This window comes from Phragmites australis, chromosome 14 (assembly GCF_958298935.1).
Source record: "Phragmites australis chromosome 14, lpPhrAust1.1, whole genome shotgun sequence".
NCBI classification, from domain to species: Eukaryota; Viridiplantae; Streptophyta; class Magnoliopsida; order Poales; family Poaceae; genus Phragmites; species Phragmites australis.
The window spans coordinates 16,275,894-16,420,072 of NC_084934.1; the positions used below are offsets into that span (position 1 = coordinate 16,275,894).

General features: G+C 42.2%; 5 protein-coding genes and 1 non-coding gene across 9 annotated transcripts; 1 reads left to right on the forward strand and 5 right to left on the reverse strand.

The window, feature by feature from the left end:
- Nucleotides 1–15,071: 15,071 nt before the first annotated feature.
- On the reverse strand, nucleotides 15,072–17,244 carry LOC133891452 (protein CURVATURE THYLAKOID 1B, chloroplastic-like). The gene is made up of 6 exons (XM_062332165.1): nucleotides 16,949–17,244; nucleotides 16,770–16,864; nucleotides 16,567–16,653; nucleotides 16,411–16,473; nucleotides 16,287–16,324; nucleotides 15,072–15,379 (listed from the first exon to the last, which is right to left on the reverse strand). Exons 1-6 carry the CDS (start codon nucleotides 17,034–17,036, stop codon nucleotides 15,319–15,321), a joined length of 432 nt encoding a protein of 143 aa, XP_062188149.1. The 5' UTR covers nucleotides 17,037–17,244; the 3' UTR covers nucleotides 15,072–15,318.
- A 39,509-nt stretch (nucleotides 17,245–56,753) lies between these two features.
- On the reverse strand, nucleotides 56,754–79,642 carry LOC133890073 (uncharacterized). Of its 2 annotated transcripts, none has more exons than XM_062330517.1 (14): nucleotides 79,409–79,642; nucleotides 79,196–79,314; nucleotides 78,940–79,072; nucleotides 78,713–78,859; nucleotides 78,469–78,520; nucleotides 77,493–77,667; nucleotides 76,652–76,734; nucleotides 73,798–74,010; nucleotides 71,230–71,361; nucleotides 59,345–59,480; nucleotides 58,195–58,302; nucleotides 57,496–57,561; nucleotides 57,166–57,416; nucleotides 56,754–57,088 (listed from the first exon to the last, which is right to left on the reverse strand). In XM_062330517.1, the coding sequence occupies exons 1-14, from the start codon at nucleotides 79,426–79,428 to the stop codon at nucleotides 56,966–56,968; spliced, it is 1,758 nt and encodes a 585-aa protein (XP_062186501.1). In that variant the 5' UTR covers nucleotides 79,429–79,642; the 3' UTR covers nucleotides 56,754–56,965. The 2 variants fall into 2 exon arrangements, with proteins under 2 accessions (XP_062186501.1, XP_062186500.1); XM_062330516.1 differs by having other exon boundaries at nucleotides 78,940–79,109; nucleotides 79,409–79,640.
- A 1,414-nt stretch (nucleotides 79,643–81,056) lies between these two features.
- LOC133891116 (probable protein S-acyltransferase 12) lies at nucleotides 81,057–88,429 on the reverse strand. 3 transcript variants are annotated; one of them, XM_062331833.1, is made up of 7 exons: nucleotides 88,023–88,429; nucleotides 84,786–84,978; nucleotides 84,203–84,294; nucleotides 82,800–82,875; nucleotides 82,587–82,672; nucleotides 81,455–81,520; nucleotides 81,057–81,378 (listed from the first exon to the last, which is right to left on the reverse strand). In XM_062331833.1, exons 1-7 carry the CDS (start codon nucleotides 88,221–88,223, stop codon nucleotides 81,262–81,264), a joined length of 831 nt encoding a protein of 276 aa, XP_062187817.1. In that variant the 5' UTR covers nucleotides 88,224–88,429; the 3' UTR covers nucleotides 81,057–81,261. The 3 variants fall into 3 exon arrangements, with proteins under 3 accessions (XP_062187817.1, XP_062187816.1, XP_062187818.1); XM_062331832.1 differs by having other exon boundaries at nucleotides 82,749–82,875; nucleotides 88,023–88,428; XM_062331834.1 differs by lacking the exon at nucleotides 81,057–81,378 and having other exon boundaries at nucleotides 81,465–81,551; nucleotides 82,749–82,875.
- Nucleotides 88,430–94,023: 5,594 nt separating this feature from the next.
- LOC133891824 (small nucleolar RNA Z247) lies at nucleotides 94,024–94,162 on the reverse strand. Its single transcript, XR_009904281.1, has one exon. It is a non-coding gene; the product is annotated as a small nucleolar RNA Z247 (small nucleolar RNA).
- Nucleotides 94,163–105,336: 11,174 nt separating this feature from the next.
- On the forward strand, nucleotides 105,337–109,475 carry LOC133890747 (uncharacterized). Its single transcript, XM_062331269.1, has 4 exons — nucleotides 105,337–105,827; nucleotides 107,637–107,873; nucleotides 107,983–108,200; nucleotides 108,998–109,475. Exons 1-4 carry the CDS (start codon nucleotides 105,594–105,596, stop codon nucleotides 109,170–109,172), a joined length of 864 nt encoding a protein of 287 aa, XP_062187253.1. The 5' UTR covers nucleotides 105,337–105,593; the 3' UTR covers nucleotides 109,173–109,475.
- A 1,014-nt stretch (nucleotides 109,476–110,489) lies between these two features.
- Nucleotides 110,490–113,049, reverse strand: LOC133891095 (GRF-interacting factor 10-like). Its single transcript, XM_062331790.1, has 3 exons — nucleotides 112,626–113,049; nucleotides 111,606–111,830; nucleotides 110,490–111,252 (listed from the first exon to the last, which is right to left on the reverse strand). The coding sequence occupies exons 1-3, from the start codon at nucleotides 112,876–112,878 to the stop codon at nucleotides 110,936–110,938; spliced, it is 795 nt and encodes a 264-aa protein (XP_062187774.1). The 5' UTR covers nucleotides 112,879–113,049; the 3' UTR covers nucleotides 110,490–110,935.
- Nucleotides 113,050–144,179: the final 31,130 nt, after the last annotated feature.

The window sequence follows — 144,179 nt, forward strand, 5'->3', positions numbered from 1 at the left end:
GTACATTTTGCAACCCCTAAGCATGTTACTGCACATTTTGGGATCAATGATGATCTTAAGTCTAAAGATCCTTCAATTACATCATCCGAAACTACAACCAATGGCACATTACATGACAATCCAGTAATGTTTTGAGATAGGTCAATTCAACACCATGTTCCCTAACATATGTTCATATTATTGATCTGATATCTCTGTATCTATGATCCGTCAAATGTGATCATCAATCAATACATATGTTGGTTTATCAATCATCACTATAATATGAGACCATGGATTATTTAGAATAACATTATAGTATAAACAAAGAGCTTCACTAGCAAGCACATACTTGTTTGTCAACATAAATGATAATTATCTATGAAATAAAAATAACATATTCTTCAAAAGTACATAAATATGAATATAACATAATCAAACCTATGATTACCTCTAGGACATATCAACAACAGTTCCTCCTTCTCTCCTATTGTCAAATGAACCATTGCACCTCCCCAAATCATCATGATGATCCCCAAGTTCCTTAGTCTTGTGATATCGCAGTGCTGGTCTACCCGTCTTCCTTAGCCAATTAGGTTTGACGATGGCAGTATGAGGGAGGCAGCCATGGAGGGCTAGCGGACGAGAGGAGGAAATGGGGTGAGGATGGTAACTGAATGGAGAGAAATAATGGTGGGCACGTTGCATGTCGTTCCTGGGGAGAAACGGTTTAGTTCAAGTGTTTTTTTCCCTCGCGATTTTCTTTTTGTTTTTTTCTCTGGTCTTTTATTAGATGAGAGGGGGTGGCAGAGGAGAAAACTCCCTCTTTATATTAGTGGAGATGGAGATTGACATCAGCATAAATATTAGTGCCATTAACATAGTATAAAACATGATTAAAGAATCATGCACTCAAGTTCAAAAATTCAGGCTAGCAGTGCAGGGGAGGTGCAGCTCAGGAATGCTGACATGATCAACATCTCCTTCCTTGTCACTAGACGAGGCCTGTATCTAGGACGGTCGTTGCTAAATTAACAATGGCAGCTTGAATCCCATCAGTAGCGGTGTCTATGGTGTGAATGATGGTGAGGCAGGGCTATGTTGAGGCAAGCAACAAAGGAAGACGATGGACGAGAGTTAGCGCAAGGGAGAGGAAGAGAGGGCGATGACCAAGGTAGAAGTGAGGAGAGGGCAACGTGGAGGAGGGAAGAAGCACGAGGTCATGTCGGGGAGAGAGACTCCAATTTTTTTATGGCACGCGCGCCACTTAGCTCTAGGTTTCATGGCACTAGTACTTCACAAAACTCCGCCCCTAAACAGTTTGCATCAAGTCTGACCGAGTTGGCACTTGTGCTCCTTCCAGGCGGGTACGTTGCTGACGTCGGTGCACTAACACCACACTGGACACTATTCTGTCCACGCGGGCAGTACGATTGTAGGAAGGATGTATTGAGCTGTGGCTGTGTTTCTTTAGGCAGATCATGCGCGCATTTCCGTGGTGAGCGCAATGCTACATTTCAAGGCAAAAGACAAGCAAAACCTCACGGCGCACTCGGTGTGTCATCTGGTCCGTCATTCCTCTAGGGCACACCAAATTCCAATGGCGAGGAGTGCGCGCATAAATCCAGCTTCTGGAGGATATAGGTAGGCAGGCTTGCAAAAGAGCGAAAAAGGACTTTCACGCCTGCACCAGCAGAACAAGTGTCGCCGCCGCCCTGTGAGCTGGCCCCGCGCCGCGCACGCCGTGGCGTGTGGCGACCGGCACCACCGCCCCTCGGTCCTTCTGTCCCCCCCCCCCAGATGCTCAATGCCATCTGTTAACTTAACCAAGAACAAGTACGAAATCAGGAGAAATTTTAGTATTTGTCATCGAACTCGTGTGCTTCTCTAGAATTTCCATCCAATTCGAATATCTTTCAGAATATAACACCGAGCACGTGAATTTCTTCAGAATGCAACATCTGCGCCAACACCTTTGGCGCGGAGGTGCCCATTTCTCAATTTCATTTTTTCTCTCTACCGGACCGGACCATTATGCCTCTGTGTACTGTTCACTACCCGCGCCAAACTGCTTGGCGTGGAACCTCTATGTATTCAGGATAAATCTGTCGATCCCCAACCATCCAACCGCTCGAAATAAAAACCCCCGACCTCTTTCTGTAGTTTGAGCTAGGGTTCTTGAGGGCTGCTCTAAGGGAAGTCTCGGTTGCTTGAGCAAGGGCGGATCTCGGTGGCTTCCATGATTCCTAGCGAGGTTCCTCCCGGGTAAGCCCCAATCTCCATCCTTGTAGCTCGGGTTAGGGAAGAAACGGGTGGGAACACGGATGATTTGGGCAAAAAGGTAAATAATTTTTTGTCTTGTTTTCTTTTTCGTATTTGGTAGGATAGATCCCGATGCCACTTTTAGCCTCTGTGTTTCGTTTGGTGATTATTATGCTAAGGTTGATGATGGAACTTGTGAGCTGGTGTCGCGCAAATATGACGAGTGGGTTGTGGACTATCAATGCTGCTCATTGGAGAGTTTGCAAAAGGATTTTGCATCATGGGTGAAGTGGGGCAGCAGTCAAGAGGCAGTGGCGAGTGGATTTGACAAGAGCACAGGAATGGAAACAAAAATTGAGGACAATATGGCTTTATTGCGCGCATTCTCTGAGAGGTGCGGTGAGAAGAGGTTATTTTTAATTGTCGATGTTGTCGACAAACCTGGTCAGTTGGTTAGTACCTCAACTGTTACAGCGCTAAATAAGGTTGTCATCAGTAATGTTGTGACGGAGAAAGTAATTGCACGAGAAGGGTCAAGCAATGAAGTAGGCAGCCTATCTAATGTGCAAGTTCCGACTGTTGTTGATTGGGATAGTCTGGAGATTGTTCCAATTCCAGAAAAGCAGATAGGGTGTGCATTAGCAGTGATGGGGGAAGATGAAATGTATTCATATCTGGGTTTGAGAGATGAGGATGATAGAGCAGAGCAAGCTAGGCTTGTAGCTGAGAAGGAGAAAGAATCTGTTGTTGAGGATGGGGACTTTGAAGGTGTAGAGCTACCGATGAATGACTTTGTTCCTGGCGAGGGAGCTATTTTTTATGATAGGGAGGACCCCTCAATGACAGTTGGAAGCACATATTCTTCAATGAATGAATTCAGGTCAGCAGTGAGACAGCATGCTATAAAGGGACAATTTGAGTTACGAATAGAGAAATCTGATTCAGATAGGTTCAGGGGTTATTGCACAGTTGAGGGTTGTCCATGGGCTATTGTAGCGTGGCAGCTGTATGGTGTTGGAGAAGGAAAGAGGAGGAAGATAGGTGACAGGCTTTAAGGTACTATGCTCCCTATTGTAGTTTGTCAACTCAATGCAATGACTAGGAGTTGCAACCACCTGAGGGTGACTGAAGGTGGTAGGGATGTAGCAGAGGTGACTGAAATCACTAATGAACATGAGATACTTAGGCATATGGTGAATCTTAGTAACCACACATGCTCTTGCAGGGAGTGGCAGTCAAAACAACAATTAGAAATCACCAGATAGTCGAGTATCTTCATCCTTACTATTTTGTGTACCATTTTAGGCTAGCATATGTAGGTGTAATTCAACCTCTAACAGATAAGTCCCAGTGGCCCAAAGTGGACCTTGGCTTCAAGTTGTTGCCACCTATGGCAAAGAGAGCAGTGGGGAGATAAAGGAAGAATAGGATACTTGGATGCTTAGAGAAAGGCAAGCATAGAACCAAAGGCAAGTGGCAAGTCCTCTGTAAGAGTTGTGGAGGCAAAGGCCATAGGTAGACATCTTCAAAGTGCCCTAACAATGGTAAAAAAAGAAAAGGTAAAATCATATCCTAATATGTTTGCTTTCCATTTGCATTATGCACTACAATTTCTTTTCTTTCCATATACAGGAAGAGTCGTGCCAAGATTGGGAGACCACTAGGAGAAACTAGCACATCCAAAAGGCAGAAGATGACAACAAATGAATTAAGCAATGCTAATCTAGGACCTATCACAAGGCAGTAAGAAAACGATAATTTGTTGTTGCTTTTGTTGACCCTATATGAAAGTTTACATATTCTGAATTTAATCAGGCAGTTGGCATTGAATAAGGATGGTGGAGAAGGGACAAGTCAGGAAATGGCCACACCAAGAAGATCCTCGAGAAAGAAAGCCGCAAAGAAGATCACTCCAAGGATAGGAAATAAGTGAATGATGTGAAAGGCTACTGTAATTCAAATTAGTCAGGCAAAACTATAGACCTGTATGGTATTGTAATCCTAATTACCGAGAAGACTATAAAACTCGATGAATCTGTATGAGCCTGTGAAGTTGCTATGAAAGCAAACTGGCATTGCTAGGAATTCAGGGGGTTTGCGCCAAAGAAATTGGCGCGGAGATGCAGATGTTCAGCGCCAAATACTATGGCGTGGAGAAATGTACTTTACGCGCCAAAGTATTTGGCGCGGAAGTGACGACCAGCCAGCCTCCCCATACTCTCTGCATTGCTGGTGCTGGACTGCTAAACCTCCGTACCAATTTCTTTGGCGCTGACCCACTGCATTCTTGGACGATAAATTCACTAAAATTTCTATATAGCAGGGCAGAACATAGCAGTTTACATTCCTCAATAAGAAGTTGCTTTCAAATTTTTCTAACACATATAGACTCATAAATTCCATAAAACACATAAAGCTCATAAATTCCATAGTTTGAACCTCGCCAGCATTGCTCCTCGCACCAGCATGGCAGGTCCACGCTAACTCCATAGGCGCGGGTAGTGAACAGTACACAGGGGCATAATGGTTCGATTCGGTGGAGAGGAAGAACGAAATTGAGAAATGGATATCTTCGTGTCAAAGGTGTTGACGCGGATGTCGCATTCTAAAGAAATTCGCGTGCTCAGTGTTATATTCTCAAAGGCACGCGAATTGGATGGCAATTTCAGATAGGCAAGCGAATTGTGTGGCAAATACCAAAATTTCTCACGAAATCAGGCTGCTCACGTTGTTTCCACGAAAATACGAAATAGATTTGTACATCTGCAAATACCAAGAGCCAAAATATGCGGTGAAATACGAATTAATTCCAAACCTGCGCTTCGTCTATCTACCCGGTTGGCTCACCGGCCATCAGCTGCCTAGCAAACCATACATCGAATCTATTCAAAGGACAGAGAGAAACAAACCAAGCATAGCAACCTGAACTCGGATCGGTCCTATTGGAACGCGGGGATTTGAATTTACAGGAACTTTGCAGGGACTCCACACGAAACGAACCGGTTAAGTTCTCCCGCGTTCCAAACGGCGGCAGGATCAGCGGGCAGTGAGGACAGGGACGGCGTGGTGCGGCGGCGGCGGCGGGGACGCGAAGGGTAGGCGGCGGAGGACGAGGAACCGGACGCGGCGCGGCAGGATGCGCCTCGGCGCCGCCGCGGACAGCAGGCGCTCCACGGCGCGCGCCACCGCCGCCGTGTACTCCTCCAGCAGCGCCGCCATGACGGCCACCAGTATCATCCTCCCTCCCTCTCTTCTCGCTCGACTCGACCTCTACCGCGGCGGTGATGGACAAAGTGAATCCTGCTCCTTTTCTGTTCGTGAGCCGACTGGGGCGGGGCGCTTTTGCAGGGTTCTCTCTCGCGGGCTCTCGAGTCTGCTGGGGTCTCGTGTCGCCAACTCGCGATACGGATGCTTTGATCCCTTGCTTCTTCGTCACACTAGTAGTGCAGTGATAACGGGGATCTTATCCGGTTCCGTGACGTTAACCGGAACAAGTCCAATTTACGCCCATTAAATATATATGGACTTGGTTTAATTTTTAAAATCAATTTGAACACCATTTGATTTACATCCCTCAATAATCAAAATTTGATGTTTTTCCTATTTTTGCGTTTTGTCATTCATGTGCTCCAAAGAAGACCTCAATGGTAATTTTGCCATGCCGGCCACCACATCAACCAAACATGCTTAATTGGCTATCTAGTCACAAGTACAATTTTTTAATTAACAGATAAAAAAAAGTTATTATGGACCATAAGTCAAATAATACAATCTTTTTTCTCACTCCAGCGTCACTTTCTCTCGCCCTTTGTTCTCTATTTAGATATTTAGATGGTTGCTGATGTGCCCTGTCTAGTGATGGAATATAAGACACTTATAGATTTAATTTAATCTATAAATAATTTATAAGCAGAAACTGATAAACTGATATGATCATATCATCATAGCATAATCTAGATATGTGTACGAAATCACTACATATGACTAGATCTACTATACTCAAAATTAAGAATTGTAGGAAATAAAGTACGAGAAATATGATTTTTATGTACTGGTCCTGCGTGGTGAAGATTGCTGAGGATGCTGGTTGTACCATGTTGATGGCATGATCGATCCTGCTGACGACGTGCCAAAATTATTGATGATGACAGCAGACAGCGCCCAAGCTATCAGGAAGACGAGCCGTGGTGAAGAACTTGAGCAGTCGCGCAGAGTGCTTCCTAAAAACCTTATTCACCCTCTCCCGGTGCAAGATCTTAAGAGCGAGGGTTTCGAAGATCTGCTCTCCCAGTTGCCGGTGCACGCCAACGCCGGGATGAAGTAGACTACAGCAGCAGCACAATAAAAAGAGAAAGAGGCAAAACCCTAACTCTTATATAGACTGACTAAATGAGAATATTCCCAATTTTAAGGCTACTCTCAATTAGCAGTCTATGTTGTATGTGTTCCTAAAGAGGTGGGGTCCTTGCATATATATGAGAGAAAAAACCCCCACCTCCACCTCCATTAGTAGTATAGTACTAATAAAAGGTGGATCTCAATATGGATCACCTCTCTACAATATGGACTTTTAAGATTTATTAGAAATTATTACATAGATCGACCTCAATAATTCTAACACTTAGTGCATGCAGATGCGTTTTTTGTTTTATTAAATGTCTAGTTCCTTAAGTGAGTCACGACCTGGTCTACAATATTCTGAGAGGATATTTACGAGCACTACTACAAAAATTATTTCTAGAGACGGGTGGTAACTCGTTTTCACAGGCTAGGGTTTCATGGAGTGATCCAGTGGAGGTAGCAGCTAGGGATTGGGGTGGGAGCTCACCTATAGCCCAACACCTCCATTTATATAGATTACGCTAATTGGTTTCTATGTTGGACGTCCATTAGTACTCTAAACTCTTACAGATCATTATTCGTGTAGCCTACGTGTGGATCCAATCCGAATTAGTTTTCCATCCTACTAATAACTGTGTGACCTATTAGGCTCATGTGTAATTGGATGCATCTAGGAAACTCTTTTTGAACCACAAGTCATATTAACTCTCGAACACACACAAATATCATATTAGCTAAATCTTGATATAAACATACACTTTGCTCACCCTCAAGGCAGGATGTGTGCTATCCTTATAGTGGATTACTAACTCATGATTAACTCTTTAATCACATTAGCATGCACATGCACTTTCTTATTCTAACCACATTGAGGGGTCTAGAGACACCTCTCCCGTTATCTATGAGGAACAAATTCCATCTTGATCGCTCACACCCCACAATATGTTTCATAGCATATCCAAAAACTACATTTGTAACTCAATTACAGAGTACATTTTGCAACCCCTAAGCATGTTACTGCACATTTTGGGATCAATGATGATCTTAAGTCTAAGGATCCTTCGGTTACATCATCCGAAACTACAACCAATAGCACATTACATGACAATCCAGTAATGTTTTGAGATGGGTCAATTCAACACCATGTTCCCTAACATATGTTCATATTATTGATCTGATATCTCTGTGTTTATGATCCGTGAAATATGATCATCAATCAATACATATGTTGGTTTATCAATCATCACTATAATATGAGACCATGGATTATTTAGAATAACATTATAGTATAAACAAAGAGCTTCACTAGCAAGCACATACTTGTTTGCCAACATAAATGATAATTATCTATGAAATAAAAATAACATATTCTTCAAAAGTACATAAATATAAATATAACATAATCAAACCTATAATTACCTCTAGGACATATCAACAACAGTTCCTCCTTCTCCCCTATTGTCAAATGAACCATTGCACCTCCCCAAATCATCATGATGATCCCCAAGTTCCTCAATCCTGTGATATCGCAGTGCTGGTCTACCCGTCTTTCTTAGTCGATTAGGTTTGACAATGGCAGTACGAGGGAGGCAGTTCGAGGGCAGGTGGACGAGAGGAGGAAATGGGGTGAGGATGGTAACTAAATGGGGAGAAATAATGGTGGGCATGTTGCATGTCGTTCCTGGGGAGAAGCGGTTTCGTTCAAGTGTTTTTTCCCTCGCGATGTTCTTTTTGTTTTTTCTCTGGTCTTTTATTAGAAGGGAGGGTGGCAGAGGAAAAAACTTCCTCTTTATATTAGTGGAGATGAGGATTGACATCAGCATAAATATATAAAACATGATCAACGAATCATGCACTCAAGTTCAAAAATGTAGGCTAGCAGTCAGGCGAGGTGCGGCTCAGGAATGCTGACATGCAACATCTCCTTCCTTTTTACTAGACGAGGCCTGTATCTAGGACGGTCGTTGCTAAATTATCAATGGCAACTTGAATCCCATCAGTAGCGGTGTCTATGGTGTGAATGATGGCGAGGCAGGGTTGTGTTGAGGCAAGCAACAACGAAGGCGATGGACGAGTTAGTGCGAGGGAGAGGAAGAGAGGGCGACGACCAAGATAGAAGTGAGGAGAGGGCAACGTGGAGGAGGGAAGAAGGACGAGGTCATGTCGGGGAGAGAGACTCCAATTTTTTTATGGCACGCGCGCCACTTAGCTCTAGGTTTCATGGCACTAATACTTCACAAAACTCCGCCCCTGTTTACTTCACAAAACTCCGCCCCTAAACAGCTTGCATCAAGTCTGACCGAGTTGGCACTCGCGCTCCTTCCAGGCGGGTACGTTGCTGACGTCGCTGCACTGACACCACGCTGGACACTATTCCGTCCACGCGGGCAGTACGACTGTAGGAAGGATGTATTGAGCTGTGGCCGTGTTTCTTTAGGCAGATCATGCGCGCATTTCCGTGGTGAGCGCAATGCTACATTTCAAGGCAAAAGACAAGCAGAACCTCACGGCGCACTCGGTGTGTCATCTGGTCCGTCATTCCTCTGGGGCGCACCAAATTCCAATGGCGAGGAGGGCGCGCATAAATCCAGCTTCTGGAGGATATAGGCAGGCAGAGGCAGGCAGGCAGGCTTGCACAAGAGCGGAAAAGGACTTTCACGCCGGCACCAGCAGAACAAGTGTCGCCGCCGCCCCTTGAGCTGGCCCCGCGCCGCGCACGCCGTGGCGCGTGGCGACCGGCACCAGCGCCGCTCAGTCCTTTTGCTCCCCCCTTTTGACATGCTCAATGCCATCTGTTAACTTAACCAAGAACAAGTACGAAATCAGGCTGCTCACGTTGTTTCCACGAAAATACGAAAAAGATTTGTACATCTGCAAATACCAAGAGCCAAAATACGCGGTGAAATACGAATTAATTCCAAACGTGCGCTTCGTCTATCTACCCGGTTGGCTCACCGGCCATCAGCTGCGTAGCAAACCATGCATCGAATCTATTCAAAGGATAGAGAGAAACTAAACCAAGCATAGCAACCTGAACTCGGATGGGTCCTATTTGGAACGCGGGGATTTGAATTTACAGGAACTTTGCAGAGACTCCAGACTCCACACGAAACGAACCGGCTAAGTTCTCCCGCGTTCCAAACGGCGGCAGGATCAGCGAGCGGTGAGGACAGGGACGGCGTGGTGCGGCGGCGGCGCGAAGGGTAGGCTGCGGAGGACGAGGAACCGGACGCGGCGCGGCAGGATGCGCCTCGGCGCCGCCGCGGACAGCAGGCGCTCCACGGCGCGCGCCACCGCCGCCGTGTACTCCTCCAGCAGCGCCGCCATGACGGCCACCAGTATCATCCTCCCTCCCTCTCTTCTCGCTCGACTCGACCTCTACCGCGGCGGTGGTGGACAAAGTGAATCCTGTTCCTTTTCTGTCCGTGAGCCGACTGGGGCGGGGCGCTTTGCGGGGTTCTCTCTCGCGGGCTCTCGAGTCTGCTGGGGTCTCGTGTCGCCAACTCGCGATACGGATGCTTTGATCCCTTGCTTCTTCGTCACACTAGTAGTGCAGTGATAACGGGGATCTTATCCGGTTCCGTGACGTTAACCGGAACAAGTCCAATTTACGCCCATTAATTATATATGGACTTGGTTTAATTTTCAAAATCAATTTTAACACCAGTTGATTTACATCCCTCAATAATCAAAATTTGATGTGTTTCCTATTTTTGCGTTTTGTCATTCATGTGCTCCAAAGAAGTCCTCAGTGGTAATTTTGCCATGACGGCCACCACATCAACCAAACATGCTTAATAGGCTATCTAGTCACTAGTACAATTTTTTAATTAACAGATAAAATAAAGTTATTATGGGCACATAAGTTAAATAATACAATTTTTTTCTCACTCCAGTGTCACTTTCTCTCGCCCCTTTGTTCTCTATTTAGATATTTAGATGGTTGCTGACGTGTACTGCCTACTGCATGCAGATGCAGTCATTTTTATACGGCGATTTTTGTTTTATTAAATGTCTAGTTCCTTAAGTGAGTCAGGACTCAGGACCTGCTCTACAACATTATGAGAGGATATTTACAAGGATGAATCGATGATCCATGTGTCGCCGCACGTCGTTTTCTGAGGTTTTTTTTTTTTTTTTTTGAGAGGTCGTTTTTCCTGAGTTCATGAAAAGAGAATGACGGGATCGGGTAAGAAAGAAAAAGCAATAGAGCTCCCAAATATCTGCAGCAGCCGTCATGCCTTTACTCTCGGTCAGCCTAACCCATGGACTGCTCCGTTCTCAAAGCAACAGAGACAGAAAAAAGACAGGGTGAAAAGAGTAGGAGTGGATACTGAAACAAGGAAAACAATCATGTAAGAATGAAATAATTCACTCCTAATCATTCATCTCTTCGAGAGCATACTCATTTGATAGCGGCATGCTTTTTTAGGAAAATACTAGAGGAAGCCTCTAAAGAAAGAATGCAAAAACAAAACGTTGTGTACAAGACCCTAAGAGGGAGAAAAAAAATAAGGGAAAGAAAATCAGGAACAAGAAAGCCTATCACTATATAACTCTGAAATTAAACTAGCAGACTAGAAAACAGGGACAAATATCCTAAAAGAAGTGACCAAACATCTGAATTAACATTTTGACATTTTACAGACAGCCAAAGGGACACTTCCATGAAGAAAGTCTCTGGAGAGGTTACTAAGGCCTATCTAAGCCAGAGATGAAAGCCAAGAAGAGACGAGAAGTCTAAGATCAAAAGTCATCCTGATGGATTGTAATAGTAATTCATGAACCAAGTTGTCCTTCCAACTATTGAGGGAGGTAGGGACTCTTCCAAGATTTGGTCATTTCTTTGTTTCCATATGTTTTAGGTCACAACAATGAAAACTTCTATGAAGAAGGACCATAGGTAATCATGCTTTGCTTGAATGATCATTGGAAAGAAAATAAGGTTCTGATCCCAGGTGATATTGATGATCCTCCAGCATCTAGAGGCAAAGGGGCGATCAAAGAATAAGTGAAAAGCAGTCTCTTCAACGCTATTATTGTAGAGGACACAAGCATAGTTATTGTCTTCAACTTTGAATCTTTTCCTCCGCAAGAGGTTTCTTGTATTAAGCCTGTCCATTATGAGAAGCCAAAAAAAAACTTTCAGCTTGTTGCTGCATTTGGATTTCTAAATCCAGATAAACTTTCGGCTTGATAACGGCATGTTACCCGAGTGTATACATTTCCACCCATATGTTCTTCACACAAGGCAAACTAGGACGCTTTCAAGATTTGTAGTCTGTATATATGTACCACGAGTTAATTAAAGAGTAAGTATAAATATGGAAGAAGACTAGATATTTCACCTTTTGGTTGAAAAATGTGTGCCCTCACCTGATTTTGCTGAATTGGTTGAGGATTGCTTTCAGCAAAGAACCATATCATGTGTTTCGTTCAAAGAAAAAAAAACATTTCCTGACACTTGTCTTCAGCTTAAGTTTATCGTCTTGTCCAGAAAAATTAAAATGAATTTTTATAAAGAATCAACAGGAAAGCTATCTATTATATTAAAAAAGAAGTGGGTTAGGCCTGATGAATTTACCAAAAAGACCCGAGGCCGCACAACAAAGGGCTACTCTCCCTAGATTAAGCGTGCTAAACGCCTCATTCCTGCTATGGTCCAAGTTCTCATTTCTTCCTTGATCTTTGCAAAGAGCATATGCGAAGATTGCTCCATGTGCTAAACAAATTCTTGCATTCCACTCTTTTCATACCTCCTATCATGTAAGGATGATGAGTGACTGTAATCTTCTATTTGAAACGTTTGGCACCAACGCCATATCGGACCACCATTGATGCACTGTGTGTCGGAGACTGAGGTTGTAATTGTAACTTAGGGTGTGAAAGCCACTGTGATAAGCACGTGGCGAGTTGTTTCTAGCAACCTCCTGCTTAATATTGTTGGGCCACCCTCTGACCGCTAGTCTATCGAATGTCCAGAGTCGGTTTTGTATTGCAAGCCAAGCAAAAACATTATATTTCGGTGGCACCCACACCTTCCATACTAATGTGCTGTGGTGTTTGTTGTCCCAAAGAATTGTGCTTTGTAGGCTGATCCAGCTTTGTGCTCTCCGTGATTTGTGAGCTTCCAGGTAATGTCATCTGGAGTGTTTGGTTGTAGGTGCATGTGTTGCAGGGCTGTCTAGAGCTGCACAAACTCTACAGTTGTGTTGCACCGTGATATTGGATTGTAGGTTGAGGTCTCGGATCCAGGAGTCGTTTGTGAAGGCATCCCACACCATTTTATTTTATTTTATTTTTTTCCTAAGAGATATTGAACATGTTTGGGGCTATGTCCTTTGGTCGTTGGTCCTACAACCAAGCCGCATGCCAGAAGGAGGACTTCCTGCCATTGCCAATGGAGTTAGTCGTGGAAGTTGCAAACAACAGCATATATCCATCTTATTACATGGGATTTCCGTACCCAACCATGGTTTATGCTCGTCTTCTACTCTTGCCATACCCAGCGGAGCAAAAGAAATCTCGCAAAGTTACCCATGCATAGGATTCCCAGTCCTCTCTTGCTAGTTGGTCTACACACTCGTTTCCAAATAACTTTGCACTTTCCCACTAGAGAGAGCCTCAATTCCTAACCAGATGAATTGAATTTGCCTGCTATCAATTGCTTTGATGTCTTGTTTGGGCACCTTCAAGGCCGTGAGGAAATAAATTGGCTGGTAGGTGAGAACTAATTTGACAAGGGTCAGCCGGCCAGAAGGCGTAGGTTTCTCCCTCTCCAGCGTACGAAGATGACAGAGGCTTTGTCCACCAAAGGCTGGAAATCAACCTTTTAAGTCTTCTGATAGCTAGCGGGATGGCAAGATTTGGGAATTGCGATCGTGCCGCCGGTAGATCTGTGAGTATGGAGTCAAGGTCCAGTGACACACATCTGATTGGCGCTCAAGAGATTTGTTTTTTTCACAAATACGCAGGAGAGCTGCGTATCTTTATATTAAGTAGGAGAACAAGTATATAGTCTTACACGATGCCCCAAAGGACACCACAACACTTAATAATTAGAAGGGTATTACAAGTCGATGGAACAACTAGGAAGAGCGGTAACTAAACTAGGTAATCGAATCGAAGCTACATAGCCGGTCCATGATGATTGACGTTAGATCATGCGCACGGATAAGGGACATCAGGCTGTTAGTTGAGACCCGATAAGAGACTCGTGGAAGCTCGTCTTGAGGCCAGTGACTTCGCCGAAGAGGTTGAGGATTCCGGCCAAGGCCGTGATGTCCTCCCTCTTTGGATTAATGAAAATCATTGTGTTGTCCACGTACATGGAGATTCTCATGCGTGGGGAGCGCCCTTTGAGTCGACTTATGATTCCGACTTCTATGGCCAGGTCGAGGAGCCATTGAAGTGGATCGATGGCTATGATGAGGAGCAGCAGTGATAAGGGGTCTCGTTACCACAAGCCTCGACCTAGCGCTGCATTAGGGTGAGGAGATATTCCCATGTCACCGAATCTGCATAAGGGGTCTTGGCTTTGGCAATTTCTGACTTCAGGAGCAACATGCGAGTTTTGTTTCAATGGAAATGCCTTATTCCAGACAATGTTAAAGTTAATATAGATGGCTATGAAGAAGACATAGCATTGCTCTTCAGCATCAAACACATACAGACATTTACTGAATCTGTACCTAATTAAGGGCTATACGCATGTTAAATGACCATAAGACTGCGTTTGCTATATATATATATATACATATATATATATACATATATATACATACATATATACATACATACATATACATACATATATACATATATACATACATATACATATATACATATATATATACATATATACATACATATACATACATATATACATATACATACATATATACATATATACATATACATACATACATATACATACATACATATACATACATACATATACATACATATGTATACATATATGTATAGATATATATATGTATAGATATATATATGTATATATATATAGGAAAACTAATATGTACTCCTGGGTGTATGTACTTTCACCTCTCATATACCACTTTTACACGTGTGTTATACTTCTTTATCACTTTAAATATACTTCATTAGTAATTATAAGATACTACAATACAAATCCCACGAAATTTTTTATGAAATTCCATGATTTTTATCATAATTTGCGTATATACTTCTTTTATGTATAAAAAAGAGTATATAGCAAAAATGAAAGGCTAACATTGAATTTTTTTCTTACAACTCATATTGGAGTATCTTAGAATTAGTATTAGAGTATACTAAAAATGATAAAAGAGTATAAAGTGTTTGTTTAGGTGGTATATTGCATGTGGGAGTACATACTCCTAGGAGTATAGAATAGGTGTCCTATATATATAGGAAAACTAGTATGTGTCCTATATATATGTATATATATATACATATATATATATATATATATGAGCTTAACATAACAGTAAACGACCAGCTCAATGTGGTCCCGAAAGAAACTGGAAATATGTGAAAAATATTAGTTTATTACATTACAATAAGTAAACAACCAGCTCATCGGTAGAGTTTTTTCCTCTGACTTAAGAAAAGACAAACAGAAACAGTAAAACCACCTGTCTCACATGTGTTCACTTTCACTTGCCTGGATGCTCAGTGCTCACAGATGCAGTTCTATCGTATGCTTACAGGGCGCATCTTGTGAATGATGCTTGATTAGCTGCTGGTCCCGGTGATTTCGTTGTAGGTGATCTTGATTTTACTAATCAGAGCTTCCCTGCAATGCATCAGCGTACAGAACATGATAAGAATCTGACATGCTACCAACTTAGCTAATTGCTCTTTCATGCAAATATAATAACAATTATATTCTTTTTTCTCTTACATATGTAGGAGAGCTGTGTATCTTCACATTAACAGGATAATAGGTCCAGTTCAAGTCTAAGACAAAGTTACTCGTACATGATGATCATCTCTTCACAATAATATTCTGAAGAGATCTTTTTTGTCGGTTATAGACTAGCATACAAGCTTAAAGCACCTCATTTTTTTCTGTCATGACATAACTAATAGCCATATCCAAACTCTTAGTTAATGGTTTAAAAAGTTTTCTTGTTCTTTTCCATGAATTCTTATGCGTCACAGCAAAGGTGGCACAAACTCCATTCGAAAGAGGTAATTTCAGAAAATAAGCTATTTGATAGGTCACGAAAGAAAAACCCTATCATCCCGAGTCCCGAGGTTTACTTGTGATTCTGTTTAAGTTTGAAAAAAGGTGGAACAGTATCATCGGTCATGGTAGAACTAGTCATAAGGATTATAAAACCAAGTTACTCTCTCCGTTCTTCAATAGATATCGTTTTAGAAACTTGATTTTATTCTTAAATAAATGTCGTTTTAGGTTTTTTAGATGTTGGTTTCCTAAAGAGCTCCTATTAAAAGCTATTGGAAGTTGGAGTAGAATTGAATGAGCATGGTGGATTGGTGGGTGCTATTAATTGGAAATGGGAATAATCAACAAAGATAAACATGTTAAACTTAAGAGTATCATTATCACCTTGGTCCATGTGTTGGAGGCTAAAACAACATTTAATGACCAAGGTGTTGGAGGCTAAAACAACATTTAAAAAAGAACGGAGGTAGTATAACATAAAAAAAGATTACATGAACAGGGTGTGTATTACCTGTCTGGCTGGAAGATGAGGTTACGGTATGTGAACCACTGCATCAACACAAAGTTGCAGTTAAGAGATGTTAATCAGTAACAGGGAATAGCCTCTATACATGTCGAAATGCTTCTAAACTTACCCCTGTGTAGCCAATTCCCACAATCTCAAGGACACTAGGCAAAAGAGGAAGCTTGTCGATGGCCTGAATATATGCACAAAAGAGGATTTTAACAAATCTGAATTTCAGTAAAAACCGAAGAACTAACAAATCAGCTAGCTTGTCGTCCTGTTGTACCTTGATCGCTCCTACCGCCGTCCAGAGCGCGACGATTGCTGCAACTCCGATGGTGGCTACGGCGTACTTGTCGTCAACTTTGTCCCACTGCCTAGAGACAACGCTCACAATAATGCACATTGCGCAGCAAATTGGCAGCAGCAGCTCACAAGGAGACTAAAGATCAGGTAACAGGGAGATGTGGAGAACATAGGGATGCTGACCGCGTCCTGCGCAGCCTTGATGATCTCCGGCGTCTCCGCCGAGCCCTCGCCGCCGGACGTCGCTCTGACGGCGACGCTTCTCGGAATCTTGGAGCCTGAAGCAAGTTCTTGGCTTGTTACACTAGCAGCAGAGAAGAGCGGGATGCAGCGAGCGGAAAGGAAGGTGAAGGTGTTCTCACCGCATTGGGCGACGGCCACGGCGCCGGTGCGGCTGCGGGGCAGCTGGGCGAGGCCGAGCGGCACGGCGAAGCGGCAGGCGGTGGCCATGGGTGCGCGCGCGCTTCACGTTGTGGCTGCTGCTGGGAGGATGTGGGTGCGTGATTCGGTGAGCGTTGTTTGAGTGGGAGGGGGCGCGCCGGCGGAGGGACGGAGGAGAGAGCGCGACGGCGACCAGAGATTCGGGATGTGGTGGGCGACGGGGCCACGGGGTACGGATGGATTTTGGTGGGATTTGGGCGGGGTGCGCACCACACGTTGGAGGGTCGGGAATCGCCCTGCGGATAGTGTCAACAGAGTCTTGCGTGAAAACAGAACCATCACAGTTGGATAACGGCTACATCACTTTGCTATCATACTTTTATCTGCCAACAGAGAAATGAAGACAAACGAACTATGTGGAAATAGAAATATGAACAGTGTGAAATGCAAATAAGAAACGGATAGCAATGCCGTACAATCTAAGGTAGATCATCGAGGTTTATGTTGTTATAGTATAATTTATGCAGAAGAGAACATAGGTGTTATAGAAAGCATGGGGATATGGATTTGTAGGTACAAAGATAGCCTTTTATACTATTGCCATAATAGTTGTTTTGTTAGGATGATTGTCACAACTAGATGATGATGCGCTAGAAGTGCAATGCTTAACTAGCCGAAGAGTTATCACCGTTGCTACCATCACCTTGTTTATCCTTCTTTTTCATCAATTTAGGACACCAGCAGGAGAGCTGGTGATGTAATCAAGTGCAACAGAGGAAAGATAGAGGACTACAGTAGCGGTAGGTGGGAAAGAGGGGAGGCGGATCGAGGGGACGACGCAGAGGTGCCAAACGTGGGGAGGGCAATGGGAAGTATGGGTTGTGATGCCGGAAAGAATGGGGATCGGAAGGCGAGGTGGGTAGCACTGGCAGGGAGCAATCTCTCGCAATCTTGATCTCTCTCATCGTTAGATCATGTGTCACTGTTGTATACTTCACTCCCACGCTCCTCCTCCTTCTCTATCTCCGACACAAGCTCTTATCACTGGATATAGCGCCGGTGCCATCTCTTTCCACATATTCTTCTCATATCTAGCCTGTGTTTTATATTTTATCATAGGAGTGTGGTTGCTATATATATGTGGCTATTAGATTTTTTAAACAAGTGGATGTGGTCGTGGTAATAATATCCTTGCCTACTTACAATTCATTTGATACTTCACACAAAAGGGACATATGATGTTTTTTTTAGTGGACTCATTTGATGTCGCTAGAATCAAAGCAATCAATTATTATTCACAAGTTCAGAGATGAACCGTGAAACCCAATGCTGTATTACTAATTGTATTTATTATTGTGAGATTATTGTTGATAAGTGCTAGTGCATTAATTAGTGTAACAAAAACATGCTAATTATTAGTAATCTCTCCGAAATAGTAGACGTATTTTTTTTAGGCTCGGTCTTCGAAGTTGGATTTTAACTAAAGTTTTCTCACAAAATATATCATTTATAGCTACAAAAACATATATAGTGTAAAATCATTTTAAATTATGAATCTAGTTATATATTTTTATATACTAGATATTCGTATAATTTGATTAAATGTTAATCAAAGTACACAAAGTTTGATTTTTTTTTAAAAAAAACACGTCTACTATTTCTGAACGGATGGAGTAATTGGTAAAATTATTAGTGATAATTAGCATATTTTGTTATTAATTAGTCATTACTATGATAAGGTTATCATTGATAAGTGTTAGTGCATATTGATTACTGTATGATTAACTATTATTATTTGAAATTAATATATACAATTAAGAGAAAAAAAACATTGGTTCATCCCATCCAACATTTACCCTACTAACTAAACAAAAAATTATTTCATCTAGCTCATCCAACCAAACAAGCAGCTTGGATAATCCTATTAAACAAATATAGATGATTATATCCCATCTAATTTTACCTTCTAACTAAATACACTCATAATGAACATAGAATGGGGTAACAACGGCAATAAAAGAATCAGTTGACTTGCCCTTTCTGCACACTCGGACTTTTTGGCAAGCGAGCGTCCCACTGATTTTTCAGAGGCAGATAAATACAAGATAACTGGCTGGCACTTGTTTTGGTGGCATGAGGTGGTACTGTTTTATCGAATCAAACACCTTGCGGTGAGCCAAGGTCCATATGAATTGCTCTTCCTCGTTGATTCTGAGCAATTGCCCCTCTAGCTCCTCAACCTGCCTACTGTGTTGCACGGAGCCAGGCCTTTTATCGGGGTCAGCTGACTCTGACGATTTTTTATAAAATTAGTAAGGAATCACTGTTCATCATTAAGCTTGATCTTGATGTTTAAGGAGCTAACCCAGCCGGCGTTCTTAGTTGGCTTCGCCCCTGCAGTGTTGTGTGTTGGAGATGAACCTTCTTACGAATTCATTTTCCGAATCAGCCATTGCAATTTTTTTCTCAGAGGTGAGGCTTGGATGCATGATTGCTTTCTTTGGTATTATTTTTCATAATCTCAATTCTATTACGATAGAATAAAAATCCGAAAAAAATATCAAACAAGATATTTCTTTCAAATCGCCACTATAAAGTATAGCTAGCCACAATCTCCCTTCCCACCGGCAGACTCCCACCCCACCCCAACCCGTCTTTTGGGGCACCCCCTAACACCAACGGCCCAGCCGTTGCCACCTCATCTGGGTAAGCCAATGCTTGGCTCTCCCTCTCTGTGTTACTGGCAATTCTCGATCAACCTCCCTTCTTACATCAGCTCACAAGCACAAGTACAGCTGTACAGGCTCTCACAGCAAATTCTGTAAAAAATTTTCTCTTACAAGCAATACATATGTATTACAACTGTAGGAACAATTTCAATGCTACGGTTTCTTTTTGTGACGCCTAAAATTTCGTGCAAAAATAAATAAAAAATCTCTCATCTCCCTTCTCTCTTCTTCCCTCTCCCCAACCTGCCTTCATCACCGTTGGGGCTGGCACAATGCACCGCCACCTTTTCCTGCTCCCGCGGCAGTCGAGCCTCTCGCCTCGCGCCGTGCAGTGGTGCCGTTGTCCTTCTCTCCCCCACCAGCTATAAAGCTTGGTCGAGCCTCTCCCTCAACACCACTCACCACCGCCACCACCTCCTCCCCACTTTTCCCTCCGCACCACCATAGGTCACCGCCACCATCACACCACCGAGCCCCTATTCGCTGGTAAGCCCCCTTTCCCCCCTCTCTCACTCTCTAAATTGGGCTGAGACGCCCTAAACCCTAACCCTAGCCCACTTACCTGGCGCCGTTCCAGTCACTGCCCGCCACCGACTGATCCAGAACCACCCCACTGCCCCCATTCCTATAGTCGCCAGCACTTCGCCATCCTATCCACTGCCCACCCTATCCCTCTATCTGTTCTCTGTCTCTCCCAAGCCATGCTGCTAGAATCGAGTCGAGCTGAGCTGAGACACCACTGTTCGGTGTACATAGTCCACCGTGGACCAAGCACAGTAAAACAGTCCATTGTTCCCATAGACTCGGTCCACATCATAGTACATTTTCCAAATTTTCAAAAATAATTATTTAAAATTTCATTTCAGATAATATTCTAAGAATATTCTTCTCTCTTTTTTCCTAGATTTAACCTCCTATTAAATCTTCCAAAGCTCAATCCTCCTCCATCTTAACTACGATTTTGATGATTCTTCAACCGATATTCATCTAAATTCAAAATATGTCTAACCACATTAGTTTCGTAATTTTATAATTTATTTATATTTTAGTATAAATTATTTGCCTTGATTGTTCATTATCAAAACCCTAGGAAATAGTCTTTTTAGCCAAATAAGGAGTAGTTTTAAATGTTGATAAATATAGATAGCCATGTTTTGGGCTATAAGGCAAATCCTAGCATGTAGACTATAATAGCTTAATTTGTGTAAATAATAGATAAAAGCAAATGCAGTAGGATAAATAGTGATGTAATTAGTATAATTAATAAGCTAATGCCGGTTAATTAGATAAAAATGTCAGATAACTATAAATTAGGAAAGATGACACACATGCACCCTTGTACTCATAGAAAACCCTAGTAGCGGGTCACAACTAGTTAATCTATAAAACTTCTTTAAGTTAGTAATAATTTGATCAGGATTTCTCTTCCACACTACTACAAAAACTATTTTTCGGGACACCCAGGGTGTATTTCCCCATGCGGCTCATATGACAAGCCGTCAGAGTAGTCGGCGGGGACCCCTGCGGTTTCGGGTATGTGGAAACACATTTCCACAAGAGGTTACTTACGATAATCACCTCTGTAAATGAGATAATTACTAAAGGAGATTCCTTATATGAACCACATGTGTACAAAGTCATTTCCAGAGGCGGCATCCTTATGTGAACTACCTCTTGAACTGGGATGATTTCCAGAGGCGGGCGACATAAAAAGCCTCCTGTGTAAAAGGTCATTTCCAGAGAAAATTCCTTATGTGAACTACCTCTAGTAATGGGATAATTACTACAGGCGAGCCACATAATTAGCCACCTGTTAAAATGTATTTCCAAAGGTGGCTCCTTATATGACCTGCCTCTGGTAATCTCTCTATAAAATAGTACTTATTCGGGAGCTCCATTCAAACGAGCTTGCTCTGTCCGAACAGAGCATCTCAATGGTGGTCGGGAGATTTTAAAACAAAGGGGGAGGCTTTGTTTTTAAATTTCTTGGAGGAGCAAGCTATCTAAGGTAAGAGTATCACATCCCTAACTAGCATCTTTTTAAAATTTAGATCTAGATTTTTAAGGTTTAATTAGGATTTGAATGTGATCTAGAGATGCATATGGTTCTAGCCATTTAGATCCTTGAATTAGCTAAAATTTATGGCCAATGTTAATTCAATTATGTAGATTCACATGATTCTAGCATTATATTTCAAAAATGTAGCTTTAATTTGTTGTTTTTTAGACTCTATGAGGTTTTATCACGAATGAGGATTTTTTTGGATATATCTAGATATAGATATAGAGGGAGAGAGAGTAATGAATTCATATTGTTTTGAGCCATAAATTTGCGCCAATATAGATTCAATTGCGTAGACATATTATAATCATAACAAGCCTAATTTTTCTTTTTTTAAAAATTATTATGATTTTCTTATTAATTAATTTATGGATCTAATTTTGTGGTTGAAGTTAAAGATGGACAGATCATGGATGTACGATGCGCGAACACATGGAGAAATATAAATCAAAGGAGTCTCTAATTTTATTGAAGCCACCGAGAAGGACGTTTGGACTAAGAAGACAAAGGATATACAATGTCCATGCTCTGACTGCAAGAACCAGAAATTGTGGGAGAAATCAAGCAAAATCAAATCACACTTGATCTTGAGAGGTTTTGTCGAGGATTACACATGTTGGTCCAAACACGGTGAAAACATACATGCGAATCAAACGACGACATCATTGTTGATCAAGTGGATGGTAATGATGAGGTAGTCAAAGGCAACACTGATGTTTTGATGGATGATGATGATGATTTCGATCTGAAGGAAATGTTGCGCCACGTAGAATCGCATGTTTTAAGGGAGAGGAGAGGTCTAGATAACTTCATCGCATTATAAAAGGCATCGAAAGAACTTTTGTATGAGGAATAGAAGGGTTGTGATAAGGAGTTTACGGTGTTGCATTTGGTCCTTAAACATCTAAGGTTGAAGGCTAGCAATGGATAGTCTGACAAGAGCTTCTCGGATATGTTGAGTCTCTTAGAAAACATGCTTCCGAAGCCTAACTCCTTACCCACCGCTACTTATCAAGTGAAGAATCTTAGTTGTTCTTTGTCATTGGATGCGCAAAAAATACACGCATGCCTGAACCATTGTATCCTCTACCATAAAGAGTACAAAACCTTGGATATATGCCTAGTGTGCAATGCGAGTCGGTACAAGAGGAATGATGATTGTGAGGATGAAGATGCTTCTATCAATGCAAAGAAGAAGAAGATTACTGCTAGTCATGACAAAGAAGACACTTCTTCCAACGTAAAGAAGAAGAGAAGCAGTCCTACCATAGTGATGTGATAACTCCTAGTGATCTCCCACTTGCAGCATTTGTACTCGAACCCTAGGGACTTAGAATTGATGCATTGGCATTTCAATAAGTGCAAGAAGGATGAAACTAAGCTTCGACACCCCACTGATGCTAGACAATGGAGAAAGTTTGATGTCATGTATCCAGATTTTGCTAAAGAACATGTAAGGTTCGCGTTGAGTATCGATGGAATGAATCCTTTCAATGACATGAGCACCTCACATAGCACTTGGCCAGTAGTCCTAGCTATCTACAACCTTCCTCCATAGCTATGTATGAAGTGGAAGTACCTTATGTTGTCCAAAATATCCAAGGACTGAAACAATCTGGCAATGATATAGATGTGTTTCTAGAACCATTAATGGAAGATATGGCGAAACTGTGGAACAGTGGGATCCAGGTGTGGGATGAGTTTTGACGACAGTACTTCACACTGAAAGCGAGGATGTGTAGTATGCTTGTATGAAATCATATTTGTGTACCTTCCGTACTCATAAAAGGTAGTGTACACCTGACATCGACGGTTCTTACTCAAAACTTACAAATACCGCAAGATGAAGAAACATTTTGACAATACGATTAAGTAAGGTATTAGTCCAAAACCTCGCAGTAGCGTACTAGTGTTTAAAATGGTCAAGAACATCAAGGTTATTTTTGGGAAGCCAATGAAGGGTAAAAAGAGGAAGAGAAGTGAGACTTCGATCGGCATGCTGTGGAAGAAGATGCCAATTTCTTTTAGTATTTGCTCTACTAGAAGGACTTGAACGTTCACAATAGCATTGATGTCATGCACGTTGAGAAGAATGTGTATGATAACATCATTGGCCTCTTACGGGACATACTAGGTAACACAAAGGATGGAACCAAGTCACGTAATGATTTGGTACATTTTAAAATCAGACCAGAGCTACACCCTGAAGACAAACCAAATGAAAAACATTACATTCCCACGGCTAGCTACTCTCTGACACCTTAGGAGAAAAAGGCACTGTGCAAGTTGTAGCAAACATGGCCCTCTTAGGGAATGTATGTGATTATGGTAGTTAATGACAACATAATCAATGTGACTAACATGTTTGTCAACTATATGTTTTAGTAGGTTTCATGGATGCAACAAAACAGAAGTCACCGAAGCCAAGACAAAGATATGAATGAATTAGACTTGTTCTATGAATTTTGATATTTTGATGTGATAAAATGGGATGAATTTCTATACAATCCTGTAGAGCTCTTCATAAGCTTTTCATAGAGTCCAAATTCATCAAAATCGGAGTTCAAAGCGAAAAGTTATGTCTGAAATACTAATGGCTAGTTAGCTGAAAATATGCACACTGGATATTTCGGCGTTCATAAAGAAAAATGATGGATAGCGAGCAGGCTACACTAGCCTAAAATAAAAAACTTCTACTGCATTCACCCAAAAAATCATGCTAGTAGAAGATCATAAATCATTACCGCTCAATGCGCAGTGCAGCGGAAGAAGAGTTAGAGTAGACCGATCCAGCGCCATGCGCGTCAAACTCCTCGAGCAGCTTCTCGATCAGATTTGCAACCAGCCCCGCGCAGGTGGTCACGCTCCTCGACCAACTTTGAGCAGGTGGTCCTGCTCCTCGACCAATTCCTTGGTCAGCTCTTGGTCAGGTCTGTTGTGTCCTCGACTAGTTTTGAGTGGTCGTGTCGTGCTGTCCAACCAGATCCGAGTGGTCGCTTTGTGCTCCGCGATTAGACGAGCAGGTACGTTGGCCAGTTCGTCACGGCCGGCGACCAGTCCTGAACACGTCGCGATCAACTCACCGATATACGATTATCTCAAGGTGGGTCTATTCAACATCATGTTCTCTAACATAAATATCCATATTATTGACTTGGTATCTCTATACCTATGATCCATGAAACGTGATCATCAATCAATACAAGTGATAGTCTTATGTATTATCACAATGATATGCGATCAGGGATCGACTAAAAATAACATTATGATATAAACCTAGAGTTTCATGAACAAGTCACATAATTACCAATCAATGTAAAAGGTAGTCATTCTTGGAATAACATATTATTCAAAAGTACATTAACATAGACGTGTGATATAATCATCTTTATGATTGCCTCTTTAGCATATCACCTTCAATCTCCCACTTGCACTAGAGTCAATCATGTAAGTATCTAATACCCATAGCTCTCATGTGCGCCTCATGCTTTGGCCGCGGGAGTGGCTTTGTCAACGAATCAAAAATATTCAAATCTATGTGCACCTTGCATATCTTCACGTCACCCCGATCTAAAATCTCTCGAATAAGGTGATAGCGCCGTAGTATGTGCTTAGACTTCTGATACGACCTAGGTTCTTTGGCTTGCGCAATGGCTCCACTATTATCACAATAGAGATCCATTGGACTAGAAGCACTAGATAACACACCTAACTCATAAACAAACTTTCTGATCCAAATAGCCTCCTTTGTAGCTTCATAAGCTACGATATACTTGGCCTCTGTTGTGGAATCGACCACCGTTTCTTGCTTGGAACTCTTTCAACTCACTGCGCCTCCATTGAGGCAAAACATAAAACCAGATTGCGATCTTGAATTGTCCTTGTCGGTTTGGAAGCTAGCATCTGTGTAACTATTTACAACGAGCTCCTCCTCACCTCCATAGACTAGGAACATATCCATAGTTCTTCTCAAGTACATGAGGATATTCTTTACTGTTACCCAGTGAGTTTCACTCGGGTTTGATTGGTATCTACTCGTAACACTTAGAGCATAGAAGATATCTGGGTGTGTACAAAGCATGGCATATATGTTTGATCCGATAGCAGAAGCATACATGATCGCACTCATTTTCTCAAGCTCATCAGTGGTCGAAGGACACTGACTCTTGCTGAGAGTGATGCCATGTGACATCAGCAAGAAACCTTTTTTGGAATCCTTCATATTGAACCTTTTCAATACCTTATCGATGTATGCACTCTTGCTTAATCCAATCAGCCTTCTCGGCCTATCTCTGCAGATCTTTGTGCCCAATATGTATGCTACCTCTCTTAGATCTTTCATTGAAAAACTCTTTTGCAACGAAGATTTGACAGCATCAAGCATCTTAATATCATTCCCGATCAATAATATGTCATCTAAATACAAGACCAAAAACATAAGTGCACTCCCACTAGCCTTTTTTAAACACAAGGATCTTCTTCATTCTTGATGAAACCAAACCCTTTGAGCACCTCATCAAAATGAAGATTCCAACTTCGAGAAGCTTGCTTCAACCCATAGATAGACTTTTGCAGCTTGCATATCTTCCTAGCATTTTTCGGATTGACAAAACTTTCAGGCTGTGTCATGTACACATCCTCACTTAGGTTTCTATTAAGGAAAGTTGTTTTGGCATGCATCTGTCATATCTCATAGTCATAATATGCGGTAATTGCTAGGATGATCCGGATAGACTTTAGCATTGCGACAAGCAAAAATGTTTCATCATAATAAACACCTTGAATCTACCTGAAACTTTTTACCACCAATCATGCCTTATAGATGTGAAAATTTCCATCAACGTCTATCTTTTTCTTAAAAAACCCATTTGCACTCAACTTCTTTGACACCATCAGGTGGATCAACCAAGTTCCAAACTTGATTATCGTGCATGGATTCTATCTCAGATCTCATGGCTCCAAGCGATCTCTTAGAGTCCGGTCCCACCACCACTTATGAGTAGGTCTTAGGTTCATCATTGTCCAACAATAATATATCGTGCTGTTCCGTGGTTAGGAACATAAACCTCTTAGGTGTGCGACTGATCCTTTCCGACCGTCGTGGGGCTGGTGTCTCTATAACATGTTCTGCAACATTCAATTGTGGTTCAGTAGGAGCTGAAACATTTTCTAATGGTTTCCAAATCTCTTTGAGTTGCATCGTGCTCCCACTGATGTTCCTTGAGAGAAACTCTTCTCCAGAAAAGCACTGTTTGGGGCGACAAACACTCGGCCTTCTTCCAGGTTATAAAAGTAATATCCTTTGGTTCCCCTAGAATACCCCACAAAGAAGCATTTATCTGATTTGGGAGTGAGCTTATCTGACGTCAAACGTTTTACATAGGACTCACAACCCCAGATCTTAAGGAAAGATAACCTGGAATGCTTCCCGGTCCATATCTCATATGGTGTCTTCTCTACAGCTTTAGATGGAACCCTATTTAAAGTGAACGCAGCAGTTTCTAGAGCGTATCCCCAGAAGGATAATGAAAGATCAAATTGGCTCATCATGGATTGGACCATATCCAACAAAGTCTGGTTCCTCCGTTCGGACACTCAATTCCATTGAGGCATCCCCGGTGGAGTTAACTGTGGGACAATTCCATATTGTTTTAGATGATCACCAAACTCATGCCTCAAATATTCACCTTCACGATCAGATCGTAGAAATTTAATTATCTTGCCAAGTTGATTTTGTGCTTCATTCTAAAACTCTTTGAACTTTTCAAAGGGCTCAGACTTGTGCCTCATTAGGTAGATGTAACCATATCTACTAAAGTCATCGGTAAAAGTAATGAAGTACTGAAAATCACCTCTAACGATAGAGCTCATTGATCCACATACATCAGTATGTACAAGGGCCGACAACTCACTCGACCTCTCTCCTTGACAGGTGAAAGGCGCCTTAGTCATCTTGCCAAGTAAACAAAAGTTGCATGTATGAAATGATTCAAAATCAAATGAATCAAGAAGACCATCTTTATGGAGCCTCTGCATGCGTTTCTCATTTATATGACCTAAGCGACAATGCCAAATGAAAGTGGGATTCAAATCATTAAGCCAAGGCTTCTTCGTATTAATGTTATAGACAAGGACATCCTCAAGATCTAGAATATATAATCCATTCACCAATGGACAATTACCATGGAGCATACCATTCAAATAAATCGAACAATACTTGTTCTTTATTATGAAATCATATCCATCTTCTTCCAAACATGAAGAAGAGATAATATTTTTTCCCAAGACAAGAATGTAATAACAATTATCTAATTCCAAAACTAATCCTGAGGGTAGCGATAAGGAATAAACACCGACGGTCAACGCAGCAACTTTTGTACCATTGCCGTCACGAGCATCCATCTCACCTCTCGCATACTTCATAGTCCTTTTCAGTCCCTGCAATGATTTGCAAGTATGAATCATTGATCCGGTATCAAATACCCATGAATCATTAGACGCATAGCAAGATTAATTTCAACAATATGTATACCTGAAGTGGAAGTCTTACTTTCCTTCTTCTTCTTGAGTTCTTCCAAGTATAGCTTGCAGTTCCTCTGCCAATAACTAGGCTTATGGCAGTGGTGGCAAGCATCAGAAGCAGCAGGGCCAGCCTTGGACTTTCCAACAGGCTTAGGCTTTGAGCTCGATATTTCATCTGATGCTTTAGCTTTGGCCATGCGCTTTCTCTTCTTGCTATCCTTATGAACCATCATCACATGACTAGAGGTTTTCTTAATGCTTTCCTCAGCAGTCTTAAGCATCCTATGCAATTCGTCCATGCTCTTCTCCACGCTATTCATATGAAAATTCAAAATGAACAGCTTGAAGCTTGCAGGGAGCGACTGGAGAATCACATCCGTAGCCAACTCAAGACTGAGGGGAAACCAAGTTTTTCCAGGCTCTCAATGTAACCAATCATCATGATCACATGAGGACTAACTGGATTGCCTTCTGTCAACCTGCACGCAAACAAGGAGTTGGAGGTGTTGAACCTCTTGGCCCTAGTTTGGTTCTCAAACATGTCTCGGAGTCCCACAATCATATCATGAGCATTCGCGTTCTCATATTGCTTCTGAAGCTCAGAGGACATAGTGGCAAGCATGAGATAGGTAACATTGAGTGAATCATTGGTATGCTTCTCGTAAGCTCTCCGATCAATGGCAGATGCATTATTAACTGGTTTATCAGGATAAAGAACCTCTAAAACATATTCCTTTTTCTCTTGTTTGAGAACAATTCTCATATTTCTATACCAATCAATAAAGTTTGTTCCAGATAGCTTTTGTTTTTCAAGAATTGAACGCAAATTAAAACTGGAATTGGCGTTAACAGTAGGTGTCATAATCTACAACATAAATAAATATACAAAGTTTAAAACTATGTTTATGTAAACCTTTCATTAAACAATTTAATAAAAGATACTCCCACTATATGTTTTGAAACCGTTTCCCTCTAACGACATATAGTGGAACAAGATCCATATTCAACTAGGTTCTAGTGAGCTTTGGCATCACTGCTACAAACTTAGGTGACATAGGTAAGCAACATCTTGCTAATCACATCCCTCTGTGACTCTTATTTGTTAGGTGGCATCGAATGCCCCGGTGCCCAACACTATGCCCCAAAGCCTAAAACCATTTTGATAGCTTTGTTAAGTAAACCAATACTATGCGTGTGGATGTTCGACATCCACCCTAACTGGTTAAGATAAAATATGGCACTCAGCTTTGGCAGACCTACCAAACAATGATCAAAATCTAAGTAGGTGCAGCTATTGGAAGGGCATTAATTATTCTAAATTTTTCTAAGTGTAAACATATCCATCTCAGAAAACATGAATAAAATAACATGACAGGAACATAGATAAATATCACAGGCAATCATATTTAGTGTGACATAGTATGGCCCCTTCACATGGTGATCTCCATTGCCATGATCCCTGTCCTCTTGGTCATTACGCTTCAAGTCTCCATGATCATGTATTTGTCTATTACACCTAATAGCACTAGACAAATTACATGAGAAATAGAAGTATCATAAGTCGGCACGCAGGTCGGTATACAATAACATGGTAGCCTTTGGCTGCAATTAACCATGACATGCATGCCATAAAAATTAAACGCATGCAACATATACTCATAAAGACCATACTATTCACATCATTCCCTGCAAAAACAAGTTAAGTGCAGAATCGAATTCTAACGGGGATGATGAAAACATATTATCCCTAAAAGCCCTAGGCTTGGACAACACGGCGGTTCCGCTAGCCGGTTAGTGGGTGGGGGTCGAGGTGGAAGTCGCTCCCCGTGGGTTTCAGGGCAACGCCCTAAAAACCTCTCAGAAATTCATAGATCGTATCTGTAAAATCGCTATGAAAATCTCATCGGATTGATCATATCAAGCCGATTCCGAGTCATTCACAATACCTCAATTTTCATTGGATCAATCATATTGATCATCGCGTGAGATTTTCTGGAAACGACGACAACACGTACAACCTCGATCTGTTGTTCTCCCAACCACTAAGTGGCGCGCGCTGTTAGCCCCGATGGTGATTCCAGCCGGTAAGGGCAAGTCGCATGCACGGCCAGGTGTGCGATCGATCTAATCTTTTTGGTCGTATGGTTCCATCGACTCGCACTTCATCCGATCCCAATTACACCAAACCGTGCAGTGACCAATCCATCACATGAACCATCACTAAAATAATAGATTCAATCTATTACTACCACATATCACATATATGTGACCGATCCAGATAAAAAACAACGCAAGATGACTCTGATACCACTGTTGGGTAACGGGCAGGCTACGCTAGCCTAAAACAAAAAATTTCTACCACATTCACCCAGGAAACCATGCTAGTACGAGATAATAGATCGTTACCGCTCGACGCGCAGTGCAGCGGAAGAAGAGTTGGAGTAGACCGATCCAATATCGTGTGCATTAAACTCCACGAGCGGCTTCTCACTCAGATCCGCGACCAGCCCTGCGCATTTGGTCATGCTCCTTGGCCAACTCCGAGCGGGTGGTCGTGCTCCTCGACCAGCTCCCGATTAGGTCTTTTCCATCCTCGACCAGTTTTGAGTGATCGTATCATGTTGTCCGACCAAATCTGAGTGGTCGCATTGTGCTTCGCGATCAGACGAGTAGGTACGTTGACCAGTTCGACACGGTCGGTGACCAGTCTTGAACACATCGTGATCAACTCACCGAGAAGATCATCGCTGCAATAGCAATAGCGCCTCTACGGTATCAACACCAACTGGGCAGAAACGTCGAGCGCCGATGTGCTAGCGCCGCACGCGCGGCGAGGGTTTTGGGAATGGCTCAACCTTAGCACGCCCTACCCACACCTCTCCTTATATAGAGCTCGCCAATGGACTCTCACGTTGGAAGCCCTTTAGGACTCTAACTTCTCTTGGATCACAATCCAATCAAAACCCATATACAAACCCAATTCGCATGTTTCGTTTCAACCCATTAAGTGTGTGACCCGTTAGGTTCATGTACAAACGGCTACGACTCGGAAACACTTTCCAAACCAAAATCAATAGCGGTCCCTAGCATGACATGTTGACTCCCGAGTATAAACAAAAGATCATATCGGCTGAACCTTAATATACATATGCACCGATCCCTTCGCCTCACGATACCAGTCAAACTTAAGGCGAGATACGTGCCACACTTGTGATAGCTCAAATATTTACTTGATCAAGTAGTGGATTCATCATGACTAACTATTTAATCATATTGGCATGTCCATGCACTTTCTTGATCCAACTACCTCGAGGGGTCAAAGATATCTCTCTCGTTATTAAGGAGGGGCAAATTCCATCTTGATCGCTCACACCCCACGACATGTTTCATGACAAGCCCGAAAACTACCTTTATGATTACCCAGTTACGGAATAACGTTTGGCAGCCTCAAAGTATGCCACTACACATTCTGGAAATCAATAACGGTCTCAGGTCTAAGGATCTTATAGGTATACCATTTGAGATAACAATTGATGTCACATCATTAATAACTATCCCAGCAGTATCTCAAGGTGGGTCTATCCAACATTGTGTTCTTTAATATAAATGTCCACATTATTGACTTAGCATCTCTATACCTATGATCCATGAAAATGATCATCAATCAGTACATGTGCTGGTCTTATGTATCATCACAATGATATGCGACCAGGGATCGATTAAAAATAACATCATGATATAAACAAAGAGTTTCACGAACAAGTCACATACTTGCCAATCAATGTAAAAGGTAGTCATTTTTAGAATAACATATTATTCAAAAGTACATTAACATAGACGTGTGATATAATCATCTTTATGATTTGCTTCCGGAGCATATCACCTTCAAAAAATACTCCGACGTTCACAAAAAATTGCAGCGAAGTCTAATACATGTCGGATGTTCCAGCACTCACAAAATGAACACGCTGGACCATTTTTTGTAGAGAGGTTGCAAATGACTCGGTTGGTATCGGATGCACGCTGAATTTTCTGGCGTTCATATGTGGACATCACGTCGGATCGTATGGCGTTCACATGAGTCTGAGTGGGTTTCCAATGGCTAGTTGATGGATGATGTACACATCGAATGGTCCGGTGAGTACAACCTTTTACACAGGATCATCCGGCGTTTACAAAAAATTCGAGCTATTGTGGCAATGGCTAGTCCGCAGGGTTGAGCCTATAAATACCCCTCCACTCAGTCATTTGAAGGTGCTGGAGTCCAGAGAAGCCCATATACACTTGAGAAGACATTCAAGCCATCAAAGTGCTAAAAGTGATTATCTAAAGTGATTAAGCATAAGATTAGAGAGTGATTAGTGCTTATAGGCCTAGAGAGTATATCAAAGAGTGATCCAATCTTGGTGACTCACTGGCACCTTGAGCCTTGACCCTCTGACTTGGTGTGGAGCGACGGCAAGAAGCATGTACAGGGATGCGGATGCCCTCACCTTGGTGGCTAAAACTCCAAAGTGAAGACGGTGTACAAGTGACTGGAAGAGAGGTTAATGATGAGACCTCACCTGGGTGGCTTGATTGCTCATTGTGCTTGAGGCCTTGCCTTGATAGCTTGGTAGCACAAGAGTCGTGACTAAAAGAGTCTTGATGACTAGGAGCATATCCTTTGTAGAGCTCCAACATGAACTAGGAGTGGCTTGTGTGCCACCGATACCACGGGATAAAAATCTCTGTGCCAAATTTACTCTCTGTGCCTTATTTACGTTTTCACATTTACATACTTACAATTTACCTTCCTAAAGTAGGTTGTAAACCTTTTTGAACAGTAGAGTAGACACACTAGATAAACCTAGTGCACATTTAGATAGAAATTGATATAAGTTTATCTTGTGAAGTTTTTGGAGTCACTAGTCTTTAAGTGTCCTAATTCACCCCCTTCTTAGGACATCACCGTTCCTCACACAAGTGCTTATGTGGGGTGAGAGTCTCGACTGGTTATTTATCCAACATCAAGAAATTAGTCTCGATGAAAAATTTGATGCTAATCGTCATGAAGTCTCACGATTGTCATGTGATGATGACACAAATGCTTCTTGTTGCAATTAGGGGCATCGAGCCAGGATAGATAAAGGTGGTAATCACACGATTGTGTCACTTCTTCAACGCAATTGCACAGAAGGTGATCGATGCTGAAAAACTGGGTGCTCTACATAGTTACTTGATAGAGACTCTGTGCCAACTTGAGATGTGCTTCCCTCCATCTTTTTTCAATGTCATAGTACACCTCTTGGTTCACATCATGAATGAGATAATTGCATTGGGCCCTGTATTCTTATATCAGATGTATGTGTTTGAGCGGTACATAGGCCTTCTCAAGGGCCATGTACAAAATTGTGCTCACCGAGAGGGTTCCATTATTGAGGGCTATAGTACCGAGGAAGTCATTGAGTGTTTCAATGATTACATAAAAGCTGTGAGACCGATTAGTGTACATGTATCTCAACATGATGGGAGGTTGTCTAGGAGAGGGACCAAAGGAAATAAAAGATTCATCGATGAGGATTATAAAGTAGTGGAAGAAGCACATTTCACCATCTTGCAACAACTCAAGATACTGGAGCCATATGTCGAGCAACACCTGAATGAGCTTCACACAGAAAATCAAGACCGCTCAGATGATTAGATCATGAAAGATCACAAGCACCACTTCACAACATGGTTCAAGAACTAAAACCTACCAGATGGTGAATCCGTAGATAAAAAAAATGCTAAAAATGTTGGCTTGTGGCCCATCAAATTTAGTTATGTCATGGAAAGCGTATGACATTAATGGGTACATGTTTTATACCAAACCAAAGGACAAGAAGAGCACGACCCAAAACAACGGCGTTTGGATAGAAGCCTATGACACAACAGGAGAAAAGGGCACTTACTATGGGTACATAGATGAAATCTGGGAACTCGACTATAGAGTGAATCTGCAGATCCCTATCTTCCGATGTAAATAGGTCAAACACTCAAATAGAGTGGAGGTGGACAACTACGGGTTCACAATTGTCGACCTCAGCATTGTAGGCCACAAAGATGACCCGTGGGTACTCACTGATCATGTCTCACATGTTTTATATATAATCGACCTCACGAATAAAAAGAAGAACATAGTTGTTTCCGAAAATGAAGAATTATCAGAGTTAAGAATGTAGAGAATGAGGAAAAATATAATCAGTTCGATGATGTGCCGCCTTTCAGAGATCCAGAAAAGATCAAACTTGTAGAAGCAACCCCAATAGATCTGTGATGTTGTACATATGCCTTTATGGTGTAGGGAAAACAGTTCAATGGAAATAGTGCCATGTTATATATGTAACTTAGTTTCCAATGTGATTTTCTTGTTATACAACTTATTTTCCAATGTGACATTCATGTTATGTAATTTAATTTCCAATGAGATTATTGATTCCCAAAAGTGATAAAAATGATAATGTTAAATAGACCTGTCAAAAACATATTTAAACAATTTGCACAGGCGAGTGCTACAGTCTACCACCTGTGGAAATGCATTTCCACATGCGGTTCCTTAAGTCCACTACCTATGGAAATGCATTTCTATATATAGCCCAGCGTGAGGCACCGAAACCCTAGCCCGCATTGATGAACATAGACAATGCCGACAGGCTGCCTGCATGCGCTGCCATCATCGACGCCCTCTCTGGTGCCCTCCGGCCTCTGTCCTCCAAGCACTACCAGCCGACGCCCTCTCTGGCCTCCCTCCTTCGTGCGCCGCTGACATATGAGGGGCCTCCTCCAATCCACACCCCTGCTAACACGCCATTCACCTTGCCGCTGACAAACCAGAGTCCCGTTAGCCAACGCCCTCTTCGGCTTCTCTCCTCCACATGTCGCAGCCGTCCTCCCTGATTCACGCGCCACCGACGCACCGTCCACCTCGAACCCTCCACCGTCATCCCCTCCAGGTAAGTGAATATGTTCTCACGGACATATGAACATCTGCCACATGATGGTGGTTGTGGACCTCTTGCTATGTGATGTGAATCATGGTCGTGCACCCAAGGAGCGATTTGCTTGGGAACATCCCATACAGAACGGTACAGGGTGGTCAATACATTGGTAACTATGTATGCGTTATTCGTGTGGTGTAGGATACACAGAGGCCACTCGTGTGTGTTTAATTGACACGAGGGGTTTATTAGTGGTCGATATGTGGGCAACTGTATATAGGTTATCCGTGTGGCGTAGGACACACGAAGACCGCCCGTGTGTGTTTAATTGACACGAGGGGTCCAGAATGTGATATATATGTTGCTCTATATGCAGGTGGTATGTTTGTGATGAATATGGGACCTAGTAAATATTGTTGCCAAAAATTTTAACTTTTGTTAGAAACACTGGATATACTTGCTGCCCATCTAATTGTCAACTTGTGTGTTAATTTTTTGCAAGTTACATCATGAAATTGGGAACAATTTTGCCACTATATGCTTGCATGATGTCCCTTATTGAGTTGTTTTGATCCCGTTTCTATTCACTATATTCATTTTTGTTTCAAATTTCCAAAAGTTTGTGAAAAATACAAATCTGCATATTATATGAGTCAATTCAATCACAAGTTGCAATAACTAGTACTAGTCTACTAGATCCTACATGATACGCTTTCAATAATTATTTTTGCATCTTATTCTGCTGAAAATATCCTGCATGCAAAGAAAGTTTTCAGTAGAAGTGACCCCCACAAAAAATATTCTACTGAAAATATCCTGCATGGTAGTGCTATGTGATAGGTAACTATGTAACATGACATTACAAGCTGTGGTTTTTTCATAGAAGTGACCTGCACAAAAATTTCAGTAGCCATACCACCATGTATTAGAATTTTTTTTATTTTTCCAAGATTTTTGGAAATCATCTCAATGCTCAAATAATTCACCCAAGTTTGAAAAGTGGCCTTCTTTAAATAATTCTGTAGAAAAATCTATCCATCCAAATTGGGTGATTGACGTGACCGACCGTGGTTTGATTCTGTCATTTAATACCGGCATGTTGTTATTTCATGTAATTGACAACTGTAACAGCCCAGATGGCTTAAGCATTTCATTAAGCATCATAAACATCATTGGCATCATGCTTAATTGTTTTGGTGAATTATGAACATGCATTTTCAATTAAACATAAATTGTGAAAATCAATGTTAATTGGTGCATTGTTAAGCAATTCACAATATTGCTATAAAACATAGTGTTGGAAACAATTTTAGAAATTAGTCCATGCAATATGAAGAATATAAATGAAATATTCCAAATTTTTGGAGATGGTTTTGAAGGAATAAAAATTACCACAATTTAGAAAAGGCTGCATGTTTGGAGAATTTTAGTTTACAATTGGCCTAGTTATTATGGGTCAAACTAGTTAAAATGGGTTGCACATAAACTATAGTTTCACACAAATTTTGTCCCATAATTTTTGGTTCATGGGAAGGTATTCTTTTGAATAGAAGTAGTGGAGATGATATTTTCCTTGAGTTGGTCACTGTTCATCGGCCCCACCTGTCATCCCTCTCTTTGCTCTCTCTAGCCGCCGCCTTTGTTGACTTCAGTGGCCGGCAAGCACAGCAAGCCATCGAGTCACGCCTCAGCCTTTGAGAGGAAGCCTTGGCCGCGCCTTATCCCCTCCCCTCATGTCGCTCTCCCTCATTCCTCTCGCGCACGCCCAGAGCAGAGCCGAGGAGTGCAGAGCACGCGCATGCACCCTACCGCTCAAATTCGCCGGAGCTCTGCGGTCTTGAGCCCGCCCAACCATCGAGAAGCTCGAAGGAGCTTCGTTGAGCTCTCCTCGTGTGATTTCCCCAGCCGAATTCGCCCTCTCCTCCACCGGACCGAGCTCCCCACGCTCCTTCCTCTTCTCCGGCGTGTTTCCTCCACCGCTCACCATCGACCCGCCTCACCGCAGCTCCTCCGTCCAATTTAAAATCGCAGTGAGCTTCCCCGAGCTCTCTTCTTCCTTCCGCGCGTGTTATTTTGGGCTTAGCCCGCGGCCGGCGCGCTTCCCGTTATACGACCGTGCGCCGCCGAACCGCCGCACACGTCGCCGGCTTAGCCGCCGCCAGGCCCATCGGCAGCCAGTCGTGCCGTTGTGTTTGCCGTCATGCGTAGAAGCCGTAGGTGCCATTGACCAGGCCGTTTGCACTGTCGTTCGCTGTCGGCGATGCCAGGCAGTGCCGCCTCCACTGTGCCACCCCGCCTCCACTCGGTTTTGACCGGAGTCAAGGTAGCCCGGGCCCACAGTCAATGACTGCAGCTAGTTAGGCGCTGGTGTAAAAAGGATTCGGTCCATTTAACTATTCGGTTTAAATCAGAAAATGGGAAATGGGTTATTCGTTGCATTATTAATTTGGCTGAAACTTGTAAAATACATAGAAAATGGTATACAGCTCCAAAAATCATGAAACCAATTTTGTTAGGTTTATACAATTATTGTCTACATGTTAAAAATACTGGGAGCTATGAAATGTGTATTTAAATTGCATGGGTTAATAAAATAGATTTGAGCTTCATTAATACATAATTAAATATTGGTAACTCCAAAATTGATGAAATCAATTTTGTAAATTTTGTTAATTGATTCCCTGTTCATTAAAAATAATCACCCTCATGTTAGACATGATTAAATTCCTATTTAGGGTTAAGCTTTGTGTTAAGATTAATTAATCTAGGAAAATGAGTAGGGTCTTAACATTAATCCAAATTAAGAAAATTTTGAGGCTTTAAAACTCATGTCATGATGCATTGCATCTCCACCTTGTCATGCACTGTGGAGCATCCGTTATTTCATGTCATTCGTGCTCATCATTGCATGCATTCTTCAGTAGTGAACGAAGAATCTGAGTGTGACGCGAGTGTGATCGAGGGTGACATCGAGGCACACCACTTCTACAAGTTCTGTTCGAGAAGTATCAGGCAAACCTCGGAGCAGCAAGGCAAGCCTCTAAGCATACTACACCCTTTGTTCAAATTAAATGGAGTCTAAAATTGATAAATTATCCTTTATGTATGTTTGCATGTGTTGAGTCCAGTGTCGGGCTAGTATGGGTAGAACCTATGTTGCATTTTCTCTGCCTTGACTTATTGATAAATCCTTATCCTTGTAGTCTTGATGATATAGTTGGTGTCTAGCTTCAAGGTTTATTCGAAATGCTTAGCAACGCTTAGGTCCTCGGTAGAAGTCGAGCGACGGTGTTGCCGTTGTTCGCGAGCTTAAGGCTTAAACACTGTTCATAGATACAAAGATGAGGTTGAGATGGATGGTTGAGGTGTGAGATTGAGGAAAGATGTGGGTGGTGCTAGGGGTATCTTCTGCCTAGGAGGAGTCCTCTGGGTAGTTCGGGAGAGGAGCCCGGATGCCATAAACCATTTGCATCGTTTAAGATCGTCCATCGGTACAGTTGGCTCTAGCACTTACCATACTCACCACATGTTGATCTAATGGTAAGGTAAGCCGATTATCTTATGCCGTACCGACACTTGCCTTGCGGCTCTATGACGCGTAAGAGAAAAAGAAAAGGAGACGCAAGGTGGCAGGGAGCCGGAGGTGTCCGGGACACGCTCGCGGTAACCCCGGTTGCATAGGGACATTGCAAGTGGGTGGTTCCGGGTATGAGAAAGGTTTACTCGAGTACCCCCCCTTGTGTGTACTTTCGTGAGTAGCACAAGCCGAATGGTCCTCAAGTCGTGTGGGTAAAGTTGTACCCCCTGCAGGGTGTAAGAATAATTTGAATTATTGCGCTCTCGGTCATGAGCATGCTATTGTTTCATTTGTATCCGTTGTAGAGTTTGCGAATGTGAGATAAGGTTATGGTATGATGGTTTTGGTTGGTAGTTTGTTGATGAGATACTATGGTTACTGTACATACATGTTCAAGTTGTGGTTTACAGGGTAGAAAGGTAGTTATTTTTTGAGTTAAGTATAGATGCTCACACATATGTTTCTAGGTTGCTTACCGCATATGTTTTACTTAACCTTGTAGCCTACTCTTGCTAACAGCTCAATGCATAATCCTTGGAGTCGAGCTATGTATATGTGCTCTATATGGTTTAAGTCTTACGAGTACCTTCGTACTCATGCCTGCGCTTTCAGGTTCTGTTGGTGAGGGTGATGCGGTGTTTGGCTACTTCGTGCCCGCCGATACTGGTGGTGGGCAAGAGTAGTGGATCCTACTCTGGTGAGGTGTAGCTTTTGGGGTGGAGCCTAAGTGCATATGGTTCCACTCTCCTTTTGTCGTTGTTAAGGTTTTATTTTTTCGCTGCATAGTTTCTCTTTGTGTAAACTGTTGCAAATGGTTGTATACTTAAGAACTTGTAATATAACTTTTATTACTCGCTCTTTCTTAAGCTATGTTGTGATGTACAGGTTGGAAAGGCATGTGTTCCGATCTTGGGCACAAAACACGTGCTGGGACTACCGGGATGGTATTCTTGTTAACATTGAGGTTGTATTTATGAATAATGATTCTCCTTATGATTAATTAGAATACTATTTGGACGGTTCCTCACAACAACTTTCAACTAAATTTGAAATTATTTGCTAATTTAACTGTCATTTTATGCCGGTGTGTTGGCACTTCATGTAATTGACAAATTTCAACAAAATTTAAAATTATTTACCGGTGTGTTGTCATTTCATGTAATTGCCAACTTTCAACAAAATTTAAAATTATTTACTAATTTAACTGTACATTTCAATTGCGTGAGAAAGAAAGCATGTAGTCTCTAAGGCGGTGGGCAGCCTTAACACTTAGGTATATTTGAACATGCACAATATTAATCCTTGTATCATTGATCATCTCAAGATGGTGGTGGAAAGGGACAACATAAATTAGCGAAAGAATGCCAGTTGTGCCAGTCAAAGCTATCAGGGTAAGATGGTTGTCGTCTCCGAGGTGGTGGTTAGAAGTTGTGAGGACGGGTACAAGGAAATCCAACAACATCTTCACGGTCATCACGGTCCTCTGGAGATGGAGGCCTCGGAGGGAGGGCGTGAGGTGGCATGAAATCGTCGTCGTCGTCGTCATCTTGAGCTATCACGGTAGGAGCATGTCCTATTTCGTTATTGGTTGGACACCATATCGATGTGGTGTGTGAACATCCTCTTGTAGTTTTCGTTGAACCTTCTCCTGTATGGTTGGTGGAACGTCGAGGCATTGGTGGCATGAAATCATCGTCCGCATCGGCCTCATCATTTTCAGGTAGAATAGTAGAGGGCGCTCTTGTACCCCTTAGGTTCGTTGATCTTCGTCGTCTTCTACGCAAACCAGGTATCACACCCCCGCCGAAGAGCATATGCATCACTAAGAAGTGTGGGATTTCTTTGTTGATCAACTCTGCGTCTTCTGGGAATGCCTAATGCAGAAGAGAAGCATTCGAATCAATGACAATAAGATAAGTAGGTTGACCAAATAGAAAATGATAAACTTGTATGTGGATGCATACTGGTCGGGCAACATCGCCATCCTTCTTTGCCTCATACAGAAACCAATCACAGAAGGATGGTCGGCTAGTTCCCACACCCTAAGGTATATTTGGCGACGCTCGTGCAAGAGGGCCCTAAGGTCGCATCAACGGTGTGGCTCACATTCCTAACAGCCTCTTCGCTGCATGTATGTGGGGTGTGTCTACTCAGTACAAAATAGTTCTCGTATTTTGGCTTATGTGCTTGTACGAAGTAAGGACAATTCAGGTGCTTAATACACCTGACCTCATACTCCGTAGGGTTAGACTGGGCGCACTTGTGGTCCCTTCTTATGATTACAGCATAGTTGCTGATAAAGTGGATGACCTCCTCCCTGTTCCGAAACTGTTGTCCCACCTAGATGTCACTATTCTAGTATCCCTAGTTAGATAGGGTGTTATACTCAACGATGGTACAATCTAGTAGCCTAGCACCATAAAAGTACTAGATCGCCAGCACCGGATCATCGTTGTCAGCACCTTCTTCATCCCCGCTACCACCGGCTTCATCATCCATGCATCCTGCATCTACCTCAGTAGGGTCCACTTCAGGTGCCTTTGTACCGGAACTGCCCTCCCCAACATACCCTCCCTCCTCATCATGCATCACATAATGGTCTGATCCTTCCACGCTAGTCACCGCTTCACTTTGCACCAGTCATGATACTATGTTTACGTACACCCCCATTTCAAAGTTCTCCTCCAATTCCTTGCGTGAGTACAAAGCCCATACGTTGTTCCTTCTCAAATCGAACAACGTACGAACAATGACCAAGCTGTTTGGCACAAGCCATGGCCTCACACCCTCTAGAACAACATTATAGGACTGCTGGTTCACACGCAAAAGGCTCATAACATGTGATTTTAAGCCATCTAGATCAATAGGTAGCTCAACCGTACTCTCTACGTGCTGGCAGTTCTAAATTGATATGAGCCTCCCATGCAAAACAGTGGAACATTCTCCATAATAATTATGGATAGTCATAGGGTCTTTACTAAATAAACGTAAATGGGTAAATAACTACTTAAATGTATGTACGATAAACAGCTAATTACGCCCCATACATTAACCTAAGCGATAAAGCTAATTAATCAAATTAGTTCTGTTAATTTGCTTCAAAGCTCCATTTTTTGTATCCTCTTTCATGAATTCATGCCTATGGCGGGATCGTAACTTCCATTATCATAACTCCGGTTATCATACCTATCGCGGGATCATAATTGCGGTTACACTATGGTAGATTCTGTTACGAGATCATAATTACTATTACGAGATCATAAATTATGCAAATACTTTACGTACTCTAATTTATCAACTTAATACTATTTAACCAATGTATTCAAATGGAATAAACATTCTACTTACTCTAATTACATTTACTAATCTAAATATTAATTACATACATAATCTACATACTTACTATTACGGAAGGCAGTCCTCTCCTCGTGCTGCTGCTCGGCCTGGCTGCTGCTGCTTCACCTCGCTGCTCCGCTGCTGCTAAACGCCGAACGCTGCTACTCCTCTCCTTGCACTACTACTCCTCGTTGCGCTACTGCTGCACTTCTGCTCGACTGCTGCTACGTAAGTTCAACTGCTGTTGCGCTCCTGCTCGTGCCATTTTATAGGCAGCGGAGCATGCAAACGCTCGGCCGAAAGAATCAAGTGGAAAGCAGGAAAGCACAAACACAAGCCGGCCGGCCGAATAAAGCGTAAAGCGGAAAGGAATAAAGTTTATAGGATAAAGCGCGACGTGACTTGACGTGGCGGCTAACGGTGTACCAAAAAGGGTTTTTCGGCACACCGTGTGCCAAATACGGCACTGTTGCCCGTATTCGACACACGGTGTGCCGAAAATACCTTTTTCGGTACACCGTGTACCAAAAATGAATTTTTGGTACACCATGTGCCGAATACGGATGCTAAATTCATAAATACGACTCCATATTGTTTATTTCAATAAATACACTCACATATGTTGTCTAATTTTAGAATTTTGCCAAAAAAAAGTGAAACTTGAGAACCTGGGTTCTGTTCTGTTTCTGCTCTGCGTGTAGAGCTGTTCTATTTGTTCAATTAGCGATATTTCGATCTGATTTTCATACTCACACGGTCACACATCAGACACCTTTTACTTTTTTCATGCTCACATGGTCACATCAGCTCACATGGTCACGTTGACAATTGTTAGAGAGAGCTCTCCTTTTCTTAGGGCAAAAACAAGTGCTTTAAAAACATGGCCTCTGAATGTGACTAAAGCCTAGGGCATCCAATCGCGTAGCCCTTCCCCGCCAGCTTTTGATGCCCGGTGTGCGGATGCTTTCAAAGTTGTGACCTTTATTTAGTGCGCAATTGGTCTCGCCCCTTTTCCCTGTAATCATATATATCCAGATAATCGAAAGCAGGCTATAGCTAGGTTTCTCTGGACATTCTTGAGGCTCAATAATGATGCTACTTATGTGAGTTTTAGTTGGATCTTAATTTAAAAAACAGTACCGGATGGATGGATTTTAGCTAATTGTACTTGTCAAAATATTATTACAGCAACAATATGTTGGGCTGACTGCATTTAAGCTATTGTTCCGTCCCTTTTCAACAAACTAAAACCCAAAGATGTAAATACAGCATTCGCAGCTAAGACTTGGGTTTTATTTATTTATTTTCCTTTTTTGCATCATCTGCGCCCCTTTTGGGTCCATGCACATTAGAAAAAGTCAGTAAAAACATATGCATATATATATGATGCATGTTAGAATATGTGTTTACAAAAGGAGTAATAAAATATAATCATGTGAATACTTTGGAAGGAAAAGAGAGAAGCAATACAAACTGGTAGTTGAATGGGCACAAACTTGTCAGTTTATTGTACTGTGCATATATGATCATGCCAAAAACAAATTTGTGATACACATATTCTGACATGTCAACATCATGGTTTTCTGAAATATGAAGAAATAACAAACAATACTCCCAGTGCATATGAATGTAACCCCACGTCTACATTTCCCCTATTTATTTAGCATCCTCTTGTGAACAATGTGGACTGTTTTTGCTTTCACAAGATTATGGAGTCCAGTACCCCTCATATTTACTTAGAATACGCATATGTGGTTCATGTAAAATTTTATCTTGAGAACATATATTGTTTACTTACAATGAAAGGAGCCAGTGATAACCATATGTGTCTTACCATCCTACAACAACATCAATAAAAGAACAACGTTAGTTTTCACCTGAATCATAAATCTATTTATCCTAAATAGAATTGATCAACGATGATTATAAATTCTCAGTTTTCTTAGCAAACAATAATCTAGTGGTCGATTAAATACCACGGGGAAGAAGAGGATATGTACCCCTAAGAAAACACAAGCACAGAGGATGCTCATACTAGAGGGCACTCCGGCACAAGATGGGGCGGATGCAAGGAGGAGGTCGGATAGGAGCTCAAGCCTACACCCGTCGTCCTCCTCCAACGGCAGTGAAAGCGAGAGCTCGTGGCACAGCCCGAGCCCTGTTCCGTGCGAGCGGGAGAGCCGACGATGAACAAGTAGCCCCGACTACGATCCAGCCGAAGAGATATTGAGATGAGTCAATACGTTTTGTACTTATTAAATGGAGTAATATTTTTTCTTTATACCATCTCCCTTTGTTTTCTCTCTAGAGGGTGGAAGGATCTTCACGTCGATCATCTGCCCTACAACCTTCTGCTCCCTCTGTGCCCAAAACTTTGGGTCCCTCTGGGAGTATGCTGAAACGGAGGTGGGGTGAGTGAAGCAGAAACAAGTTGTCATCCGACACTTATACAATAACGCAAGTCGATGTTGAAGAGAAGCATGTTGCACCTCGTGAGGCATGTGCCAAATACCACAGCAGTTATGGATTTCTTGTCAAGGAGTGCATCTCAATCACAATAATTGATTGGCGGTTGGTGCCAGATAAGACGAAGGAGTTCCTGTGGGCAGCATTGCAGAGAACCATCTGATTCCCCTCAGGAACAGAGGAAGCCACCAAACAGAATGCGTTGAAAATTATGAAAAGAGCTTTCGATACTGGAAGAGTGAGCTGAATAAGGAGTTCGTGAAAAAGAACATAGTACCCTTCAAGAAATACAAAAAATTTACTCTAGACCAATGGGCGGAGTTTGTTCGGCAGAAGGCCACACCTGAAGCCATCAAATTGAGTGAATCGTTCGAGAACCTTACAAAAAAGAACAAGTACCACCATCACCTGGGCATGACTGGGTACGCCCCCACAATTACTGAATGAGGGAGGCAAAAAGAAGAGGCAACCTGGGCTAGGAAACCTAACTCATTGCAAAATTATGATGAGTGACGCAGGAACTGGGTCTATGCTCGGTCAGAACGAACTGAGAATGGGGGCTTAGCCTTCAGAAGCCCCGAGACCATAGAAGTGACCCAGACCATGCAAGAGATCGTAGCGAAGGGTCTTTAGAGCCCGATAGGGAGAAAGACCTACTTACCAAGGCCCTGGGGAACAAGGAACCCAGGTCGCACTCGAGGTATCGAACCAAAAGTTGGCTGAAAGCATAGGTTCCCAAACGCTGTGGCCTAGTACAAGACCCATAGTAGATACAAGAAGACCCTAGCAGAAGAGGTACAAGAACAAGTTAAGGTCCAGTTCATGAAATATGGAATGAAAAAGGAGAAGAAAAAGGGCGACATTAATGACAACAGAGCAACCAACCAGCCTAGGCTTTCGAAATAGCATCGGGTCCATGCAAGTAGATAACCTGAGATATCATGTGGATGATGTCATAGAGGCTACCCCTTGCATGCTACATGTTCCAGTCGAAAAGGGAGACTTCACTGTTGAGGCTGTCACGGGCCTAGCCATTCCAAGCCGTGTGTTTCACAATCAAGACATTCCAACTGGTTACGCCAAGCTACAAGTGGACTTAGTACAACCACTTTTTATCAAGTACAATCTAGACATCAGCCCACCTAAGGGTGTCAATTTATTCTCGATGAGGCTATTGGCAACTTTATTCTATGGCCCATATGAGATATCATCTTTAGCCATCAATAGTCAAAATCACCAGCGTCACGGCCGCCCCCACCCCCAGAATCCCTACCTCCGCGCCCAACCTCTCCACCTCTGGCACCTTCGCCCTCACGCTAGGCCTCTCCATCTCTGGCGCCTTCGCCTAAGCATCTAGCACCTTTGCCCCTACCCCTACCCTCTCCGCCTCTAGCACCTTCGCCCCCATGCCCAGCATCATCTCCGCATCCAACACATTTGCCTGAGCATCCAACACCTTTGCTTGCTCAAGCATCTTTGCCTCATGCTTCATAGTCTGTGACTCCGGCATCTCCACCTCCAGCGTCTACGGCTCCGGCACCTTCACCTAAGCATCGGAGAGTCCCTATTATGGTTATCCCATACGAAAAGACTCTAACATATCTAGTGAAGAGGTGGTTTTTGTTCTCCAAACCAAAGGCATCATCAGCTCAGAAATCTCTAGCGAAGGGCAATGTCGCAAAAAAAGACCGGCGAAACACTGAATACCCCTTAGTTAGATTTCTTGCCTACACCGAATGTTCCTAAGACATGAGAATGACAAGCTATTTCTACCCTCGGTTCAACTTTAAGATGGTACTGGGAGATGAGGAGATACCATGAATGGTACATGAGGGTATAGTGTGCGGGGTTCTTGATAATCACTGGTCCCCTTTAAAGTTTTTCTAAACGGAGACTCCTATCCCATGGTGGATTTTAAAGACATGCATACTTTGTTCCACCGCAACAAACTCAATGTCAATCTCACAAGCATGTGGTGCTTGTAAGTGCCTACAACCTACCCCTTTGTTCATATATCTACCAATATATACTTTAGTAACTAATCACTAGTAACTTGTTCTGTAGAATGCAATTTAACGATATAGAAAAGATGAATTTGCCGATCAGATTCCTTAATCCGCAACGAATTTCCCAGCCTAACATGATCATGAAGTTGAGGAAGGATGCTGCAGAGATTTAGGGTGTAGCGAACATAGCCCTCTTAGGGCATGTATATGATTTTGGTGATTAATGACAACATAGTCAAGTATATGCATTATTAGGTCTCGTGGATGTAATACATGAAGAAGCCACCGAAGCCGGGACAAAGATTCATTGAATTGGAAAAGTCCTAGGAAAAATGACTACACTGGATGGTCTGGTGTGGAGGAGTTTGCATACGCTGGAATGATTCGGCTCATGGCAACTGTACACACCAAAAGGACTGGCGTATGAAGTTGACAACATCGGAGTGTTCTGATAGAAGAAGGAAATGAAGATAATACACACCGGATGGTCCGGCGTTCTGAGTTGTACTCACCAGATGGTTGCACCGAAGTATCTGTTGCAGAGAAGGTTACATGTGTTGAAGTATGTACACACCGGAATGTCCGGCGCTCTGAAGATCAATATGCCAGAGCATTTCTTGTAGAGAAGGTTTCAACAATGTGGTCTGGCTCAAGAGTACACACCGGAAGGTCCGACGATGGAGTTGAAGAGTACACCAAAATGTCCGGTGTTCACAGAGGATTTGAGTGGGGTTCCAACGGCTAGTTTCAGCTGGTGTACACACTGGATGTTCTGGTGTTTGTACTACTATCAACATCGGAACATCCAGTGTTCATAGATTCTATGAGCCATTTGGACAACGGCCAGTCTGTGGGATTGAGCCTATAAATACCCCTCTACTCGGCCATTTGAGTGTGCTGGAGTTTAGAGAAGCTCACATACACTTGAGAATACATCCAAGCCACCAAAATGCTTAAAGTGATCATCTAAGGTAATTAAGCATATGATTAGAGAGTGATTGGTGCTAATAGGCCTACAGAGAGTTGTATCTAGGTGTTGTTTCCTAGAGAGGGGATCAAGGAGTGATCCTATCTTGTACCAAATGGTACACCAGCACCTTAGAGTCTTGTTGACTCATTGGCACCTTAGGCTTTGGTGGCTCAATCTTGTTGACCCTCTGACTTGGTATGGAGCGGTGGCAAGACTCTTGTACAAGGACGCAGAGATCTTTGTCTTGTTGGCTCAAGCTCCAAAGTGAAGACCGCGGCAAGTGACTAGAAGAGAGGCTTGTAGTGAGGTCTTGCCTTGGTGGCTTGGTGACTCAACCTACTTAAGGTCTAGGTAGCTCAAAGGTCATGATCAGGTGTCGTCCAAGAGCTATAGCCTAAGTGGCTGCTCCAACGTGGACTAGGGGTGGTGTTTATGCCATCGATACTACGGGATAAAAATCTCTTGTGTCGAGTTTGCTCTCTCTACCATCTTTATGTTTCCGTATTTACTTCTTGCAATCTATTCTTGCATGTTTACCTTCATAGATTAGTTTTCTAGTTTGGCTATATGTTGCAAACCTTTGAACGGTATAGTAGACATACTACATGAATCTAGAACACATTTAGATAGAAATTGATATATGTTTATCTAGTTAAGTTTTTGGAGCTGATTAGTTTTTATATTCTAATTCACCCCCCCCCCCACCTCTTAGGACGTCACAGATCCCTTTAAAGGGGAAGAGTAATAGGGAGAAAACAAGAGTCATAAAATAAATGACCAAATCACGCCAAGCTTGATATGTCGAGAAAGGGCTATGCTAGAAATGCAAGATAAGGACTACATCATAGCCCCCTACAATTTTAAGTAAGTTTAATATGTTAATTAGTCCTAAAAGCTGATTTTGCACCTAACTTAATTGGTCGATCAAGAATCTAACATAAGTATTCATGTAGCGACCACTTTATTTGTATAATGCTGATACCGAAGTGGAGCAGACTTGTTGTCGTTAACTTAGCCAATCTCTCCCAATCATTCTAACAAGATCTCATCGACGTTATACAGATGTAAAGAAAGTCCCTATACAAACAATCCTTATAATTCATTTATGAATCGATAACTACTCCTTGGCATTTGAGTAGTGCTTACAAGTGGTACATGCAGCAAGGTAGGAGACATGATACGGCCAAGCCAGATGAGATGATTGTCAGTACATACTTTCCGGTAATAACACACCTCTAATGCTTGTATCTCACTATTTATGACGAAGAGTACTATTGAACTAACGAATATGTTGCATTATTATTTGAAGTGCCACAACCAAGGTTTCGATATTGTTCTTGTGGATACTATGTTTGCCAATTTCTTAGAGTAAACAAGAGGTACAAATGAACCCCGAGAACAGAAGTCATCATTGCGCTTGCACATTCTTATTTGGTTCCGTTTTCATTGTTACTAGTATTTTAATTCTTTTAGTTGTGTTTTCATTGTAGTCACAAAGGATCGAATGTACTAACACAACACTCACCGACAAAGATATTCAAAACATCCAATGTGACATGTGCTGGTTCATCATGCATGAAATCATCCACAAATATTGCAGGTTCTTTGACCATGGAGGTGAACTGGCTAGCCATCCGAGGCTTTGTGAGTGGGAGAGGAAACAATACTTTTAGTAATGTTAGTTGAGTTATTGTTGTACTTATATTGAATATTTGTCTTGTGATGAATATTATCTTGTGATATAAATATGTCCTGATATTGTAAATCTGTGTTGGAATCTATGTTGAATATATTGTCTTGAAAATGTGTTGAAATCTGGAAGGAATAAAATATATACCCATTACAAATTTGGAATGAAATACATACCACAGGCAGATGCTAAAGTGCGCCGCTTATGGAAACCTATTACTAGAAGCAGTCCGCTTAAGGAACCGTCTATAGAAATCTATTACCAGAGACGGTTAGATAAAAAAACCGCATGTAAAAATATATTACCAGAGGCGGTCCACTTAAGAAACTGTCTGTGGAAATCTATTACCAGAGACGGTTCACTTAAGGAACCATATGTGAAAATCTATTATCAGAGGCGGTCCGCATAAGGAATCGTATGTAAAAACCTATTTCTAGAGGTGGTTCCTTAAGAGAATCGCCTCTAGTAATAGGTTTTCACAAGCGGACTTTTTTGTGCCTATGGAAATTTTCTATTTCCACAGGCCTTCGACCAGAGGTGGGTGGCTAAATGACTCTGTAAATGGGTTAGCGCCTGCCTCTATAAATAGTTTTTGTAGTAGTGCCACTTAGATAATAGATTAGAATAAGTTTTCACCATATAATTGCACCTAGTACACTTGATATTGTAGAATAAGCAATTAGACCTCAGACTTTCGGTTCACATAATAGCATAGAATAATTGCTTAGCCTTCATACTTTAGATTCCAGTAGATAGAAGTAGAGTCTATCCCTCTAAAGCAACTAGATCTGCTTCCCTTAGTGTTCATCACTCATTAGAAATTCGTGTAGATTTATCTCGATCAAATGCTTATCAACGTTAATTTGTGTATGTTAGAACAAGTGTTCAAAGAAGACCTTGAGGAGCTGGATTACAAGGAAGGACTGGATGAAGACTGTAACACCCTAATTTTTTCACCTTTAGAAATTCTTAAAATTTGCTAAAATTTAAAATGAGTTTAAATAATTTAAAAAAAGAGAAATCCTATTTTATATGAAACAATATATATTTGACATAGGATATAAATGATTATTTTGCATTCATACTGAACTAGGTAAATAGGATTTTTATTTGGTTTTGATGAAATTTATTTGAAGAGATTTTGCTTTGATTTTGAATTTGAAGTTTGGATTTGAACTTAGAAAGAAAAGAAAAAGAATAAATCCTTCTCGGGCTGCCTTTTCTTTTTCCCGGCCCGGCTTCTCTTCGGCCTCAGCCCAACAGCCACTTCGGCCTTCTCTCCCACCTGGGCCGCGCCCCTGCATCGGCCCATTCGCGCGCGCCAGCCAGCACGCCGAAGACGCCCCCGCCAACACCGCCTTCACCTGTGCCACCACCATGTGGGACCCGCCGATCAGGTCTATCGTCTCCGAGACGAACTCTGTCGCACCGCCAAATCCGAACAAGAAATCGACGCCGCCTTGGAGTCCTGCAGTGCCTCGCGACCCTCCGAGCCGCCTATATATGTGCCCGTCCCCTCCCCGAACTCATCTCATCCGAAAATCACCGAGACCCGAGCCCTAGTCGTCGAGATTGAAGCTCACCGAGCCGCCATTGCCGCCGCTTCAACCGAGATCGCCGCCATGCTGTTCCAGAAAAAATCAGCGCAGCCCAAGCCCACCATCGCACGCGCTTGCCTCTGCTGAAGCTCTCCCCGCCATCGCCTTGGCCCCTGCGCCGCCGGAGAGCCCTTCCCGACGAGATCCCGAGGCCCTCCGCCGCCCCTTCCGTCGCCGCCCGCCTTCCCGTGCCACGCCGCTTTCGGTAAGCCTCAAAACGGATACCCCGCGCTTCCCCGAATCTTTTCCGCCGCTCGTCGTCAAAGATTGAAGCCAATGATGACCTTTTTCCCCCTGCTCCGGCGTGTCGCCGCCGTGCCGAGCTCGGCTCCGCCGAGAACCCCTCCGCCGACCGTCCCCTTTGAGCTCAGCTGTCGGATCCGAAACCCACGGCCCAGATTAGATCCCATCTATACCCCTTCACTAACCAACCCGAGGCTGCCACGTGTCGCTACTTAATCTAGTCAGCCGCCATGCCATGTCATCCAGCCACCTCAACTGCCACCTAGCCCTCTCTGCTGATGTGTCGTCCCTGTCACCATGCCACGTCAGCCAAAGCAGCCCAATCAGTATTTCAAGCCTTTTTTAGTATAAAAATAAATCTGATAATTCCTTTAATTTGTAATTTTGCAATTTAGCACCTAGACTTTTCTGAAATAACAAAAAGAGCCCTGTCTTTTTATAGTTAAGTCCCTATACTTTTTCATAATTACATTTAGGTCCCTCTATTTTTACAAAAAGGTCCCTGAACTTTCTGTTTAATTCAAAATAAGCCCTTTTCTTTTCTAGATTTAACCCTAGACTTGTTTTAGCCCTAACTTTTTCATCGTAGCTCCGATTTAAGCGATTCTTGTGCCAATGGATTCGTTTTTCAGTGCTCTTTCTTTCTAACCAGTTTTTATTTTGTTGTTCTTTTGTTTTGTACTCTTTTCTTAGTGTATCTTATTTGTTTGTTTGCTGATTATTGTGCGATTAGCCGACAACGTCCCGGATCAATTTAAGGAACATCAAGACCAAGAGCAAGAATACACTGAGCAGCAGCAAGGAGAAGGCAAGTGTCCTTGATCATATTGAACCTATATTTTTAAATGCTTTGTTTTACAAAATTGCATGCAATGTCTGTTAACATGATGGGTAGTCACCTATGTTAGGGTTTTCCCTAGAGTTTCCCTTATCATCCCTTGGAACCTAGATGGTTTTGGTTAGGAGTCTTTTATGGGTAGATTGCTTAGCCATGCTTTTGGGATATTGGGAAGTGTCATAATCTTGACTAATGAACATATGCAGTAATGATGGTTAATATGTTAATGGTCTAGCAAAATGAAACATTAGGTCTTGAGCAAAGTAGTTTTGTTGGTTGTCATGGTTATGATGTTGGTTTAGTGTTTGCTCAAGTAACCTAAGTAAGGATCGGTTTGTAGAGCGACAACCCAAGAAGTAACATACCAACCACGAGGCTGATATGGGTAAGGCGTGACATACTGATTAGAGTCTGTCCAGTGTGCGTTGGGTCAGCACAAAAGGGGGCTTCTGGGTAGGAGCTTTGCTTGCGTAAAGCCTGGCGGTGAAACCTAGTGGGCAGACACATACTGGATTAATCTCTGGTTAGTGGAAAGTGTTATACAGTGATTCTTGGCGGCACACCACTGGCGTGTGTTAAGTGTCTTGCAAACACGGCAGCATGGAATTCACTGACTCGTGGGGAAAGCTGGACAACCTCTGCAGTGTAAAACTGTTATAACACCCGTGCTCACGGACATGAGAGACTTGGATCCTCACATGATTAGAGGATAGATGGTTTTGGTTCTGGTACAGGGAGTACTAGGTGGTGTGGTTTTGGTCATAGTACAGGGAGTACTAGACGGTTGTGATATGCAAGGTGGGAAACCTTGTATGCTAGATGATGGATTGTTTGGGTTATATTCATTTAATACTTGTTTAATGCTTTTGAGTCCAAATGTGTTTTCATTACTCGCATTTACGCAAAAATTACCATGTGTTAGCCTATTCTTGATATAAGCATGCATGTCATTATTTTCTCACACTTGCTGAGTACTTTATGTGCTCACCCTTGCTTTCTCCTACAAAAACATATGCTGCTCAGTGGAAGACTTTGAGGATTTCCAAGACGACGACCTGGTGTTCTAAGGAGCGTGTCTTCCAGTCGGTGCCTGTGGAGTGTTGGTCGCCAATGTTTTCGTCCCGCTGCCGTCGTTTAGATGCTGTCATTTAGGATAATTTTGAGGTTGCTTAGGTGAAGTCTTTTATTTGTAAGAAGTGAACGTTTATTTAATTAAAGTATTGCTTTTGCTACTTCACCTATGACGTCCTTATGTGTGTTAAACTTCCTGAGCACACATAAGCCGCACTTGATTTTGTCTGTTAAAACCGGGTGTGACAAAGACTCCTACGTAGGCAAGTCCTACATCATTGACCATATTGCACTTATGTTTTCAAGCATAACCAGTAGAACCTTGTTTAAACTATAAAATATGCATGCTAAGTTATTAGCTTCAAAATGTTGAAGTAGTTATGACCTAGCTTGTTTTAAGTCATGCCTTGTTATTATTTATTGTTTTTCGTTGAAACCCTAGAAGATCACCAGCATTAGCTATATTGATTGGTTGGATGATTGCTTAATTTACTAGCATGCTTAGGAAATGCCATGCATAATGTTGAATCATGATAGATACTTGTGTTAATAATGTATTTTGAAATGTGTGTATGCTTGATGGTGTGAGTTAAACAAGAAACCTTAAAGCTTGATTTGACAAGGGTGAGTAAGATATCCCACGGAGGTGTGACTATCTTAGGAGCAAGATTCACCTGCATGTTGTTCTTGCTAGGAGACACTCACCTCGGTCAGGACTTGTTCATTTTGACATCTCACCTAGCAACCACTGTACAACCACACACCTTGTAGGGGTAGAACTTGACTCAAACCCTTCAGTGTAGTTCAATACCCACCTAGAGGTAGGAGTTACAACGAGGACCAGGGGAAGACTCGAGTTGTGTGCAATCCAAGGTCCAGCTGGTGCTATTATGAGGGTCATGTTTAAGTGAGATCTATTGCTTTAGGCCCCTAGTTGAAGTCCCGACTGGAGACTCTAAGTGAACCATGTTATATCATGAGCTGTGGCTACATGTCTCATGGGTGGATATCATGGCAATGTTGGGAGGGTGTTGTGTCTCGTTATGTCAGCTCCACCAGTGGCTAAGGTTAGAGTCTATGCATATCATATGGTTAAAGTTATACATATCTGCAGAGTGTAAATCTATTCAAATAGTCATATTTATAGTCATAAATGACGCTATAGTTTGGTCTTAATGGTTAGCTCAATGGTGTATCTTCGTGATGTGTGAGTGAATAGTGTGCCCATGTTTTGGAGGTGTAGGCTTGTGCCTTGATGTGTAAGTGGACAGTGTGCCCGTGCTTTAGAAGTGTAGGTGTGTGCATTGAGTTAGCGAGGACATGGTGTCCATCAACTGTAAAACATGAGAACAGGTGGGATGAATCTATCTCCCCCAAGGCCAACAACATCAAAATCTTAACTCAACTCTGTTTTCCTCAACTGCTCTAAAAGTTTTTACAAACTAAACCCCTACATCAAAAATTGCATTTCAACCAAAAGCTAAAAACTATACAGTCTTATCTTTGTTCTACCCTGTGCATATATTATCTTTTAAAATATGACTTATTATCTTATATACTCACTCTTGCTTTATTAGATTAAGATAAAGACTCGAAGATCAACTAAGCCTATGTTGGCGACGAAGAATAAGAGAGTTAGGTTTTCATCTGCACCAAGCTGTCTGTAGGGCTTAGGTCTACCCATTAAGCTTCTATCGTAATATAAAACTTTATTAAGCTTGAAAAAGCTATGTTTGACTCTATTGTATTGTATTATTGTAAAACTCTAAATCAGGTATTATATGTTATATTGAATTATTGTAAAACTTTAAATAGAGAATATGAAAGATTTTCTTATTTTTTTATATTTGAAATGTTGTACGTTTGTGATGGCAAATATGTTCAAATGTGCGTATCATTTACTGATCAATGTGCGTATCATCTACTGATCAGAAACTGATACTAGATGGACGGTGAGACTCAAAGGCGGGATCCAACACTCTTCATGTTTACAAACTCCACCGTTCAAAAATTGAGGACACGCACATGCATGATTTTACAAGAATATGACGCGGCTATCGCTTTTCAAATTTCTCTTCATGATTTTACAAGAATATATATATCAACATGTTGACACGTGCGTAAGGTCACCTCGGCCCGTGCAACCTTGTTGTTCTGATCAAAGTTAAGTGCCTCCTCAAAGGCCTTGAAAGCTGACTTCGGGCCTGCTTAAGTATTTTTGGAGTTTTTGAAGAATATCATGGTATTTGAAAATACTATAGTACCAAAAACTTTAAGGTGCTTGGATGAAACAAAAACCATTGTATTGCAAAACATAGTATCTCAAATACCTTGGTTTTTTGGAATTTCAGAAAATTTGCTTCCCACCTCTTTTTTAAGAACCGAGAAATGGTTGCTTCCATGCTCACGTAGAGCTACAGCAGGTGTTGAGCCGGTGTAAAAAAATATTGCCTTGTAAAGTTTGTCACCTCTCTTGTACCTGGCTCTGGCTCCGGCTCCCAGGGCATTGTACACCTGAACAACAAAGCAACACTGTTTGAGAAGGAGAACTGGTTTCAAGAACATGATTCTACTGTTTTGAGTTCATAGGCATAGCTGAAGAGCACATGTAGGATCAATGGCACTTTGCACAAGGTAATATCAAGTGTGGTAAACAACATCAGGATCAAGAGCGCATAATGCAATGTAATTTCATCTCATATTGTCAATCTATGTCTTGAAGGGCTATTCATTTTGTAAACGACAAACGACTACTTTGTTTACTTTCTCGAAGACCACTGCAATGCAAACACCACCATCTGTGCTTTGGTAACAGCATCAGCGTGTATTTTAAAAACTTCCTAGATTCTCCTTTCTAACAGAGTACAAACTGTTAGAGAGCATTGCCTCTTGACCGCTACAGGAGGGTCATTCTATAATTTATAATGAAGAACTCAACAAGACAAAATCAGAAACAGAAAAATATCATATGATTCTAACAGAATGCATCAAGAGAAGCTTGCTATTGGTTAGATCTCGAAATACAGAAAATATTACCAAGTAGTTGAGGATAACTGACCCGGAACCCCATTAAGAACTGCAGAAGATCAAATATATCTGATCCTTTATCCATTTTCGCCCGAAACCATTACTCCATATTTCAAACAAGGCCCCAGTCTCTTCGGTATCATACACCTCAAAATCCAACCACAATCAATCTCTCTTAGACTTTCTGCACGCACAAATTTACTCAACCGCACTGGCATAGCAATCTTGAATAGTTCTGGTCTTTATGAAGCTAAGCTGATTCTGTGAACCAATTGGGTGATGAGCTTGAGACTATTCAAAAGAGATAAGAGATCTGTAACCATTTACGTATAGGATTCTTCTTCAGCACCGAAGTCACAAGAGTCATTGATTGAGATTGACCTTGCAGATTCATTAAAGAATAGCCCACACAGAACATGAAAATCTTGTTAAAATGTACATTTGAAAATAAAAGGAAAAGTACATTTGAAAATAAAAGGAAAAATTCATTCATATCTTTCATTGTAAAAAGAAAAAGACAAGTTCTTTGGACAAAAGGTAAGCCTTATTCTTTGTTTTTCTTCCGCAGTGCACATATGAACATATTCTTGCAGACATTTCTTCATATATATATATATATATATATATATATATATATATATATATATATATATATATATATATATATATATATATGAATCGAATAATCAATGTGATACAGAACTGAGGCATTTTCAAATCGTTATAAAATGGACAAATATAGTTGTCCAAATTGTGCTATCTGGTTGATTTATCATGGACCATTCTGCAAACTTGAAGTAGCTACACCCATTTTTTACATGTGCACTTAAAAGAATTCATATATACATCAAAGGTTAAAAACTTTAATCTAGCGCCGGGGAAGCTACATGTAAGATGAACGTGTTCAGCAACAGTGACTGCAGGAACCCTGTGGATTGTTCTGTGATGCTTGTCCCTCAATCTGCTCCATAATCCTTTCCGCGTGCATCCACCATTCAGCATCAGCGTCATCATAACCGTTATCATCCTGCGGATACATGGATCAGTATGCTAGTACAATTTGAGGAACTAAGATCAGCAGAAGCAGTAACAGAGACTACTAACCAAGTTACACAAGCCAGGAGCATGATTGATGTTGTCAATGCTGTCGGCAAATTTTACCGCTTCTTCCCACCAATCAGGATCGTCCTCGCCGCTCTCCATAACGGATTTACCATCAGCCACGCATTCATCCCTGTTGCCTTCAATATTGATTTCTACAACTCCCCCCTGATAATCTGTCTGGGCTGACTCTACTACAGAAATGAGTTCAGGCATCACGTCCCAGGGTACAGCGCGCAATGGAGAACGATAACCTATTCCAAAGCATTGATGTTATGAAAGAAGGATAATCACTGTGAACTGAGAATCACTGCAATAATGCTCCGCACTTACCTTGACAATCAGGGTCATAACACTTTTGGTAATACGCAGCTCTTTGGAAATCAACAATGTACATCACTGTGCATTTTACAATTGTAGTAATTAGCTATCGTAAATAAGAGATAGCCAAGTATTTGAGATAGCTGAAGTTGCGTGGGAAAATTGTTACTGCTACTTCCTAAACAATAGCATCTTTTATAATCGATGCACATCAATTTTGCACAAAAGCGAACCAGTGGGAAAAGGAAGCAAGAGATGATTATTTTGCTCAGCAAACACATTAGGCATTATCTAATCAACTAGTGCATACTAAGGGCTTGTTTGAATGGGTGGGGAAAAGGCCCAATCCCTTCGGATAGGGAAGAAAAATGAACTAATTTCCGTGCCAAGCCCAAGGGATTGGGTCTAATTCTTCACAATACAAACAAGCCCTAAATGCGTAAAATAGAATGCAACAAATATGGATACTTTTTTGAAGAAACACAAATAAACAATAAATTTAACTCCCACAAAAAAAAACAATAACACAGAATCAAGTGTTCCAACTACCAGCAAGAGTAGAGTAGAAAAAACACATCATAGAACAGGAAATTAAGTGTCCAAACGTTTGTGCAGCAGCATTATTAAGTGATATCTCTGCTACTCTGCTAGCTGATCTTCCTGAAAATAAGCTAGCAGAGTAGCAGAGAAAAGACAAGATGTTATTATTACCATGATTGCTCTTATGCTCACGTCCAATATGCTCACAGTATCTGCTCCTTGACATGCTATAGATCATCAAACCATATTGTGAAAACCAGTACCAGGATCGAATTTTTCCTGCAATACAATGAATGCAGCATTTAATTTCCTTCAACATTAAATTACGCAAATAAGAGTCGTGATATAAATTATGTCGATATAATGTACTATTCGATTTACAGTTCTATTTCTCAAAGCGCCAACAATGTGTTCTCCTTTAGCAAATGAAGAAAAGGAGTTTTAGTGTTTATGTCTGAGGAGCCCCAGGTATAGACAATGAGAGAGGATAACAAGAGAAATCTAGTGAAGTTTGTGTTACTTCAGGTCTCCGACTCGGAGTCTAGTGTCTAATTTGTCCAAAAAAATGGACATGCAAAATGTCACTCAGGCATGGACACATGTGGCACAATCTGTCTCAGATTCGGGTGTCCTACTCGGCAAAATTCTTTTAGAGGCGTTCAAGTAATGTAATACCCCGTGGCCACCGGCGATGAGGACTGGGACATGAGGATGTTCTACAGCTCTCACCGGATAAAGTTCCTGTGGCTGCCGGCAAGATCGCCATGACGTGAGAACAAATCGCCAGGAAGGCTTGAGAAGGAAGAAGAACAGGAATGGGATATGTTTCAGTTCATTGGTTTGATGTCCCTCTCTATGCTCCTGGCATCTCCTTTGTAGAGCTGCTGATCCTCTAGCTTGGGCCGTGGGCTCAGTCTTGGTGGCACAATGGCCCATTGCATGACCCAGCTGATATGGGACATGTGTTACAAGTAACTACACTGTTAATTAAGAGAATGCAAGGCAGTATGAGACAAGTGATTTTCATTTGACAACAGCATGCATCAATTGTTCTATTTCAGGAATCCTGTTAGAATCAAGAACTATGTGATTTACAGAGCCTACCATTCTTGACCTTCAGAAATAGAAAAAAAATCCAAAATATATCACAACTACTGTAATGATATATTATAGAACTGAGTGCCTTAACATGACCACATGTAAAAGGTCAATGCAAACAAACATGGTAAAACAATGTCTTGTGGAATACATAAACACGTATTAGAAACACAAACGACTATCCAAAAAAATAGAAAGACAAGCAACTATGAGGAAGAACAACCTGGAACATTTCCAAAAGAAGCGATAGATTCAATAAAGCCATCCAAAGCTGGGAAAGGAGATCTTCCATAAGTATATTCACGAGGAAAATCACTTCGATAAGTAGTAATAGAATCCTTGCAGTTCCTTCCTTGAATCTGGTTATGGCAATATACAGCAAATATATTGTGTTGCATATATAAAATAAGCATATACTGAAATTAAATCGATTTTCTTAATTAAAAAAGGCAAAGAAGCATGCATCTGTGCGGTTTTAAACTGCATGACATCATTTAGGCACTAGTTCATTTTCAAAATTCCCAAACTAGAATTTTCATAGGTTTTGAACATACTGTTCAAGATTGGTGAATCTTACTCTTAAATAACTGTTGGTGATATGCCCTAGAGGCGATCGAGTTTGCGGATTGGATCTGCTAATGGGCTTTAATATTGATTAAAGGACCATTAGGGTTTAGAGTCATAATGGGCTTTAATGTTGATTAAAGGCCCATTAGCGTGCTCTATATAAAGATAGGCAGGGGCCAAGGCGCATAGAGTTTTTCTGAAAAGAAATAGATCTTGCCACCAAAAACCCTGGCCGCCTCCTATTCCCGAACTCCCTTCGAAACCCTAGCCGGGCGCGCGGTGCTAGCACACCGGCGCACGGCGATTCCATCCTTGTACGTGTGGATACCGTAGAGACGCTACTACTATTGCAGTGCTGATCTACTCGGGACGTACTCGCGAGTACTCGGAAGGTGCTCGGGACGTGCTCGGGACGAGGTTGACGATCGACTACTTGACGCGCACGACGTTGGATTGGTCTGCTCCAACTCTTCTTCCGCTGCACTGCTCGTCAAGTGGTAACGATTCATGATCCCCTACTCGCATGGCTTCCTGGTTGAACGCGGTAGAGAAAATTTATTTTGTGCTAGCGTAGCCTACCCGCAACCCTTCAGTGGTATCAGAGCCATCCTGCGTAGTTTTCGATCTGGATCAGTCTCATATAGAAGATATGTGATAGAAATAGATTAGATCTATTGTTTTTGATCAGTTCATATGATGGATTGATCAATGCACGGTTGGTGAATTAGAGATCGGATGAGATGCCAGTCGATGAAACCACATAGCCAAAAAGATTAGCTCGATCTCCCACCTGTTTTTGCGTGCGACTTGCCCCTACCGGCTGGAATCACCATCGGGGCTAACTGCGTGCATCGCGACATGGTCGGGAGAACAGCAGATCGAGGTCGTGTGTGCTGTCATCGTTTCTGGAAAAACCTCACGCGATGATCAATGGGATTGATCTAATGGAAATTGAGGCATTATGAATGACTCGGAATTGGCTCGATACGATCGATCCGATGAGATTTTCATAGCGATTTCATAGATGCGATCTATGTATTTCCGAGAGGTTTTCAGGGCGCTGCCCTGAAACCCGCGGGGGGGGGCTCCCCCCTCGACCCCTCGCCCGCTGACCGGCCAGCGGGACCGCCGTCGCGTACACGCATAGATTGTTGTAATAACATGATCCCATCACGACATTAGAATTCGATTCTACGCTTAACTCGTTTTTGCAGAGAATGTTGTGACTGGTATGGCCTTGTGATATGTGATGCATGTGTGTAATTTTTCATGGCCTGCGAGTCATGGTTAATTGCAGCCCAAGACTGTCATGTTATTGTATAACGGCCTGCGTGTCGACTTGTGATGCTTCTTCTCATGTAATTTATCTAGTGCTATTAGGTGTAATAGACTAGTACAAGATCATGGAGATTTGAAGCATGATGACCCGGAGGACAGGAACCGTGGCGATGGAGATCACCATGTGAAGGGGCCATACTATGTCACAGTTAATATGATTGCCTGTGATGTTTTTATGTTCCTATCATACTATTCTTTCATGTTTTATATGTGGTGGATATGATTTTCATGATAGATTAGTTTCCCTCAGAAAAATCAAGAGTAATTGATGCCCTTCCAATAGCTGCACCTACAAAGGTTTTGATCATTGTGTGGTAGGTCTGCCAAAGCAAGGTGCCATCATTTATCTTAACCAGTTAGAGTGGATGTCGGACATCCACACGCATAGTATTGGTTTACTTGATAAAGCTATCAAAACGGTTTTGGGCTTTGGGGCATGGTGTTGGGCGCCGGGGCATTCGATGCCACCCAACAAACAAGAGTCACATATGGATGTGATTAGCAAGGCGTTGCTTACCTATGTCACTAAGTTTCTAGCAGTGATGCCAAAGCTCACTAGAACTTAGTTGAATATGGATCTTGATCCTCTATATGTTGTTAGAGGGAAAACACATATAGTGGAGTATCTTTTGTTAAATTGTTTAATAGAAGATTCACATAGGCATAGTGCTAAACCTGCATTTTCTGTTGTAGATCATGGCACCGGCCGCTAGTAACACTTCCAGTTTTAATTTGCGATCGATTCTTGAAAAAGAGAAGCTTTCTGGAACAAACTTTATTGATTGGTATAGAAATCTGAGAATTGTTCTCAAACAAGAGAAAAAGGAATATGTTCTAGAGGTCCCCTATCCTGATGAACCAGCTGATAATGCTCCTGCCGCGGATCGGAGGGCTTATGAGAAGCACACCAACGATTCACTGGATGTTAGCTGCCTCATGCTTGCCTGTATGTCCTCTGAGCTTCAGAAGCAACATGAGAACAGGGATGCCCATGATATGATTGTGGGACTCCGAGGCATGTTTGAGAACCAAGCTCGGGCCGAGAGGTACAACACCTCAAAGTCCTTGTTTGCGTGCAGGTTAACAGAAGGCAGTCCAGTCAGTCCTCATGTGATCAAAATGATTGGTTACATTGAAAGCCTGGAAAAACTTGGTTTTCCCCTTAGCCCTGAGTTGGCTACGGATGTAATTCTCCAGTCGCTCCCTGCGAGCTTCGAGCCGTTCATTTTGAACTTTCATATGAACAGCATGGAGAAAAGCATGGCTGAATTGCATGGGATGCTAAAAACTGCTGAGGAAAGCATTAAGAAGAGCTCTAGTCATGTGATGATGGTTCAAAAGGATAGCAAGAAGAGAAAGCGCAAGGACAAGGCTAAAACTTCGGATGAGATCTCGAGTTCTAAGCCTAAACCTGTTGGAAAGCCCAAGGCTAGCCCTGCCGCTTCTGACACTTGCCACCACTGCCATAAGACTGGTCATTGGTGGAGGAACTGCAAATTGTACTTGGAAGAACTCAAAAAGAAGAAGGGAAGTAAGACTTCCTCTTCAGGTATAAATGTTATTGAAATTAATCTTGCTACTCGTCCTGATGATTCATGAGTATTTGATACCGGATCAATGATTCATACTTGCAAATCGTTGCAGGGACTGAAAAGGACTAGGAAGTGTGCAAGAGGCGAACTGGATGCTCGCGTCGGCAATGGTGCAAAAGTTGCTGCGTTGGCCGTTGGCGTTTACTCCTTATCGCTACCCTCAGGATTAGTTTTGGAATTAAATAATTGTTATTATATTCCTGCCTTGGGCAAAAACATTATCTCTTCTTCATGTTTGGAAGAAGACGGTTATGAATTCATAATAAAGAACAAGTGTTGTTCGATATTTTTGAATAGTATGCTCTATGGTAATTGTCCATTAGTAAATGGATTATATATATTGGATCTTGAGAATATAACTATCTATAACATTGATACAAAGAAGCCTCGGCTTAATGATTTGAATCCCACTTTTGTTTGGCATTGTCGATTAGGTCATATAAATGAGAAGCGTATGCAGAAACTCCATAAAGATGGTCTTCTACATTCATTTGATTTCGAATCATTTGATACATGCGAGTCTTGTTTACTTGGCAAGATGACTAAGACGCCTTTCACTGGTCGAAGTGAGAGGACAAATGAATTATTGGCCCTAGTACATACAGATGTATGTGGACCGATGAGTTCTACAGCTAGAGGTGGTTTTTAGTATTTCATTACTTTCACCGATGACTTTAGTAGATATGGTTACATCTACCTAATGAGGCACAAGTCTGAATCCTTTGAAAAGTTCAAGGAGTTCCAGAATGAAGTACAAAATCATATAGGCAAGACAATTAAATTTCTGCGATCAGATCGTGGAGGTGAATATTTGAGCCATGAATTTGGTGATCATCTAAGGCAATGTGGAATCGTTCCACAATTGACTCCACCGGGTACGCCACAATGGAATGGGGTGTCCGAGCGGAGGAACCGAACTCTGTTAGACATGGTCCGGTCGATGATGAGCCAATCTGATCTTCCATTGTCCTTCTGGGGATACGCTCTAGAAACTGCTGCTTTCACGTTAAACAGGGTTCCATCTAAGGCTGTAGAGAGGACACCATATGAGATATGGACCGGGAAGCGTCCCGGATTGTCTTTCCTTAAGATATAGGGTTGTGAGGCTTATGTAAAACGTTTGTCGTCTGATAAGCTCACTCCCAAATCTGATAAATGCTTCTTTGTGGGGTATCCTAGGGAAACCAAAGGATATTATTTCTATAACCGGGAAGAAGGCAAAGTGTTTGTCGTCCGGAATGGTGTCTTTCTTGAGAAAGAGTTTCTCGCGAAGAGAGTTAGTGGGAGCACGGTGCAACTCGAAGAAATTCGGGAACCACTTGAAAGTGTTTCAACTCCTATTGAACCACAACTCGGTATGCAAGATGTTGCAGAACCTGTTGTCGAGACACCAGCCCCACGTCGGTCGGAATGGTTCAGTCGTGCACCCGAGCGGTTTATGTTCCTAACCACGGGGCAGCGCGACATATTATTGTTGGACAATGATGAACCTAAGACTTACTCGGAAGCAATGGTGGGACCAGACTCCGAAAAATGGCTTGGAGCCATGAGATCCGAGTTAGAATCCATGAGAGAAAACCAAGTTTGGAACTTGGTCGATCCACCTGATGGTGTGAAAACTATCGAGTGTAAATGGGTTTTTAAGAAAAAGATAGACGTTGATGGAAATGTTCACATCTATAAGGCACGATTGGTGGCGAAAGGTTTCAGGCAAATTCAAGGTGTTGATTATGATGAAACGTTTTCGCCCGTCGCAATGCTAAAGTCTATTCGGATTCTCCTAGCAATTGCTGCATATTTCGACTATGAGATATGGCAAATGGATGTCAAAACGGCTTTCCTTAATGGAAACCTAAGTGAGGATGTGTACATGACACAGCCTGAAGGTTTTGTCAATCCGAAAAATGCTGGGAAGATTTGCAAGCTGCAAAAGTCCATCTATGGACTAAAGCAAGCTTCTCGGAGTTGGAATCTTCGTTTTGATGAAGTGATCAAAGGGTTTGGTTTCATCAAGAATGAAGAAGAGCCTTGTGTTTACAAAAGGACTAGTGGGAGCGCACTTGTGTTTCTGGTCTTATATGTGGATGACATATTATTGATCGGAAATAATATTCCAATGCTCGATGCTGTCAAATCTTCGTTGCAAAAGAGTTTTTCAATGAAAGATTTAGGAGAGGCAGCATACATATTGGGCATAAAGATCTATAGAGATAGGTCGAAAAGACTAATCGGATTAAGCCAGAGCACGTACATTGACAAGGTATTGAATCGGTTCAATATGCAAGATTCCAAGAAAGGTTTCTTGCCAATGTCACATGGCATCACTCTCAGCAAGAATCAATGTCCTAAGACATCTGATGAGCTCGAGAGGATGAGTGCGATCCCGTATGCTTCTGCTATCGGGTCTATCATGTATGCTATGTTTTGTACACGCCCAGATGTCTCCTATGCTCTAAGTGTTACGAGCAGATATCAATCGAACCCAGGTGAATGTCACTGGGCTATAGTAAAGAGTATCCTCAAGTACATGAGAAGAACTAAGGATATGTTCCTAGTCTATGGAGGTGAGGAGGAGCTCGTTGTAAATGGTTACACCGATGCTAGCTTCCAAACCGACAAGGACAACTCGAGATCGCAGTCTGGTTTTGTGTTCTGCCTCAATGGAGGTGCGGTGAGTTGGAAGAGTTCCAAGCAAGAAACGGTTGCTGATTCCACAACGGAGGCCGAGTATATCGCAGCTTCGGAAGCTGCAAAAGAGGCTGTTTGGATCAGAAAATTTGTTTCTGAGTTGGGTGTGGTCCCTAGTGCGTCCAGTCCAATGGACCTCTATTGTGACAATAGTGGTGCCATTGCACAAGCCAAGGAGCCTAGGTCGCACCAGAAGTCCAAGCACATACTTCGGCGCTATCACCTCATTCGAGAGATTATTGATAGAGGTGATGTAAAGATATGCAAGGTGCACACAGATTCGAATATTGCTGATCCGTTGACGAAGCCTCTCCCACAGCCCAAGCATGAGGCACACTTGAGCTCTATGGGTATTAGATACTTGCGGGATAGACTCTAGTGCATGTGAGAGAATGTGTTCTGTCTATGCTAATGTACTTTTGGATAATTGTTATCTGGTTCCATGAATAATTATCATTTACATTGATCAGCAAGTATGTGACTTGTTTGTGAAACTCTTTATTTTTATGATGTTATTCTAAATAGTCCCTAATCTCATATCATTGTGTGGGACAATAATGATTTATAGATTAGCACATTTGACTGAATGATGATCATGTTTCACGGATCATAGATATGGAGATATCAATCAGTAATGTGGACACATGTTAGAGAACATGATGTTGGATAGACCCACCCTGAGATACTGCTGGGATTGTTATTTTTAATGTGCCATCAGTTGTTATCTCAAATGGTGTACCTACAGAATCCTTTGACCTGAGATCATCATTGATTCCAGAATGTGTAGTAACACACTTAGGGGCTTCCAAACGCTATTCCGTAACTGGGTAGTTATAAAGGTTGCTTTCGGGTATGTTATGAAACATGTCGTGGGATGTGAGTGATCAAGATGGAATTTACCCCTCCTAAATAACGGGAGAGATATCTCTGGGCCCCTCGAGGTAGTTGGATTGGAAAGTGCATGGCCATGCCAATGTGATTAAAGAGTTAATCATGGTGAATCCACTATTTGATCGAGTGAATGGTCGAGCTATCACAAGGGTGGCACGAATCTCGCCTTGAGCTTGACTGGTATCGTGTGGTAAAGGGATTGGTGCATGAGTATATCAAGGTTCAGCCGATATAATCTTTGTGTGCATTCGGGAGTCAATATGTCCTGCTAGGTACCGCTATTGACTTGCAATTCGGAAAAGGGTTTCCGGATAGCGGCCGTTTACACATGAACCTAACGGGTCACACACTTAAGGGGATGGAATATAAAACTTGTACTGACTCTAGTGCAAGTGGGAGATTGTTGGTGATATGCCCTAGAGGCGATCGAGTTTGCGGATTGGATCTGCTAATGGGCTTTAATATTGATTAAAGGACCATTAGGGTTTAGAGTCATAATAGGCTTTAATGTTGATTAAAGGCCCATTAGCGTGCTCTATATAAAGATAGGCAGGGGCCAAGGCGCATAGAGTTTTTCTGAAAAGAAATAGATCTTGCCACCAAAAACCCTGGCCGCCTCCTATTCCCGAACTCCCTTCGAAACCCTAGCCGGGTGCGCGGTGCTAGCACACCGGCGCACGGCGATTCCATCCTTGTACGTGTGGATACCGTAGAGGCGCTACTACTATTGCAGTGCTGATCTACTCGGGACGTACTCGCGAGTACTCGGAAGGTGCTCGGGACGTGCTCGGGACGAGGTTGACGATCGACTACTTGACGCGCACGACGTTGGATTGGTCTGCTCCAACTCTTCTTCCGCTGCACTGCTCGTCAAGTGGTAACGATTCATGATCCCCTACTCGCATGGCTTCCTGGTTGAACGCGGTAGAGAAAATTTATTTTGTGCTAGCGTAGCCTACCCGCAACCCTTCAATAACTCAGGTAGCTGGAACAAAACACACCTCAAACCTTTGAAAAACTACCCTGTTGCCAATCCACACCAACTGTCTGCTGCTTTATGTAGTTGATCTTAGATTACGCTAACTCCAACCCTAACTTATATGAGATCATAATGTTAGTTTAATAGTTTCATTTAGCACCCCGCATCTCTAGCCCCATTGCAAACTCACACCTTAAGGGGTTTAGCCATGCCATATCACCAGTTTAGGGCTGATGCGACAATGAGTTCTTCCACGTAGGATGCATGCATTTAAGATGTTAGATGTATTGTATATCTTGCGTAGTTATCCCCTAGTGTAGGGTGTTTCTTGCATATTGTACATCTCCATCTCTTGTACATTAGCCCCCTTTGGGGTATTGCAATAGACTGAGTTGTATATTTTGTGATCTTTATCGATGATTATTCGAGGTTTACTTGGATTTACCTTATGTCTTTCTCATGGTCAACTCCTTTCCATTTACCAGCAATTTGTCACTATGATTCGCACTCAGTTTAACTCTTCCATTCGAGGTTTTTTTGTGCTGACTGATGGTGAGTACATTTCGGATGTGCATCGACGCTATCTAGCTAATTAGGGCAATCTTTCTTAGTTCTCCTGCTCTGGTTCCCATGCTAAGAATGGTGTTGTTGAGAACAAACATTGTCGCATTCTTGAGACTACTTGTGATGTTCTAATCTCCTCTGATCCACTAAAATTGAGCCTCTCTCTTTCCTAACTCTTCCTTATTCGTATTTTCCGTTGCCATCCTCACCTTTTTCGTCACCATTGATAAGTATATATCTAGCCCATATATATTCTAAGCCCATGTTGATCAATCTCTAACTCTATATATTGAGAGCAAATCTAATGGATGGTCATCCTACTTTTCCCACAATTCCAGTCAAGGTAACATGGAATTAGAACAAGGTTTAGGGTTAGGGTTAGACTAACCTATCCACCTAGACCAAAAAAAATCATCGATCCTCTGTTCTGGCATGTGGCCCGTCGCCGCCACCGTGTTCTCGTCACGTCACTCCTCTATTCTAGCATGTGGCCCATCGCCACCGCCGGATCTTCCTCATCTCCCGTCGTAGATCCGCCCCTGCCACCATCGTACTGCTACAACCTGTCGCCGTCGCCCTCAATTTCGCCGCCGCTGTGTTGTTGCGGCTCGTCCCCATCGTGGATCTGCCTCCGTCGCCGCCGTGTTGTTGCAGCCTGTCATCGACATCCTCAATCAAGCTGCACGTTGCCATTGTCACAACCCGATCCAATGTCACTCGTCGTGAATCAGACCTGCTGTCGTCGTGTCATGGAAGCCCGACCTCTCCCCATCGTTGTTGCAAAGGTGCACTCCAGCCAGCGGATCTACCCCAGCTGCTCATCTAGCCGCTTGTTGCTCCTCTTTTTCGTCGTTTTGAAGGCACACTCCAGCCTGCAGCCGGTTTCGAGCTCCTGTCAGTCGTGTCAGTTGCGGCCTTGTTGTTGCTACTGGAGTATTTACTGCTGCTGCTGGAAGTGATGGTGTTTCGGTTGCTGCTGCAGCTCGTGGTGTTTCTCTGCTACTACTGGAGGTGTTCTGCAAGGCTATTGGAGTTGTGGTAACCTCTTTATTATCGCACAAGTATTATTAATATTCCGATTATGTCGCAGCCTACTGTTATTGGCTTATTGCATTTCATCTGAAGCTTGATGGTCACAATTATCGAGAATGGGCCTTTTCTGTGAAAACTGTGTTGAGGGATTATGCTATGGCATCTCATCTGACTGACACTCCACCCATTGATAAGTCAACAGATGGTTCTGGTGTGGTTGAAGTCAAAAGTTGGCATAATGATGATAGAAGGTTGTTGATAACAAGATTTAGCATCTATAGTGGTCATTGCAGTGATGATTGGCTTAATGATAAGAACTTAAGGCTGTTGGCGATTCAGTTACTATTTGGCTTTGAATCGGAAAGCAGAGTAGTCCAATTAGAGAAGGTTGTACGAGATCGGACGGTAACTGCGGAGGCCGACAAGATACAACAATGAAACTCGGAGCTTGTCGGAAGTGTTCAGATGGGTTCCGACCAGGTCTCCGATCAGGTGGTCTCTGATCAAGTGGCCTCCGACTAGGTGGTCTCCGGCAAGGTGATCTCCGGCTGAGGTGGTCTCTAGCTAAGGTACGTGTTTCCGATCAAATGATTTGCGAGCACATGGTCTCCGAGCAGGTGACGGACCCAGCAAGCTGGTCGAGCTTCGAGCACGTTGATTTCCGAGCAGTCTGGTCGAGCTTCGAGCATGTTGGTCTCCGAGCAGGCTGGTCACGCTTCGAGCACGTTGGAGCCTAAGCACGTTGATCTCCGAGCAAGGACTGGTCAAGCTCGAGCACAAGGATTCTGAGCAGGAGGTCGAACAGAATGGTGACTGGTCGAATTTGAAGCACATAGTTGGGCCGAGCAGTGACATGGTCGGACTAAGCAGCTGGTCTCTGAGCAGGTAGAAGGACGGATCGAATTCGATGATATAGATACATAGAGCAATCGGTCTCTAAGCAGGTGGTCAACACGAGCAGGCGGTACACGAGCAGATGTTCGGATCGAGTAGGTAGTCGAACTGCAATAAGAGATACTCGGGTAGATGTATGGGAATTTAAGTGGTCGAACAGCAAAGATATGTTAGTTATAGAAAATTTGGAGATCAGAAGGCATAACCAAATAATATATGTAAGTCTTGTTCGGTTTGAATTAAGAGTCCTGATCTTTTACGAAAGACATACCGCCCTTTAAATAGAATAGGGTTATGGCTGATTGAATCATCAATCAATCGATCAAAAATACAATCGCATCTATCTTTTTACCAAGCTCATGTAGTCCCGTCCCTTTTTCTTCTCCCTCCTGCTGCAACTCGTTCTTGATATCGACCATCTGCACTCTGACGGGGTCGCTCTCGAGTGTGGGTGATGATGAAAGTCCAACGGCGTGGCGCCACGACAGGGGTTTCCTAGGCGCTGCCTGTCGGATAGTTATCGTCAGGACTTCCGATCCACATTGGAGCTTCTGATTATCCTGGTCGGAACTTCTAATCCAGAATTGCACACGAGGTGCTCAGTGTTTGCCACATGACATCTTTTCACGTCAACACACTTTTTGGCGACTCCACTGGGGAATCGAAGCTTCCGGCCATAATCAATCCGGTCATAAATTGATCAACAGAACATTGTTACATCTGTGCTCATGGTAACGGCGCTGCCATCTATTTGCACCAAGCCCGAGGTAAAGCCCAATGTAAGTAGCACACTTATTACTCTAGAAAATACCAAAGCTATGATTGATCAATTATTTGGTACTGCAATAGCAAAACATTGTGAAAGAATGGTTGAGAGTTTAGATTTATCTAGCCATGTTAGGGCTTTAATGTTTCAAGTACCAGATGAGCAGCATCAGAGGCAACTCCTATCACATGGTGTTAGTACTCCAAATATTAAGTCTTTTGGTAACATGCAACATAATTTTGTGACTCCCAGCTCATCGGCAATGCTTAATTTTGTGAGCAGAAGAATTCAGGACAAAAACAAAGGGCAGAAAGAAACTCAATCATCAGGTGCTCAGGGAAGCAAAGCCAGAGGAAGAATGAGTAGAAAGAAAATCTGCACTCAGAGGCAACTAGCTGGTAATCTTCTAATTTCCAAGTACAATCAAGCTGTTGAATTCCTAGGACTTTCTAACCTTGAGAAATATGACAATGCTGGTTTAACTTATCCTGAAATCTCTATTGTGGAAATTCAGAAGGTAGCAATAGAGAAGTGTCAGCTGACCCCTTCGGAGGCAAGCGATGAACTCATGTGATCAGCAGTGTGGAGATAGAATCCGGCGGCAAGCCAAAGCGGGAGAGGCTCTAAATAACGGTAACTATGGTCATTTTAACACGCATTTTAATTCGTGTGCCAACAGCTGGAGAGACTTATAATATGAAAACAAGAAAATATGTCAGCTTCAGATTATTTTCAGAAAAATAGTACACTAGCAAAGGAAAAAAGGCGACGTTGTGATTCATATTGTAAATACTCACTCGTGGCATGCTGACTTCAGAGTCAAAATGCAATGTTTTCTTGCATTCCCAGTCCAGCTTGCATATCAAAAGTTTGTCACAGTTATCATCTAATCTGCAAATAAGTGACTCCATAAAGACATCTTTATCATTCTGTAAAAATTAGAATACGCTGTCAGAGTGTAATAGTGATATAGATATCCAAATCTCATAAGCTTTTCAATAGAATGACATACACAGACGAATTTTGCCTGCTGGTATCACAGAGGATAACACTTTTTTTTAGATAATGGAAGTACAATTTTTGGCCTCTACACCAAACATAGGATAACATATGACAAAGGACATAAACATGACAGAAACAGGAAATCTGATGTCATATTTTTTATATAGTATTGCATCTACTGAGTAGATTTAAAATTACTGCTGTTATGTGCTAGGACTTGGGCTAGTCTGGCCGCACATAGCCAGGCAGCAGCACAGACATGGCAACACGCAGGCTGCATACATCAATAAATTAGTTAGCTACAGGGATGCATTAGTTAGAAAGTTGTTTGTAGGCATAGGTGCATGTGGATGGCTTGTTAGCCACATGGAGATTGTGTTTGTTGCATGGTTATCCAGTAGTTGGTTAGAGATAGAGTTTGTTACGGGTGCTGCCTATTTAAAGAGGCAGGCGTGCACATGTTTGGTTAAGCACTGAATAACAAAGAAACTAAGTTTCCCTATCCCGTCTACCTCAGGTCCCTCCCTCAATAGCTCCTGTTCTCCCCAAAATAACCCTGTCCTCCCTAAACGCATTTTCTTCTAGCACTCTCTTCCCCAAGCCGTCACCGTCCAGCTCCTCTCCGATGGATGTTTATCTCATATAAACCAAACCATATCACCTGCAAGCAGTAGAGACAGCAGTGCAAACTTCTACCTAAATTGTCAGCTGCATTCCAGCATTTAGACAAAGGCCTAACAAGCCAATATAGGCTGCATCCATTGTCATAACCAAGGCCCAAAAGTTGTGGACCAGGATTTAGGAACCAAGTAGCACTAGATCGGTGGGTCTGCTACCACCAGTAACCTCTCTTTTTGGCATGGCCCAATTTATTAAAAGATGGCTGGTTTAGGAATAATTACCACAACATTTATTTCTTCTTGCCTAGAGGCTGGACCATTGTATGGAAAACTGGCCGTTAGGACAAATTCCGAGGGCATTGCAAGACAAGCGTAATATTATTCTAAGCACTTGTCTAATACTTTCATCATGTTATTCATATTGGGCATAGTCTAACATCTCCATATTACATCTCCATCTTTTTTTCATTGTGATTTGGTTTTATTGCTAACTCATAGACTAATGTCCACTTCCTCATATTACTCACCTTTTGTTGAATATACCATCAAGTCTTTCTCTGCTCTACCTCCCATCAGCATGTGCCTCTCAAATGCAACAATTATTTCATTGGAACCTCGTTTCTCCACTTTTTTGTGGTCATACCACTCCATCGCAGTATTCCAAAAATCTACATCAAACTAAGTAACCCTTGGTTCCGAAGGCCTCCACTCATTCCCATTCTCGACTAGTTGGATTCAATAATTGTAGGATTTAGTTCAAATTTGAACTAAATCCTAGGGATTTGGATCCAAATCCTCCCTTTCTGAACAGAGCCTTGGTGATAATACTTTTCTATCGTGGAGTTTCAAGAAGAAATAAATGGTCTCTCTAGTGCTGATTTGAATATGGAGTAATAGCATTGACCATCCAACCAATGCCGTTTGTGGGTTTGTGGCTGGCGCATCCAAATTATGCATGCTAAGTTGTCATTTCGCTTTCTTCATAGCATCACAATTCACAAGACTCGTCACATATACAAAATACGCAATTAGTTTTATAAACAATGTACTCATGGCTCTCTTTAGATTCACTTACCATTGTTTTGGACAACCACTTATTCTTGCATGTAAACACATAACTACACAACTTCTTTCAAAATAGGGAACAATATAAACACCACAAGTCTACTGAATTTCAAGAGAGATCAGTCAAAAATCAACTTCAAAAATTTAACTGATCTCATGACAACTTGGTAGGCCCAATTTACAAGCAATGGCTACTAGATATAAATCATATTCATTAATTAGAAAATTTTCAGCATAGGACAATACTAATTATTATATTTTCTGTTTTCCGTACCTTCTAACAATCTGTTCTTAACACTTGGTACTAGTACATTCGAGGAACAAAGAATGGGATAAATATTATAATTGTGAAACACATATACTGTGTAGAGCAATAAATGTTTGTCATTTTTGTAGGAATAGAAGCTATTACAAAAGTAGCTCGGCAAAGCAAACAATTATAAGGCCTGAACCATTTTGCATTTGCAACCAGTGCAGGCTTACTCCTAAAAACAAATCTCGCACAGGAGGTACATAAAGCATGTATATAGAAAATGTAAACGGAGAACATAATTATACAAGATAATTGCAAAACAATCAGAAGTGAAACATGTCTAAACAGGATGAATTTAGCTTTGACATTAAAAAGCATACTCACCAAGTATTAAAAAAAAATAAAGTATGTTATCAAGAGCTCACCATTTCCTTGCATTTGAAACGTCCGGTAGGCACAAGAAATGATTTCTTCCCAGACTTTGATGAGAAAGCTAAACGGAAACAACGGTTACGAGAGTAAACGGCAGTATCGATAAAGAGCTCATCAACAGGACCTGTAGAGCTGCTATCTTTTGTAATATACAGTTTATCAAGGTTAGGATCGGCTGCACGCTGAACTGCAATTTGTGAACAGACCTGTGGGGAAGAATTAAACTTCATTGCGGAAATTAAGATTTGTATGCAATGACATCAGTTCTAAAGCTTGCAACATAACAGGTAGCAAAAAAAGGGGGAGGGGGATTACAACCTCCCATGCAAAAAAACACAATAAACATTTTAAACATGCTGACAAACATATAGGCAGAAATGTCTATTTGAAAACACATTGCTAATTTTCATTGGAGACTTGAAGTGTAAAGATTTAATGAGGAATTGTACTGTTCCCTATAAAAGTCCTGTGAAACTGCTATGTTCCGGACAGGACCAGATTTATTCTAGTTCTTTCTAAAACAATGCTATATTTCTATTTCAGGATAAGATGAATTGAAACAGTAGGCCTAAAGTGTGGTAAAAACTAAGATAATTTACTTGCAATCTAGCTATGGACAGTAGATATGAAAAAACAGAAACACTATTGCAGAACTAATACTCTTTCAGAAGTTCCTTAAACACAGATATAACGTGAATACTCCTATTAAAGGCTCCACAACACTGAGGACAACTTAGGAGCCATTCTTGGTTCTTTTTCAAGAGAAACATAGCAAGATCAGAAGAAAAAATAACGAACTTTTTCATGGTATGGCCATTGCAGTGAATCAAGCAGGAATATGCAATTATCCTAAAGAAACACAGTATTTGTACCCGGTTTCTCCAAAAAGTATTAATTTAGAAAGCACACTACAGCATACAGGCAACAGTTACATTGTAGCCACACTGCAGTACTCTGTGTAGCAGGTACAAGCTCATCAGTGTTATGAGTAGCACTTGTATTATATTGAATAGACCCCATGGGCAATATATAGAGTACATGAGTGTGTAACAGAAAAGGAATCCACTAATGAATACGTATCCTAACACGTAAAGGATTCTATACTCCTAACCCCCCCCCCACCCCCCACCCCCTTCAAATGCAAGGCATATGCAATAGCATTGCATTTGAAAGAGTGAATACTAAGTACTAAACTTGGACATAGTATAAAATTGATGCATCCAAAAAATTGTCTCTTCAAAGTCGTCGTAGAGTGGAGCCTTGGTAATCTGTCGAATCAAGCCGAAGAAGTGCAAAATGAAGCACAAGAGTAAAGTAGTGGCGATGGGAACAAAAATGTCCTTAGTCAAAAATCGCAACAAAACGACGACAAGTAGCAAAACAACAAAGTCACCTTTAGAGCTACGAAAAGACCAAGATGACAAAAGAATGTCCTAGATCAAGAATCGCAAACAAAGGGATGACGAGTAGAGACGACAAACGAAGTTGTCACTAAAACTAAAAAAAGACCTATATGGCACTATTGCATCAATAATGATGTGAAAAGATTAGCTAAACAAAGACGAAATTTGGCTAACCACAAAAGAAATCAGCTGACTGATGAAGGAATATGAGGACTGACACGACATAGACGAAATCAAAGAGAGACTGTGATGTGGACACAATGGAAGGAAAGACTCTAAATAAAAATAGAAATACTAGCAACGAAAGTGGAAGCAACAAGACTAGCAAGACGCATCCACCGAGGGACCATCACAGGAGAAGGCCAACAAACAGCAAGCCACAAAGCACCTGGACCGGCTCACCACGAAAACTTTGGGCTGGGCCTAAAGAAACGGCAACAAGCAAGCAAGAGACGACGAAGCCACTAGCAAGTCCAACACATACAACCCAGTCCAGCAACAACCACTGTTCGTGGGCAAGATAGCCCCCCTGCAGCGCGACCTAATGTAGAAGAAAACTCGGCAGAGGAAAAGATTCAGACGGTGCACGACAGATCCCGACAGCACTCCTTGCGGCACGTAACAAATCCCTACAACTAGCACGATCCAAAGGAACCCCTAGCAAAGCAAATCTTGGCGAAGAAGAACGACGACGACAGATTGGATCCTGGCGGTGGCGGCCCCCGACGTGGAAGATCCAGTGGCGATGGTGATGAAGATCCGCAATGAAGAAGACCTGGCAGCATGGATCCGATCGACATGGTGGCTTCGATCTGGCCAATCCAGATGTGTTCGTGCCCACTCATGTTGACGATGACGAGTCAGCAAAGAGAACCAACGAAGGAGTCAATAGGATAGGTAATGAAGACGATCAGAACAAAAGCAAACCGGCAACGAGTAGCAGCTCAAGATGAAGAGTGGAAGACGGTGACGAACAGAGACCAGTATCGTGCTCAAGATGAAGAGCATGTTGGTTGGTTGGCAACAATGACGGTGGAGCGTCAGAACGAAAAAGTGATCAGGCAGCGGATGACGAGTTGCGGCTGCTCAGGATGAAGAACAGCAGCAGCAATTATGGTGGTGGAAAAAAACCCTGGTTTTGGCTCTGATATCATGTTATGAATAGCACTTGTATGGAATAGCCCTATGGGCAATATATAGAGTACACGAGTGCGTGATGGAAAAGGTCTCTACTAATGAATGTGTATCCTAACACGTAAAGGATTCTGTACTCCTAACAATCAGTACAAATAGGTCTCAGGCTTTCATATGAACCATATGGAATAATATAGATGTCTTCCATTTTGAATCTTTTCTCCAATAATTTGGAGAACAACAGTAGCGACAGTTGAAACTAACAATTTTACTGATGACAACAAAAATGAAGATTGAGATTGAATAATACCTCAGAGATAAATGCGCCAACATGAGAGTTGTCTTTGAATGCAGTCTTGGGTATACGAATGATTAGATGGCGTGAAAACTTCGCTAAAATAGAAAAGGACAATAGTTGTCATGTGACTATTATTAAGCAGTATAGAAGGTTATCATGGCAATTGACTGGCACATAATGCAAAATGCTATGGGGATGGCTATAATAGAAACACTTTGTAATAACAGAAAATCTTTAACTTCCCTCCCCCTTTGAAATGTATTCACTTCCCCCACTCTTCACTTTTCAGATGAATACTGGATGGATGGATGAAAAAGATGCGTGTGAAGTGCATAAGAAACTTAAGACTTGAAAAGGGATCACTTCCTAGCAAATAAGCATATGCAACTTACTTAGCTATAAATCTACTAAAAACTTATTTTGCTATGACTGAAGTTCACCATGTTGTATACGATTCATAACAGTACCAGACTGCATTATACAGTAAAAGTATTGTGTTTTTTCTTGTGTTGTGCACTCAACTTTAGATTGTTACTCCTACTTGGCTTCTATGAATATATCCCACAGGCTGAAACTAGAACCAATCATGTGCTTAAGCTCAAGGGCCACTATATCTTCAACTTATTGTTCCACAAAAGTGGTAGGTCGCTGCATCCCTATTACCTGGTACAGTTTCATGAATTGCCTGCAAGACATGTTTAATCAATAATTATAGAGATAAATCACTTCAAGAAGTTAGAATTGACCAAATATATGGCTGGATTTGTAGGATTCTGCTTATAGTTTTAAAAGCAATTTGCTAGGATTGAACCAGACTTGATTACTTGAACCAAGCAAAAGAGAAATGAGCCACCTTCAGTAGATGAATCTAACTCTGTGATCCACTCTTCATGTCCTTCAATGGAATATTTGTCATGTAAGGCACTAAATATGACGGCAACCAATATATCCACCATTTCATCTGTATCTCTCTTCACGTTCAATTGTGTATCAAACTCCAGATCAAAGTAAATGTGGCAAGGTGAACCCTGTAGCAGCAATCAAGATTTAGTGTGGGCAACTTGCCATCTGTGGAAAAATTCAATTGCATGACTATACGTAAATTGATTCATCCAAATTCAAAAGATAATAAATTTTGTAAAACTCGATTTAAGGGATTATGTCAAAGAACTACAGATTTAGCAAGAGATATATCACAAAACTACATATCTGAGGGCCCTCGGTTTACAGCTCCATTCTGACCGCTGGGCCCCATTAGCAGTGGGAGAGCTCACCAATGGACACTGCTTCCCGTTATATGACTTGGCCAACTCAGGGGCCCACCATGTCGATAGACAGCTTATGAGTAAAGGGACAATGTGTTGGAGAACCCTTATTCTTGCTAAATCTGTAGTTTTCTGATGAAACCCCTTAATATTTGTAGTTTGGCAGTAAATTTATCGTTCTCTGACCCATAAACCTGTGGTTTTGCAATAGTTTTGTCAATCTATTTGTAGTACTATACTCTAAAAGATAGCAATATCTTTTTATGAAAAAAATATTTAATCCCCTGGTGAACCAGGTTACAAGGCACAACCAACACTTGAATTCCGCAAAGTTAGGAAGAATTATTTTGAAACAATGTCCCAAGTAAACAAGTATATGCACTAATAAAGGAAGGTAGATAACATTCATGTTCTTTACCGACTATTTTTACTTATTCTCAGCATCAGATCCAGGAATAGAACATCGAACCAATGTGATACAAAGACTTGCTTGCAATACAACGTGTAAGGTGCAACATACAATATATGACCATTTCAGCACAGAATTAATAAATGGCAACTTACCTCCTGGATAACTTCATAGTGATGGCGAATCCTGGGATCCATATCATTGTACCTGCAAGAATACAGCAATAGGGAGTGCACTAAGTGCAGGTTGTACAAATGGTTGGCCATTTGAAAAAAGAGACCAAATTTCGAATTAGCCATGATGTAATAGCCCTATTTTAATTAACAAGAGGGCCAGTATGCACATGGAAGCTAGGAAGCAATAAGGTGTGCAAGAGATGCAATTAACTAAGGACTTAACCTTCTCCAAAACTCGTCGTATGTAGACACAAGGAACCTTCTTGTCCCAGTCAAATGATCTTGATAGCTAAAGACATTGGTATGCGTGTGTGCTTTCGAGAACCTGATTGCCTCCTCTTGCCTAGGAAATGTAGCCCAAACAGCATCCCTACATACCCGATGACAAACAGCAATTCAGAACATGATGAGCATTATGTGCTTCCAAGTGCGACATGGACTAAATGACACCTGGGGATCAAGTCGGTTTGCTTCTTCAGATCAATGCGGATCTCACGCAGCAGTCTCAAGAGGCTCAGTGGCTTTTTCACCGGAACGCCTTGTGGGGAACCGTAGAACACGATTGGGGACATCTGCTTGCGGCCTGTAAATTTTATGGCCGCCGATGATGGCGCACCATGCTAGAAAGCGCAAAGATGGCCAGAAATCCATAATTTCCTTTTGGTCTGGAAATAGAAAAGAGAGGGTATAAATTCCACGCGCTCACCTTCTCTACTGCATCCGGCGTGGAGGCGGAACAGGAGCTCCCGCCGCCGCCGCTCTCCGCCCCGGGGGTGACCCGCGACTTCTTGCCCCGCCGAAGCGGCTTCTCTCTGAACGCCGACTCTGAAACCCATCGAACCGGACTGAATGATCACTGAAAATCGAGAAACATTGCCTAAAATAAATCCCATTTCTTGGAGGAGCAGGAGGAGCTTACGGGGAGGGGAGACGCCGCATTTGAAGCAGGCGAAGAGGCGGTCGACGTCCTCTTTGGGATCATGCGACGACATCGGATTCGATTCGATTTGGGCTTCGATTTCTTTCGATCGCCTGTGTTCGTGGTCTCTGCCTAGGTTTGGCTTTGGGGGTTTATCTAACGAAGTCCTCGTGACCGGAAAACTGGTTTTCCTGTTGTATTGACATTTCTAAAATTATTATCTCTCTCCAAAAAGGCTCTAATGGCTATTTAGATTAATGACGGAATAGCATTTTGCGACTCAAATTATCTCTCTCTCCAAAAAGACTCTAGCGGCTGTTTAGATTAATGACGGAATAGCATTTTGCGACTCAAATGGCATTCTTCAATCCAAGTTTTTTTTATGGCTTTAGGAACCGACGAGTGTAGGTGTACGCCTGAATTTATGTGTCTAGTTCTTCTTTTTGAAAAATACTTAGGTTCTCTTGATTTGGGTCTTGTTTTCATTCTGAAAAAATCCAACTTCAGCTCCTATGCTATGATACTAAGCAAATTAACTCATTGATATACATAAAGCTCATAAAATAGATAAAAATGTAGGGGCGGATAATAGGAATACAATATGTAAAATTAGTTGTTCGGATCAATTGCCTGAAAAACATAAACTGCTAAGCTCCCATAGAAGTCGATAAAAAGTCCCCATTTCAAGTAGGGCTTAACTTCTCTTTTCTTTTCCTCCAAAAGCATAGGAAAGATGAAACTTTCCAAAATAAAGGAACGTGCCAATCATCATTCCGAAAACCTTTTTCGTCTAGAATTATTCGGAAAGCAATTGCGCCACCGTTCCCCCTAGGCCAGTAGTAGGGCACGACGGAAGAAATGTTTAAGAAGCTGATTAGTAAGTACACCACATTGTTAAGTATCCATTTAACCTTGCCAAGCCCCCATGATTAACAATTTCATTTAAGCATCTTCCCAAACGCATGTCTACATTGTTATCTTTCCAAGCATACGTGATTGTATAAGGATCGGTGAAGTTCTAATAGATGATAAATTAGGATACTTAAAAACCTAATCATTTCTAAAAATTTCACAAGATAAAATATAACAATACTCTTTGAATCCTTCTTTTTCATGAAAATACTTCGGTACAATTATCTCTTTAATTATTGATCTATCTGGTGAGTTGATCTTTAATCTTCAATAGTTGCAATCTTCCCTGATAGAAATACTCCGGTGTGTATTCTCCTCTAATCACTGAACCATCCGATGACTTGTTCTATTTTTCCTTCGAAGCAGAAACCCACCGCTGAGTACTCGAGCCTCAACACCGGACTATCAAGCAAGATCTTTCTTCTTTACTGAATATCTTCAGTACATCGAACTATCTGATGTGAACAAATCTCCTAAGACTTCTCTAACTCAACCAAACTTTATCTCGACTACGTCTTTATGTATTACATCCATAAGATCTATTAAAATATATATTTAATAAACATATTAATCACATTAATTATATTATTATTAATAAAAAACAATCATGATCTAATATGACTATTGTTTTTATGAAGAATTGGGCGTCCGTGTGTAGCCCGAGAGAAATCTTGTATCGGCTCATTAGCCTAGTCGCTTTATGCGTGCAGCCAACCAGAATTAAGTCTCAAACGAATTTTAATGGAAAAATAATAATCGACCAAAGAATTATCATGATTTTGTGTAACTTTGTTTGATTTACAGCTAGTATACAAAAAGAATCGGTATTGTAATTCACGACCTTACTATGTGGGTAAATGGGGGGAAACAGATTTCTGTACAGAAATTTCAGTGTACAGGTGAGATGCCTTGAATACAATGCCGGTAGACATCAGATGCAATTAGACAACTACATCAGAACGAATAGGGAATTCAAGGCCACGAAGTGCAGGAATGTTGCGCAGATCCTCTGTGGAGTACAAGGGAAAAAACCAGAACAACTTTTTGGTGCCGAAGACCTGCAATAACCCATGTAATAGATGGGACAGATGGAAAAAATGGAGATCGGACAAAAGAAAAAGCCGTAAAGAGAACCTGCTCCAAGTTTCTTCTCCATCCTACGTTATATTTCCATGCTACTGATTTCCTTCGCTCATGGACCTGGAACAAGTTTGATCCAACATTTGAAGTTCTGAAATTGATGATTTTAATTGAATAACATATCAAGGTCGCGAAAACAGGCAACTCGTGTATGAGTTGTTGGGTATTAGTCCACCATAGAAGCGGCCCATCTGTACAATGAGTTACATAACTAATTTTAAGTTAAAACATAGAGGGTCACCTTTTGTGAAATGTGTTTTATAGCTAATTGCCTAATTTAAAGTTAGTAGATGGAACAAAGAACTTCCCAAATAACAGGAAGTACATGACTACATGTTAAATATATACATCAACTTATAAGGACTTCCTTTAACCTAGCAATCTTGATGGTTTTAAACGTAATCACCTTACAACAAACTATCCAAAGAAAAATGCATTGCCTTAAAAAACGAAAGATTGACCAAAGATCCATCATTTAAGTTTCGCTACTCCTGCATATTCTACACATTTGTGGGTTTCTTCCGATACTTAAAGAAAGAAAGCGCCCAAAAAAAAAAAAAACAGTGCTGTTCTTGGCCCATTCTCACCCAACACCATAATCATTGCTTAACACCTTGATGCGGGAGCTTGGCTACCATTGTCTTCTTAGCCTTCATTTCGCAACCAGGGAGGTCCGTGCAAATATGGCTTTACATTCAAGAACTAAAAGCAAATTCTATTCTGTACCTCGGAGAACGGTACTGTTTTAGGCTAACCTCGTCTGGTGGAACTGTTTTTAGAAAATTTGGTGCTTGGGCCTTTTTCTTTCCAAGCTGAAGCTTTAAGCCCAAAAGAAGCATGGCCTTGATCTCTTGTACTATGGAGTATTAAAACGTCCTAAGTTCCTAATTGATCTGCTCCCCTTGGAATAAAATGATTGGACAATTTGGAAACATTTGTGTATAATGTAGAATTTCCTGTGATTAATATTGCATTCTGAATCTTGTGCATCATGGTCACATTTGGTTCAGTTTCCAAATAAACAGGTAATCCGACAGAAGAAGTTTGGATGTTTCATCAAAGCATTTCCTTAATTTATGTATTGTGCCAAACATTTAAAGCGGTGTATTTATGTTCACAGAATCACCTCTATAGAAGTCGTATTACTTGTAACAAGAGACATGTGCATGGCGATGAAACAGAGGAGGCTCAGCGTGAATGCTAAATTAAGAACTGCAATAAAGACAAAAATGTAAGTAACTTGAACATATTGGTGGTCAGTTTGACGCTTCCAAGGAAAATAGTTTACCAAAAGCAAGAAATAGAATAGCAATATCGCCTGGTGAGCTGGAATGCCTACTTTCATCTCGAAAAAATTCAATAAAGTTTGGAAGTAGAACCAAGGTATCCAGCACTGTCTCAAGGAAAGTATACACCTATAAGACAAAGAAAATGAACTTAAACAGAAATAACTAACAAGACTTAAGGTAGCTAAACAGGCAAACAGAGAACATGATTATAGGAGACGTGATAAGTAAACAAAGAACATATATGTGTCTCTTTTGTTCTAAGTTCGGGCCCAGGCTCCTTGTGAGGGTTGTTTTTTTATGGTTAATAAATTTATCTAAAAGCAGAAGGCAGAGCTCGCACACCAGCACAATATTGGTAATTAGTTGTTGGTAGGTCACCATGCCAACTAGGAAACCAAAGTATTTCCAAGTATTTATTACATATTTGCAGGACCAACCAAATCAGTAGAGTGGTTGAACTTGGAGGGTAATATTGAAGGCCTTATTACAGGAAAATCAACAATTTTCAGCATGCAAGAGATGAAGAAACACACTTCTACATCTATCTGGCAAGAAATTCATGTTCCATGTCACAACGACGCAAGCTATCCAAATTTTAGAGATAGAAAATTCCAAGATCTTAGCAAACTTCACTTTTTTTGAACATGTACGAATACAGTGATAGTTTCTGCATGAACATATCAAATGATAACACTTCAACAATAGAACTCTATGTGGCCACAGGGGCAAGAAAATACAAATGTGTAATAATAACAAGGGAAAATATTCTTTTTGCCACTCAATTGAACCCTATTCTTTCTTCTGCCATATAAAAATCGCTCATTTTTCTTTTGCCACTGGTCCATTAGTGCTCATTTCTCTTTTACCACTGCTGTTAGGTTAACGCAAGTAGACCAGTTAGAAAATACAGGAAAATCAAGAAAAAATATCAGAAAACCGTAGAAAAATCATTAAAAAAAAGTTCTAGACAATACAGGAAAAAACCTTTGGAAGAAGTTTTTTAAAAATTCATAATACACTGGAAATCTTGAGGGTATTATGGAAATGCTGAAGATTGAACCATTTTCCCCATAGTAAATTTTTCATGAATCTTTAAAAAAGTTTTGCGAAATCCCTATGAATATTTCACATCCTTCTATTGATTTCTGGCATTTTTCTCCATTTCTCATACTTTTTTATGATTTTCTACATATTTGTTTCTTGGTTTTCCTGTATTTTCTTAACGGTCAACTTGTATTGTCCTGATACCAATGGCAAAAGAGAAATGAGCACTAACGGAAGAGTGGAAAAGATAAACGAGCGATTTTTGGATGGCAGACGAGAGAATAGGACTCAAACGAATGGCAAAAAGGAAAAGTTTCCCTAACAACAAATAGGTACCAAGGAAATGTTTTGGTGAGAATGTGTAGAATAAGCATGAAAAGGGAAGCCAGAAGAAGTATTTCAGTTGTACCAGGAAAAGGAGAAAATATTTGTAGTTCCTTGCTCCAACACAATTCACTACCCAAACACAGTGATGGTCCATTTTAAGCACACATCTGTCACCTGCATAGTCAAAAGAAAAGGCAAACAAGAACCTGAGAAGGAGTAGATGACTTAATTTTACGGACAAAATAGAAATAGATAAGCTACAAAAATAAAGGAAGGCAAGATGGCAGGTTCTCAGTCAAGCTACTAAAACCAAATTGAAAAAAAAAAATCAAAGAGCTTCTCAAGTGTGCCTGTGGATCTGGTAGATTTACTATAGTAGGGCTGGCTAGTGCTCATTGCCACTAATAACTACTGAATTTTTTGCATAAACTTGACAGTGTTCGCTTTCTAAATTATTGCAAGGAACAGCAACAAGAAGATCCAGGCCAGGGGTAAATAAACGGTGCAGTGCCAAAAAGATCAGTTAATACAGATAACTATAAAAAATACAAATTAGCATGTTACATTCGTAAAATTATCGCTATGTACAAAGTTTGGTTTGAAACTTTCAGAACAGTGATAGTAAAATGAGATATTAGTTGTCATCATCAGGAAAGATGACTTACAGACAGAACAATGATGGCAGCGTGGAGGTTTGCCATTTTGACAGCGAGAGCAATATCTAGGATGACTTCCTTGATCCTCTGAAGTGGATAATGCAGGATCCCCACTATCTTCAGCATCATGTCTCCAGTTTTCAGGTACAGCACCAGGATCAGTGAAAACAACCATCAAATAGCACCACAGAATCAGTGCAAGCTGCAGAAGAAACAAGATCCCTGAAGAAGTTAAACAAGGCAGAATCAAATATAACCATGGTCCTTTTTCTCATTTTAAAAAAGATAAAGTCCATGCTCATAGGTAGCAACAACAACAACAACAAAGCTCGCAGGTAGCAACTATAAATAATTCAAAGCTGCCGTGTATAAAATGAAATACAGGAAATTTCATTCATACCACCAAACCAAGGGTGATACCCAATAATACCATCGAAAATTTTCCCCTTCCATCCATACCACTGCCCTCTCAAATTTGTTTCATCCATACCACAAACCGTCACCTTCCCCGTTAGCTCCGTTTATTAAGTATGAAATTGACCCTCCCGTCATCCCCTTTGCCTCGCCTTCGTTCCCTCCTGCCGCTGCCCCCAATCCGGCCGCCACCCCACTCCAGACATCGGCCCCCAAATCGGGCCGCCTAATGCCTAGCCACCCACCAAGATCCTCACTGCCGCCAAGGCCTTCAAGACCACGACCCATTCGTCCAGGTTGAGTTTGCCTCCTCCCGTCCTCCACGTGCATCCCTTTCCTGCACGTGTGTTCCCAATTTCCCCCATGGTAGCCCTCGTCTACTGCTAGTGCTGCCCTGGTCCAATAAAAGCCATGGTACAGAAGAGGAAGTATTAAAGCTAAAGAAGAAAATTGAAGCAAGCTCCAAACGAGAAGGGAAACCACAATCAAATTTGATCGATTCCAAGAGAGAGAAAGAGAGAAATCCTTAATTGGGAACCAAATTGAATCAGCAAATTGCAAGAGAAAGTGAGAATCCATCCCGCTCAGCTTCCAACGCCTATTTCCTCTCCTCGCCGCCGCGTGGGCCGCCGAGCCGGCCACCGCTCTCCACCTTGGGCGTAACCTTCGCAGTCTGCGTGGTACCGGCAAGTCCGACCACGAGCCAAGCACCACCATCGTCCCCTCAACAAGATCAAGTCGGATCAAGAGGGTATTTCAGGAAAAGATGAAAAAAAGAAAGACACCGTGAAGAAGAAGGTGACGATTGGTGGTACGGATGGAACAAATTTGAAAGTGCAATGATATGGATGGAAGGGGAAAAAATGGTGGTATTATTGGGTACCACTCTTGGTTTGATGGTATGAATGAAATTTCCTGAATGAAATGTTCTCACAGTCCAGCGGAAGAATCAACATATTTTTTCCCCATCTTAAATATCTAGGAACTGGAACTCCATATTAATGCTAGCAAATAGCAATGCTAAAGCAAAAGAAGGTGAATCAAACAAATAAGAACTCAAAAACATCAATTGAAATTACCACTGTCATATCAACAAGCATGGTTTGATCTCTCTGCTACCAAACTATTTGATGAGAACTAGCAAAACATGGATTGGAAGGGAAAACATTAATCCAATGCAAGTACATTTCAAAAAATGGTTATAATCAGATATACTCAACTATTTCAATGCACAAACTCAACAACAAAAAGGGTCCTTGATAGCGATTTCATAGAGGCATCATGATCTTTCATGAGGATTGCAATACGCCAGGTTCAAAACTTCGAATACAGTATATGAAACTCAGATTTACACTATCCACAATGTGTCCTTTCTAATTGTAGGAATGTGTCTTCACCTAACTAATACCCAATGGAAAACTTCCTTATCTTTTCTTTTCTTTTGAGACTGCAAGCTTCCTTATCAAGTTTCACAGTATTCACTTCCTCAGCAGTACCTAAATGCCTAATGGGTTGTTTTAATGAGTGATATTTCCTTGAAATGTATAGTTTTTAGTCCCAATTTGCACTAAATCCTAAACTTTCCGATGAGATACGTCCAATCCAAACAGAACTTAACCGGAAAGGTACATTTTTTAGCCAAGCAAAACAGGCGACAAAATATTTCTTTTAATGAAATCTACAATTGCCGCCAATTAGTGAATCCCATCCATCTCAGAAAGCTGGCACACATTCAGAAATATGTAACGTTTAAGAAATTGCGCAGTCGAACTTCTCTAGCTTTGACTACTAATGTGGGGGGGGAAAGCTATTTGGATTGATCATGTGCAAATCATATCATTTGTGAAAATATTTTCGTAATACAATACTTTCATAATTCTTTACTAACATTATTATACAAGAAAAAGGTCAGAGTTGCATGTTGGATACCATGTTCATGTCCAAAACATCATATATTCTTGAACAGAGGGAGTAGTTACGTAGTTCACCCTCAGACAACACATACCAGTTGCCACACCCACCCAACCAATACATTACTGAATAGTTGAGTGTCCAACAACATCTCGATCTGAATAACCTTTACTTTCAATGGATCAACCATGTGTAAGTGTCACCAATTGTACTCAACCGAACTGTTCCCACAAATGACTGAGTTGCTTCACAAGTCAATTCTACTTTGGCATATACACAACAGTACAGGTCTGAACAAAAAATATCCAGTGACATGACTGAGATGCGCGTTATAGCTTAACTAACCCTGCAATCCAAAGACTGCAATTCCGAACTAGTCATGATGGTGAACCACAATGTGATGCTTAGCACCAGAATGCAAATTTGTCACGGCATAGGGAGGAAAGCCAGGCCGGCAGGCCCTAAAGAATCATATGCCTGGTGCCGGCGCTTAGCCATGGAGATGCCACTGCCAGGAGCAGCAGGCCCCAGGCATCACACATACATCCGGGATGTTTTTTTTCATCCGGATCCAGTAACACATACAGCGCCATATGGTTGAACTTCAAACAACACCTCAATCGGAAGAATCCTTTTTTTCTACAGATCAAGCACCCATAATTCAAATATCCAGCAACATAACTGAAGATCTGATGCACACATTTGACAAGCACGGGTTGAGTAACCCTAGAACCCCCAAGACCGGACTACCGGAGGAACCCGCAGCATGGTCTATGAGGACGCAGAGATCAGAATGTCGAGCGAAATTAAATTAAATAGACTCCTACTTAGCATTTAGCACAGCACAAAGATTGCACATTTTCTCAAGGTGTGCTAAAAGTAGTTCTTTAGAGAGATGGGAGCGAAGGCGTCGGCGCTTACGAGTATGTGGAAGGCGGCGAGGACGGCCCCGGCGCCGGCCGCGTGGGCGCCCCCGCCGAGGAGCACCGGGCCCCAGGCGTAGACGACGACGGCGTAGTAGGAGACGGCGGCGATGGCGGCGACGAGCGCCACCATGAGGTACCCCAGCCCCCGCAGCCCCGCGCACGCGCGGAACGGGTTCACGTGCCGGCAGCAGTCCATCCCTCCGGCGATGCGGGGGCACGCGCGGTCAGTGGGGCGGCGTGGCGGCGGCAAGGAGGGAAAGGAGGAGGACACGACGGAGGGAAGCGTGTCGGTGGCGGCGCGCCTGCTTGATGGGTTGCTGGGTCTGCTTCAACATCGTATGACCAGTGTTGGCTGGTGGTGGGCTTGCGGACTGCATCCTCTGATTTCAGTGCTACACGTGAGTCAGTTGGATTTCAGATACAATGATAGAATTTGATGCTAAGGATACGTTTGTTTTCTGTTTCTGTTTTTGCTACTAACAGAAGTTAGAAATTAGAAGTTAGAACAAATAGAGTTTTGGAGGAAGTGATTTTTAGAGAAATCAGAAGTCTACTTCTGAGAAAAATGAACTAAAACTGAGAAGCTCGCTGAGATGTGTTTTTCTGAGAAGCTATGTGCTGATAAGCTATAAATTTATTGTAGAAGTTAACAGTCTGTTTCGAAAAATAACTTTTCAGACAAATCAAAAACATAGTTTTTCAGAAAAACTCAAAAACAGAAGTTCAAACAAACATACCTAAAAGCTGGAGGATTTAGATTAAGTTTTGCATGTAGTGACTCAGCACCGACCTATCGAGGATATATTTTCTTTTCAAGGAAAAAAGTATTTATTAAAAAAAAGTAAAGACTAAGTTTTGATCATGCATGCGTTAACATCCTCGCTCGCACGCTGTTTCGATCGTCCGCGGGAGGAACCAAGCCTAGATGCCCCACGTGCACTCACATGACACGGCTGTGTGACTTCCCCTTAATCGCTCTCCTCCTAAATCGCTCCACCCCTAAACTCTCGATCTCTCATCAGAGACGTGTTCCAATGACGATCCGACGAGCCAAGCAGCTCCCCGTTCTCTATGTCCCAAATCTCCCCCCCCCCCCCCCCCCCCCGCTGCGAGCCACTGCACGAAGCGAAGGTTGCCGCCGGGTGCTACGGGCGTGATGCTCTTTGGTGCGAACCGCTGCTCGTGTCGAGGGCACTATCATGTGTTGCGAGGTAGCGACTAGACAACGCAGCCATTCCACGGCTCAAAACGCACCATATGTTGCTCCTCCACCTCCGCTTCGTTCACCACCAGGTAGTACAGGCAATCAACCGGAGAGTGCAGCCGCTCCACGGCTCGGAGCTCACCGCATGCTGCTCCTCCACCTCCGCTACGAGGCGCTGAGAAGGTCGAGATCACCCTGGGTGGTACAGGCCACCCTACGGCTTGGAGCTCACCTCCAGCCCGTCCTCTACCAAATCGAGCTAGTTCAATTTGGTCGCCACTGCATAGATTGGGTCACCCCAGTTGTTCCCTGGCCCGTGTGTTTCAGAGCCACAACCACTAAATGCAAGCAGATGGGATGGGAATTAAGTATAAAAATTTGCTCCTATATATATAAGCATTTGGTCCATTTTTTTCACAGATTTGCTTGTAGGTGCTCATTATTTTGCTTTCGGTTTTGTACTGAGTTCTGTTTTAAATTTGTATCCACTTGATATGGCAACCATGTCTGCTCGCCAGCGTTGAGTCATACACATGTTCATCATGGCTGAATTTGCTCCCCGAATTGTACACATTTGCTTTCAAGAATGTTTTAGCTTGCCCATAAATTTTCTACTGATTTGCTTTTTCCTGATTTGAGGTTTGCAATTCTCCCTCCAAATTGCTTGCAGAGATGGAACAACTTGTTTCTTTTTGTTTGTATGAATTTTGATTGAGCAAATACAAAAACTTGCCTATGAATTTGTACTTATTTTTGCTTCTATGAATTTGATTCTATTATCTTATTTTGTTCTTAGTTATCCAACTTATTCCCAGGTTATCTTGAAATGTAGTCAAATTTATCGTGATTTGCACCGATAGGCTCCTCATAAAGTTTTACTGACTTGCCTCAAGGTGCACAGATTTGCTTATCGCATGTTTTCTGATTTTTTTTGTTTTAATGTCACACCTATCTGTATGAGCGCTTGCGAAAGAGAAAGACCGAACTGTGTTTGTGAGGGAGCATCTGGTTACGCGAAAGCAGATATCCTGGAGACCACGGTATTGTTTTTGCCATTTTTAGACGTGCGTAAACTTCTTTCTTTTTTGGGTGTGCAGGCGGATGGACTTTAGGATGCACATGCGGGCGTTAGCTACATCCTATCTTGAAATGTATTCAAATTTATCATGATTTGCATGGATTGGCTCCTGAAATATACAAACATTTTTCTCTTAAATTTGCAATTAATTTGCTTCTAAATTGCACAAAACTCCACATGTAGTTGTACTGACTTGCCTCAAAGTTGCACAGATTTGCTTATCGCATGTTTTCTGATTTTTTTTTTGTTTTTAATGTCACACCTATCTGTGTGAGCGCTTGCAAAAGAGAGAGACCGGACTGTGTTCATGAGGGAGCATCTGATTACGCGAAAGTAGACATCCAGGAGACCACAGTATTGCTTTGCCATCTTTAGACGTGCGTGAACTTCTTTCTTTTTTGGGTGTGCAGGCGGATGGACTTTAGGATGCACGTGCGGGCATTAACTGCATCCTTAAAAAACAGTAAAGAATAGTTTCTGAGTGTGCGGGCGTTCACACTTTAGCTCGCACTCTCAGTGGACCGTTCGATGGAAGGGGGCAGGGCTTAATGTTAGCGTGGCTTTGTGTCCACTCGTGACTTGTAGTGTGGGACCCACACTCTATCCTTTCCTTTGAAAAATATATGCCACTTGCTTCTTCGTTTCCAAGCATTCATCTCTGCTTCTTCATCTCCAAGCATCCATCTTTGCTTCTTCGTCTCCAAGCATCCATCTTTGTCTCTCATTTCCATTCTCTCCCTCTCTCCTAGAAGAACTAACGCCACCCACATAAGAGCCAGTGATGCCCAAATCGACTACGACAGCATCCTACATCGAGCAACCACCGTCTGAATCAGCATTTTTGTCAATTCCCCTTCTCTCTCTCTCTCTCTCTCTCTCTCTCTCTCTCTCTCTCTCTCTCTCTCTCTCTCTCTCTCTCTCTCCATCCTCAAATCTCTTCCATCCCCAAATTTGCTTCGCTGCTAAGAGGAGGTTGGAGGACAGCGTGGCATGGAGGTGGTAGAGGGGGTTGAGGGCGATGGGTACCGAGCGGTCATAGCCTGGTCCACCATTGCAACCCTTGTTGCTTAGCTTTGATTCGCACTGCTGGTCGATTCATGAAGCTCAGGCATCTGTGATTGGCTTCGATTCGAGCTGATTGGGGGGAAGCAAAGATGGTTGTTGTTGTTGTGGAGGACCTGATCCGAGCGGATGCCACTCCACGACAACAGTGCAGTGGGATCGCACTGCCATAGAGATGGCCAATGCCAACGCACTGATCTTTGTGAAAGTCAGCGCCGTCAAGCTATTGCATGTGCAACTGTGCTTCCTCAAGGGGGTGGTGCATGACCAGCGGTGGGTATTTGACAACTTGGTTATTAGGGTTTTATAGATTTGCTCAAGAACATGGACCAACATGCTTATCATGTGTATAGATTTGCTTATGACATGGAACAACTTGTTTTCAGTTTTCTATCGATTTGCTCGTTGATTCAAATTTCCAAAGCTTGCTTCAACTTATATAGAATTTGCTCACAAGTATGAAAACTTGCTTCTTCAAATTACATGCATTTGCTTGTCTGACAATTTATTCACACTAAGATTTGGTTTCTGCATACCTTTTGGTCCACATAATTTGCTTTGATTTTTGCTTGAGAACTTAGCAGAATTATTTGATGTTTACCCTCATATGGTTTCTAAATTGCTTTTTTCGAACCTATTCAAATTGCTTACAATTTCTAACAAAATTGCTTTATACATCTGGTGAATAGGAAGAAGTATAGGTGGAGTTTGCATCTTCGCAACCAAATTACGATGATTTGCGTATCATTTTTGTATGCAAATTGGAGTATTGAGACAAAAATTTCATTTTGATTTGCTTATCATTGGATATGTAGCTTTGATCCGATGCTTCCAGTGCGTTGAGTGCCTGCTTCATGGCCGTTGTAAGTCGGCGTAACTTAAGTAAACGTGGGAGATTTGAGAAACACCCAAAAAGAAGATGGGGAATTGGGTTAGGGTGGGTTGCCAAAAATAAAGGTATGCATGTTATAGGACTATAGCATGCACGTGTATTCTTTAGTCCGGTCCAAAAAAATTCATAAAGACGAGGTGCATGTGGCATCAAGGAGAATTTCTAATCTAAGACAAGGACCAACATTAGGATGTAATAATTGAGAGAACGGAAAAATGTTCTCATTAAACATAACATCTCTAGATATATAGACATGACTAGAAGAAATGTCAAGACACTTAAACCCTTTATACAAATTGTTTGTGACCAAGAAAACACATATCTTTGAACAGAATTGCAATTTGCGGGAGTTGTATGGACGAAGATAGGCCAACACGCACACCCAAAATCCTAAGAGAAGAATAGTCGGGTGTTTGATGAAACAAACGCTCTAAAGGAGTAGAGTTTTGGATAACTTTGCTAGGTATATGATTTATCAAACAAGTGGCTTTAAGGAATGCTTCATTCCAAAATTTTAGAGGCATAGAAGCATGGGCAAGTAGGGAAAGTCCTACTTCAACTATGTGACGATGCTTATGTTCTGCAGAACATTTTGCTGATGTGAGTGTGGACATGAGACACGATGTGTGATGCCAACTTTCTAGAAAAAAAAGTTCAATGTCTCATTCAATGTCTCATATTCTCTTCCCTAGTTAGTTTGCATAGAAATAATTTTTCTATTGAGTATTCGTTCAACTAGACTTTGAAACTCATAAAAATTCCAAAAAACTTCAGATTTGTGTTTGAGCAAATATATCCATGTGAATTTAATATAATCATTAATTAAACTTGCATAGTAGCTCTTACGACCAATAGATTTTGGAGAAGGGCCCTAAACATCAGAAAACACAAGTTCTAATGGAATACTAGAAACACTAGATGACCTAGGATATGGTAGTTGATGACTCTTAGCCTGTTGACATGCATCACAGACAGAGTCATTATTTATTTCACTAGAGCAGGGAAGTATATGTCTACTAATGACCTGATGAATAACCTGAAATGAGGGATGACCGAGATGACTATGCCGCTTTGTTGGAGAAGGCTCGACCACACCTAGCACTTGTTTCTTGCCTCTCTCACATCTGCCTCGAAGGAGAACTTTCTTTGTTGTCTGGTCCTTGATCAAGAAAAAATGAGGATGAAATTCAAGAAAGACTTTATTATCGGTGACAAGACGATGGACAGATATCAGATTCTTGGAAGCTTGAGGGATATGAAGAACATTATTTAAAATAAGATTGTGTCTAGGGGTATAAACAGTACTATATCCAACATGATTAATATTCGTACATGCGCCACTTGTGGTCTTTATTTAATCTTTGCCAGTGTACTTATTATGGACATTCAACTTGTCCATCTCACTTGTGATATGATCTGTGGCACCAATATTTGTATATCAATTAGAGTCCACTCCATAAGAATTAGTAGCCGCTGCAACACTTCACTCATCTGGAATGAAGTCTAGATCAAACATATTCTAGCAATTTTTCGCAGTATGCCCATTCTTGTAACACATCTGGCACTTGGGTTGATGAGAATTAGTGTTATTGTTGTTGTTTTTATTGGGCCGAGATATATTTGAATAATTCCATCAGCCATGATCTTGGCCATGTCTATGCCTACACAGCCTCTAAAATTAGAGTTGCCACGGCCACCTCGTGAAGCAACATTAGCTGACGATTAGGACTACGAGCTTCCTTGTAGCAAATTCATTCGAGTCTCAAAGCTGGGAAGTTGCGCATAGAGCTCAGTCATAGTGATAGGCTCCACTCTTGCAACAATGGCCGAGACAATTGGATTAAACTCGATGTCAAGGCTGGTAAGAATATATGAAATCAACTCTTCATCATCCAAGGGTTTGCCAGCAGACGCCATTTCATCACCTAGCGTCCTCATCTTCCCGACATATTCGACAATGACATATTGTCCTTCTATGTAGTAGCCAAAGCTCTACGGGTATTGACAGATCTCGCACGCGTCTAAGCAAAAACATGTCTTCAATGGCTTTCCAATCTTGCGCCGCAGTCCTCATTGCAACGACTTGCGTGAGCACCTCTTGAGAGAGATGACAAGAGATAGCTAAGGACATGTTGGTACCAAGCTATCCACTGAGCATAGGCTGGGTTTAGTGCCTTGACCGGTTGATCTCTGGCGATGGCATCAATCCCCTTGGGTGGAGCTAGCACGATGCCATCAAGATATCCTTCCAGAAATGTGCTATGGACTATAGGAAGTGCTTGCACCTTACACAGTTGATAGTAGTTCATATTCAACTTCTCGGTGACTGATGGCCTAGTCCTAAGGCCATGATCAAACCACCTCCAACACCAGATAAGCTGTGCGCGGCAATAGACGATGTAGATGTCGTAGTAAACATGGTTTTGTTTTCGTGGTAGATGGCAACACAGTAGCAGGTGTGGGGCGCTGCACGTCGCTCAAACCGAGGATGCCACACAAATGCAACGGCTTGATGAAAAAGTGGGTGGCAGCATACAGCACAGACTCGGTCAGCTCCCGCGGCTGACGGCACACGTTGGGAGATTGGACGAGACCCATGTGCGTTTGCAGGAGAGACCGAGAACTCTGCAGCATACCGAATGAGATGCCACCACAGTAGCAAAGACGAGCAGGCGTGGTAGAGGAAGCCAGACGTGACAGCAGATGGAGCCCATGAGGAAAATTAGATGGAATCGACGAATTTGTAGAGGAGAGGCTCTGATACCATGTAAATTGACAAAAAGTAGAAGCGACGTGCCTCCATAGAGGCCATACGTTTTCATTATATATGTAGGTACAAGTACACATTTTGGTTTAGGTTCTGTACACGTGATAGACTCGGACAACCTATTCAAACAGAGCCTATCTCATTATATAGGTAGGTACACGTACATAGTTATCTCTAACAAAAATACTAATAACTTACGGTAGCAACTTTGGTGAAAAACTTCAATACCCAAAACTCTAAGAATATGTGTAATAACTTCAATTGCAACTGTATAACAACTTAAGCGACTGAGTAGTAACTTCATATTAGATAGAAAAAAATAATGAAGGTTTGTAGCAACTTATATGGTGATTGTGTAGCAATTTTGTAACGAAAATAGTCCATTAAATTATGATCATGATTTTAGTGATTAATGATAATATAGTTATTGAGACTATAATATTTATCAAGAATATATATTAGTATGTCTCATGATGCAATACATGAAGAGTCATCAAAGTTGGGACAAAATTTAGACTAAATTAGACAAGTTCTAGGAAAAATGATCTCACCGAATGGTCTGGCTCAGGACTTTATACACACCGGAGTATTCCTCTTGGGTGTGTTATACTCACTGGATGGTCTGGTGATTGGAACATAAACACACCGGAGTATTTAACAGAAAGGTTGATATTCAAAGTAAACTGGAGTTAAATACATCGGATAATCAGGTGCTAGAAGAGTAAGTACACCAGAGCATTTGGCAGAAACTGTGCAAAGGAGGGAAGTAAAGATTTCAACACGCCGGATGATCAGGTGATGAAAAAGCCAACACACTGAAGTGTTTTCTAGAAAGATGTCAAAGCAGATAAAGGTCAATACACCGGAAGGTCCAATGATCAAAGAGTTTACACACTGGACTAATTGCACAGAGAAGAAGTGGCTCGGCTTGGCGTAAGACAACACACCGGATAGTCCAGTGATAGAAGTGAAAGATACAATAGATAATCCGATGTTCAAAATGTATTTGAGTGTGGTTCCAATGGCTAGTATACACTGATGTACACATCAGATTATCCAGTGCTTATACTACTATTATCATCGGATCATCTGGTGTTCACAGTAAAGTTGAACGGCTGGAGAAATAGCTAGTTGGTGGGTTTGATGCTATATATACCCACCCACTCGGTTATTTAAAGGTTCTGGAGTCTAAAAAACTTCATACATACTTGAAAAGATATTTAAGCCATCAAAGTGCTTAAAGTGTTCATTCAAAGTGATTAAGTACAATATTGGAGAGTGATAAGTTTTTATAGGTATAGAGAGAAGTGTTGCGAGGTGCTGCAACCTAGAGAGTGGATCAAGAAGTGATCCAACCAAGAGGTATACTGACGTCTTGGAGTTTTGGTGACTCGCTAGTAACTTGTTGACTCTCCAACTTAGTGTGGAACGGCGGCAAGAAGATTATATGGGGGACACAGAGGCTCTTGTCTTTGTGACTAAAGTTTCAAAATAAAGACAACGCACAAGTAACCGGAAGAGGGGTTAGTGGTGAGACCTCGTCTTAGCGGCTTAGTGGCTTATCGTGCTTAGGTCTTATCTTGGTGACTTGGTATCTCAAGAGCTATGACCGGAAAAGACTTGACGACCGGGAGCATATCCTTTGCGGAGCTCTAATGTGAACTAGAGGTGATTTTTGTGCCACCGATACCACAGGATAACAATCATTCGTGTCAAGTTTGTCTCTCTATCTTATTTATGTTTCTGCATTTATATTCTTGTAATTTATCTTGCTAGAATAGGTTGTAATCTTTATGAGTAATAAAGAGACACACTAGATAAATTTAAAACATATTTAAATAAAAATTAAAATAGATTTATCTTATAAATTTTTTAAAATTATTAGTTTTTAAATATCCTAATTCATTTCTCTTGAAACATCACCGTTCCTCATAAACTTCAATCAATACTTGTATTACCTTATGTGAAGACTGTATTATAGCTTAGCTTGAGATGAGGTATGTATCTTAGGTAGCAACTTATGTGTGTACATAATTAGAAAATTTTCACTAACTTGTAACTGCACATAAATGTCTCAGAAACATATCCATGGATATTCTTTTGTTGTGCTCATCGCAAGGAACATAATGTTACGAACAGAATCGAAAACAGATAATATAAAATAGTTACGATCATTGAAAGAGATGGAAGGGACTAGTAATAAACTCATAACCTGATCCAACTTGCCCAAACTTCTACTACCGTGCATTTGGTCCACCCCCAGTTCAGCCCACCTTACCACACCCCGATAAAAAAAAGCAAAAAAGCCACCCCACGCTCGGTCCATACACAGGCGCGACCCACTTCACGCCAGCTCGTGACCCGTCGTCCAATAGACTTATCGCTGTTTAAAGAGCGAGGGCGTTGTTGGTTTTTTTTATTTTGATTATAGGTTATAACCTAAAAGTAAAAATAAATTGTTATAATATAAAAACTGATTCTCAAAATTCACAAACCAAATTGTACTATAAAATCCTATAATTCACGATCAATTAGAAAAAATATTCACATATTCTACATACTAGATTGAATTCCCACGATCTAAAACTAAAATAAATATACCCCTAATATTTGAAGAGCTTTTTTACTCATAGTTATGCTTATTGTGCTAAAAAAACGATACTAGATGCTAACAAAACTGAGCTGAGCTCGCGACGGCATGAGTTAGGAATTAGGTACCACCTCGAGTTAATTCCTAGTACAAGCTAGATGAAGAACATCGTCTAATCGTGGCATCAGCAAATCGGCACCCACCCACCTTGGAGATAAGAATACGGTAGGGAAGGCACGAAGGATCGAGGCGAGCACAGCAACATGAACGCACGCTTCCGCGGTTCGGGCGTGAATCGTCCTGCGCCACGCCACGCAAACACAACCGCGTAGTTCCATGGGGCCTCTGCGCCACGCCCACGCGACGCCGACGCCCGGCCGGCGCGGAGCGAGGGCCACATGGCACAGCTTGGCGTACATACGCATCGGCAGTGGTGGCCCCGCGCGCGGGAGCTTGCTTCCGATTTGCTTCCCCGCGACGTTTGCGAGCGGCGAATTTTTTTCATTTTAATCTTTTTTAAATTAATATTTTAATACGGTATTGGGAAACTAAATTTTCAAAAATAGCTTTTTTTAGCCATGACGTGACTCGCCACGTGATCATGCCAATATATATAATGTGATTAAGATAGATCCGTTCTCAGTTTCTTGCTACATGATTTTTTTTGTCTCGTTAAAAAATATGGCGTGATACAACATGATCATACTATATATACCGGCGTGATATGTGCTAAGTCACGCTATATTATTTGGCGTGATAAAAAGAGCTACTTCTTAAAATTTTAATTTTCCACATATTATTATTAAATATTAATTTAAAAAGGTTAAAATAAAAAATCTGAGTCGCACGCCCATCTCGTCGTGTACGAAAGCAAACACGGCAAGCCACTTGCCGTGTAGCCGCGCCGTTACGTTGGGTCGCAAAATGGCAACGTATGCGATAGGCATGAAGCACTTCGCCTACAGCTACTTCTATTTTCTAATAGGTGGTTGCTTGAATTGAATTCGTGCTAAGTGCCCCCACCATATTTCGCTATCGACCAAAGCGTACGCTCACCATGCAATTTAGGAATAGATTCGCTACGCTATCAGATCGATGTTTGCTTTTATTAGCGTCCCTTATTATTAATTACTCGCACTGAACTAGAACTAGTATAATATACTTATACACAGCTAGTTTGCTATCGGTTATTTCTTCCATATTATCCGTAAATAATGCAATAGCTAACATCTCCAATTATTGATTTATAGCACAATAAATTTTTAATTAGTTTATTCACATATGTTCTCTCAACCAGTCACTATATTTTTTTTTGTCTTGTTTTTAATGTCTTATAATCTATCTACATATTAAGAGGTAGTGTTTCTCTCTCCTCCTCACCTCTCTCATCTATTTAAAAAATATGATATGTACAATCTTATAGCTAGCTAATATGAATTATTAGAAATGCTATGTGAGGATTAAGGCTATGTTTGTTTCAGTTGGAGATTCTGAAAAGCAGCTTATAAAAGTTGGATTGTGAAAAACTTTTAGATGGTAGATTTTAAAAAACTTTGATGAGCAGTTTAGTAAAATAGACTTTTATAATCTATCAAAAGCTGAGAAAAACCAGCTTCTCAGATTCCCACAATGCAACCAGCAGATTTTAAAAAGCTATAACTAAAAGATATCTATTTATTTCAACTTCAGATTGTAAAAACTGAAAACTACAGTTCAAAACTGAAACAAACAGATACTAAACCTCCCAACGATAAGAGGCCGGCTAGGGGATGGAGCCACCTATGCATGCCTCAATGCGTAACGCAAGGTTTGGCAGGCTTGTACCAAACAACAACAAAGGATTGCACAACAGGATAAGCCACTGGAACATGCATGCGTCCAAGCTGAACTATCGGCATACACGACACCGTATTGCCGCCAAGGCATCTATCGGCAGTGGTTCTGCATATGGAAACCTTTTGCCGACAGATTTTTCGTCAGTGATATATACGGCGTCATGGTGTGGTGACATATGCTGCATATATCATCAAGGCAATCCACGACTTTAATTATATAATTTGCACCGCCTTTCTCCTCCGAAATTACAGTGCACTTATCCATCATTGACTGCTATGGCAACTTGGAGTTTTGGAACAGCATCAGCCGTCTACTCAGCGCTGTGGTTTCCCGTGAAAATTGGATTTGATCCTTTTTTTTTTTTCTTTCAGCCTTTTTTCCGACAACTTTTTTTTTTCCTTTCAGCTTACATTTCCCCTCATATGCGTGCAAGGGATCGATTTCTCCGCTTTATATATGTTCACCCCACACAAACTGAAACTGACCTAACTAAAACTTCGAATGGAGGAAACTAAACATAAAATAAGAGACCACGTTCACAACCTTTTTTGAAGTTAATTTGTGCTGCTCTGTTGATTACTAAAAAATCTAGAAGACTTTTACAATACACCTAAATAAGTGTATGTCGTTCATTTCTTTTATCCGGTGGTTTAGATTGCTCTAATGATACTTTATCGTCCACCAGTATCATGATGGTTAATAAGGAGTATCATGGATATCATAAAGGTAGAATTGGAAATAAAAAACTATAACAAATTTATAAATTATATGTTTAACTAGGAAAGCTTAAAATGTTAGTTTATTCTTCAGATAAGTTTTCACTTGTTCTATTCATTTCATTTATTATGGTTTTCACACTCCATCGGCCAGTCGATGATGGGTGACGGTGATCCGAAGTCTGATCAGACGTAATTGCTCCAAAGATACCAAAATAATTACAATAATATCTACTAAATAGACGATTTAATCATAATAATAATACTCTCAACCATTTAGTATCACAATATGCTGTAAATATTCTCAAAATGTATTGGTTTGCATTATTGCGCCAAACATGTGCAACCACTGAGTTTCGATAAGACGGTTGGTGTACGTGTGTATATTTAATATGACAATTTTATTTTGAAGACTAATATGGTGGCATCGATTGCTTGATCAACCACTGGAGTACTCCCTATATATATAAGCTGTCCTGACCCAACCCCGGTCCACCCGGCCGATCGAGAATGTTGATTGCCTCAAATATTCCTAGTGGTCGATGTGGTCAGCTCGAATTTTGTCTGATCTTGACCAACATGTGCATGAACTGATTAACGTTAGATAGCAATGATTCATACACTATACCCTTGTTGCCGCAGTGTAGTGTTTTTTTCCCGAGGAAGTGTATCATTTTATTTCTCATTACAATTAATCACCATTATTATGACTACTTTTTACTCAATACACTACTATAAAAATAGTCATCAGTATCGGCTAAAAAACACCATCAATAACGGTTTTTTAACCGACACTAATAATCCATAACTTTTAGTACTAGTTTATAAACCGACACTGATTGTCGACTTAAAAAACACCATCAATAACTATTTTTAAACTGGTACTAATAGTCCATAACTTTTAGTACTGGACCTACCAGTTTATAATCCGATATTAATAATAAGTGCAGTACTGATCCATAGTTACCAGCCGGTATTGAAAAAATTCATGAGAGCTAAAATAAAAATGAGCCGGCTCAGCTGTTGTTGCCGCTACTATCGTGATCCGATGAGTCGTCGACCAAATCGTGAAATGGAATAAGAACACACAAATACAAACATATAATAGTACTCGTATATCACAACATGCACTCGTGATTTTATTCTCTGAACAATATCATACAAATCAATGAAATAAACATACATGAATCATTCTTGTTGGTTTTCACCTAACCGCATCTGTCCAACTACCAAAACACACACAAATTTAGCGGCTGATACTACAAGCTAAAAATGAAATCAAGAGAACTAAAGCTTAAAATGATTAAGTCCTGCTGCTTGGCATCACCCTGAATCCTCAAAGAGGGGAAGAAAAAAAAAATGTACTCGCCCCTCTTGGCCAGCGGTGTCCCAAATCTGCGTATTGACGGACTTGTGCTCGATGATGACGGTGCATGTCTAGAACTCAGACCCCGATGGTGGCTTTGGAGTCGAGGTTGAACTCGTTGTGCGTGAACCACGCCAGGATCTATGACTTGCCCACCGCTGAGTCACCAATGAGCACCACCTTGAAGGCGTAGTTCACCTTCTCCCCGCCTCTCACCATCGGCACCCCCGCTTGCTCTCCCGCTCGGTCGGTCGCTCTCGATCGCTGGCTCGGGAGTGAAGCGGACTGCCGGCGGAGTGCGCGTGGGTGGGGTGGGGTTTGGTTTGAGTTGAGGAGAAGTAAGCGGGGAGATATACGGGAGGAGTCGGGGAGAAGGAACCATATGGAAGAGATAAGGGAGAAAGCGATCGATGAGTAGGATCTTAACACATAAGTTAAAACCAAAGTGAATTTAAATTTTGTATCCTATTTAGTACCGGTTTGTAACACAAATCGGTATTGATAAGAAAATACAATGTCAGTTCATGATTACCAGCTAGTACTAAAGTATCAGTATCAGTTTATGTCAAGAGCCGGCACTGATATCGAGTATCAGTGTCGGTTCACTCTAGTTCAATCATTGATCGAACGCGGGATGTTACGAATTATCACTGATAATCCGACGTGAATGATCAGTTCTATTGCAGTGAGGAAGTGTATTATTATTTTTGGAGAAGTGTATTATCATTTTTTCGAAGAAGTGTAAATATTGTCGATGTGACCCACGACTGATCGAACTCCGGAAGAATTTATCCAAGTAAGTGTTTTTTTATCCAACAATTTCAGATGTTTTTATCGTTTTCTTGCTTTTGTTCTTCGATTGCAACGCAGGTGAACATGCTGAGCCCGGTTTCGAGCACGATTGATAGAAACAAGGTTGTACGGTGAAACGATTGGTCATGCTGATCGGAAAGTTGGATCGTCGTTGTTATAAAATACCAAATCGTAGTTACCCTCGCCTATTGGAAGATCGGGAGTTCGGGACCAACCCTCACATATGAAGTGGAATCGAAAAAAGAGAGAAGAATGTCACAATGCGTGCGGAAACAGTCAATCAGTGAGTAATTAAACTAGCGTTGCCCAAGAATATAATGATTGGAAGAAAAAAAAAAAGCAAAGCATTCCTTTTGTTCCAAACATCTCTCATTGGACACGGGACGCCACATGGTTGTGTCGAACTGGGCGATGAAGGATGACATGTCGAGGTGGATATACCAGGGCAGTAGAGCATCGGTTAGTTTGATAAGTAGTTTGGTCGATATCCACGGTTTCAATTATGTGGAGTTTGACCTTCATTTACGCGACTAATCCTGATTGTACAAAGGTGGACTTGCACCGCTTTTAAACATGATTTTCTTTTTTTTCTTTTCTTTTCTGAGAGAGAGAGAAACGGAAACGAATCCAGTACGTTTTGAGTATACCCTATCTTTCTGCGCAGGTCGCTGACTAAGATGAGGACACGTGTGAAAACAACACCGGCTACAGTCGGCAGCGGCCACCTAAGATAAATTCCAGGAGCCACCGGATGGCCCTGCTGGTGGCGCGTACGCGGTCGCTTTCGGCCGACCGACCGACCGCCAGCTCGAGCTGCGGAGCTGGATCGAACACCGTCGCGCGGTCACTGACGTGGTGGGGACGGTCTCCGCTGCTGGACCCGGCCCCCGAGACCAGCTCACTACCTCCAAGCACCGCTCCACCGGGTCGGGTCCGAGTAAATACTAAATAGTCCCTCGATTCGTGCGGCAATTACGAGAGTGCCCCTTGTGTTTGCTTCGACGCTTTCAATTTCTTTTGGGGCTGATTGGTCGCCGGAACGTGACCCAGAGAACGCATATAATTTTAGATGTCCGTATATGCTATTTTAATCTGATCTGTCAAATGTAAATGTATATCTACTTTTTTCTTATTTGGGAGGAAATCTTGATTTGAACTTCTCTTCACAATCAGATCTAACAGATGTAATTTTTTATGTCTTTTTATAGACGAGCCTCTTATTATTGTTACAAAATTATCTTTATACGAACAATTAATTAAAATCTCAATTCTTGCATTCGTTAATATGATATTAGATTTAGTCAAATAAATAGAAACTCATCTCAATTTGTTTAGACAAATATAACTCATCAAATATTTTTCTTTTTAATAAATATAACTCTATTTAACTTATTTCTCCTCAATTCAAAAAAAAGACCCATACAAATAATCAATCACCATCTGTGTTGCCCAATGCAGCCAGCGGCTCCCTTCATAGCCTATCAACGACGGGAGGCTGATCTATATACTCTGTAGGAGAATGATTTTATGTGTCATTTCGGATCCTGAGGTGAAGTCTATTGGTGGATGTTCAATGACGAATAATACAGTTGTGTTTCAGGGAGCGCAGACAAAGCATCTGATGGGCCTTCGTATGAAGACTAAAGGTCGATCCGCGACGCCAAGCACCAGTATAGGCGAAGCCTCTGACGGGACTTCGTATGGAGATCGAAGGTCGACCTGTGGCATCGAGTATCAGTGCAGGCGAAGCCTCTAGCAGGAGTTCGGGCGGAAACCGAAAGGTGACTCGGGACGTAGCGCTGAGGCTGTTCAAAGGTGCCCTGAGGGCCTGTGTGCGGCTGGCTTAATGTGGACTTGGGCAAAGGCATGCGTCTGTCGAAGCCCGCGTAGCGGTCTGAGGTATAATTATAAACGTGCAAATGTACTCAATGATACCAAAATACTTTCGAATATGCTGAGAATATGACAGTTAGCGGGGTAACAATGTAAATTATAGCGTGAAGTAATTAAGTACGAACTATAAATAAGCTGATACTGTAATTGATAGGATATAGAAAATTAGTTTACTCATTATCCCATAAACACGTGTTAAGTTTTTGCTGTCTTCGGCTCTTTCTTTATGGCGTGAAGACTTCCCTAGGTTGGTGACTTCCTAACTAACATACTCCTTTTCTTTTTTCTATCTTCCACCAGTTTTTCTTTGCCTTTCCCACTTTAATCCGTTTTTTCTGGACCATGAGCAATGTTTCACAATAATTCGGAAGAAAACGAACAGAGCCTATGACTGACGCTGCACCATCGCCAAAGATTAAACCATTTCGTAAATGCCAGGGTCTCCATGACGGGAGCAGGATTTGATCCCTGCTGTTTTCATGCACTGAATCGAGAAGTACTAGAAGCCACCAAACATCACACAATAATTTGGCCGTACAGACCCAAAGTAATGTCTAAACCCAATAATTTAACAAATCAAAGATAAAGGATTCCAGAATAAGAATTTTGGTGCTTTGTATTAATTATTTGTCGATACTGTTTGTGTTTTGAATGAACAAATATTTTTTGTGTGACGATATGTTTCTATTTTACTATACCATATATAAAAGCAATATGAAACATCATGGTAGAAAGTTGTTGCTGCGAATAAAGAATCGGGATGGACGAACTTATAACCCCAAACCACAAACATCAACAATCTTTGTGCATGTGACAGTTCTAAGAATGGAGTTCTAACAAACAATATGTCATGAAAGTTAGCCCACCAAATTACAACACAGGATCAGCATATAATATACTACTGAAACAAAAACAATTGCTTACATAACTACAACTCCTTGCAGAGAACATATGCTGTGATTGCTACTTATTACTACTAACAGAGAAAATAAAATATACAAATACAAGAACCAAAGGGCAAAGACGTCATTCCACAATTATCCCCAATTTCCCATCCGAAAAATCTCTCCATTACAATGCTCACAAATTCCAATTCCTTCCTCCTCCTCCACCTAGCCCCCCCCCCCTCTGTCCGAGTCCGCTCCAATGCCGTTGCCTCTCTCCTCCCCTTCCTCGTAAACGCCTCCGGCCTCCCGGACCCAAACCCTAGCAGCGCTCTCCGATCACGCCGAGCTCGCCGGAATCCACCCAATCCGAGCCGAATTTGCTCGGGTTCCGGTCGATCCGGCGGCTTCTCGGCTGAAAAATTTGGGGCCGTGTCCCTGCGCATGCTCGCTTGATCGCGTTCGATGGGGTCACCGGGGGCCGCCAATGGCGGGCGCGGCGAGTACGTGAGGATCCTGGAGGAGGTGGAGGTGGCCAAGGGGGAGGCCGCTACGGCGGCCATGAAGGTTGCGGAGTGCCCGAGGCACCTGCGGTGGCGCGCGATCCGGTGGTGGACCAAGGTCGCCGTGCTCGGGATCTTCCTCGCCGGCGCCGGCGCGGCAGCCGTCATCTTCCTGGGGCCGCTCGTTATTAAGAAGGTGCGCCGTTCTCTCCCGTCTCTCCCCTCCGCCGCCTCCTCCAAGGGGATTGCTTGCATCGCGGATGACGCAGAACTTCGTCTCGAACGCGAGATCTTTCTTCTCTGTTCTGTTTTGGTCATGTTATTTTCCGTCGAATGGTCCTTTGTGAAGCAATTGGTGTAGGAATGTTTGAATATTTGTTGATATTTTTGGTTTGTGATAGATTTTTTTCCTTGTTTTATTTGTATTGTTATCTTTTTTTGGTGGCTAATTCAAAAGGAATAAGAATAATAATAGCTGGAAGATGAGGTTGTTGAGGGTTTCAGGATCTCAAATCGTAGCATAATCTAGCGTATTAGTCGATTTCATCGAGAAATTGATTTTGGAGATAGCTGGTTGAGATGGAGATGTAGTTGTTGAATGAGTGGATTCAGTATTATTCCCACCTGGAATATTGGAGAGGGGAGAAATGCTTTGCCTGTGCCTTTCACTGGTATCTAGTGGACCAACATGTGGGGTCTGCACAATTGGTGCTTCAGTATATGTGCTTTCACTAAAAGGTGGGTGAGTAGGAATAATCTCACTGTTGAACTGGTTTTGATATTTTGGCTATCGAAATTCTGAACTGTTATTCTGTTAATCTTAAATGTGTCACAAAACATGTTACAGTTTTTCCATAACCTTTTAATTAAATTAACCCACTTGATCGATAAAAGTGTATCTACAACAAGGAACATCACATGGAAGCGACACCCAGAACAAGTGCAGCTTGTGTTGGCGTTTGGGCTCTGGACCCGTTTGGTGGTATTGCTTGAAAGCAAACTCTGTTGGCAAAGCTGTTCCGTGGGAGTAGTTGAATAGAAAACAGTTTCCCTTGTTTATTTCCATGCTCCTGTTATGTGCAAGTTCAGGAGGAATACAATAGAAGTATTTTTGCCATTATCTTTTCGGATGGGCAATGAGGTTGTTGTGGTTGGTGTTATAAGTTATATCAGGCTACCGGCTCGCTTATTTTATGATAGTGTGTTCAAGGATTCATCATTAAATGGAATGTTAATAGAATTCTTCAGGAGGGCAGGTTTGGAAGTGGCTATGTGGATTGGATGAGGTTGTAATTTTTAACGAGTAGATTAAAAACTGCACCAACTCATGGAAAAAAATGTTATGCTAATGAGCCATGGTTCTCAGTTAGAGCCAGTGATTGCCTGCTATTAGCCTTTATATTTTTAGGTATGGGCTCATCTTCCATTGGTGTTTGTGCTTGCACTACAACGTGAATTGATTGGAATGATCTGATAAGCTATTGGTTCTTGATACTTTTGCTATAAAAATAATCTGAATTGTTGTCAAATGCATGGACAAGATATGTTAACAACTCTATCCATAATTGTAATTTTACCCCTTCAAAAGGTTTACACTATCAGGTCAGATCATAACAATAGTTTATGTACAATAGCACATGCAAGGATCAGTTATAATTACAGAATGTGTTGGCTCTTGAATACTGCTTGTTTGTGTTACTTGAAAGTAAAATGTTGCGATATTTTTTTCCAAGGAAGCTTATGTACATAGGCACTATGCTAAATGTTGTTCTCTGACAATGTCCACTTTAACCAATCAGAGAGGTAGCAATATTATTGGGTTAAATTGAGTGAATATCCGGTTGCATCATCATATTATCTGCACCAATTTAGTGCCATGACCACCTTATCCTCTTGAATAGACTGGTTACTTGTTTTTCTGCAGTACCTTTTGATGCCTGATATCCCTGGAATTCTGTTCTTGGTTTCTTCTTGACCTTGTTCTCCATGTTGCTGTCATTGACAGGTGGTTGCACCTATTCTTTACTGGGTATCAACAACTTTCAGCAGACCAGCTATTGCTCTAATATGTTTTGGCACAATAGCCTTATTCCCAAGTGTATTGCTACCTTCTTCACCCTTCATGTGGATTGCGGGGATGACTTTTGGTTATGGTTATGGATTTTTGATAATCACAGCAGCTATGAGCATAGGCATGTCATTGCCATATTTTATGGGCTCTGCATTTCATTGTAGGATGCGTGTGAGTCTCTTAGCACCATCTTTTCTTGCAGAGGTTTTATCCAAATATAAATGGAAACTGCTTAGCAAATTACTTGTTTCTCAACATTTGATTGATAATTATTCTGCAGAGATGGTTGGAGAAGTGGCCAAAGAAAGCAGCTTTTGTTAGACTTGCTGGTGAAGGAGATTGGTCCCATCAATTTAGGGCAGTGGCTTTACTCAGGATTTCTCCATTTCCATATATAGTTTTTAACTATGCTTCTGTAGCTACAAATGTCAAATATTGTCCATATATAGCTGGTTCGATGGCTGGAACCATACATGAAACATTCCTTGCAATATACAGGTCTGTACACCTCTCACGGCCCTTGTTTCTTTTGATGCTGTGAATGGTGTCTTATTTCTGCCTTTGCATCGAGCATGCCTGGTAGACATTCTGGTGAACATGTGTGGCTATGTAACTTATAACATCAATATGCAACAATTTGGACGCAACTTGAGTATATGCATGTTATATAAGATTTACTTTTTTGTGATAGCATTTTTTTAGTCATCTATTGATTCTTATGGCGTTATCAGTTACAGTTCAGTGAGGCAGGATTTGTTTGGTTTGTCAGTTGGCTGCTTGTTCTATCACTGGAATGCCTTGTTTATGATGATGCAAGATAAATTAAGCATCACATATGAGTTGCTGCTAGATAAATTTCTTTGGGATTCTTCCACCTTGGTTAAAATACTGGAAATTTTGGTCTGCACCCAGCAAAATTACAACAAGACATCCTTCTGGCAGTGCAACCAACTACTTTTTAGTCTCTGAGGGTAGCCATCGTGTTCTGTAGACTTTCATACACTACAAGTAATCAGTTTCTAGCCTATGGCTAGCCATCTAGTTGTAGGTTTTCAGGAATTACAGCCCTGCATGAGCTTGTAGAGCTTAATTTTCCACCTCGATTCTGTTTTATTCCTGATCCTAAGCAGGAACTCTGTATTTGAAGCATCATGCGCCAAAACAATGTACCTGTGCCAATGACATTTAGCAGCTCCATAATTTATGTATCTATTTACTTGTGTTAACGATGCATGCCCCATGTTCATTATCCAGTCTCATACGGAGAAATTAACTTTGTCAATTTTTGAAAACAGTGGGAAACTTCTTCAAAGCTTGGCTGAAGCAACTAGCAAAGGGTCTTTCTTGTCGGTGGACCAGATCATCTGCAATGGAATTGGCTTTGCAGTTGCCGCAGTTTCCACCGCCGCAATCACTATTTACGCAAAGAAAGCGCTTCAAAAACTCCAAGCGGAGGATGAGCTATGTTGAGCGCAGCTGATCTGCGGTCCGGATCAGCTCGTGATGCTAGTTTTCTTTCAGGTGTACGCAGTTGCTACTAATCTGGTTTCTAGTGTCAACTACCTGACTACAATCATCTGAGAGGGGGTACTGCAGCAAATGTAAAGAGAATATAGAACCAGAAACACTTTTTTCTGTCTTCTTTTCTTTTTCGTGTTTTGTTCTGTAGAGAGAATGTCCGACTATCAACTTCATCAATGTATTGCTTTGCGCAGTGTAAATTCCTAAGGCAAACATTTCTTTTCCTTGAAAGTGGAACAAAATGTGCGTCAATGGATGAAGGTGAGACCAAAACTAGGAGCATCTACTACGTTATTTCTTCACTGTATAACTGCTGAAACCATGAACTATATCTGATGCCAGCGATCGAAGCATGCGATGCAGGTGTCTAAGTGTTTGAGCAACAAGTTCCGTTTAGAAGTCTATATATTTCTCTTTTTTATGTATTTAATTAACATTTAATTAAATTATAAAAATATCTATGTATAAAAATTATATAACTGGATTTATAATTAAAAATAATCACACTATATAAATTTTGTAGCTATAAATAATATATTTTATAAAAAAATTTCTGTTAAAATCTAACGACCGAAATTAAAAGAAATACACATGCTACTCTGAATGTATTAAAAGCTTTAATTACCCAGGCAAGGAGTTTCAAAGCCATGGGTGACCGATTCGGCCCTCTCCCTGCTTACAGACCGAAGCTGAGCTGTCTGATAACTTGTAGATTTCCTACCACAAAGCAAACGGGGCACTTTCCGGAAAAAATGGAGAAGAGATGAAGGCCAAAAGCACAAACTGTGGGTTTTTTTAATGTAATTTTATGATTACCTGCAGTTTAATTTGAATCCACACTCAAATTCAATGCTACATGAAAATTCATGCAAGGACATTTGGTTTTGAAATCAGGCGTCACTATCTCAATAAAAGTACCAGGTACAGAAACTGCTTCCATTGAAGACTACTAACTCCCAATAAAGTAGACGTTCAAGTTTCACTTTCATAATCAAATAGATAATAAGCTTGAATATCTCCAAATAAAAGGCACCGCACAAATCCCAAAGCAACATGTGCGGTACAGGCACCCAGTGAAAATGCTAATTGCCTTTTCAGGTAAGAAATATCTCACTGCCAGTCCACCCAACCAAACAAGCAAACTGATGAAACCCAAATTATTCTACCCACATTTGGGTTGGTCTCCAGACGTTCATTCACTCACAAAAGCATTCCAACTCTTTCACAATCCAAACGATTGTAATTACGAATAAAACCAACAGCATATTTGAATCTTAGACATCCAGGAGGTAACTGAATCTCCAAAAGGCATAAAATTATGAATCTTCTGCTTGTTATACAACTGACAAATGACACAATTGTGCAGGCCAATAAAGATGCACATCTAATAGTGCAGTATCTAGTCTCACTGATTCTTCCATCGGCTTCTTGGGCTCACAATGCGATATTGTTAGTCAGGGAGGATTTATCAGATCATGACGCATCGCCTACCTGAAGGCCAAAGGCACGACAAAGCTAAATCAAACTATACATCTAAAGTGAACATTTCAGTGACACAGCTAAAGGGAAGTTCTTGTGGCTTTCTTCCAGACACTTTGCTTGCTCAATGAGGTTATAGCTAGACGACACTACAGTCTTTCGAGGATTACAATAAGCGAATGCTAGTTGACAGCGCTGTTATGCTCTTTCTGCATCTACTAATGCTGCATCAATTATGTTGACTCCACAGCAGCTGGTGCAGTCACTGCAAGCTTCTTGCTACTTGAGCCCTTGTCATCAATCTTCTTGGCACCTTCGGTGGCCTTGCCAGGTGTAGATTTGGATCCTGATGCAGAATCAGGCTCATCATCCTCGACAACAAGCTGTACAGGACGCTTGCGACCACGATGCATATGGCGCTCACAGTATTTCTCATTTGGGATAGTATTTCTCCAACATCGCCACTTTTTACCATCTGTTCGCCGGCACCTCCCTGGTTCGGGCTCTGGATTCTTCCCAAAGTCCAAGCAGAGTGTTGCCAAGCCCATCACTGTTCAACCCAGTTATACAGATCTGTCAGAATGCCTAAAATAACTACATATACAAGAATCAACTTCTATGCATTTAACATGATGCTGCAAGCCTAATTTAACCAGACTCTTTCATCATCACTTAACAATACTATAGTACTATGAGCATCAAATCGCACTTCATCTAAACTTTGCTTTGCTAACAAATATGACTAACTTAAGACGATATTAATGGACTTATTTCTTGTACCAACCTATATATTGCAAACAACTAACAAGAATACGTTCTCAACAGTTGGTGAAGTCTAACAAAAATTCAATTGTATATTCACAAGAGGAACATACAGATGATGAGATAGGTTAGAAGGCATACATGTAGGGTACTTCTGGGCACCTTCAGAGGATGCACCAGTCACACTCTTCCATATAGGGAAGACGAGATGGGTAGGCACGGGTACACGGGCAGCCATGTACTGATACACCCGGGACTGCTGCTCCAGCTCCTGAAGTTGCATTGCAGTGAATGCAGCCCCAGCACCATCAGGGATCGTCGCCACGAGTGCTTTCATTTCTTCCTGAAGTGCTGCGGTCGCTGAGGCTGTAACCAAACAAACGAAACTTCTCAGAGGTGCTCAGCTAAGAACTAAGTTCAGGGCAAATAAATACGAGTCTTGAATCCGTAGATGCATGCACAAGTACTTAATTCAAACAATTAGCACAGCTAGATCTTCTAAATACAGACAAAACAAAGATTTGCATAACATCAATAAGCTTCAATTTCATGTTAACTGCACGGACAGTATGAAGGGATACTAGCATAACAACAAAACGGTAAAAGGAAGGCCTTCAGTTTCTTGCATGACTATAAGTCAACCGGACCTAATAAAGCAGTAAGAATAAAACAAACAAACCGCTTGTCTACAGCCTTCATCCTTTGAATAAGTATAAAAAAAAAGTTAGCAGATTTACACAACAGTAACTCTTCCTCTCAATCTGAGATGCCTTGCATGTCTTCTTAGCAACAGAACAAAACTATTCATAGTTTCATACCAGAACTGAACAAAACAAAAACCCCTGAAAATCCCCTGGTACCTAGCAACACAACGCGCTCCTAAATCTGCAGGCTGGAGCGAACAAACAACTGAAGCAGCATAGAGACAACAATCTCTGCCTTGCAAAGCGAAACAAAGCTGCTGCACAATTAATTGACAAGTACCAAGTAGTACAGGCTACCAACGGCAAGAACCCGAACCTGTCTTTTCAGTTTCTCCGGCAACTATTCCTAGGGAGCGGGGGAATCTCGAAGCTGACACACTAACCAACAACAGCTACGAGGACTCTCGCACGACACGGTTAGCCATGGACGGAGTTTCCACAAGAACAAGCGCCGTACCTTCCTCCGGATCCTCGACGGCAACCACCTCCGGATCCTCGACAAGGACCAGATCTCTGCACACGCCGTCATCCTTCTCCCCCGCTTCGCCGCCGCCGACCTTCCCCTCTCCATCCGCCTTCTCCCCCTCCTGTCCTTGGCCTGTCCCTTGCCCTCCGGCTTCCTCCCTCGCCGCCGCTGCCGCCTCTTGGGGGTTATCCCCTCCGCCTCCGCCGCCGCCCGACGGGTTCTTGGCCTCCCCCTCCGCCGCCATGGTCGCAAAACAGCGGCGCGAGAGGGGAAAAAAGGTATCTTTGGGCGCGGATCGGAGGGGAAAGGCCGGTGATACGGAGCTCTCGCTTTGACGGACGGGGGTGGGGAAGGAGGAGGGGCGTGCAGTCTGGTGGAAGAAAAAATAAGATGGGGCAGGGCAGTGGTGTTATCAGGTGCGGCGCACGGGGAAGCTTCAAACCCAAATTGTTACGCGCACCCAGGGGAGCGGTATATGTATGTATGGGCCACTGGATTTGGGCATTAATGGGGTACTTGGGTGCATGGTTTAATAAGACATGCTTTCTATTTCTGGAGGTGGTGTGAGGGTCAGTGTGTGAGTATTTTCTTTTTTTTTCTTTTCCTAGTGCAAGCATATTGCATTAGATTAATTATTTTTTAAAATAGATTAATTGGTTTGGTCCACATATGAGGATGAAGGTGGTATGAGTTTTTTCGGCCTTTTCTTGTTCTTTTTTTCAGTTTAGAAGAATCAAGTAGGATTATGTTGAGCAATTGTGCATGATTCCGACTAGTTATATTTCTGGAGGTGGTGTGAGGGTCAGTGTGTGTGTGTGAGCATCTTCTTTCTTTTTTCCTTCCCTAGTGCAAGCATATTGCATTAGATTAATTGTTGTTTAGAAGTAGATTAATTGGTTTGGTCCACATATGAGGATGAAGGTGGTATGAGTTTCTTCGGCCTTTTCTTTTTCTTTTTTCAGTTTAGAAGAATAAAATAGGATTATGTTGAGCAATTGTGCATGATTCTGACTAGCTAATGAAAAAATTCAGCCACTTACCATGAAAGATAGTTTTTTTGTTGGTCATGTTTGGTTTCACATTTAGATATTGTATGCTCATATTTTGTTTTTTGTATGATGTTTTAGTTTTAATTGATGACAAAATAGCATCATTCTAAATACACCACTTCAAATATTGCTAAACATGAAAGAAAAATATATCAATACTACTGTATCTTTAATATTTGCATTATGCGGAAAATCAATGCTTCTGAAACTAGTACAATTAATATTAAACCTACACTAATTCAAATTTGATTAATGTTAATTTATAATTTTGAACCAAATTTGCAATAAGAACCATAACTAGCTCTATCGTTCTAATTTGTTACCTAATGTCCATGCTTATTCTATAGGTTCAGGGGAGGATCTACTTGGGGGGGGGGGGGTAGGGGGTTCCTTGGGCACACTTGGAAGCCCCCCAAGGCCCACTTCCATGTTTTGTGTATAGATCTCTTCTTATGAAGATTGAAGGATATTTGGCTAGATTAGTGGTATATTATTTTCTTGATGTATTTTGTATTTTTTTACCGTTACGTTTGTGTAAGATATTGCTTTGAAGTTTGAACTAGACGATTATTTATTAAGCACTTGAGCCCTAGCCCTAGCCCCCTTAGAACTGGATCCGCCCCTTATAGGACTTAATTAAATCTCTTCAAAAACATTTTTTCAATACAACTATTATGCTCTTGTTTGCTTAGCAATACTAAGAAATGTTGTGCCACATGTAATTCCATGCAAGCGTGGCATTACACATCAACATGATAGATGTGACACATGCATCGATGTTATAATTTGGAAACGTATGCCTAACTGAATAATGTTTTTTCTCTCAACCTGAACTTTTCTCAAGTGCTTTGTGTCAGTTGTTTGATAGTTCAAACAACCCACATAAGTGTGGCATTACATAGCATAAAAGACGTGTCACATGTATCGACGTCATAATCTAGAACCGTATGCCTAATTGACTAATATTTCTTCCCCTCAACCCCAAATTTTTAAGTGCTTTGTGCTGGTTGTTCTTTGGTTCAAACAGCTCATACAAGTGTGGCATTACATATCATGAAAGATGTATGACGAGTATCTACGTCATAATCAAGAGACGTATTTCTAACCAATTAAAGTTTCTTCTCCTCAACCCCAAACATTTTTTTTAAGTACTTTGCACCAGTTGTCCAATGATTCAAACAACCCACACAAGTGTGACATTACATAGCACGAAATAAGTAAGATGTGTATCCACGTCATAATCTACAGACATATTAGTAACCAACTAATATTTTTTCTTCTCAACCCAAACATTTTTAGAGTACTTTGCAATAGTTGTTCAATGGTTCAAACAACCCACAAAGTGTGGCATTACATAGTATGAACGCAGGAGCGGATCCAAAAAAAATTCATGAGGAGAGCCAAGTAGTAAAAGATGAATCATTAGAGGGTAGACTTAAAATTTTCATTAAATCATATGGTAAAATTTTGTGTACAAAGAAGGTGTCACCTAGCAGGGGAGAGGGCCATGCCTTCCCTTTGTCACTGCACAAAAGATGAGACACCTTTTGATGTCATAATTAGAAACATAATGTTTCTTCCCATCAACCCTAACCTTTTTCGAATACTTGTGCCAATTGCACAATGATTCAAACAACACACACAAATGTAGCATTACATAGCACAACATAAGTGACATGTTTATCAACGTCATAATCTGGATGCAATCCTAACCAACTAATGTTTCTTCTCCTCAACCCTAAATTTTATTAGAGTACTTTTGTACCGGTTGTTCAATGGTTTATATCAGGGAGATATGACATGTACATCAAGTCATAATATGAAGGTGTATGCCAAACCGACTAACATTTCTTTCCACCATTAACCCAAACATTTTTAGAGTATATGCCAGTTATTCAATTGTTCAAACAACCCTTGCAAACACGGAATTACGCATTAGCATGAAATACATGAGACATGCATTGAAGTCATAATCTAGAAGCTCTGCCTAATTGATTAGTTATTATACTTTGCACAAGGTCTCCAATAGTCAAACAATGGGCTAGTATCATTTCTTATGTTTCATGATTCATGGGGAAATCATATTGATCTAGATTTTTCAATGAACCAAAAAACTTGATACAAATAAGTGGGCATGTGTAGAGAGATAACTAGTGTAACCCGGAGATTACTCAATATGATCAACTACCACTAGAGGTTACTCTATAGATTTATCAAAATGATCATAACTTCTTTCACGAAACTCCAAGATAGATTATTTGTTGTATTAGAAACAAGACTCACATATCTTTCAAACTGTGTATAATATGAACACCAAAATTGTTCATACTAACATAGACTTGGCTCCAAACATGATGGTTTGATTGTTCTTGTCATCTTGTCATCTTCTACAACACAAATTGCAGGTTGGTAGTGTAGTCCAATAACTCTTACACAATGATTCCAACATGTAATTCTTCTAGAATCATGCAAACATCTTTTCTCTTCTCTATTTCTTCTTTCCTTCAAACATGGTTTTAGGCCCCTAGGCCATGTTTGTATGGCTCTCGTTCATGAGGCATGAGGAAATTTGGTTGCTTGCACAAAGAAGCAATGATGCATTAGTACCACATCGTTAGAGAATAAAGAGTTGCGGCAACTTAAAAGGACATCATTCAAAACATAGTGACCTCCAGTTTACCATTTCACGAGAAACAAGGATTAAAATATAAGCGAGTTATCGCATAGGTGTAGTCTACACACTGTGTAGACATGAGCCGATGATAACATTGGCTCCATGCTGAAATCAACATCGAAACAACCATATATGGACCAGGAATGATTTTGCCAATGAGCTTCTTATCTTCGTGTAAATAAAAATTAAACTTAATGGAATAGTACCTTCAGTACTAGTGATAAGATGGAGAGAAGCTTCAAGATCAAATAATAGAGAATATTCATGGCATCACCCTCCTTGAGATCATCTAGTAGTGTTTCATCAAAGAAATGAAAAGATTCATGCTCAATGAAGGTGCCATATGGTTCTTCATCATAGAACGGTGGAACACTATGCACCATTTCTTTGCTACGCTGTATAGATTATGAGTTGCAAGATGACACTGCTTGTGGCAATTGTAACCCATTGGATCCTCCATCTGATACACACCACTTAGATCACTCTCTTGGTTGGCATTGTCATGATTGGAGTAAGCTCAACAACTTTGCTGACATGCCATCACCTTAATCTCTTATACCAACTGATGTGAACAAGTAGATAATAGAGAACTCAAAAGTATTATATTTTTGTGAAGTGATCACAACTTCCTTCTTGAAACTCCAAAAGGTGCACATTTTGTTGCTTTATAAACTAGATTAAGATCTTTCAAACCATGTGTCCTATGTGTGGTCCTAGGATTCGATATCAGTAGCACAAAGGGTAGTTGTAGAGTTTTTCTTTTTAGTTTTGTTAAATGCATTCTAAAATTCACATTTTTTATATGTTATACCACATATGTTCCTTGAAATTTGCTATGTTAAATATAATAGAAGTAGACATAAATAAATTTAAACTTTGAACAATTACCATCAGATGAAGCATCCTCATGTTAATGGATTTTTTAATTTATTTCTTTTGTCCTCGTATTCTCTTGTTGTCCCCTTTCTTTCTTTTACTTAGTTAAGATAGTGTCTTGATGTTAGAGCATTTCCATAAACTAAAAGTATGTCTTAACGTGTCTACATGGTGCTATAATGCATATTGTTCCAATATAAATACAAAATACGGATGTATGATCCTCTTTCCATTATAGCTATGAGTTCATCCCCTTCCTTCGGACCCACGACCAGCCACTGTGAACAGTACCCGGCAAAATACAAATGCTCTCTCCGCAACACTGTAGTAGTACTGTGCGGTACTGTAGCACCGAATAGAGTACATGCCAAAGACCGACTTCCCATGCTACAGTACTTTACGGGGTATTATAGTACTGGATAGTGGAAACGTTGGAGCTGGCCTTAACCTGTATCTAAGCACACCATCCGGAATGCTTGATGGAGGCGACACTCGAAAGCATGTATGAAGATGGTGTCATGAAAAGCAATAAAGGATAGAAGGAAAAGTCGTATCTTGCGTGCAATATATCTAACTCCGGCATGCAAATCAAGAAGCTGATTAACTTGCAGGAAAGATAACATTGGAGGGAAGGAAATAGGGTATCCAGGGCACAAGTTTTGCCACCAGGAGGAGAAAGAAAATAAGGCAAAACGCAGGAGCATTTTTTGGGAGGGCAAGCTAGGCAAACACGAGCACCCCTTTCCACGCCGTGATGCGAGACCGGAGAGTGGGGAGATGCGAGAGGGAGCGACGGAGACAAGCTGTCTCGCTGCCAGACGCACCCGACGAGCCAGGCAGGCGCTCGTGACCACCCAACCCACTCGCCGCCGGTGGCCCACCACCGTCTGCCTCTCTCTCTCTCTCTCTCACGCTTTCTTCGTTCTCGTCTTTGTTGCGCCCAATGGCCGCGCCTGCGCGTATGTCTGCGTCGTTCGCGCCTTTCGACATGACGGGTGGAGCCCGTGGGCGAACGTGATGCCCACCAAGGCCTGGGTCGAGCAGCTCACCGGTCGGGCAGGGGCGACCTTTTATGGCCGTGGTCGTACGTACACGCCGGCTGAAGAGCGTAACCATCCCCGTTCCTTAGCACGCTAGTTCACAGTCTCACGCCGGTGAGGTTGGGGGGGGGGGGGGCGATTCGCTCGACAACCAAGCTTAGGGAATGGACAGGCAGCGTGATGGCACTGCCAGCCGCTGCCGCGGCTCGAAATTCACGGTAATCTATGTTAGCGCTCCAATTTGATAATATAAATCGGTCGGTTATCAAATTTAAAATAAAAAAAATTCAAAAATAAAAAATTAGAAAAAATTCAAAAAAACTAGAGACAATTCTAACAACTTCTGCAATTTTTTTTAAAATAATATCGTTTGCATCATATTTTATAGGGAGGAAGTTTTTAAAAAAGAAAAAAAATTTGAAGCCCGCAGCTCATTTATTAACTCATGTTAAGAAAAAATTTAACATACAAACACATAATTTTTTTTATATAAGGTGCATTTTAAGAAGATCTTTAAAATTGGTTTCACTTTAGTTAGAGTTTTATTAATTTCTCTATAATTTTTACAAAGTTCAGAAGCATAAAGTGACTAAGAAACAATACTGTAATTAATTTTTCATGTTTATCATTATTATTTTTACATAAAGCATAGTAGAAGTAAACTAATAAAAGTGGCTTCACTAATTTTGGATGTGTGATGAGTTAGTTTTGAATTAATCTAGTTGTAACACATTTATATAATCCTGTATGTTACAATAACTATTTCATAAATTCATATATTTTTAAAAGACATAAGATAATGTAAAAATACTAACAAAATTAGTTTCAAGATTCTTGATTAGCAAAGAGTAAACTATGATTTTTTTATGAGTATAAATATTTTTATCATGTAGATCGTGTTACAAGGAAAAAAATGTTTTATTTGATTTGAAGCTCAGATGAATTAATTATTGATTTTACAAGATTGAATTATTTTTTGGTTTTTTTAACATAATTGAAATTCAAGAAAACCGCTCGATAAATCGCTAAACCGAACGGTTACCGACAAAACCGAGCGATTACCGACAATACGGAAATACAGAAAATACGCTCTATAAATCGGCGAAACCGCTCGGTAACCTGTGCAAACCAAGCGGTTACCGTTCGGTCGATTCGGTCTGAATTCTCGCCGAATTTTAAATTTGACCGAGTGAATTTTAAGTGAATTCTCGTCGAATTTCGAGCGGTTATCGCGATAACCATGATTTTGTTTTTACCGTTGAGTCTCGATTTTCGTGCTCTAAATGATTTTGTAAACCTTGTAGGAGAGGTGACTAAAAAAACTGTCTACGTTAATCAACTAACAAATCAATAGATCCATTCTTTTGTCTCCAAGAAACACGCCGTAGCTAGACGTAGAGCAACGGGTATCCAGACAACTAGCCCAGTCAGTATCAGAGTAGGTGACCAATTCCGAAAGGTATGGTGTTGTTGTAAGCCAAAGTCAAGTGTGCCCTTTAACTACTGGAGAATCCGCTTAATCAAAGCAAAATAGGGCTCTCGAGGGTCATACATGTGAAGGCAGACCTGTTGGACAACATAGGTAATATCATGTTGGGTGAATGTGATATACTGTAGAGCGCCAACGAGACCTCAATAATGGGTAGGATCAACCACTGGGACACCATCGGCTGAGGGCAGCTTGGCACTAGTATCAACCGGTGTGAAGCACGGCTTGCAGTCACCCATGTTGGCCCAAGCAAAAATATCCAGAATATACTGTCGCTGAGATAGAAATAGACCACCATCATGCCGACTGACAGAGACACCCAGAAAATGATGAAGAGGGCCAAGATCCTTCATGGAGAATTTATGCTACAAGGCATCAATGGTCTACCGAAGTAGAGTCTCAGAGGATGCAGTAAAGACTATGTCATCAACATAAAGAAATAAGTATATGGTGTCATCGCCACGACAGAAAATAAAGAGCGACGGATCAGACTTGGCACTAGTGAATCCAATGGAGAGGAGGAAAGTAGCAAAACAACTGTACCATGCCTGAGGCGCCAATTTGAGACTATATAATGACTTGTTAAGGTGGCAGACGTGATCAGGGTTAGAAGAATCCACAAAGCTAGAGGATGCCATGTAGAAATGCATTCTTCACATCAAGCTGATGAATAGGCCAACCATGGGAGAGAGCAACAATGAGAACAGCTTGGATGCTGGCAAGCTTAACAACAGGACTAAAAGTTTCATCAAAATCAATACCAGGATGCTGTGTGAATCCACATAGAACCCAACGAGCCTTGTAACAATCAAGAATACCATTAGGATGAAACTTATGATGATAAACTCATTTGCCTATCACAATATTGGCACCGACATGTCGAGGTAGAGGTCCCATGTGTGATTAGCCAGGAGAGTAGTGAATTCCTCTATCATCGCATCATGCCAATTAGGATCCGCTAGAGCTCCTCAATAAGTTTTAGGCACTGGAGACAGAGAATCTGCATGTTGATTAAGAAATTGGCTTGGTTGACAGAACCCGGTTTTACCATGTGTGATCATAGTATGGTCATTGCACATGGGTGGAATCAGGACGGCGTCTGTCGAGAAACTGCACGGTGGGGGAACCGCTGGAGCAACAACTACCAACACTAGGTTGGGAGGCGCAAGGGTCGCCACCGGTTGTACTGGGCTGGAAGAGACGCCGGTGCTGGAGAGAGCAGCAGCTACCGGTGCTAGGTTGGGGGGTGCAAGGATCGCCGCCGACTGTACTAGGCCGGCAGAGACGCCGGTGCTAGAGGGGCCGAGGGCGACGGCCTGTACGCCACTGGGGGCCATGCTGGCAACAGCCTGCGACACATGGCCAGCACGAGCAACGTAGTTGGTCAGCTGGTCCATCTGGACAGCGAACTGCACGGGGACTAGGCTAGCAACAACATGTGGCAACATGCCAATAGGGGTAGCTAAATCCCACACAGTGCAGGGTTTGTCAAGGCGCATCGAACCGGTACCAAATTTGCTGGCAGCATCCTACGGTAAAGAGCCAGGAGGGGCAGTAGGGTCGGGACCTATCGAAGATCCTGCAGGTGAACGTGATCCAATGAGGAGGTGGGGTGTTGTGTCAAGCTTTGTAAGAATGTCAAAGGTAGATGAAGGAGGAGTGGAGCTTGACTCAGCATAGGGAAAAGAGGACTCGTCAAATGTGACGTGTCGGGAGATGATGATTCGATTTGAAGAGAGATCGAGGCAGCGATAACCTTTGTGGTATGAGGACTATCCAAAGAACAAACATAAGGTTAAGCAAGGTGAGAGTTTGTTAGGAGCAGTGGCAGAGAGATTGGGGTAGCATTTACACCTAAAAACATGAAGATGAGAGTAGGACGGTTGAATGCCATAAAGGGCAAAGAAAGGGGTGGAAAAATTCAAGGTCTTTGTGGGATGGCGATTTAGGAGTTGTGTGGTGGTGTGCAAGGCTTCTACCCAGTAAGAGGGGGTAGGGATGCTTGGATCAGTAAAGAACAAATAATATTATTGGTTGATGGAATGATACGCTCAGCTCTACCATTTTGGGAGGAGGTGTAAGGGCATGACATGCGAAGAATTACACCGTGCTGAAGGAAGAAAGTCTAGGAGCTAGAGCTATCAAACTCACGACCGTTATCACATTGAATGTTTTTAATGGGGACCCCAAATTGAGTGGCAACATGCACAAAAAAATTTGACAAAGTAGAAAAAGTGTTGGATTTTAAGCACAAAGGAAACGTCCATAAGAAGTGAGAGCAATCATCTAAAATGATGAGATAATACTTGTAACCAGAGACATTAATGAATGAAGATGTCCAAAGATCACAATGTATTAAACCAAAATTATTTGAAGCCCTAGAGGAGGAGCTAGGAAAAGGCAAACGTGTGTGACTACCGAGTTAACATGCATGACATAAAGGTTCAAGCTCACTTTATTACAAGGAATAATGAGTTTGGAAAAAAAAACTCATGACCAAGATGCCCGAGACGATGATGCAAAATGGTGGAGGAGGTGACACCGATAGTGAGAGCATGTGGATGAAATGCGGCCACACAAATGGGATAGAGCTGCTCGAAACAATTGCACCTAGCGATCACGTTCTTGGAGTTGAGATGCTAAACAGAAACACCAAAAGGGTCAAACTCAACAGAACAATTATTTTCAAGAGTAAATTGGCGAAAAAGATTAAGTTTTTAATGATACGGGGAGAAACAAGAACATGATGGAGATGAGGTGGACAGGTAGCGGGAAAAGAAGTGGCACTGATGACGTGACATGAAGTAATGATTTGTTGCCAACAATAATATTAAAGGGAGTGGAGGAGGAGGGTGGGTGAGACATGCAAGGTTACTGACGTCCGAGGTCATATGGGATGTCGCACCAGAGTTAAAGTACCAGTCTACGTTGGCAGGTGGGGCTAGCGTCATTGTATTGAATGAGTTCGCCAGCTGTTGCTGATCCTAGCCGAAGACGGGCACGCTGGACTAGAGCGTCGGAGTGCTAGGAAGCCACCCAGGTGCGCCAAGCGGTGGCGGCAGACCACCAGGTGCTCTAGGCGTAGGCGGCGGGAGGCCAACATAGCCTGGTATGAAGCTACCAGGGAGGCAACCATGGGCGCCAGTAACTAGGGCCTTCTGTGGAGCGGTCTGGTGCGGCTGGGCCAACCCACGCTCTTGGTGTGAGGGACGGGGCCCAAGGAGTCCGGGGGCTTGATCAGGCACCTGGCAGGGCTGAGGAGGGCCGGCCCAAACATGGAAGCAGCCGATCTAGGGGTTGTAGATGGTAAGCTAGCTTGTGTTGCCACCAACCTGAGAGGATGATGCGTCGTTTCAGCGACGATTGCGACGCGAGCCCGATCCGAAGGAGCCGCCTATGTGGTCACCGCCAGGAGTGGTGCCACTGCCGTTGTTGTGAGGGGTGACACCAGAATCACCAGAGGTGGCAGAGGACGCGCCAGAAGACGTGTTGGTGACAAAAGCGGAGGCCTCAGTCGACTTGCTCGTCATGGTGAGTTCCTCCAATAGAAGATCGGCACGAACCTCAAAGAACGACGAAAAGGGTCGCTGGCGCTTGAGGTGCGACACAATGTACATGAATTTGTCATTGAGGCCGTGGTGGACGTTGAGAACCAGGGTGTGGTCATGGACAGGTTCGCCGAGATCATCGAGGGAGTCAGCCATTCCCTTCAATTTGAGACAATAGTCCGAGATGGACAAATCGCCTTGGACAAAATTACGGAACGCGGCATCAAGGTAGAGGGCTCGAGTCTTCTTGTCCCCAAGGAACTACTGCTCAAGGCTGAGCCACACGGACCAGGCGGTGGACTCATGGTTCATGACGAGCTCGTAGAGGTCCGGAGAAATCGTGCCGTAGAGCCAAGACTTGATGGTGAAGTCAAGTCACATCCATTCTTCATCCGCGGGATCGCCGCCGTCAGAGAGGACATGGTCGTTGAGGGCATACTTGCCAAGGGTGTTGAGGATGAGGTTGGACCCATTTACTGTAATTGGCAGATTTGACATCAAGAACGATGGGCACCAATGTCTTGATTGATTGCACGATGACAGCCTAGGCGTGGAGCGTGGCGCGCGTGTTGGCGAGGGCAAGGGCGCGCTGACAGGGGTGCTCGACTTGCGCGGCGGTGTCGGCAGCCTCGCGGCAGGCACGCTCTTCCACATCGCGTCGGGCTTGCTCTAGAGCCTCATGGCAGGTGCGCTCCTCATCGCTGCCAGCCATGGTGCCTAGGGAGGGGAGGGGTGGAAGCGAGCCAATTGCAGGAAGCGATGAATTGTTACCATGAAAGTAGAATATTTGTGTAACCACTCAAATCACATTCCATTAGCCAAGATTGGCACATAGATATAGTACACGGTGGTTAACAAAGGAAACAAACTAGGAGATTACATGTACAGGAATAGAAGGAAGGTGCTCTCCTGATTTATCATTTGCAAGAATAGCGCCAATCAGTGGAGGGAGGGACGGCCTCCCGCCGCGCGTCCGGCTCATACGGCATGAAGAAGAAGAAGTAGGGACACCAACACCATGCATCTAGCCTGCCGCGGCTTGTGCTCCCCACACACCAGTCCCCAAATCCTCCCCACGCACGCCTACACGACTTCAAGTACCCAGCCACAGCTAGCCATCCACAAGCTCCCACCAAACCAATCCAGCCCAGCCAAGAAACCAAGAATCATGGCGACCCCTTCTGCGCCGCCTCTCCGTCGTCGCCCCGTCTGCCGCGCTATCCCCTAGGCCCTGACGTGGCCTGGTGGTGGTGTGGGCGGAGGCGGCTGTGGGGACTGGTAGTGGGATAAACCCGGCCATCCGGAAGGAGGAGGACAAGGTGGTCGACACCGTCCTCACTGGCGAGCTTGCCAAGCCGCTCACCGCCTATTGCCGGTACGTACAACCTCTCACCGGATTTCTTTAATTCTCCACGTCTGAGAGTTGCTATATCACATAGCAGTAAATTATACCCCTAAGTTAAGATCTCCACCGAAAGAGTGGAACTGTATTCCTATGAATAATCCACTAAATCATACTATTAACAATGATTAAAGCAGAGCAGTAAATTTTTAAAACGACTGGCTATGGAGTTATGATCTGACAGTAGAGACTTGCCCATATTTCGTAGGCGAAAGGAGCCCAAATACAGTTTCTTGTGTTTGCCGTTGGGGTCGCACACAGAAGTTTCATGTTTTGCACATATTTTGTCTGCATGGATCTAAAGAATGCTTATGATCTTTTACATTTTCGGGATAAAGTATGTGTTTGTTTTTATCTCACTTATACATGCACTACAACATATGTGGTGTGTAGAGACACTATTTTTTGTCTCCTAGAGATATTATATGTTGTCTCTACATAATCATAGACATATTTTTCTTAAGATGCCACTACATACAGTGTTTCTTTGAACGAAGAGACAATTTGATAAATATCAATATGTTTCGTAAGACATTTGGTAGAGACATAATATTATCTATATATACTAGAAATATATTGTAAAATATGTGATACTTTTGTAGTGACCAATCCTCGATCTCAGGACCTCATGCAATCACAGGTATATGCATAATCTCTATTAGCTAGCCAACTCAACCTCACATTATTTCTGGCTTAAATGTATGGTATAATTGTTACGAGCAGTTCACTACATGCCTCAAACATCAAAATAGTATCTTTGAATATTAAAAAGAGTCTCAAATTATGTCTCTCTGACATAACGTCACATTAAAAATGTCTCAAAAATATCTCTATGTAATTTTGTATTGACATTTTAGAAAATGTCTTAAAAAGATACCTCTATAGTTTAAAATATCTCATCACTCTATACTTGAGACATGGTTTAAAGTGCCATAAGAAATGTTTTTACACCATCATATGTCATATTGGTAAGGACAAATCATATAGTATCTTCACAAAAGTGTCTCTACTTGTTGTAGTGATGGGAATATCATTTTTGGTGAAAATTTGTGTCTGCAGAAGTGCTGAATCCACTTTACGGATACTTTACACAATAACTGCATGGTGTTTATACGGCAGATGTATGCATGTGCAGAGACCTGCATGTTAGGCCATTCGGATTACTTTTTTTTTTCTGAGATACTCTGTTTGCACATCATTTCAAACTATTACTGGCACTGATTGATTTCTTTCTGAGAAGGTGCTGGAGATCCGGCACATTCCCACTGTGCGACGGAGGGCATGTGAAGCACAACAAAGCTACTGGCGATAATGTTGGCCCCCTGCTTGTTAAGAAGTAGACCGAGTTCCTTTTGTCCTAGCTTTATGCTGAGTTGAACACTCTCTTTATGTCATAATTTAGGACCTTTTTGTCAAATGTTAGAACTATACCATGGATATATGTGGCTCCGAGAGAAATGAATAATCATCCTCGGAATCCTTTGGAGGATGAATCCAAAGAATTAATATGTTTAATTTTGTGAGTCGTGTTTAGCATAAATTAAAACTTATCCTGCTTAGTTTTGATCTGTGGAAGTAATGAGAATTATTCTGCATGCTGCCTGACGGACTCTTGGAGAAAGTTTATGAATGACACAAGAAACTGGTTGGTTAAGATGTATATTAACAAGTTTCCGATGAAGCTGTCAAACCAATTGCAAGAGCTCTACCGTACCTAAGCTATCGAATTATGATTTACCATATCACAAATACCAAAAACAAATTAACAGGTATAAAGCTTCAACCCGAAAGTTTCAAACTTTTAAAAATCAACTAAGAAATTTGTACAAATTCACAACTAATACAGGATACAAATACAAATTCACAAGTATAGAGTGCCTCTGTAAAAACAATTCACAAATAATTCGACAGTATATAGCATTTCTGTAGAAATAATACACAGGTATTGTATTAGAAAATGTAAAAATAAATGCAGAATTGAAACTGAAAAAATGTTGTATATAAATAACAATTGTGATATGGTAAACCCATTAAAAATGTAAACTGCAAAAAACTTATATGACAAATGAATAACATGATCGTAATTTGAACACTTGAAGACAGGGAAAAGGGGAAAAACATATCCAGAAAGAACGATTATTTAATAATATTATTTTATTAGAAAATTGCAAACATAATACCTAAATTCACAAAATTGTAAAAATTGGTACCTGTCGGCATGCGAAATACCTACCAGATCCCTAGTCAACATTCCACATGCTTACATCCTACGTCGCAATGGGCCCGGGGGCCTATCGGCAGCGAAGTGACGACAGGTGGTGGGCCTGGTGAAACGGTGGTGCCATGTAGGCTTCTGGTGGACCGAGGTGTCCTGTCGGCACTCCGAGTGCTGACAGGTGCCATGTCATGGCATGTCGGCACTCTGCGTGTTGATAGGTGCCATGTTAGACCAATCGACACTCCGCTTGCTGATATGCTTTATTTATCCTTGGCCGATGATTCCTCTTCCCACACGTGACCCATTCAGCAAAGAGCTCGAGCACGAGGGTGTGGGCGGCGGCGGGGTGGTGAGCAGCTACGGCAGCGGACACGGCTAGGCAGGTGTGGCTGCGTGGTGGGTGAGCGCAGCGGTAGGCAGACGAGCAAGGTGGGCCGGCGAGCACAAGTGATTGTTTATTGCTTTTCTTTAGAAATAGTTAGAGAAGTTAGAAATACCTATGCATTGCCAAACATTTCGGATAAATTCTAAGTTAGACATTAACATGGTTATCCCTATGTTACAAGAATTGGGATCAACAATAACAAGATAGGGACAAATACAACAAGATAAGTTCTACCCGATTCTCGATATCGAATAGGTAAACATGCATATATGACACATAGCAATATATAACAGATTGACCAACAATTCACTAAAATATGAGAGAAATATGATAGATGCTTGCCTTGGCGCTCTGCTTCAAATCAAGATGAATCACAAAATCTTCTCAAGAAAACCCTTCACTCTTCGGTTCGTCGATCACTGAAAGATAAAATGCATCGCAATAAGCATGATGAAATGCCATGAAGTAAACTTCATGATGCATGATCATGAACAAGATGCAATATGACATATCATGAAAACATTTTTTCTACTTAGCACATATCATAAGAAGACTAGTAAAATTGGTTTCACCAATTTTAGACTTGTAATTAATTAATGGTGAATTAATGAATCTTCAACATAATTAATTTTCTTAGGTCGTGGACTTGCAATTAATTTATCTAAGAAAACTAATTAACTATTTAACGGCCATGGATATTTTTATTAGGTAGAAGACATTATTATAAAACCAAAAAATTGGTTTCACAATTTTTGGAGCTATATATAAATTATTATAAATTTTACAAGTTTTAGCAAAATAGTAAACTACACTAAAACAAGTCTGTCTGAGTTGATCGTGGTTAGACCACCAATATGGGCGGTCGGACCAGCCCGAGGGGCGGTTCGACTCTTGGAACGGCGGCTAAACCACCATGAGACGCGGTCAGACCACTGTGCTCGGTTGGTGGCACTTGGTGAGCTCGCCAGCAATGGTTTCGGTGATGCCTTTGGCAACAGTCGACACCTAAATGCTCTATGTAACTAGGGGATCCATTTTAGGTGATTTGAGCGATATGCATGGGGCCAAAAGCTTGGATCCCATGGATCGACGTCTATGACTAGGTGGAGTTCGGTCCTATGGCTATGAAGAGTGGGGGAAACTCGGGGAAAATGAGGGTAAATGGGTTGGGAGCTTCACCTTGGTGTGAGGAAGCTTTCTTGAGGGTGGTCGGCTCCAGGGAAACTCCGATATGGAGATCAATTCCGGGGTGCTCCGACTAGTCTAGAGGTGGAAAATGACTTGTGGCTTGCTCCAGCGAGAGGATGCTCAGGGATGAGCTTGGGGACGATGTGGGGGGACTTGTGGGTGACCTTCTGTTTGATCTTCGACTTCTGTGGAGCTGGAGGTGGAGGAATGGTGAGGGATCCCTCCTCTCTCTCTCTCTCTCTCTCTCTCTCTCTCTCTCTCTCTCTCTCTCTCTCTCTCGAGTGGGGATATAATGAACGAGTGAGGGAGTGAGAGGTGGTCCATGGGTCTTAAAGTGATCGCTCTGAGTCTTGGTGGTCAGACTGCGGGGAGGCCCGGTTAGGCCACTGGTTGACCCACCTGCTAAAAGTTTTCTCTCATTTTTCCCTTTTCTACCAATTCCTTTCCCATTCTTTCCTAAATAGTTTTTGGATATCTAAACTATTTTAAAATGATTTAAACTCATAAAATAGGTGGAAAAAGTGAGGTGTTTAATGACTTAACCTTCTCATAAAGTTTTTGGAACACATAAAACAAAAGCCAAAATCATGAATTATGATGTCATGATGCATATGCATGCTTAATGACTAGGTTAGGGTTTTTGGGGTGTGACACTACCTTCATTGCTAGAGGTTATTCAGGGGAGGAACCCGGACAGTTGCATGCATCATTTGAAACAAACTTCTACAAACAATTCAGGAGTAAGTTGGTTGATAGACCTTTTTAAGGAGCTGTGCAAACAATTCAGGAGGAAGTTTGATGCTCTGTGGGAAGAGTTGGATAGACTAACTGGTAGGCACATGAAAAAAGTTTTGAAGAAGCCCGTTGTGCCAAAGGAGGAGGAGCCCGAGGGCTTAGTGCCTTTACCACTTTAGCCGTAGAGTGTGACGAGGAGGAGAAAGGGTGGAAGGAGGGTTAAGTGTTTCTTTGACTGGATTAGACACGAACCATTGGAGAAATAGACACTCATTGCGGACACTGATGGTTCACGTTATGGAATTATGAAAACTAACCTTGATGAGGTGTACAATTAGGGAATAAAGGGGAATATGTCACTGCCATTGATAGTAATTGTGAGAGTCACTTGTAAAACGCAGCGGTATCTCCGAGAGCGTTATAGAAAGGCCACACTACATATGGGCAAACCGCAAATGGTGCACACGGAGAATATCACATCTTACATGGAAGAGAAGAGTGGGAAGGGCTAAAGAACAGGTATCATGTTTTTGGTAATCGTTAGCACGTATTCGAGGTGATGTTGCGTGACAAGGGTGGACTTGGCATCGAAAGGCAGGAAATTACAATGGAATGTAGGTTGTGGCCAGCGGAAAACATGTGTGAGTACACCTGTAACAAGCCATCTCTGATGCATTTGTTTTGCTCTCATGCGCTAGCTTATTACGTGAAGGGAAACATAGAGTCGAAGTATTTCGTGTCGCCGTATTACTGCAAGGAAGCCGTTGAAAGTACTTGGTGCGGTGAGTTGCTTGGGTGGCGGGCGGTAATGGACTTCTCAAAGCTGCCTCAAAATAGCCCGTCTTGGATTCCCGATCCAAACAGCAAGGTTGACACAAAGGGGTGACGCAAGACTTGATGTATCAGGAATGATATGGACGCTGCTGAGGGAGTACGAGCTTGCAATGAGTGCTTGATATGTGGAGGTCTGCATTCGAGGGGGCAATGCGATCAGTATCCAGTGGACTCTTTGGCGTCAGGCGAGCAGGTCAGGCTTGTCTCGGTCCATAAGCCGAAGAAGAAGAAAACCCTTCAAACGAGACTTAGATTTGAAGCAGGATGAAACTATTTCCATGTTGTATTACTACTTGGATGGCACCCTAGTTTTGTAATATTCATCAATCTATGTGTTGAAATCTTGTAATATTGGCACATTGTTGTATTATGTAATATTCGGACAACCTGATTATGTGTTGTAATATTTGAACCATGTTGTATTATGCATTATTCAGATCATCGGACAACCTGAGTATGTGGTGTAAGATTTGGACCATGTTGTATTATGTAATATTTGGACTATCTGACTATGTGTTGTAATATTACAAACTGTTGTAATTATTTGAGCTTTGTTGTACTATATGATGTGTTCGAACAAGCCGCTACGTTTCTTGTAATAATGTGTTTGATTTTTGCATTATTCTTTAAGTTTTATTTACTTTGAGTTCAATTTCTAGTTTGAATGTTATGTGTTTCATTACTATGTGCTTGTCATATTCATAATGTTATACAGTAGAATCTTTTTTGCTTCTAATGGAGCTCATCGATCCGGTGATCGATGCAATGCATCGAACACACTTGAAGGGCATCGAGCTGTACCCCACCTTGCGTCTACGTACTCCGAACCACTTCTGGAGGCTTGACCAGCGTTGGATCCCGATGTAATAAGTTAGTTCATTGTATGTTTGTTGTTCTAAATCCCCTAATATTTTACTCTTAATCTTTATTTTTCGTAGGTTGAGGGCCTCGAGTCTCCTTCTGATGGCATGTCTCCTCGATCCGACTAGGGACCGGGCCCCTCGGATTCCCCTTGATCGGGCACTACTGACTGCACTTGTCCACCGCTGGAGGCTGAAGATGCACTTTTTTCACCTGCCCGTAGGTGAGATGACCGTCATGCTGCAGGATGTCTCCATGCTACTAGGTTTGCCCTTAGTGGTGCCTACAGTGTATGGGCCTGACTTGCACACCGGGTGGAGGGATGAGCTGCTGGCTAGGTTCAATGGAGTCATCCCTGAGGGTCAGCAGCCAGAGCAGGTGGACTTCACCTCGAAGCATGGTCCGTCAAAGGCCTGGCTTGAGTAGTTCTAGGCAGACTGCTTCGCAGCAGAGTTAGAGGACTAGAGAGTGCGATGACACCTGGAGGCGTACCTGCCATGGCTATTCAGGTGGGTCCTCTTCACCAGCACGCACCACCACACCATCGACAAGCGGTTCTTCTTCTTTGCGCAACAGATTATGGACAGGCCCCTGGACTAGGTCCCTCAGTATAGTTGTGGCTCCATAGTCCTAGCGTAGATGTACCAGACGTTGTGCGAGGCTTGCTTCAGGAGCAGTATCTCCGTGTTGATCATAGGTTATCCGTTGCTCCTGAATCTATGGTCGTACAAGCGTTTTGACATAAGGCGCCCGTAGTTGAGGTCATACGATGAGTGTGACGGTTCTTTCTACTTCCCCGATGAGTTCGTCCTGCACAACACAATGGATGGCTCTGTGATGGGTTCACTCTAGTGCAAGCGCGATGTAAGTAATACGAGTTAACACATTTTTTATGTATTATTCTTGCATTATGCTTATATGCCCGATACTTTACTTTTTATGCAGCTGAGGTGGGCGACGACGATGACATGCACTTCATACCATCTATTTGTTGCTGCATTCAACCAGCTAAAGACGAACAGGGTGAAGTGGACACTGTACAACCACGAGGCAGTCACGACTCGCATGCCTCTTGGCCTCTCTGACTTGTGCTATGGGGACCAGGCCATCTGGCTTACGAGGCGACAACTGGTCTTCGACATCACGGTTGAGCTGTACTACCCGGACAGAGTGTACAGGCAGTTCAGGTATCACTAGCACTTCCCCTGTAGCGTCAACCGACAGACAACATTCACATGTAAATAGTTATTGTTACAAGTTCTTTACTAATCATGTTTTTAGTTCATAATCATAACTTTGTTTTGCAGGATGTTGAGGAAGGGTCTGGGCATCGCATACGATGGAACCTGAACAGCAAAGATGAAGCACCGAGTGGAGTAGTGGGAGGACGCAGCTACAAACCTCCATGTCCCTAGCGGCCCTTATGACCCATCAATGGAGGAGGCTTACTTGTGTTGGTTCCACGTGATGACACAGGTTAGGTGGATTCCAGTGCCTCCAGAGCCACCACAACATGAGCTGGAGATCACTGACACTTCTGCTATGGAGCTAACAGCGGCGTACCACACTATGGTATGTGAAGCTTGTTATATTCTATTGACTTGCATTCTTATATTAAATGTGTTCTCTCATGCATTGCAGTCAAACACGTGCAGGGACGTCGGCATGAAGCTACCATACTTTGTGGGCCATTGGGAGTCGGTCCCACCTCAGGTTGACCCAGCCCAACTGATGGCCGGTCTGCGTCGGCTCGCACGTCGTTGCCTTGACGGGTTTTGACATGCTTCATGCCAAAGGTTACTAGACATCGTCGAGCCTAGCACATATAGGAGATCTCCAGCATGCACTCAGGCTACAACGCCATGCTTCGACATGAAATCAGTGTCATCGTCTCAACCACCACCAGTGTGCTACATGCCAACTCCTGGTTTCCGCACAGGTGCTACAGTTCTGGGTCCGTCACTCTCAATTTGATTGCTCGGGATTGTACCTTACAATTTAATTATTATGTGATGCATTACATTTGACATGGTGCAGCATTTCCATGCTCCTCCATGCGACATCCGGCTCGACACACTCCCTACTAGATGACTGGTTCGCCCGATGGGGAGGTCCCATCGCAAACAGCATGGGCACCTCTACCGATGCAGCTGTCGCATGCTGACCCTAGCACCCCTGCAAACGCTCCACGATCTTGCCACCCTTCATGCGAGCCTCTAATGTACTCCACCGACCACGTGTGTCACAGAGTAGCTGGATGGCGTAGGCTAACGGGCATGCCCAACAAGTGCGCACGTGGCCATGGCAACGGCCCCTGACTACGCCTTTAGACAATATTCAGATATGTTTATGTTATTTATATTATGTAGTTGTCATGTCATGTAGGATCTTTATGTCACAACTATGTTATCAGCAATGTTTTCATTACCTGTGTTCTCGTTCCATCCCAAAGCATAGCATCATGCAATCGTACCCGCTTTCAAACCATATCAGTGCGCCGTCCTGTCAGGCAATAAATCATTAACTTGCAACTTTCCAAATAAAAACCTTTCGCATTACGAAGCCTACTACTATTACGTGTGCAACCAGAATACACTGTTTTATGATGGGGTATACTTTATTCAATTACAAACTACATAGTACATGGAAATATAACATAAGGCTAAGGCAACACATCAAGATACATTGCTTCTAGTCATACTGACTTAAAATTAACTACAAAGACTCTCCTGACTCATAGCATCCTTCATCACCATAGTTCATCGGTGGTGGTGGTGGTGGAGGAGGAGGATGAGGAGGAGGAGGAGGAGGAGGAGGAGGAACCTTTTGGTGACACGGGCTGGGGCATCAAGGATCGAGGCATACGGTAGGATCGTCGATGTTGGTGAACAGCTCGTCCTCCTTTGGAGGGATTGGAACAACATCAACAATGTAAGACCCCCGTTACCGGGATCTCCTGTGCCTCCTGTATCAGTCCCTGGATTACGTAGCTATACGCACAGTATAACAGTTGTAGTATCACAGTCAAACTTCATATGCAAATAGTAAAGTTCTGGGTACAAAAAAGCTTACAATCCATACCAAATATTACAAGACTGGTCAAGTGGCCAGAAAAATGTATAACGGAAGCAAAAGCTCAAGCCACAAGCAGCGAGAGTGCGAACGCGACTTCAGAGACTACTCTTCATCTCCGACTTCACTTCCGGCAAAGTCGGCATTGGCTTCTTCATCTGAATGACAACAAGAGTGAGTACAGAAGGTACTCAGCAAGCCCTAAACTACTTCAAGGTGTTGATAGATGCATAAAGGGTTTATTCAAGGATAAAGCTTTACAATTTAGATTTAAGTGTAAAGAAGTTTATGCACATATCCAATTGTATCAACGATGATCGACTTCAAAATATTTTAAGTAGTTTAAAACCCAGTGACGAGCTATATTTGGGGTTTCTCGGTCCTGGGAGGGGCTACACCTCACTCCGTAGTCCCTATTATCACATCTGGTGTACCTCTAGTACCACACAACTTCTGGCATATTGAGCCAGGAACCTCATCACATGGACATCTAGTCCACACACTCACTCATCAAGATGCACGCACCCGAAGTCTAGTAAAAAAGGTTTTGCCTTCGTATGTCCATGACCGTGGACATAGTTATTCAAATAGATTTACACTCTACAGAGGATGTATAGTTTTACCCATGCGATATGCTCAGCCTCCAACCGTAGCTAGCGGAGGAGCGAATCATACCGAGACTCTCCAACACCTTTCCTACCGGGCTTTTCCAGAAGACACGCTAAGTCCCAGAGCTGCATATTCTGAAGGCCAGCATCCCTTTTTAAGCCTAAGCCTGTTTCTGAAACCTCCAAACAGCGGGACAGATGGACCCTTAGCTGCTCGTTGCTCTCAGCCTCCTAGTATGATGCCCAACTCCGTCTAGTGAAAGAAAAGTCAAGTTCTGTGATGAGTAATGTTGGCCTGATCTTCCGATAGGTAGCGATAAGTCGATGGGTGGAGAACTCGACGTTGATGATCCAAAGGCTTCGACCCGAATAGATCGTCTCCCTTGCAATCACTACACCACAAATCAGGAAACCTATCTTTGCGCAAATGTAACCACACAAGATCACCAATTTCAAAAGTAATATGTTTCCGACCTTTGCTACCATAAGTTCTATACTTCTCATTCATCTTTTCAATATTTTCCTTAGTCAACTCATGCATTTTTAGAATCAAATCAGCACGTGTCTTAGCATCAAAATTCAATTTCTCGGATGTTGGTAAAGGAAGTAAATCAATAGGGGCACGGGGGTTAAAACCATACACTACCTGAAACGGACTTACCTTGGTGGTGGAGTGAATTGATCTGTTGTAAGCGAACTCAATATAGGGTAGACACTCTTCCCACATCCTCAATTTTTTCTTCAAAACAGCCCGCAATATGGTGGATAATGTGCGGTTCACAACCTCCGTTTGTCCGTCGGTTTGAGGGTGACATGTCATCGAAAACAGCAGCTTTGTCCCAAATTTATTCCAAAGTGTCCTCCAAAAGTGGCTCAAAATTTTTGCATCACGATCCGAAACAATGGTGTTAGGCACTCCATGCAAGCGAATGATTTCCCTGAAAAACAAATCAGCTATATTTGTAGCATCATCGCTCTTGTGATAAGGTATAAAATGTGCCATTTTTGAAAAATAACCCACAACGACAAATATACTATCCCTCCCCCTCTTGGTCCTAGGCAATCCTAAAATAAAATCCATAGAAATATCCTCCCAAGGCACACTAGGAACAGGAAGAGGCATATAAAGTCCGTGTGGGTTCAAGCGAGACTTAGCTTTATTGCAAGTAGTGCAGCGTGCCACGTAGCGCTCGACGTCGTACCTCATCTTAGGCCAAAAGAAGTGAGCAGCCAGTACATCCTCGGTCTTCTTCACTCCAAAATGTCCCATCAAACCACCTCCATGCGCTTCCTGCAAGAACAATAGGCGAATAGAGCTAGCTGGGATGCATAGCCTGTTAGCACGGTATAGTAATCCATCATTCAACACATATTTATTCCAAGTTCTTCCTTCTTTACAATGTTCAAAAGCATCTTTAAAGTCCAAATCAGTAGCATATAATCCTTTAATTGTTTCTAAACCAAAAATCTTATGATCGAGTTGGGACAGCATGGTATAACGTCTAGATAACGCATCTGCAATGACATTGTCTTTACCTTTCTTGTGTTTAATGATATAAGGAAATGACTCTATAAATTCAACCCATTTAGCATGACGTTTGTTCAGTTTGGCTTGGCTTCTAATATGTTTCAAAGCTTCATGATCAGAATGAATAATAAACTCCTTGGGCCAAAGATAATGTTGCCATGTTTCTAAAACTCGCACTAAAGCATACAACTCCTTATCATAAGTCGAATAATTAAGAGATGGCCTATTCAATTTCTCACTAAAATAAGCAACAGGTTTACCTCCTTGTAGTAGCACTCCTCCAATTCCAATGCCGCTAGCATCACATTCTAACTCAAAAGTCTTACCAAAGTTCGGAAGTTGGAGTAGAGGTGCATGCGTTAGCTTATCTTTCAGCGTATTAAAAGCTTGTTCTTGTGCTGGCCCCCGTTGGAACGGAACGCCCTTCTTTGTCAACTCATTGAGTGGGGCAGCAATGGTGCTGAAATCTCTCACAAAACGCCGATAGAACCCTGCAAGGCCATGAAAGCTTCTCACCTGTGTGATAGTCCCAGGGGTCGGCCAGCTCTTGATGGCTTCAATTTTAGCTTCATCCACTTCAATTCCCTGTGGAGTAACAACATAGCCAAGAAAAGCAACTCTATTCGTGCAAAAGGTGCACTTGTCAAGGTTAGCAAATAAACGTGCCTCTCTCAAAGCAGTAAAAATAGCACGTAGATGATCAATGTGTTCTTCATGTGACTTGCTATAGATCAAAATATCATCAAAGTACACCACCACAAATCTTCCTATGAAAGCACGTAAAACCTCATTCATTAATCTCATGAAAGTGCTAGGTGCATTAGTTAAACCAAAAGGCATCACTAACCACTCATATAGACCGAATTTAGTTTTGAAAGCAGTTTTCCATTCATCTCCCAATTTCATTCTTATTTGGTGATAACCACTACGCAAGTCAATCTTCGTGAAAATAATAGAACCACTCAACTCATCAAGCATGTCGTCTAGCCTAGGAATAGGGTGACGATACCTTATTGTGATATTATTAATGGCTCTACAATCAACACACATGCGCCATGTGCCATCTTTCTTAGGAACCAAAAGAACAGGAACAGCGCAAGGACTAAGGCTCTCTCGTACGTACCCATGGTCCAAAAGGTCTTGGACTTGTCGCTGAATTTCCTTAGTCTCCTCCGGATTGGTCCTATATGCAGCGCGGTTTGGCAAAGTCGCTCCCGGGATCAAATCTATTTGGTGCTCTATCCCTCTCAATGGTGGCAGCCCTGGGGGTATCTCAGCTGGAAAGACATCCTTATACTCCTGCAAAAGGTTAGTGACAGCAGCAGGCAAAGAGCTAGGTATATCATCAATTGAAAATAAAACCTCTTTGCATACCAAAGCATAGCACAAAGTATCATTATCTTGAATTTCAGCAAGGTCAGATTTAGTAGCAAGCATAACACCACCCTTTAACTTAATGCCTTCGGACCTAGGTGTGTTCTTCTCTTTCTTAGGTGGGAAAATAGATTGAGCTACTTTCTGATTTTCAGATTCCAAAACACGTTCTTTCTTTTCTTTTTCAGCTAGCGCTTTATCACATTGCACAATTTCAGCAGGTGTCAAAGGAAGCAAAGAGATTTTCTTTCCCTTGTGCATGAGAGAGTATTTATTACTTCTACCATGGTGTGTAGCATCGGTATCAAATTCCCAAGGACGGCCTAACAAAAGTGAACATGCTTGCATAGGCACTACATCAAAATCAGCATAGTCATGGTAGGAACCAATAGAAAAATGTACTCTCGCAGATTGTGTTACCTTAACCTTACCGCTGTTATTGAACCACTGAATGTAGTATGGATGAGGAAGTGCACGTGTTGGTAAGGAGAGATTCTTCACAAGATCGGAGCTCAAGAGGTTGTTGCAACTCCCGCCATCAATTATGGTACGAACACGTGCATCTTTGACAATGAGGAATGTCTGGAACAGATTATGGCGTTGTAGCTGCTCCGCTTGCCCCATTTGAGAACTCAAAACTCGCTTCACAATGAAGGTGCGTGCTGCATAACTCTCCGTGGCAGCGGTACTACTAATCTCCTCCCCCTCACTATCCATGTCATGATCGGCTGCAAGATTAGCTTCAAATGCATATTCTTCCTCAACATCACTATGACTAACATATCCACCATCTGCTGTTGCGGAGTATGCTCGCTGGCTTGGGCAATCCTTCATGACGTGGCCAATACCTTGGCAGCGACGGCACACAATGCCCGTTGTACGACCCGTGGTAGCTGCACCTGAAGAAAAACGTGGCATTGGATCCTGCGAAACAGTAGATTTACTCACCTCACGTGATGGTTGTGGTGCTCCTGCTGAACGCGCCCGAGTGTTGGAGGAGGGGGCAGCAGATCGTGTAGATGTAGAAGGGAATGTTGTTGCTTGTCCCGGTGGTACTCGTGAAGTAGATGTACTCCCAAAATTGTTCCGCAACTTCTGCACCTGTTGTCGACCCTGCAGTTCTTTTTCTGCTAAGATAGCAAAATGGAACAACCTATTGGTAGTATTGTAATCTTTATAATTAACAAGGTCCTGAATTTCACGTCTCAACCCGGAGTAAAAACGAATCATGGTATCCTCATCATCCTCTTGTATACTACAACGAAGCATAGCAATTTGAAGCTCTTGATAGTAATCATGCACAGATTTAGAACCTTGATTTAAGCGCTGCAATTTCTTTTTCAATTCACGTGTATAATCAGGAGGAATAAATCTATTGCGCATGGCACGCTTTAGTCTAGGCCATGATTCAGGTTCTAAGCCACTAGAAACTAAACCATTCCACCAAATAATAGCATAATTCGTGAACTCACAAGTGGCTAGTCTAACTCTATGCATTTCAGGAACCATATGAGAACTATACTTTTGATCGACCGTCATTTCCCAATTCAAATAAGCATCAGCATCATATGCACCATCAAAAGGAGGCATTGAAAACTTAATCTTAGAATAAGGATCATCGCGACCGTTGCGATTACATTATTACCTCCATTACCTTGACGACGTTGTTGTTGGTCACGACGAAATTGTTCAGCACGAGGACGTTGCTCAGCACGCGCATCTTGCCCAACAAAACCTCACCATCTTCTTGGTCACCATTATTAGTATCATCATCATCATCATCATGTGAATGGTCATCATCCTGTGGTGGCTGTCGCAACTCCAGGTCGTTGACTCGCGTGACGAGGTTAGCAATGCTTGTTCTAATGTCTGTCAATAGTCTAGTATGATCCTGCAAGGCTTTGTTGAGTTCTTCCTTGGACACACATTCCTTAAAATCCGACGGAGAGCCATCACCTGACATGGTTAGTAGAAAACAAAGGACAACACAATATTATCCCTATCAACTACTAGGTTGTGGAAGGTGGAATCACATACACTCAAGCGTCTTACCATGCTCTTACAAATGTTCTTACCAACGCAGCAAGGAGGAACAACCGGTGACGAGTCTGGAAGCGTGGGATGATTGCAAGAGTGAACCTGTTCAGATCAAAGGAGGTGGAGCTTGGAAGGCATAATATGGTAGCAAGGATTAGCAATAACTGTAATCAGAAGAGCAAAGCTAAATAAGTGTCCAAAGTATGAATCACAGTTGCTGGTCTATCACGTGTCCCTAGTCCTAGCACAACAGCTGAAACAAAACTAAAAAGGATGATCAGAGAAAGACACAGCAAACAGCATAATTATCTGGGTGTTCTCTATGTGCTCCTCTTTTTTGTCTTTTAGCACTAGTAGGAATCACAATTTTTTTTTCGTATTTTTCTGATATTTGTTTCTGAACTAGGAGCACACAAGCAACAACCATAGAAATTTTCAGCTCAAACGGATGCAAGATGTGGCCTACAGAAAATCAAGCACGTTCTCTGAAAAGCGTGCGGAAACTTCGCGGCTCGAATACTCTATCTTCCGAGCCGAATTTGGGAATTTTTTTTGGCAGAACCCGGCAAGGCCGGGAAGCAACGGATGTAACTTTTTCTGTAGATGTCCGTGAAATTTTTTTTTGCCTGATTCCGAGTCAGTATGAGAAAGTTATGGCCGTTTTACTGAACCCCTGTCGAGTTAGGGTTTTTTTTCAAAGCACCTCTTGCAGAAATTGACCTCTTTAAGGTATTGCAAGCAATAGGATCGCGAGATGAACAAGGAGGGTAGCGGTGGCAGGGCAATTGATACAAGACAGCTTGCGACCTATCTAGGGTTGGCGTGGCGGAAAGTAACACAAGGCGGCTCGCGGTGGCAAATCGAGTAATGTGGTGGCTCGACTTGTTGGTGGGGATGGTGGTGATGGGATAGCGGCGTGATCAAAACAGCACGGAGCGTTGACTAAAAACCAAGAACACGACTCTAAAACCAGCAACAAGACTCGACCACAGACACAAACTCAACAACGCGCAACTGAAAACAAAAATTGCAAAGGCACAAAGGGTTCTAGGGCAGCGGAAATTGACGGAATTTTTTTGGCTTTTTCTGGACTCTAGGTAATGAACAACAGACTAATCTAAAGGGGAAAACAAAATTACCTAACGGGCAACCTGAAAATCTGATACCAGTTGATGAGTAATGTTGGCCTGATCTTCCGATAGGTAGCGATAAGTCGGTGGGTGGAGAACTTGACGTTGATGATCCAAAGGCTTCGACCTGAACAGATCGTCTCCCTTGCAATCACTACACCACACCTTCGTTGGTTATCAACCGTGTCGCGTGGTTGACCTCGCCAAGAAGGCTCAATCCCTGCAAGCGTACCGAGAACACAAGCAAGAACGTAGAAGATGCAATCTGAAATATTGCGAATCGAATTCAAGCACTCGAAGTCGGGGTTCCACAAACACTTGCGGCGGCCTAGTCGGTCCGGAACAAGAGCGAAAATCTCACAACTGTGTGTAGATCAATATCTAAGCAAAACCCAACCCTAATTAGGGCGGCGGCTACTGTATATAAAAGACTAGGGTCGGCCAAGGACCCCTGGACGCGTCCCTAATGGACTCCAACACGTTACACAGCCCAACGGCCTAAAAGATGGTGGCGCAGCACCCTGACATATTCTGGACGTCTACTTGTTTCAAAGATTCCTGTTGACTCAGAAAGAATTTGGACATGGGACCAGTTCCGTTGGAAAGCTTATCTCCTTAGCTTTCCAACCATGTGTAGAACGTCAAAAATGGAGTCTGTATGCGTCCTGGGCGATGATTTTAGTGCAGACTGGTCCTGGACTCCGAAACGGACTCGAGCTTGATTGGACCTCCACCTTAGCTTGGGCGCCCGTGCTGTTCTTCTCCCGTGTTCCTAAGTAACAATACATCACAATTATTCAGTAGCATCCCATCCTCATCAAAATATAAAGAAACACTAAGGAACGAGCTCACCTCATGATTTAGTTGACGTGCACGAGCTCGTGTCAATGGACCTATTGTTAGAGGAATACTCGGTGTGTGTGTATCCGAAAGAGTGATGTCCTCATCATTCTGCCCATACATGACGCATGGTTGCACGGGGTCGCTAAGGCATGACTACGAAATGACTTGGTCCTTAAATGACCAGGCCAGACATCTTCATGGGTAATGAATACCATCATGTAACTCAAGCCCCTAAGAGCATCCTCCCTGGAGGACCACTCTACCTGCCCGTGCCAAAACAGTTTTGACCCATTTTGACACATCACCTTCCATATCCCACATGACATCAAGGATTTCATATCCATTACGGAATTCACAACCATCAAGGATTCATGTTATATGAGTTGTCATTTATAACAGTAATTCTTGTCTCCGAGGAGAGGTGTTTTAAAAGTGACATCTCCGATGCGACGTATTCAATCTTAAGCATGCTAGATATCATGGCATCGCCCGACGTTAATATAGATAACGACATGTAATCCTAGGGTGATATGTATTCTGGATGATAATATTTAAGATATGGTATGTGTTTGATAGGTGTAACACATGCGATAATAAGTCCGATTTTAGTTGATCATATTTATTATTTGAAAATATAGGTTCAATATGATCAAGGAGATGAGACTTGCCTTCTCCGAAATTTTCTTCAAAGTCTTGATTGTAATCGGGATCCTCCTCGATCCTGATGCTTCCTGCGTAGCACTCACAGAACTCTGGTTGCCTTGAAATCGCGACTACGATCAATAACGACGATACTAAAGAAGAATCAATTAACACAAAATGGAAAGCCAAATGATACCTAATGGATACCATAACGTGATAGATGAGTATATCTCGATTTTAGATGAATTTCGACAAAAGAATCGCTAAAATCGGAGCCAGAACGGAGAAGTTATGGCTCCCGAAAGATTTAATTAGAATTCAAATCGGGAAATTAAGAAATAGCACTGTTTATAGGTGGGGCCCACTAAATAGTAACCTGGCCCCATATGAACAGTGACCGATGGGACCCACATGAACAGTACAGGTTTGGGCCTGATGGGCTTAGATGGGCTAGATCTGGGCCTGGATGGGCCAGATCTGGGCCTGGATGGGCTAGATCCGAGCCTAAATGGGCTTGGGCCGGGCTTGGTATACACAGTACTAAGCCGTATAGTGCTAGCCTACTTGGGTCTTGGGCTGGTGGTTACTGGGCTAAGGGAGCTATGCTGGAACTAGGCCAGCCTATGGTGTACAGCCTGTTAGCAGTTGGGCGAGCCAGGCCGGCCACTGGGCCAAGCCAGGCCGAGCTACACGAGCACGCGGGCATGCCGGCGCAGTGCGAGCGGTGGAGGGGAGGGGAAGAAGCGGCCAGCGACGAGAAATTCACGGCAGCGCGCACGGGGAAGCTCGCCGATGTTAGGATTTCGTTGTGGTTTCGTGACAGGAAGTTGACGCCAGGCTTGTACGCGGTATGACGGATGCGGTGGGGAGCACGTCGATGACGGCAGGCGGCGAGAGCACCACCAGACGGTGGCTGAAGAGGGGCAACGACGCGGCCATAGCTGGGCAGCACCTCCCCTACACGGGGAGGGGCCAACCTGCATAGAAGAGAGGCCTAGCGCCTCCTGGCATCACGGCACGATGATCGGGTCACATCACAGGGCAGAAATACGCCGGCGGCGAGCGCAACTACGGCGGAGGAAGCCAAAACACGGTGGCGCATGGTAATAAGCTAAGAGGAAGCCCGGGGGATGCCTACATGCCATCTAGGTGGGCGTAAGAGGGAACTGGGAGGCTCACCGAGCGCAGAAACGACTACAGGTGGGGCGGCGGCCGGCATTTTGTCGAAGAGGCGGTGACGGTGCTGCTCGGCTACTGGCTCGGGCGAGCTCCCATCGGGCTTCCAACGATTGGACGGTGGCACTAGGACGGTGGTAAGGTCCTGAAGCTCCTCGGCAGCACGTGATCAGCGGATTGATGACGATGAGGTCGCGGCGGTGGTAATGGCGACGGCGGCAGTGGCGTGGATGGCGAAACGGGGAAGGGGTGTGAGAGAGAGACCGGACATGCTATTTATAGAGGAAAGGGAGAGGTGGAGAGAGGCGGTGCGCATGGACTGGCATCACGGGGACGTCGGCAGCGAGGTGGCGGCCGGCGTCCACCTTTTTCTCTGGGGTATGGGCCGTCTGCGCGTGCAGGGCATGGGAGGAGAGAGGATGCGTGCGCGAGAGAGAAGAGAGAGAGCGAGGAATGGAGAGTCGGTCGGGAGATCTTTCCCGGAGCAGAGCGGCGACCGGCGCGACGTGAGCGTGAGGTGGAGGAGGGAGAAGGGAGAAGATGGTGCGAGCGTGCGCGTGGGCTGGCCAGTGCGGGCATGCGTGGGCCAGGCATGGCGTGCAGGAGGGAGAAGGGCTGGTGGGCCACCTTGCTGGGCTGTGCGTGGGAGGGAGAAAAGGATCTGGGCCGAACTAGCTGGGCCGGAAGAGAGAAGATGATGAATTCGGCCCGAGAAGAGGAAAAAGAATTAATTGGGATAAGAGCAAATTTTAAATTCTTGAGGTATTTGGATTTGGATTTGATTTTGAATTTAGATCAACTTTATTTAGAATATCTAATCTTTGGATCTCGAGACT

Coding starts and splice junctions, on each gene's coding strand:
- LOC133890747 (XM_062331269.1), top strand. CDS start 105,594: ATGGGGTCACCGGGGGCCGCCAATGGCGGGCGCGGCGAGTACGTGAGG. Junction 105,828..107,636: donor GGCCGCTCGTTATTAAGAAG/GTGCGCCGTTCT, acceptor TGTCATTGACAG/GTGGTTGCACCTATTCTTTA. Junction 108,201..108,997: donor ACATTCCTTGCAATATACAG/GTCTGTACACCT, acceptor TTTTGAAAACAG/TGGGAAACTTCTTCAAAGCT.
- LOC133890073 (XM_062330516.1), bottom strand. CDS start 79,481: ATGTCGTCGCATGATCCCAAAGAGGACGTCGACCGCCTCTTCGCCTGC. Junction 79,110..79,195: donor CGCCGGATGCAGTAGAGAAG/GTGAGCGCGTGG, acceptor TGCGCTTTCTAG/CATGGTGCGCCATCATCGGC. Junction 78,521..78,712: donor TACGACGAGTTTTGGAGAAG/GTTAAGTCCTTA, acceptor GTATTCTTGCAG/GTACAATGATATGGATCCCA.
- LOC133891452 (XM_062332165.1), bottom strand. CDS start 17,036: ATGGCCACCGCCTGCCGCTTCGCCGTGCCGCTCGGCCTCGCCCAGCTG. Junction 16,654..16,769: donor TCAAGGCTGCGCAGGACGCG/GTCAGCATCCCT, acceptor GTCTCTAGGCAG/TGGGACAAAGTTGACGACAA. Junction 15,380..16,286: donor CTCATCTTCCAGCCAGACAG/GTAATACACACC, acceptor GATGCATTGCAG/GGAAGCTCTGATTAGTAAAA.
- LOC133891095 (XM_062331790.1), bottom strand. CDS start 112,878: ATGGCGGCGGAGGGGGAGGCCAAGAACCCGTCGGGCGGCGGCGGAGGC. Junction 111,831..112,625: donor CGTCGAGGATCCGGAGGAAG/GTACGGCGCTTG, acceptor GTTTGGTTACAG/CCTCAGCGACCGCAGCACTT. Junction 111,253..111,605: donor TGCCCAGAAGTACCCTACAT/GTATGCCTTCTA, acceptor TGGGTTGAACAG/TGATGGGCTTGGCAACACTC.
- LOC133891116 (XM_062331832.1), bottom strand. CDS start 88,223: ATGGACTGCTGCCGGCACGTGAACCCGTTCCGCGCGTGCGCGGGGCTG. Junction 84,979..88,022: donor TCGCCGCCTTCCACATACTC/GTAAGCGCCGAC, acceptor TTTCTTCTGCAG/CTTGCACTGATTCTGTGGTG. Junction 84,295..84,785: donor CTGCCATCATTGTTCTGTCT/GTAAGTCATCTT, acceptor TTGACTATGCAG/GTGACAGATGTGTGCTTAAA.